This window comes from Carya illinoinensis, chromosome 4, assembly GCF_018687715.1.
Source record: "Carya illinoinensis cultivar Pawnee chromosome 4, C.illinoinensisPawnee_v1, whole genome shotgun sequence".
NCBI classification, from domain to species: Eukaryota; Viridiplantae; Streptophyta; class Magnoliopsida; order Fagales; family Juglandaceae; genus Carya; species Carya illinoinensis.
The window spans coordinates 6,080,228-6,224,406 of NC_056755.1; the positions used below are offsets into that span (position 1 = coordinate 6,080,228).

At 36.9% G+C, this 144,179-nt stretch overlaps 10 protein-coding genes and 1 non-coding gene across 16 annotated transcripts in view; 6 read left to right on the forward strand and 5 right to left on the reverse strand.

The window, feature by feature from the left end:
• LOC122308042 (peptidyl-prolyl cis-trans isomerase FKBP53-like) overlaps positions 1–2,874 on the forward strand; it is a 6,082-nt gene extending 3,208 nt beyond the window's left edge. Inside the window, exons 5-11 of the mRNA XM_043121202.1 lie at positions 1–60; positions 414–605; positions 1,138–1,396; positions 1,952–2,039; positions 2,120–2,161; positions 2,262–2,310; positions 2,548–2,874. The exon at positions 1–60 is cut by the window's left edge and continues 292 nt beyond it. Of these exons, the coding sequence (XP_042977136.1) occupies positions 1–60; positions 414–605; positions 1,138–1,396; positions 1,952–2,039; positions 2,120–2,161; positions 2,262–2,310; positions 2,548–2,626 (769 nt within the window). The 3' untranslated portion in view covers positions 2,627–2,874. The remainder of the gene's footprint in view (positions 61–413; positions 606–1,137; positions 1,397–1,951; positions 2,040–2,119; positions 2,162–2,261; positions 2,311–2,547) is intronic.
• A 1,092-nt stretch (positions 2,875–3,966) lies between these two features.
• Positions 3,967–8,827, reverse strand: LOC122307441 (enolase). 2 transcript variants are annotated; one of them, XM_043120336.1, is made up of 18 exons: positions 8,663–8,745; positions 8,452–8,515; positions 7,794–7,858; positions 7,590–7,638; positions 7,433–7,480; positions 7,240–7,326; positions 7,066–7,146; positions 6,873–6,974; positions 6,706–6,786; positions 6,541–6,615; positions 6,160–6,222; positions 5,954–6,034; positions 5,580–5,774; positions 5,446–5,496; positions 5,110–5,198; positions 4,935–4,986; positions 4,536–4,592; positions 3,967–4,300 (listed from the first exon to the last, which is right to left on the reverse strand). In XM_043120336.1, exons 3-18 carry the CDS (start codon positions 7,829–7,831, stop codon positions 4,220–4,222), a joined length of 1,230 nt encoding a protein of 409 aa, XP_042976270.1. In that variant the 5' UTR covers positions 7,832–7,858; positions 8,452–8,515; positions 8,663–8,745; the 3' UTR covers positions 3,967–4,219. The 2 variants fall into 2 exon arrangements, with proteins under 2 accessions (XP_042976270.1, XP_042976269.1); XM_043120335.1 differs by lacking the exon at positions 7,590–7,638 and having other exon boundaries at positions 8,663–8,827.
• Positions 8,828–13,829: 5,002 nt separating this feature from the next.
• On the forward strand, positions 13,830–16,112 carry LOC122308310 (proteoglycan 4). The gene has a single exon (XM_043121559.1). It carries the CDS (start codon positions 14,079–14,081, stop codon positions 15,897–15,899), a length of 1,821 nt encoding a protein of 606 aa, XP_042977493.1. The 5' UTR covers positions 13,830–14,078; the 3' UTR covers positions 15,900–16,112.
• Positions 16,113–23,786: 7,674 nt separating this feature from the next.
• Positions 23,787–26,064, forward strand: LOC122306187 (protein FAR1-RELATED SEQUENCE 5-like). The gene is made up of 4 exons (XM_043118625.1): positions 23,787–23,846; positions 24,160–24,267; positions 24,393–24,483; positions 25,169–26,064. The coding sequence occupies exons 1-4, from the start codon at positions 23,787–23,789 to the stop codon at positions 26,062–26,064; spliced, it is 1,155 nt and encodes a 384-aa protein (XP_042974559.1).
• A 57-nt stretch (positions 26,065–26,121) lies between these two features.
• Positions 26,122–37,827, forward strand: LOC122306188 (protein FAR1-RELATED SEQUENCE 6-like). Its single transcript, XM_043118626.1, has 7 exons — positions 26,122–27,228; positions 27,373–27,472; positions 27,621–27,716; positions 28,332–28,399; positions 30,923–30,979; positions 37,175–37,335; positions 37,692–37,827. The coding sequence occupies exons 1-7, from the start codon at positions 26,122–26,124 to the stop codon at positions 37,825–37,827; spliced, it is 1,725 nt and encodes a 574-aa protein (XP_042974560.1).
• A 5,231-nt stretch (positions 37,828–43,058) lies between these two features.
• On the forward strand, positions 43,059–58,874 carry LOC122307176 (tubulin-folding cofactor E). 3 transcript variants are annotated; one of them, XM_043119867.1, is made up of 15 exons: positions 43,059–43,418; positions 45,160–45,330; positions 46,380–46,426; positions 46,693–46,839; positions 46,912–46,986; positions 53,064–53,183; positions 53,281–53,413; positions 53,538–53,599; positions 56,456–56,563; positions 56,653–56,687; positions 57,090–57,155; positions 57,800–57,891; positions 57,978–58,054; positions 58,138–58,215; positions 58,450–58,874. In XM_043119867.1, exons 1-15 carry the CDS (start codon positions 43,109–43,111, stop codon positions 58,546–58,548), a joined length of 1,620 nt encoding a protein of 539 aa, XP_042975801.1. In that variant the 5' UTR covers positions 43,059–43,108; the 3' UTR covers positions 58,549–58,874. The 3 variants fall into 3 exon arrangements, with proteins under 3 accessions (XP_042975801.1, XP_042975802.1, XP_042975800.1); XM_043119866.1 differs by having other exon boundaries at positions 43,060–43,418; positions 53,064–53,173; positions 53,271–53,413; XM_043119868.1 differs by lacking the exon at positions 46,912–46,986 and having other exon boundaries at positions 53,064–53,173; positions 53,271–53,413.
• LOC122308642 lies at positions 55,318–55,430 on the forward strand. The gene has a single exon (XR_006242161.1). It is a non-coding gene; the product is annotated as a small nucleolar RNA R64/Z200 family (small nucleolar RNA).
• A 1,387-nt stretch (positions 58,875–60,261) lies between the features above and the next one.
• On the reverse strand, positions 60,262–62,282 carry LOC122307177 (protein PSK SIMULATOR 1-like). Its single transcript, XM_043119869.1, has one exon. The coding sequence runs from the start codon at positions 61,867–61,869 to the stop codon at positions 60,466–60,468; it is 1,404 nt and encodes a 467-aa protein (XP_042975803.1). The 5' UTR covers positions 61,870–62,282; the 3' UTR covers positions 60,262–60,465.
• Positions 62,283–66,941: 4,659 nt separating this feature from the next.
• On the reverse strand, positions 66,942–105,080 carry LOC122307008 (cleavage and polyadenylation specificity factor subunit 1). 3 transcript variants are annotated; one of them, XM_043119607.1, is made up of 26 exons: positions 104,487–105,080; positions 103,903–104,049; positions 102,949–103,102; positions 94,886–95,021; positions 92,265–92,410; positions 91,984–92,079; positions 91,658–91,710; positions 85,725–85,856; positions 85,161–85,212; positions 84,908–85,027; positions 84,407–84,541; positions 83,179–83,307; positions 82,779–82,856; positions 81,943–82,065; positions 80,484–80,578; positions 73,506–73,696; positions 72,082–72,866; positions 71,143–71,223; positions 70,962–71,027; positions 70,787–70,864; positions 69,612–69,842; positions 69,299–69,430; positions 68,902–69,078; positions 68,229–68,414; positions 67,755–68,140; positions 66,942–67,446 (listed from the first exon to the last, which is right to left on the reverse strand). In XM_043119607.1, exons 1-26 carry the CDS (start codon positions 104,807–104,809, stop codon positions 67,332–67,334), a joined length of 4,347 nt encoding a protein of 1,448 aa, XP_042975541.1. In that variant the 5' UTR covers positions 104,810–105,080; the 3' UTR covers positions 66,942–67,331. The 3 variants fall into 3 exon arrangements, with proteins under 3 accessions (XP_042975541.1, XP_042975543.1, XP_042975542.1); XM_043119609.1 differs by lacking the exons at positions 103,903–104,049; positions 104,487–105,080 and adding exons at positions 93,637–93,710; positions 95,553–95,607 and having other exon boundaries at positions 102,949–103,054; XM_043119608.1 differs by lacking the exons at positions 103,903–104,049; positions 104,487–105,080 and adding an exon at positions 95,553–95,607 and having other exon boundaries at positions 102,949–103,054.
• Positions 105,081–112,959: 7,879 nt separating this feature from the next.
• Positions 112,960–117,124, reverse strand: LOC122307009 (ATP-dependent Clp protease ATP-binding subunit CLPT1, chloroplastic). The gene is made up of 6 exons (XM_043119610.1): positions 116,769–117,124; positions 116,620–116,655; positions 116,431–116,540; positions 115,695–115,874; positions 113,325–113,452; positions 112,960–113,251 (listed from the first exon to the last, which is right to left on the reverse strand). Exons 1-6 carry the CDS (start codon positions 117,023–117,025, stop codon positions 113,219–113,221), a joined length of 744 nt encoding a protein of 247 aa, XP_042975544.1. The 5' UTR covers positions 117,026–117,124; the 3' UTR covers positions 112,960–113,218.
• An 8,468-nt stretch (positions 117,125–125,592) lies between these two features.
• On the reverse strand, positions 125,593–126,159 carry LOC122306189. The gene is made up of 2 exons (XM_043118628.1): positions 125,855–126,159; positions 125,593–125,647 (listed from the first exon to the last, which is right to left on the reverse strand). The coding sequence occupies exons 1-2, from the start codon at positions 126,157–126,159 to the stop codon at positions 125,593–125,595; spliced, it is 360 nt and encodes a 119-aa protein (XP_042974562.1).
• Between the last annotated feature and the right edge of the window lie 18,020 nt (positions 126,160–144,179).

Below are 144,179 nucleotides of genomic sequence, written 5' to 3' on the forward strand. Positions count from 1 at the left end.
TCATGCTGCTGGCTTAAAAAGAAAGGTTGAAAGCGATGACCAAGATGATCATACAGAAAGGTGATGGATCCATCCATTTTCTATTATCATTGATACTTGCTAACAATTTATCTTGTATGTGTGTGTGTATGTCTATTTTGTATTTCAGTTGGGACTTCTGCTAGTTTTTCAAACCTGATAATTATAAAAAAAAATAATAATAATTTCCAGCCTTGATGGGTATTGATCCTTAATTACGTTGTTCACAGTAAAGTAGCTTTAAAAACTGTCTCTCTTTAATATGGGTTAGGTATTTTTACCTATATATATATATAAACTGTTTCTCTTTTGCTAAATGTCCTGTGAGCTAGGAAGCTTATGAAATAGTTTATTGGTGCATCCATTTGCTAAGCCATTCCTGAAATTAATGTTAGGCAAAAGAGGAAAAACAAGAAGAAGGGGAAAGAACAGGCTAAAGAGGGAAAGGCTCTGTTATCTGGTAAGGAAACTGAGATGAATATTCCTACTGAGGATGAAAAGCGGCCGGAGGAGTTGAAGAGGAGCCCCAACCTGAACCAAGTTTCTCCCGTTGGGAATGACCATGATCAGAAGCTGTCAAATGAGAAGTGAGGAGATTTTTCATTGTTTAGACTAGTAAAGTTCATGCAGTTCAATATTGTTTAGCATGAGTGTATCTATGCTCTGTTTTTTGTTTTTTCTTGAGTTGGAAAGCTCAGTCCCTCAACCCCCCATTATGTATGGAATTTCACTGAATTTCTGCACTTGTCACTTTTTTCGTACATCAACCTAGTTCTACAAAACAGGACCTCAGTACTACTACTATATTGGGTTGGCTATATGAATCCATTTCCTACCACATCTGATTCCTTTTTATAATGATATATTATGAATAGGAAATATTTTAACTCATGAGATATTGTATGCTGCATGGCCCACTGATGAAGCCTTTTCACCTAGGAAGTCCAATTTAATTATATATATCCCTACCTCTACTAGATCAATTAAAATATTGTGAACAACACCCACATTCGTAATGGCTTTACTTTTAATTTGTAATTAGTTACTCACTCTCCCTCTGTCCACTATGCCATTATCAACATGTTATGTATTTTGATGTTTTGCTGTCTACATGCACAGGGGCCCTGATCTTGATGTGGACCTTGTTCCTGGAAAAAGTTCAGCAGAGAAGAAAAAGAAGAAAAAGAAGAAGAAAACTCAGGAGAGTGAAGTTAAAACTAATGTGCATCAAACCATTTCAGCAGTGGGAAATCAGGAGTTAGATGAAAAGCAAGGCAAAGACAAGTCATCTCAAGTGAGAACATTTCCAAATGGGTTGGTTATCGAGGAGCTAGCAATGGGCAAACCAGATGGCAAAAGAGCTTCCCCTGGAAAACAGGTTGCTCTTTGTTTATCAACTTTTTAAATGGTCAAATGACCCATTTAAGCCTTGGACATTAGCTTTTCACATGCAAGAGAAATGATATTGTAAAAAAAGGTGCTCTGTGTTGCCTTCTTTTCATACTTTTGGATCTTTAAACGTAAGATTCTTAGATGGAGTTACATTGCTCTCTAGGCCTATAGCTTGATGGGGCTTGGGGTCTTCTATTGTTTGGGCCCAATCAGTAACATATGATTCTATAAACACCAATAAATTACATGGTGTAGTCTGGCCTGTTGCATTTTGGTGTCTTTCCGGCTGCTGTTTCATTCAATGTATCATGACTGTGTCTCTGAAATTTGTCCATGTCAAGATTTATGACAGCATCAAGTGAATATTTAAGATTTTATGCAATTCCTGGATAAAAGTGTTGCCTAAAGCATAACAATCAGATATTTATAGTAAGCCCCTTTGAGTCATATAGAAAAACCTAGATTTATTTGCTTACTTTCGTTGATGTCAAATGAATTATTATTTTCATTCGAGTAACAGGATGCTATGATTTGTTTTCAGGTCAGTGTCCATTATATTGGCAAGCTAAAAAATAATGGAAAAATTTTTGATTCGAATGTGGGAAGGGCACCATTTAAGTTCCGCCTAGGTAATGCATTACTTTATATCACAAATGACAGGTACCCAATTTGTTATCTGTGTTAAAATTATCTTCTCTTGGTCTTGCAGGTATAGGACAAGTTATAAAGGGGTGGGATGTTGGGGTTAATGGTAATTTTCTGAAGACTTAAGACTTGATTCTGCTAATCTGTACATTTGGTATCCTTTGCCAAGCTGTTGTTACATATTCTTGTGTATACTGAATCCTCAGGCATGCGTATTGGGGACAAAAGAAGACTCACAATTCCGCCATCCATGGGGTATGCAATCGTAGTTCTATCTTTTGCTTTCCATTTTAACATCCTATTTTCTTGTTGAGTTTGAGCACTGTAGCATCTATAGCTTTTTTTTTTGGCATTCTCTCACTCATTGATGGTATGGTAAGTATTAGTTCACGCCCCTTTGCCTTCTTGTTTTGTGTCCGATAATGGTTTTCCCTCTACAAAGCTTTGGGCGGCCAAATCAAGAAATATTGATACTCAAATCTTCTTGTGCAGCTATGGATCTGAACGGGCTGGGAAGATCCCCCCAAATTCATGGCTCGTGTTTGATGTAGAGTTGGTCGATGTTCGTTGATCACAGCGCTTTCATGTTTTTCCTTAGTTTTTGGAGGTTTTCACTTGCTGCAAAAAGATGTGAAGAAGTGTTTCATAGTAAATGATTGGGTCTTTGAGAAAAAAGGAAAAACTTTGTCCAGGATTGTAAATTTTGGATCCATCGGCTCTCAAATGGGGGAACTGTTTGAGAAAAAATTTTGTGAAATTTCAAGTGTTTTGAAGAATTTAGTTACTTATAGTGAGTTATGAAGGTTAATATTTCCTAAATACAATGTGCTAGGATTTGGCCATTTATAACTCGAGGCTGGAGAAAAATAGTTTCTGGTATGCACTAGCATGCAAGGTTGGGCATTGTTGTCGACATATGGGGTGTGGAATTGAACTTTGGGATACATGAAATTAAATCGGAAGCAAGAACTTTGAAGTAATGTTTTAATAAATTGCTGTAACAAGCTGAGAGCCTTGAACCCTTGTTACAAGTTCCCAGCGGAGGGAATGTGTACTGGATGAGATATTGAGGCTAGCTTTTAGGCCCCATTTGCTTTGGAAAACATATATCTTATCATTATAATTTTTTTAAATTTTCATATAAAATATAATAAATAATTTAACTTTTTCAAATTTTAATCTAATTTTTACAAATTCTAAAATAATAATAATATTATAAAATAATATTTTAATAATATTTTATTTTATTTTATTTTTCATCTAAAATCATTTCATATCTAAATCTGAACAATTGTATAGTAGCAAAGATGGAATAGAAGGCATTGGAATATGCAGTGCAGAGGCTGTACTGTTGAATTAATGCATCCTGTTGTGACTTTAGTCCGACGAATTAGCTCGTTGACATTGTAAAAACAGCCACTATTGAAAGTAAGAACATAATTCATATTCTTTATCCACATCTCTAGATGCTAAAGTTAGTCCTGATGCTCAATTACCAGAGACATGTTTCCATTGTTTTGCTGTTACTTTCTGTGGCGTGCTCCATCACGTTGAATCCAAGTCATACCATAATGGCATTCATTGGAAAAACGAAATCAGAATTTTTGTTGGGGGGTTAGGGCGCTTGAAATACATGTTTTCTTGCTATGAGAATTTGAGCCGACCATGCAGGCCTATACACGGGTGTCGACTATCCGATGATAATGCAAGAAGCCAATCAAGTTTGTTGGATGTTGCAGTCTTCCAAGTGCCCAGTTTTATGCAAGCCTACTTCAATTACTTAGGCCATAGTTTTTACTTCTGGCTGAATTTTTTATTTTTATTTTTATTTTTATTTTTTTAATAAAAACAAACAAAACTATTTCAGGTAGGGAAGAAATACGGGGAAAGAACGCTACAATGCTACAATCATGAAGCAGCACAACCGCACACTTATAATTAAAAGAGGTTTGGCAAACAAAATACATTCAAAATTACCACGCCCTCAGACATTCATAATCCGCGGCAAGAAGTTCACTTATTATAAATTCTCAATTCACCATACTGTCATATTCCTATGCGTACCGATGCTCGAGTGACCACAAAACTGCAAAACCACACATATCATAAAGCCGAAGCTCTTAAAAGGTTATTGAGAAATTGCCGAATGACATCGATAACAACTTCAGTATGGTTTCACGGGTGCTCTGAACTTTGATCCAGCATAGATAGCTGCAGATCCAAGCTCTTCCTCTATCCTTAGAAGCTGCACATCGGAGAACAATCGTTAACTTTAGTCCTTAATATCAGCAATGTGTTTTTCTGTCCATATGTTCACATGAGAGACTGCAAAATGGCTAAAAAACAATGATTTGGAACTACCGAGCCTCATCATACTGTTAGAGAATAAGGTATCCAAAGTTACCTTTAAGCTATAATGATGACCAGGCAGATAGTTGAGAGAGAGAGAAGGGCAAGCAGATCCCAAAATAGAAGTTTACCTGGTTGTATTTAGCAAGGCGCTCTGATCTGCAAGGAGCCCCAGTCTTGATCTGGCCCTGTTTAGCAACAAGAGATACGAGGAAAAATCATATCAGCTTTAAGCAATAGCATACACAAAGTTGTTGGACCACATAGAATGTAATAATAAAACCTAGACAATAAGCACCTGATATCGTAACCATAATTCACAATAATTTTCTTTTAATACAAGTAACCATTATTCACAAGTTAAATGGTGTTCTTTACAAAATGGAATCTTTTGTCGCAAACAAAACCTAAATAACAAATTCTCCAACCGCAGGGAACAACGCTTGCAAAGATAAAACAAGAAAAAACAAACCACCTTGACCCAAAGAAATTTAGAATTCCCAAAAGAAAAGTGGTAGGATAACACTTACCGTTGCCAACCCAACTGAAAGGTCCGCAATGAAGGTATCCTCAGTTTCACCACTATATTAGACAAAGATAACCCAATCAGAAACACCACAGTACAAGTAAATTTTAGTCACAACCCAAGTTACAAACATCTTATGGGAGAGTGGGAGTCAGGAACATAATGAGCATGCTGTGTACCTTCGGTGACTTGCCATGACACCCCATCCAGCATGTTTAGACATTTTCACAGCTTCAATACTCTCAGTTACCGAACCAATTTGATTCACCTGACCAATCATTAACATGGGGTTGAGAATCTTCCTACTTTCAGGCACATGATCACCCACTTAATTTTTATATGGTTGCAGATGTAAGTCAGTGGTAGTGAACCAATGGCTATCAACAAATTATCAGAAATTTTATGTGCATGCAATCCATGGCAGTAGTAAACAAACAGGGACCAAACAGTTATCGTATAAGATTTACAAAGCAATCCTTAGATGCCCCTTTAATGAGAAAGACAATGAATATTACCTTCAACAAAAGGGCATTGCAGGCTTTCTCCTGAATTGCTTTTGCAACACGCTGAAGCAACAATAATTAACAAAGTCAGGTCAAAAGACGGCCTTTCTTCCAAATTTGAATTGACATAACTTTACTTATTATACCTTAGGGTTTGTGACAAGAAGATCATCACCGACAATCTGCACTTGCTCGCCAATTTCACTGGTAAGCTTTGCATAGTGCTCCCAGTCATCCTGATCAAATGGGTCCTCAATGGACACAATTGGATAATCAGCCACAAATGACTTGTAAACATTCTTCAAGCTGTCCCCTGATATTTTTTGTGATCCATCATTGCTCTACAGCAGACAGATTCAACTGTTCAGCTAACTTAGTTGATAACAAACTCATGAATTGATATGCTTCCAACCAAACTTCTTTTCATCACACATATAAAACAGATATATAAATCATTCAAAATGATGTGAATCCGAGGGGAAAAAAAAAAGATGTAACATTATGTAAATAAAGTAATTACCTCTTCCTTGAAATTCAAATCATAGGTCTTATCCTTGTTATCATAGAATTCAGATGCAGCAACATCCATACCAATCACAACCTGTTAGGAAAAAAGAGAAAAAAAAATAGCCAGCAAATTGTTAAAAGTAGTATTGCTACAAGAGGAGGTGAAGAAGTAAGAGAGCTAAGTTTGATTAAAAAAATGAAAAAGATCCAAGAACCGACCTTTCCAGTATATCCAGCTTTAGCAATAGCAGTCTTTAGCAGTTCAAGACCCTCTTTGTTTTCCTGCAAAACCAAACATCCTGACATTATTTTTATCCACATAACATTTGCTTTCTAACATCTTCTATAAATCAGATAAAGCAACATTGTCATTAGATGTGATACCAGAAACTTAAAAATAAAAATTATTACAAATAAATTTAAAAATGAGTTATGCTACATGTCAATCTTCCGACTTGTTAATTTGGTTTTCAAAGAAGGCATAAGGTTAAAAAGAAAACAGGAGCAATTTTATGTTAAAAAGAATAAGTTCAGTTAGTTGACTTCTTGCTTTTCTATAACATTTCCTGATAGGCGAAAAGCATACTCAGACCAACCAACCTGAATGTTGGGAGCAAAACCACCTTCATCTCCAACGTTGGTGGCATCTTGCCCATACTTCTTTTTAATTACGGCCTAGACAAGCAAAAAAGTAGAAATAAGATAAGCCTTATAATCAATGCCAATTTGTTATTAAAGACATGAAACCAAAAAGAGAACAGACACCTTCAGATTATGATACACCTCTACACCCATTTTCATGGCTTCCTTGAAAGAAGATGCCCCAACAGGGAGAATCATAAATTCCTACACAATAAAATATAAACAGTATAAACTTCAAATAACAAATTTCATTAACCATTGATTATATAAATGCCCCATCATCAAATTACCTGCATTGCCAGTTTATTGCCTGCATGGGAACCTCCATTAATAACATTGAAAGCAGGTACGGGCAGCACTAAGGTCTTGTTACCGGCAAGATTGGCAATGTGCTGCAAGGTTAAAACACAACAACAATGAACCACTAGGCATGCAGCTAAAATTAGCAGGAATCATAATGTCAATCTTAAAATACAAATATACCTGGTAAAGGGGAATCTTCTTCACCAAAGCACCAGCTTTACAAACAGCAAGGGAAACTGCCAAAATAGCATTTGCTCCAAGCTATAAAACCAAGAGAGAAAAAACATAAATTAACATGAGCTTCACGAGCGTCAACAGCATTTGGGGACAACCACTGAATAAAGCTCAAAATACCTTTTGCTTGCACCAACCCCATTCGTTAACAGTTCCATCAAGCTGTTGTACCATAAAGTTGTCGATTTTAGCCTGCTCTGTTGGGTCCTGCATTAAACCAAAATACCGGGTGTAGGGGCATCAATAACCATTCACTTTTCTGGGCTCGAAAGACATAATAGTAATATCTCACAAAACATAATAACCATCATACCTTCCCTATCAAAGCAGGTCCAATGATTTTATTCACATTCTCCACAGCCTAACCATCAAGAAATCAAATCATCAATATTAGTTTCACTCCAAAATAAAGGGAAAAGAAAGCAATAAAGACGCTTGATGAGACCAAACAACTACAAAGACACTCCCACCATGCACAGCATCCAATTGGAAAACACACAATCGCCACGATTATAGGTTCTGCCATTAAAATCAAAGCAATAGAACGCTTACGGCACTGGCTTTGAAAGATAAGATTGCGGCAATGATGATTCATCACACAACAATAAATAGAATTGCAGTTAATATGAAAGAGTTTAAAATGAATTCAGAGAACATAAAAAGTAATCGAATACCTTGAGGACACCTTTACCAAGGTAGTCTGATCCCCCATCCCTCAACTCCAGGGCTTCGTAGACACCTTTTGACAATAAATCAAGTCATGTATGGGTGTAAGCACTGGTTTTTTAGCATACCAACCAAGACAGACAATAAGCACAAGCACAACAGTACATGCATACGAATACACATAAATATGTGCAGAACAGTAAGATCGGCAAGAAAAAAAAAACTAAATTAACATCCGCAAAACCAGTCAAATACAAACAGTAAGACGAAAGTCCAATAACCCAAAAACAAGAAACGAAATACTCGAAATGAATTTAAAATTGAAAAATCTTAAACACTCACCCCTCACAAGGCAGGCATGGCGAAAAATAATAAAAATAAACCTAAATATATGTGCATGACTGAAAGATCCACAAGAAAAAAAAAAGGTAAAAAAATAATGAAAGAGGGAACGCTACTAAATACATAAGCATACTTACACAGCAGATATACATATAGACACGAAAATATTCCGTATATAGAGACATACATATTGCATCCATCCAACCATCCGCCCAAACAAATTAAAAAAAATGAAATGTGACAAACGACATGCACGATAAATGAGAAATAACTAAAAGTAAGAAAAATAAAACAAGAAAGTGGAATAGAAGAATAAACGTTCACCTGTAGAAGCACCACTTGGCACAGCAGCTCTAACCAGGCTATCATCAGAAAGAATAATATCAGCCTGAAATTCAGACGAAAGCATTAAAAACACTCATCGTACATTTCCGTTCTTCTCCTCGCATTTTCTCAGCAAACAAACAAAGCAGTAAACATCATGATATAGTTATGATAGAAAAAAAGAGATCAGACGGATTAAAGAAAAACTCACTTCAACGGTTGGATTTCCACGGCTGTCGAAGATCTGACGGGCTTTAACAAGCTTGATCGTAGCCATGTTTCCGATTCGCAAGGGGTTTCTCTTAACACAAAACTCTTGTTTCAGTTGGTTCTGGGACTTAAAGCCTCAGGGTCTTACGTGTATAATAGTCGTAGCGGTAGAGCCCCTGGTTTTGCAACCACGGATTTATATTTTCCACCGTTGATCGGGGAAAAGTAACGTAATATGTGGGCGGCTGCGATTGCTTGTTTTTTCTTTCCTTGGGCGTCACGAGAGAGGCTGAAGTGAAATTTGAGTGGAGCCAACAGGCGAAAAGGAATAATCTCAGAATATGCGGTAAAATTATATTGGAAAAATATTGCAATCATTAATACGTTTATTAATTTAATATAATTGATTAAAAATTTAATTTTATTAAAAATAATATTAATTTTAATTTTAAATATAAAAAATTATTATTAATACATAAATTAATATACGATTTTATTTATATACAGTAAAACTCAATTATATTTGAGGTGCAAAGTCTTCCAAGCTCACAGATGATTTGAATATAGAGCATCCTTTTTAGTCAGAGGCTCAGAACCAGCGGACCGGCAGTACGGCTGTACCGTCGGTGCCGACTTTTGAAACGAGCAAACCGCATGGGGGCAAATACGGTAATCAATGTAATTGGATAAGGCCAGACTCGACAAATCAGATTAGATAGGATATTTTTTTAAAAATTAAATAAAATATTATTATAATATAATTTTTTAACGTTAATATTATTTTAAATTTTGAAAAAATTAAATTTTTTATTATATTTTAGGTGAAAATTTATAAAATTTATAATACTAAAATGAGATGTTTTAGATAAATAAATGAGGTCTTATAGATGGAATGAAATGATTTTAGATGAAAAATAAAAGTTAAATAAAATATTATTAAATATTATTTTTTAATATTATTATTATTATATAATTTAAAAAATTAAATTATTTATTATATTTTATGTAAAAATTTTTAAAAAATTATTATAATAAAATAAAATGAATTAAGATTAAATAAGATGTTTTTCAAACCCGAAGGAGTCTAAAATTTTTTTATAATGCTTTAAAATTACTTTTGTTATAATTCAGAGAGAGTTGGATTAACAGATAAGAGGATATTAATGTTGTCTTTTGTAATTGAGTAGCTTTATATTATTTTATTATTATTTATAAATAATTTATTATGATTTATAAATAGTTTATTATTATTTATTATTTTTTTACTTCTATATACTATTTTTTGAACTTTTATGAATTTATTTTAATAGACACTGATTTTATTATTATCTCTGAAATTTCCTGCTCTTTACAATCTCAACCTTCTCCACTTGCAATTTCGATCATTGCATTCCACAAAATTACTATTAAACAGGTTCTTACCTTAGAACAGTGGAGAAAAAGTCCGTACTTGACGAGAAGATTTTCTCTCTACTCAATTATTTTATTATTATTTATAAATAATTTATTATGATTTATAAATAGTTTATTATTATTTATTATTTTTTTACTTCTATATACTAATTTTTATTATTATTTACATATCATCATTATAAAATTTATAAAATTACGTGATTTTATATAATAATATATTATATCTATTAAAAAATTTATATTAATTTATGAGTGTACTATTCCGACTGCAATATCAATGTATATTCCGATTTCCGTGGTGGACAAAACCTCTATCTTATTTTGAGTATCTTGATTGTCGGTTCACTGCAGTGCTCTTGGAACAACTTGTTTATCCTTTGTACAAAAACCAGACGAGAGATTTCCTCATTCTTTTGGTTTCTTGCAAAACGGCAGGAATCAAAAGTCGGTAGCGAAGAGCTGAAACTTGAAAGTGATTGCATAAAACTAGTATGATTGATTGGCGCCTGATCCATATGATTCTCATAGAGTGGCATCACTAGAGTTTCTTCTTAATTCCAAATTGCAGAGAGGACAAAGCAAATATGCTACTTCTCTCAAAAACGCATGCCATGACTTATCGCATGCATCAACATAAGACTCGAAATCTTTGTATGTATGTATTAACGTGATGCCACCAAAATTTGAGACGCTTTTGTTCTTTCAAGTTCTATAGTAAGAAAGTTTTGATACCTGGGCTTAATGGAGTTGGATTGTTGACTGCATTTTCCTGCCTCGTTTGCCCAAATTGCCTGACCTGGTGAATAGCTTTTAAAGCAGCGAACTTCTAGCCAATCTTTCGATCGAACATAATATCTTCTTCTTTTTATAAAATTCAAATTTCTTTTTGTCTTCTTCTTCTTCTTCATAGAAAAATCATAAACTATGGGTTTGGTTTGGTTGGTGATGTTAATCTGATGACATATAGGTTAGTGAGTGACAAGAAAAGTCACTGAAATATTATCCACACAAATCACAAGGAGTTGAGTAAGAAGCTTCCCAACTACACCAATACGTCAATGATTAAATGAACAATGAAGTATATAATATTTCATATTTTATTATCTTTCGAGGAAAAAAAAGCATCTTCTGCAACTTTTTCATCCATGAAAGGCTATATATAGGCTTAACATATTCCCAGTTGTCTCATGTAGTGGTCGTCTCTCTCATTCCCTTCCAACCTTTTGGCTGGCTCTTTTTTTTTTTTCCCTCTCCTGTCAATCTTTGCAGCCATGTTTGATTCCATTTTAGGGTTTATAACTCAAGCTGTTTCCAGCTCTGTCTTCATCTTCTGTTTCTGCAATTTGATCATTGTCATTATCCTTGTGGGCTCCAAATCCAGCTTCAACTTGTACGATCAAGGAGGTGAAATCCCTCCCTCGGTACTGATCATCGACGCAACCACAAATCATAAACATGGAACAAACAGTGAGCAGGTCTTCAATGACAGCAAATTGTCAAGAAATATCGATGAAGATTCATGTTCCCATGAAGCATCTGTTGCAGACGGGGAGGAAAACTACAGAAGTAACAAGAAGGAGGATGATAATGATAAAGGTGAAGATGAGCTGAGGAAACAAGTAGAAGAATTTATAGACAAGATTAACAAAGGATGGAAAGCAGAGTTGGGTTCATCACGCTTAGTCTAGTGTGGCCTGGTCCTTCAATGTGAATTTGTATCAAATCTTTTGGATAAAAATGCATGAAACTCCTTTTTTTTTTTCAAAAAATCTGTACCTCTGATGAGACTGTTTTAGGAAGTTTTAGCTGTACTATTATTAGAAGCAACGATCTTAGGATTGGTGGTGCAGTGTAGAGCATGAGAATTTCATTTTTTTTTTCCCTGTCTGATCAACTTTGCTTCCTTCTCTGTTTCAGCATGAAACTTCGTTATTTCGAATGATTCAAAGCAAGCACAACAAATGATTAACCTTAGTGCTGCTAACATTTTTCTGAACAGCGTTTGATTCTCCCTCACATGGAAGAGGGTATAAAGCCAAGCTAAAGGGTACAACTTGAATTTTAGGCAGAAGCACAAGAGATGCTCCTTATCATCTTACCCACTATTTTTTTTTTTAAGAAATAAATTATTAAGCGTTTGTGTGTGGACATGTTTTTTTATTAATATCAGGTGTCTGGATCAATGTCCGATTAATCTAGGGATGTATCAAGAATCTTTTGTAAATGTATCTCTTTAGAGAAAAATCTCCGAATGCTCCTAATGTGTGGAGATGTAGACAAGATATTTTTTTTTCCATTCTCTCTTTCATATACGTGTTTATTTTTATCATTTATTCATCATGGCTAGTACATGGCTAGGATGTTGACCTCTGAACAGAACGATGGCGACTGATACAAAAAATATGGGGCTTGAGACCAACATTTTCTTAAATAATGACCGAGCATTAGACGATCAACCAATTACTTACATTGTCGACAGCTACTTCTCAAATTAATAAATGCCACCTTCAACAGAGCACTTTGGGCTTACCCCGACAGAGTCACAGTCATAGGGGCGGCGGCTAACATTTTCTTCAAATAATTGTAATAATTGTGGAACTTGAAATAGCATTTATCAAGAGTTGTTTAAATATGGGTTCGACAATTTTTTTTAATTTAATAATTATATAAATATTTTTTATAATATTTTAATAATTTTTATTGTTTTAAATTTTTATGGTGATTAAAAAATACATGAAAAAAAGAAAAAAAAAATACACATATCTGGACACTTTCTCGACATACTTCTTCAGTTGAGAAATATTTCTAAAATTTGGTTCCAATTAAAATGAGATTTTTATAAGAACCCTGCTACTTGTGACACCTCATAAGCAGGATAACACAATGTCACAATCACATTCCAAATTTGGGATTTGATGCTATTAGTAGGAGAAATAATTTCAACAGTCCTCGAGTATGTAATTTCTGTTATTTTTTTAAAATTAAATAAATTTAAAATTCATATAAAAAAACTCACTTTTTAATAATATGTTCTAATTTTTTTTAAGCGGAATCATAGGACTCGTAAATTAAATTATCTCATTTCATATCATATAATTATTATAATTTTTTTAAATTTTTACAAAACATAATAAATAGTTCTAATTTTTTAAATTAAAAAAAATTATATTAAAAAATTATATTTTAATAATATTTTATTCAAATAATAAAGATAACTACAACTACAGGTCCATCAAAGATAAGCAATCACCAAGATGAGAATAATATCATCTGACCGAAGAGGTTAAGCACTCGGGTTGGTCCGCTGTTTGTATATACCTCGGCTGTGCACGTGGTCCATGACTCACGATGGTAGGTCGCATGTCGCCTGAGGCGACGGATGGTCGAAGTCTTCGACTCGAAGATGACTCTTTGAAGGCAATTACATACTTTCACATGCATTTTCAGAGATTTAGCGTAACAAAAGAAAGGCAAAAAGATTCTTGCTTTCGACATAGTTCACTTGTATCTGTTAGCAGCCTTTTAACGTCGTCCTCTTGGTCTGGGAAAGAAAAATATAGACATAAAACTATTTTACAGGCCACAACCAAGATGATCATGATATCCAGTAAAAAATGTTAATTTTTTTTTTTTAAAGTTTCAATTTTACATAATTTTGTTCAAAGACGTTGAAAAAGTAATAGTTGTCTTGTTACTAGAAAAAAAGAGGCCCTCAAAACTGGAGAAAAGAGATTGAAATTCAAGGCAATTGAGATGAGATGCTTAGACCTACCAGAGAAGGAAAATATGTCTAAAAAGAATCCCATTTATCTTTGTCCCCTACCAAGGCAAAGAAGCAAGAGCAAAGTGCGTGTTTCAAGACACAAAACAATGGAAAGGCCCCAAAAGTTTTCTGAAGTATCAAATCCATACCTATATATACCATCATCATTGAATGGGAAGCATTAGCTTCGTAAATAAAACACCCTCTTATTTGTTTTAAAGAACGTTTTCCTTGATCATCTATGGCAGAACAAAGGCAAACATTCCGATTTCGGCTCCCTTGGCAGTCAGCACCAGTTGCGACTCCACCTCCACGTCCTTCAAGCGAATCACAGCCCCCTCGTCCTAAAATTGAAACCCAAACGCCTGCTCAATCCAGCACTGCCTCCATTCAGAGGCCACCATTCAGGCCTGCAGGGATTGCCTCGTCAGTACTGCCCCCTACAACTTCCCAAGCACGGGTAGCACAACCTCAAACTCGGCCACCACCATCGCCAACAGTTGCTTCGAAGCCTCCATCAGCACCTCAAACTCGGGCTGAAGCTCCATCACCTTCACGGGCAGCGCCTCAAACCGGAGCTTCAGGCTCTGTGCCCTCATCACCATCTCGCACATCTCAGGCCCAACCAGCACCAGGGACAACCTCTCCGCCTATATCTCGTTTATCCTCTCCATCTGCTGACCGACGGACATCACAACCCTCTTCTCCATCTCGCCCAACCGCTCAGGTGCAACCAACCAGGACAACGAAATTACAACCACTACAAGAAAGCTCTCAGCCTTCGGCCGCGGCCACTCAGCCCCCATCATCTCTCTCTGAGAAAGAACCAAAGCCAGTGGTGTCTCGTTTATCCTCTCCACCTGCTGACCGAAGGACATCACAGCCCTCTTCTCCATCTCGCCCAGCAGCCCAGGTGCAAACAGATGTAACAACGAAATTAAAACCTACAATTCAAGAAAGCTCTCAGCCTTTGGCTGTTGGCACTCAGCCCCCATCGTTTCTCTCTGAGAAAGAACCAAAGTCAGTGGTGTCTCTGCCACCATCACAACAACCTCAACTCAAGGCAGAAGTGCCATCACAAACTTCTCCAACTCAAAGGTTAGATTCTAATGCCATTGGTGGCGATGCTAAGCCAAAGTTAGAGGAAAGGGAAGTAGGGAAGGAAGTAGTGCGAGAAATAATTGAAGAAAAAACAAATGGATCAAGTTATGAAGACCGAACAAAGAAGACAATCGGTGCTGCGTTTCAAGAAAAACAGAAGCCAAAGTGGGAGAAGGAAGAATCTTTTGACAGAAAGGAGGCATTTGGCGCCCCCAGTTCTATTCCAAAACAGATCAACATTGCAAGTTCAAGACATCCGAAGGAAAGGAGATCATCAAGCACATTAACTACACAAAAACCGAGTGTTATCTCCAACGGAGAACAACTTCCCCTGCACGAAGAGGTAAGGAAAGATATCTCTACATTCGTTCAAAAGCTTACCACTAGCCAATCCGATTATAAAAAGCCAATTAGTGTCATAACCCTATCTGGTGAAAATAGAGGAGCATCAATGCAGCTGGGCTTAGAGTCGACCAAAACAGATGAATTTGTTCCCATTCACCGGGGTTACAAGCTCAACCCAGATGAGAGCACTGAAGCTACCACTGATGGAGAAGGGAGCTCCACGGATAAAAGGTCCAGAGATCCAACCCCCAAAGAAAATCCCCCATCAAGGGCATATGTTAATAGCAATATACAGAGTGTCAATAACTCCATTTTGTTCGACACTTCGGTCACCGAAAACAATCCTGGCGTCCGGTTGGTTGTATCAAATTATAAACAAGAAGAACCAATGAAAGCGAATGGTAAACTGGAGCCGCTTGAAACACACAAGGCTGAGTTTAACGTCACTCCGGCGGAGAAGCGTACGTATCAACCAACAGTAAGAAGACGGTGCCTCAGAGGCCTTTTCTTGGAATCAAGTGACTCGGATCCAGATAATCCTGAAAAGCCTCGACGTCATGGTTGCCGGTTTAGCTGTGGGGAGAAGGACAAAGAGAGAGAGATCGGGGTACTCTGAGCAGGTGCATTACAGTTCCTAGTATCTGCTGAATTACCGTCAGAAGAATACATTTCGTGTTTGTTTAGAATAATAATGTTTGTCACACATTGATAATAAGGATGTTAATAACATTCACCAAGTCATGCTATGCTTTCTGTGTCATGTTGTTATTCTCTAAAGCTACCTCATATTTTATATATTCCAACTCCATGTTCATTGGGTTTAAGGTAATTGTTTATATCATGTACAATTAATACAATTGTTAATTGGGTTTAATTAAATGAGATGCATTAATGTAGAGTAAAAATTTGAAAATGGGATGTTTTTTTGCTCAACCATTCTTATAATTACCCATTCAGGGTATTAGAGCTCATCCTCTTCCTGTATTACTTCTACTATCACCATCAATGTCGTTTTGGAGGACTTTCAGGAAGAGTCCTCGGTGGGAAAAGGGTCATAAAGACCCTCATTGCTCCGAAGAATTGGAAGAAATTGGGATATTTATAACAAGGTAGTTGGTGTCATCCAATTTAAAATAAATAAATTGGGCATCACAGGGAACAGTAAAATCTGCACTTTGAGAGCTCATCCAATTTAATGAGCTTTTAGATTTCGACACCACAATCTCACCTCTCACTTGGGCTTTGCTTTACATTCGTGAATCTCTGGATGATTATCTTCGTAGACAAAGCAGAGACGTAATTAGAAAATCTAGTTTGGATGGCTGAGGTTTTACAGAACTTAACAATAAATAAAGAAAAAACCCAAAAAAGAAAGAAAGAAAGAATAATAACTTTTCTTCTAAATAAGTTAATTTCTTGCCCCTTAATTAAGAAAAGTATTAACTTTTTCCATGACAGCTTGTTTTTTATAACCAGTATATTATTTTTAGAAATCTTTTAGTCAAAAAGAGATATCGTAAAAATAAATTTATAAAATTATATAATCTGATATTATATGTTAGATTATAATTTTTTTTATTGTAAAATAGATCTAATATATTCTATGAAATCATGTCAATTTGTGAATTTATTTATCTGAAATCTTTTTGTGACTATATATAGCACTCCTCTTTTGTTTTTGTTGGCAATTCTTAATGCATGTTTAGGATTGCAGCGATAAATATAACTTATAAGTTTAGGACTTATAACTTATGGTTGAAATAATAAGTTCTACAAATAAAAAAATATTTACTGTTTGGTAACCATATGTTTAAAGTACTTTCAAACGAGTTATATTTGTTTGGAAACAAATTAAAAAAAGTGTTTTATGAAGTAGAAGTGACAATCATTTGATTTTTTAAAGATTATGATTAGGGCTGCAACCCGAGCAACCTGCTCTGTTGGTCAGTGACGAAGCCAGAAATTTATTCTAGGGGGCCAAACAAAATTAAGAATTTACTCTAGCCAGGAATTTACCTTGATTTTTTGAATCAAGGGTCTCATCATGACCTCTAAAGGCACATCCTTGAAATGCAAGCTATCAAACAACATCAATAGATGTCTTTACTTGGAGTTGATTATTGAGAATTTATTCAAAGCTTTATGCATTCATTACTTTATCAATATGCTATGATTTTTTAATAAATCCTCAAAAGATTTCACAGTATTATTATGACAAGAATAAGAATTCTCACCAATATGATTAAAAAAGGCACAATGTTTTCTATCATTAATTTTCTTCCAATTTCTAAATCTCATGACAATAAATACATCACATCCAGAATGTTGAGATGCTTTCATTGTAAAAATAGAACAGGGTAAACAATATGCATCATCCTTTGATGGAGAATACTCTAACCAAGATCCAAATTGTACGAACCATAAAACTTGAAAGCGACGAGAATGCTTTTTAGAACCATAAAATTGCTATTTTAAGAGACGTATTTGATATGGACCTATTTTTAAATAAGCTCTTCTTATTTCATCACACTGATTAACTGGATAATCCTATATAGGAGGACGTAATCCGGGATCTCGTTGTAGAGAAGATATACCAATCTCTTTAGAATTAAGTGTTGATGATATAAAATAAATTCCCTCAAATGCCAAAATTGGAGAGTTAAGATTAGGATTTTCCTTATGTTCATTCTTGGAATTTTATAAGAATTTTCTAGAATATCAACTTCTTTTATTTTAAAGAATAAGTCAATAGTTTTTAATTTAGACATTATTGATGAACCTAAATTTAAAATCAAATTGAAACATATAAAATAAAGTTAGAAACTGAACGAGAGATTTTATAGATATTTTAATAATAAGGTCTCAAATTTAAGTCAAACAATTTAAAATTGAAAATCAAACAATTTAATAACACACATAATGCTATAAAAAAATAACTTAAATCAATACATACAACTATACACAATTATATAATATATATATATATATATATATATATATATAATATGATTAATACTAATATAAAATTTTTATAAAGAAAAAAGACATACTCGAATATAAAAAAATAAGTAAAATGTAAGGAAATGCTGTTCTTGAAGCCGTGATATGAGAATTGGCAGGGGCTATCAAATTAGTATGTTAATCTACTAAAAACAAAATGTTAGTTTATTATATATAAAAAAAAAAAAAACTATTAATCTACTAAATAAATTAAAAATAATAATAATGAATTCAATTCTAGAAACTTCAAAAACTGGGTATACTAAATATAAATCTCATTAGTCAACTTCGTATACTAAAAGTCTAAGTAGAAAAAACATTAAAAGCATTAATCTATTAACCAAATAAATAAAATAATGTTGTGAGTGAGGGCCTGAGGCCTAAATAAGTAACTAGTGCTGCGTGCGAGCCCGTTTCTCATCTCTGGAAGTTTCAAAAATCAAAAGGGCCGAGCCTTTTGAGATTTGAGTCTTTTGACTTTGATACAACTAAACAAGAATGTGAGAGAGATGCGATAATACGATGAGGCAAGAATTGATAAGATATCTGGTCCTCTAAAGATCAAGAAACTAGAAATGGGTCCATCAAGGGTCGCGCCTCATAATTGAGCAGGTAAAGTTTCTACTTCTTTTCTTTATTTTGATGTTAGAAAATAGAGAAAATAAAATGTGAAAAACAAAATGTGAAAGACGAGATGTGAAATATAGTGTTGTATCATGTGCGAAAGAAATGTCAGTCTATAAATAACAGTTTGGCAGATTGTTGTAAGCCATAACTTGGAGATTGAAATGTTTTATAAAATGGAAAGAGATTATAAATAATACCGTTTATAGTTAGATTTTTTTAAATTTGATTTATAATAAATATATGTATTTTATTTGTTATGAGATGTATTTTATTTATTTCATTTTTATATCAGATTAAATTTTATGAAGGGGCTAAAATAAGTTCTAGAGGCGTCAATATATGACAAATTAATATTATTTTATTAAATAAAAAAATTAACATACATATATATATTTTTTTCAAATTTCTTGATTGATCAATTCAATCTTCTTGATTGTCTACCATCATCGCTCCTCTTGTGGGAATTGTGGCTGGCTCGCAATAAAGCCATATTTGAATACTCCGACACCTCAGTCCTTACTATTATTGTCAATATTAAGAAGTAGTTTTGTAAGCTTAATCCTCTTCTAAAACCTAAAATTCTCACTCGTAAGTATAATATTGAGGTTCTCAACATTTCATATAGGAAAAATCTATTTGTCATCCTCACACTTCACACACCACATTTATTTTAATTTTTTTTTCATTTTTTCTATAATAAATATGTAGTGTGTGGATGATAAATAAAATAATTTAATTAGTTTAATAAGAATAAAAAATAAAAAAAATAAAAATAAAAATATTTTAATATATAAAATATGTGATGTAGGATGATATGTAGTATTTCTCTTTCATACATCCTTCGGTTAACTGTTCGTACCAAAAGACCTATTTTAGTAAAAAAGATTCCACTTCCTTTAGATACTCTCAAGCCGAATATTGACAATGATTCAAAACGTAACATTGAGAATGTTGATTGTGGTGGTATTTTACGGTCCCATAATTGCTCTATCATTGTAGGCTTTTTTTTTTTTTTGGCACCAACATTTTTGATGAATTGTCAACTAACAATTGGTTTAACTTTATGCTATGAACTAAGTGTTTTTTACCTGATTGTTAAACTCGATTCTCTTATTTTTGTTAATTGGCTTGATAAAGACTCTTTCCCCCTTGAAATTACACTGATATATGGGACGATATTGTATATTTCAAGAACCTTTTCTCTTTTAGTAATAATCATTTATACAAAGAAGGTAATGTTCTTGCAGAAAGCCTAGCCAATTATGGTGTAATGGTAAGTTTTTCTTCTCTTCTTCAACTCCCTCAATATATGATTGCTCTGTTTTTTCTAGATCATGTAGATCTTCCGTCTATTTGGCACTAATTTTCTAGAATAGTACTTAATTTTGTTCTATTTTTCCTTTATATTTCTCATCCCTTTAAAAAACTTGGTTTTGGGATTTTTTTTTTCTTTGTAAATCCCAAGTTTTCTCATTTTTGTAAAAGATATTCCCCTTAAGTTTTTTTTTTTTTTTTTGGTTTCATTTCATTTAGACTAGAATGGTTAAAATTTTTCGTGCTGGAACAATAACTAGAATGAATACGTGGGATGTTTCGTTTCGGCTAGAATTCTATCCATTTTGACTGGATTCCAATATTATGGCCGGAATGGATGTTTTAGCATTGTTTTTAATTTCATACCGTACCGGCCGGTATGACTGGTATATGCCGTACCGGCCATTGGTCTAGTATAGAAATTATACATGTTTCATACCGGTCTAAATACCGGCTGGAATGGATGTTTTAGCATTGTTTTTAATTTCGTACCGTACCGGCCGGTACGACTGGTATATTCCGTACTGGCCATTGGTCTAGTATAGAAATTATACATGTTTCATACCGGTCTAAATACCGGCCGATATTTTGGCTTGTACCAGCCTATGTACCGGCCAGTATTTTGGTCCTCATTTTTTTTTTTCATTTCTTCAAAATACAAACTCATTTTTTGACTCTAAATTTAGACCAGACTATTTATAATTTATATATATATGTATTTATGTATAATTTATTCATATATAGATTATTATTTTAGAATATAATTAATATATATTTATATATATAATTTATTCATATATCAACTATTCCGAAACGGTATTGATATCAAAATATTTCGTTCCAGTACCTTGACCAATACGACATCCGGTACAGTATTCAAAATATTGTGTTTTAGTCCAAAATAAGCATTAAGAAACATTACAAACAAGATGTGGTATGAAATCCAATTTTACACCCTCCAATAAGGGTGGTTACGTTAGGTTTCTATAGTAATTATAGTAGAACTGATCTTAAGTAATTGGACGCATTTGTTCTCCCCCCTTCTCTCTCTCTCTCTCTCTCTCTCTCTCTCTCTCTCTCTCTCTCTCTCTCTCTCTCTCTCTCTCTCTCTCGCTCCTAAACAATTGAAACTGCTCTGTTTCTGCCGAAGCTAGAAGCTACTTTGTTTCTCCCCCATAATCTCCGGAAAGACCCTTACAACCAAGAGAGCTTTTTAAGTATTTGTTTCTTTTTCCTCTATGCTTTGTGTTGATGGAGCTAAGGGCATTTTAGTAGTTTTCTTTTAGGAAAAAATAGAGTTTTTTCTTTCACCTTTAAAGCTTCAAGTTTGGGTTTGAGATTGTCACCGGTAGCAACTAATGGCTGTTTTTGGGTAATATTTACTCTAATAATCACATAGAGTTCTTCTATACAAGGACCTACTGTTCACGCAACCTCCCCACTCCGCCTACGTGGCAAATTAATTAATTTTTTTTTAGGGAAAATGCGGGCGTTTTGGTCAGATTTTAGATTTCAATTCCATACCCCCCGCCGCGTTCTTCATTTGTGCTGCATTCTCCCGCGTCCTCCCCCTTCCCCCCCCCGGTCGTTTTCCGTGAAGTCGAACGTTGGCCGGCGCTGGGCGGCGCTAGCCGCACAGTAGGTGAAAAACACTCCGGAAAGGGGGTTGTTGCAACACTGTGGCACTGTGTGGGTCCATCATTTCGGCACGGTGTTGGGTCGGTCGACTGGGTTTGAGTTATTGCAGAACCTCGGTCGCGGTGGGCAAGGTGTTCCACGTCTGTCGCCGGAAGTCGAGCGGCACAAACAGAACCGAGCGGAACTGTTCTGAGAGAAGGGAATCGGGTCCACTATCAACGTCGACAGCAATCCGTGGTGGTAATCACCAAGCTCCGGCTGGTATATTTCCGTAAGTCCCTCCTCGACTGTAAGTCCCTCTTCAAGCGTCGATTAATTCAATATATGTATGAAAAATTTTTCCTTTTCTTGAAGCTTTTGTTATTACGTTTAGTATTAAAGGAGAATTTTTTATTTGTTGGATGTAAATATTTGGGTCTGTCGAAGAGGTTGATGTTCTGGTGTTAAAGTGATGAATTCGAATTTTTTTGATCTGTTGCTTATAATTGTGTTAGGGTTTGCTGCATGTTTATAGGGTTTTGATTCCCTTGCTGTTTGAAGGTGCATGGCATTTACGGCATGATGTTTTGGTTAACAATCTGGGGCATTTCGAAATATTTCCTTCTATAAATGTGTAGAATAGAATTAGACATGGACTTTAAGTCCGATTCTGGAGGCTCAGTTGAAGCTTAATGGTTTAGAAATTGTAGGTGATGTATGTACCTAGCTGTATGCCAAAGTAGGTGTTGTTTAGTTTAACTTATAGTTTGTGATTTTATTTGGCACCTGAGAGGTGAAAGTCAGTATGGATCATTTGGGTTTTTATGAAATGAATTTGATTGTGATAATCATGATGCTGCTTTTGTGTTTGTTGATGCATGAGATTGGAATGGAGGGAATAACAAATTGTCAATTGAATGGAGGACCCACCTGATTAACATGATTTTCCTTTCTTCTTGTTGAAATTTTGTTATTCATAATCACAAGGAGGCAATGACTGACTTTGTTTACCTCTTTTGAGAGGGAAATCAAAAACCCATGACCCCATCTATCTTTAAATTATCCCCAACTCATTTACAGCCTCTTCTTCTTCTTCTTCTTCTTTTTCTTCTTTTGTGTGTGTGCACTGTGCAACAAAAATATTTAAGGAAAAAACTATAAATAATACATAGTGGGCCTCCCATGAATTTGACTAATTTGGTGTGACATGGCACATAGAATCTGTTTTAGCAGGCAAAAATCCTGCCTTGGATATCCGTTAGCTTGCTTATCGCATTTACAAGTGACCTTTTTACTCTTAAATGGGACTACTTGTAATGAGGTTTTTGGGCAGTTTTTGACAAGCTCTTGAACATCTAATTAGGGGTGTTTATTTTCTGTACTTGGAGTATGCCTAATTAGGTTATGAGGATTGATTATGAGGGTTAGATAGCGTTTTTCCTGGTTATTTTTAATTTTTCTGACATTATAGTTTGAATGCATGTTGCAGTTGCCTGATTAGAGGAATGTGGTGGTTGAGGGATTTCTTATGTTGATGCATTATTCTTGTTCCCAATACTTAGTCCAACAATCGTGATGGGCAAAGAGGAAGATGGAAGGCCACCCAGGCCATCTACGTCGACTTCTACCACCCATGTAGGATACACACAGGTTATTTGATTCTATTATGTTGTCAAAAACTTTCCTGTTACATTTACTTAATCCATTAAATGTGCTTTTTTTGTATGTTATAGGGATATTATGGTACTGTAAATCCATATAATCCGCCATATATGATGCCTTCAAATACATTTCCAATTCAATATCCATATGCTTGGGGTAGCCAGGTAAAGTTATTTTACCTTTTCCTATATATATATATTAATTTTATTGCGTGGGTTTGAGTTATTATAACCCAGTGGGTTGGTAACTGTAGTATGTCGCAGTGCCACCCTTTGGACCAAACATGGCATCCTCAATGGTGAGTAATCCAAAGGAGTTGGGTCGAGATGAAGATACAAACCAGGTAGGAGGCTTCATTTGGATCTTGCAACCATTTTATAAAAAAATTTTGGGGTTAGTGCGTGCGTGGGTTTGGGTTCTTATAACATAGTCAGAGTTCGTGCAGTATGTGCCAATGCGACTCTTTGGACCAATGATGTCATCTCCTCCGTCGAGTAATCCGGAGGAGTTCGGCCGAGGTGAACATACCACGCAGGTAGTTCACCTCAATCTCATCTTTAATATTTTTTTGAATTTAATTAATGATGTTTTTATTTTTAATTTATGGTTTGGGAGCGGGTTTGGAGCATTTCTAACAGTGGGGTGGGTAACTGCAGTATGTGGCAATGCCACCCCCCTTTGCAATGCCACCATTTGTCCCTTCGTTGCCATCTCCTCCGGCGAGTAATCTGGAAGAGTTCAGCCGAGGTGAACACACCACGCAGGTAGTGAACCAACCAATCTTATCTTTAAGATCTTTTTGAATTTAATTAAATATGTTTTTATTTTTAATTTATGGTTTGGGAGCGGGTTTGGAGCATTTCTAACACAGTGGGTTGGGTAACTGCAGTATGTGGCAATGCCACCCCCCTTCGCAATGCCACCATTTGTCCCTTCGTTACCATCCCCTCTGTCGAGTAATCCAGAGGAGTTCAGCCGAGGTGAACCCCAAACCACGCAGGTAGTTCACCTCAATCTGACCTTTAATATTTTTTATTATTTAATTAATTATCTTCTTTATTTATTTTTTGTGCGTGCGTGTGTTTGATATATTAACACTGTGGGTGGGTAACTGCAGTATATTGCAATGCCACCCCCCTTCGCAAAACCAACCTTTGCACCTCCATGTCCATCCCCTCCGTTGAGTATTCCTGAGGAGTTGAGACGAGCTGAAGATTCGACGCAGGTGGCTGACTTCATTATTTTGCTGTAACTTTATATTTCCCATGAAGGATATTTTCCGTTAGACTAGTGCGTGCATGGGTTTCAGTTATTCTAACACAGTGCAACTTTGTGGGTAACTGCAGTATTCCTCATTGCCACCCTTTGGACCAACCATGCCATCCCCTACGTCGAGTAATCCTAATGAGTCGAGATGAGTTGAAAATACAACTCAGGTAGTTTACTTCAATCTATTTCCCTTGTTTTTTCTTCTACCTCCGTATTTTCCTTACTGATTAACACAGTAAGGAAAATACAGCATTCAACAATGCCACCATGCGGACCAAGTACCCCCTACCTACATTGCGCAACTGAAATAAATGTTGGAGGTACACGTTTATTCATACGAGTTAAGATCCCATGCCATATTGTGGAAACCTAATATTAGTAACCATTTATTTTCAGAAACTGAACCGGACATAAATATATCGCCAGATGCGGAGGGGATAAATGATCTATCAGATGATGATGAGAAAGTTGACCCTCCAATAGCTGGTATGAAATTTCCATCTGATAATGAGGTTTTGCTGTATTACAAACGATATGCCAAACAAGAGGGTTTTGGTGTTATTATCAAACGGACAAAGAGAGATCTAGATGGGAATGCCAAATATGTGACGATTGGCTGTGCACGTGGGGGAAGATATTATCCTAGCTATAGTAATTTAGCTAAGCCCCGAGGAACGACAAAAACCGATTGTAAGGCAAAAGTAAATGCTTGGGTTGTGAATGGTGAATGGGTGTTGACCAGTGTTGAGCTGCTTCACAACCATAGTACTGTTAGCCCAAAGAAATCTAGATTCTTTAGATCTCATAGAGTTTTAGATGAATACAGTCAGAGGATGCTTGACTTGAATGACAGAGCGGGTATTCGGATGAATAAAAATTTCCAAGCACTTGTGACTGAAGCTGGGGGGTTTGAGAATTTGGAGTTCCAAGAGAAAGATTGCAGGAATTATATCGACAAAGCCAGATATTTAAGAATGGGTAAAGGGGGTGGTGAAGCACTGAATGACTACTTTACGAGAATGAGGAAAATGAATGATGGGTTTGTGTCCGTCATGGATGTGGATGATGAGTTTAGAGTCAGGAATGTGTTTTGGGCTGACGCACGAAATCAGGCAGCATATGAGGTTTTTGGAGATGTTATCACTTTTGATACTACGTACCTAACAAATAGGTACGGAATGCCGTTTGCTCCCTTCGTTGGTGTCAACCATCATGGACAGTCCATACTCCTGGGGGCAGGGTTGATTTTAAGCGAGGATACAAGTACGTTTGTTTGGTTGTTTGAAGCATGATTAGAATGCATGAATAGACGGGCACCCCAAGCTATCATAACAGACCAAGACCGTGCAATGAAGAATGCCATTGACATTGTATTCCCGCAAACAAGGCATAGATACTGTCTCTGGCATATAATGCAGAAATTGCCAGAGAAATTGGGATCCCACGGTGATTACGACGCAGGGTTGAAGGCCAGCATTCAGAATGCAGTCTATGACACACAGACTTGTGATGAATTTGAGGAGAAGTGGCAGCAGCTAATTCATAAGTATGGCCTAATGGGAAATGCATGGTTGGAGGGGTTGTACACAGAGAGGTCTTTTTGGGTACCTGTTTATTTGAAAGGTGTATTTTGGGCAGGTATGAGCACTACCCAGCGGTCTGAGAGCATGAACGCCTTCTTCGACGGATATGTCCATTCCGGTATGACGTTGAAAGAATTTGTCAATCAATATGACAATACTTTGAGGAAGAAGGTGGAGACGGAGACGGTAGCTAATTTCCAGTCGTGTAACCAAACGATCCCATGTGTTTCGCCATTCAAAGTTGAGAGACAGTTTCAATCATTGTGTACAAATGCTAAATTTAAAGAGGTTCAATCCGAGGTTTGGGGGATGCTTTTATGTAACCCTTCGCTTGTCAGCACACAAGGCAGCATTTCCACTTTCGATGTGCTCGAAGAGATTTCCACCCCCGATGGACAAACCAAAATTGTGAAATACAACGTTTACTTGAATGAAGAGGAATTCGAAGTTAAATGCACTTGTGGCCTGTTTGAAATGAGGGGGATTATCTGTAGGCATGCATTTAAAGTCTGTCAACTGAAGTACATTCATCACGTGCCAGATAAATATGTCTTAGATCGATGGAGGAAAGACATAAAGAGATCTTATAGGCTGGTTAAGAGTAGCTATGATGATTGTCGGGGCAATACGGATTCACGGCGGCATGACGTTGTTGTTAAACGATGTCTAAGATTTGTGAGACGTGTACCATGGAATGATGAGCATGTTAGTTCTTTCTTTCAGCTGTTGGAAGAGTTTGAGCAGAAGGTCGTAGGATTACAGGCTGAGTCAGGATCAACGAGGTTGAAATCGAATGTCGATGCCGATAGAGGTAAGAAAATATTAAGTCCACATGTTGTTCGTGGGAAGGGGAGACCACCAACTCGAAGAAAGGTCCCAATGGTCGAGAAGGCTGGGAGGAAGTGAAAGAAGAAACAGGTACTTTTGCATAAATATCTCTCATTTTTATGTGTAGGAATTTCTATTCGTACACAGCTGATTTCTTCCTAATGGGTAATTTTCTATTTTCCATTTTAGACTTATAGGAGAATATTTGTGGAGGAAGAGCAAATTGGCCATCATAAGCCAGCAAAAGAAGTTGGAGGTGGTATTGACGAGGTTGTGCTCCCAACCCAGTGTAGTAATCTAACACAAGTAACACCTCCAGCCACTGAGTAGGTTTGAGCATAGGTATTATGTATATACTTAGGGTCTATATTTCCCATACTCAATGCAAGAGCAATCAATATATTATACTAATTTTAATCATTGTGCTATCTCTTTAGGCTACGCCAATCTTGCCCCATGGACTTTAGCATATACACTAACAGAATTTTGGTTACTAGTTTCACAAATGTTTGCAGTATCTATGGTTGCTACTTGTAGGTAAGTTTTCTCCAATTTTGCAACCGGGAGAAAGTAACCAGAAGTTGGAGAGTGCATGTTTTTTTCCCCCATATGCTCCATTACTACTCCATTACATCCAGTTCCATTCAGTATGCTTTATTGTCAACGAATGCATTTATTGTGCAAGAATGCATTTGCTGGGTGGGTAAGGAAATTAGAAGAGGAAGTTGCTAATTTATCCTTTTTCTATGCATATATATAATCCAATTTCCTCTGGCACATCCAGGAACTCCTTTGGTGTTGGGTACATGATTTTCCAGCCTTTAACAGTTTTATGGTTGTGCACATGCAGTGTTGTATTTTGGGGGAGAGATGAGCATCATCATCTTAGTCTTCTACCTTTGCATTGAATTGTGGGGAGTGTAGCGAATATTATCTGAAGCTCCGACCATTATGACGTGAAACATAACATACCAATGACACTATATGTTATATTTATCGGGGAAAACACAAGCTTGCGTTGGGATCCACCGTGCTTTGAATATTTCTGCATGTTACATTTTTTATATTGCTACATAGTGTTCTGTTATTGTGACTTGTTGTAATTCTTCTTTGCATGCTAATTTGGTAATGTTGGTTTATTATTGCAGTTTTTGGAAATGGGTGGCTTTTTGATCCGGATCAACTGTCATCAATTTGTACAGGTCTGGAAATAGAGGTATTTTTACACATGGTATCCGTCAGCTTGGTATGGTTGGAGGGATTTTGTATAGTGACCTTTGTAAATGCATCCTGTGACTATATTGTACAGTAGGTATTGAAAAAGTTGCGCCAATACCTCGAGTAAATGGATATGTATAGGGAGTGGAGAATAGATATTGTAACTACACTTGTATATGAAGTGGATATTAACTTTATGGAATTTATATAATGATAGGGAATGCTAACTTATATTGTGCATGTATCCACGATCAACTTAGATGGATAGGTGCATATCGTGGTGCATCAGGTATTGAAAAACCATGTGTAACGTTGAACTGGTTTTGTTATTTTTATTTGATGAAGAATGTTGCTAGCGATTGGTGGTGATATTTCTGGAATTTATGTTGAGCATGTTAATGTAACTGGTCGTGTACTCACAAATTTCAAGAGGTTCTCTTCCATGTTGTTGGATATAATGAGGTTCTGCAGGAAGATGGAAATGCTTGTGTACATATGTTAAGAAGGGATATTGTGCTGCAATGTTGTTGCGTATAGGAAGCTTGCAAGGTTTCCATCGTTGGTTAGTTGGGTGGAGTGGAGGGGACATGATGTATTGATTTTTTTACAAGAGGCTCTGTTATTGTAACTGCTCTTATACTTTGTATGGAGGTTATTAGAAGTTCCACTAATAATAAAGTTGAGTTACTTTATCATCGTTGTTAGCAAATGATGAAGAGCTTTCATATATGTACGGGTATTGTAACTACTTCGACACTTTGTGGCAATAAAGAAGTTTTGTATGATGATTGGTTTGTATATACAGGTACTATGTAGCTAATTTTTATGTTCACGTTGAAAGAAGAGGTATTGCCATGTTGGTTATTCAGTATGTTTTGTCCTTTTATAGTGAACATAAATATTTTCCATTCAAGGGGAAGTGAGATTAAGATTTAGGTACTTTTGTAGTTAATATTTGGCAAACCAGAATTTTTTTTTTATTTTTTATTTTATTTTGATATTGCTGGATCCTGATATTTGCAATTTTTGGCTGGGATGTTGCTTTCCTTTTGGTGTTTGAGGTTGGTTTCGTTACGACGCAGGGTTTGAGGAATTCACGCTGCAACATTCCAATATCCATTGGCTATTTTTTGTTTGCTTAGGTAAATTAAAGTCTTGTACATCTCCAGTTGAGAATACAAGTTTTTGATTTGAAGTTGTCTAATTCAATGCTGTATTTGGTTATATGGAACGTGTAAGACGGAATGGGTGGGGTTTCCGGAAGAGTTGTGCTAAAAATACATTTCCCATACCTAAAAATTAAAATATCCGTCCACTACAATCTGTATCAAAGCCAAAATTTACCCCAAAAATCCATACAAACCGGATCTGTTGGGCTTGAACATTAACACAGTATGTCCATTTTACAGACAATGCACTGGCAATGTTTCAGAATTTCTACTTGGCAATATGTGTTTCCAACGTTGTCAATGCATACAACATTCATACACAAAAATCTTACCAAAGCCTAAAAATTATCCCTAGCTCCAAAACAGCATTTACAGGCTAGAAAAATATGAGAATTCAATCCCAATAACCAACTACGTTTACTAATTTAGATCGAATAGGATACACATTCAGAACCAACCAAAAAATCTAACAAGAGATACAATCCAACACATACACAACAAAATACGCCCAATCCTATTCAATGCCATCCTTCTTCCGAGTTCGTCTTCTTGATTCTTCAGCATAGTCTCCCTCTCTATTAGTTTGTCATTTTCTTGTTGGGCTTCATATTCACGCAACAAAACAGCATCCTCCCTCAGATGAAGTTCATTCTCTCTTGTCTTGTTGGCAGTCTCACGTAGTACTGATTGCAGTATATCTTCCTAAACGAAGAATTGACATCTTGTTTGTCCCTGTGTACAATTAAAGAAATCCAATATCCAAATTACTATAACTTATTGTACATGCAATAAAAATATGATTGGAAAAGTTGGAGAGTAATTACCGTTTGGAAATTTGGACAAGCATAGAATTTCCTATTCGGGTTTTTGTGGGTGCGGGAGATCTTTAATGGCGCTTTCAAACCACACCAACAACTTGGCGAGTCAAGTTCAAGATCATTCAGTACACACGATGATGATTGACTTGATGCCATAGTTGATCTAGATGATGATTGACAAATACCAAAACTATCAATGCAGTTGTAGCTGCATGCGTAAAATGCTAACAACAAAACGCAGGTAAAATTCAATCATCATGCAGTTAATAGTATACAATGGGTAGCGAAGTGAGTAAATCTTACCGATTTCACTGCAGGATCTCGTTGCTGTCCTTAAACTTTTGCATCATAGCGGGTATAAATTCAGTTGTCTAGCAATTGTCTCTATCTAACTCTCCATTTTCCAGACTATGTTTGGGTTGGAGATGTTCAGTGAAAGTTTATAAATTTATAGAGCAAATTAGGGTATATAAGCAGGTTTTTTTTGTTTTTATTATTGGTTGTTTTTTTGTTTTGTTTTTATAATTGTGGAAGGTGAGGGACAATAGAGAACAGTGGGTTGGAGATGCTCACAGAGTTGTGACATGGAAGGTAGGTTTTCCTATAGCTTTGATTCACCGACCTCAATCGGACTGTAAAAGGGAGCCCATGAGTCCAAGGCCATATTCGGATGTTTGAGTCTATACTCTAGTTAAAACTTACCTTTGAGGAAGAGTGAGTCTCCTCGGTTGTGTGAGGCCAAGGGTCAGGTTTGTAGAGTGTTCCAATTGAAGCCGTGAGCAAATATGAGTGAAGTGTGAAGATCACTTCTAGTTCATATTGGCAGGATGTGCCAATTCCAAATTAATTGGCAAAGGCAGTTGCTAGAGCCATACGGATATTAGTTGGAAATGAATTAACTACCGGTTTGGGTCAAAGTACAAAGTTAAAATTGGGATCTAGTAGGTGACTTTAGAGCTTAGCGTTGCTACTATGTGCCAATCAGTAACTTCAAATAGTGGTTTCTCCAGCTAATATTGGTTTTATAATTTATAACTGTTCTGAGGCTCAGTAGCTATAAATATAGAATTTGTAATTTATCTCTTTCCTACCTCACTTAAGTTATGTACCCTGTTTTTTGGTATTGATTTAAATGATAGTATTATTTAAGAGGTAATTTTATTTAAGATAGTATGAAAGCAGAGGTAATTTTATTTAAGATCATAGTATTAAAGCAGAGGTTGATTTTATTTAATCAACCATTTCATGTCTTAAGTCCACTAGTTTTGAGCATGGACTAACAAAACTACTACGTTCAAATGCAAGCATTGATGAATATTCTTCCACTATCCAACAAACGTAATTATGATGTGTGAAGAGCATTTATTTGGTTTTCACTTAGGAGGATGAATATTAAATCAGAACTAAACTCTTACAGAATACAACATTGTGCCTTCCATGTTTGTTGGACAGTGGAAGAAGAATCCTTAGGCTTTAATTCAGACCAAGGATACACATTCTTTGGTTGGAGGATTTTCAATATAGCAATGACAAAATCAGATCTACAGAGAAATTGTTAAGGCTCCAGCGAAATGGTTAACAAACAAGAGAATGAGTAATATAAAATTATTACTCTGTTTTTCTGCAGTGTCTATTTGTCCCCCTATTTTTTTTAAAAAGACAATAATTTTTATTCTACTTTTATTAATAAGTTGTAATATATTATTCAACCATATTTTGTATAAGATATACCTATATACAAATCGAGTGTGCATGAGCTAAGAGTGACAGCATAACAAAATGTGAGATACCTGCTACGGTTTTTGTCGAGTAAATACTCATCCATGATGATTCAAGCGATTTAATTTAATACCAGTTACTAATGGTCAACATGAGAAAGCTTTTATAAAGAACCTTAAGAGTCTGCAAGCTTTGGATGCATGCTGGAAAACAAAACAGTATGTGCATATAAAAAATTTAATCAAGCTACCTTAAGCCTAAAAAGCCATAAACATTCAGGGTAGCATGGCCCTCGAGATGCGAAAATCATTAAACCATAACTGCGATAACAGTGGCATAACTCTAGGCCTGTATGACTACTTCAGCCATGGCTAATCTCAGGTGCAATCCATCAACAAACCAGAAATTGATAAACAAATATATTAATTATAAACAACACAAACATTAAAATGCAGTTGTAGCACATAAGAAATGGGTCCTGATATACTTCAAATGCCAAGTTCCCACTATTATTGCATGCTCGAATACCTTCACTCTTTGCTTGGATGCTCGAAGACCCAAAATTTTAACAACCACTTGTTATGTGGATAATGGCAACCCAATGGAACAAAAACAAACCAAAAAATTAATACTTAGACATTCAGCATACCCACCATTGCCACCATTCGACATTCAAAGTATAATTTATTGTGCGTACTAATAAAAGTTTCAGTAAAAACCACGACGCTTTAATCCATTAACACATGATGTATACAATGATACCATCACCCATCAACCTTTAAAGGACAGAGAATTCAATCCCTCCCATAGACAAAAAAGTAGACATAACATAATTTATAGAGGTAAGATTAAACCCATGTCCATATGATATTACTTCTGACAAGCACATGCAGGAGAACAAACTTCATATCAGCACCCAATTGCAAGACCAAAGCACAGAATATCACTAAGGCAGAAACTTTTTATCTATATTAGGTATCAACCTCATTATTTGGGTAAACCAAAAGCTACTTTTAATGTAATAACTGACATATCACCAACATATATATCAAGGTAGTAAAATACTATACAATAATAATGAATACTCTATCTATGCTAGCTAAAAGCTAAAAAAACTTTTTTTACTCACACTGGTTCAGCCACCTTCATTTAACATTTCGGATAAGCTTACATCCCCTGTACTAAGGGGATAGATCTACAGCTTAAACTACTACAAGATATGAACCTGACCTCCATAAACCAAGCTGTGATTGATAAGCAACTAACATCTTCATACCAAACACTGAATTCCAAACACTGAATTTCCAAACCACTTTCAACAACAATTTTAACTTATCATATATTGTACAAAAACAAGAACCCAAATAAATATCAGAACACTTTCTAAACAATAAGGTGCATAAACGACCCAATAATTTTAATTTCTAAATACAAAAGAAAGATTAAAACTATTCAGGTTAGACTTCAAAAAAACTTACCTTCCAGGATGAATCTTGCAGCGGCTTGGGTCTGAAGGATAGACCGGCTGAGAGTGAGAGAAGGGGTGAGAGTGAGAAGAAATGCATTCACGCCAAGATACACAGATTGTATAAAAAAAAAAAACCTACCTTTGATTCGAAGATTCGGTCTAGCGTCTCGGTTAGCCTTCAAGTCACCAAGTTCGAAGGTAAGAACAGATTCGAGACTAAAGGGGCAATTATCTAGGGTTCGGGACTGAAGGCGCTCATTTCTCGAGACTCAAGGGGACTGTTGGCGTCGGGGTGAGAAAGAATGGGGGCGACGGGACCGTAGGGGCTGATCTCTATGGGTTCGGGACTGAATGGGGTTGTTGGCGTCGGGGTGAGAAATAATATATGTAGGGAATGAAGGGGGTGATTTCTAGGGTTCAGGACTGAAGGGGATTGGGGTTGTTGGCCTCGGGGTGACAAAGCATGCTGCGTCTGGGTCTTTCCCTTGCTCGCCTGACTCCATAACCGTAGTTGAAGTAATGGGTATGGGGGGAGAATGAAGGCACAACCTCGGGAGGCCTCGCTCCGTCTTCGTTGTTTCAGGGAAAGCTGAGAGGTCTGAAGAGGGAAACTGAAAGCGGGAGAAACTGAGCTAGGGATTTCAATTTTACATTTCATTTCTAAACCGTGACGTGTGAATCGAACCAGCTGGCCACGTCAGGAGTGTGGTGTGTGGAAAAGGAAACCGGATGATGGATAGACTTTTCGAATCACATATATGCTCTCAATTGTAAATCTTTGATATTTTCTATGCATCATTTCCTTTGTAAATTCATTGTCTAACTTCTAAAACTAAAATTTTTTTGTTCTTATTAGACACTACAAATCAACATTATTATTATTATTATTATTATTTTTTTGCGCCGAGGACTATCTGAAACGAGGGAGTTATGCTGAGAAATAGATCCAAAGCAATGACCAGCAAGCAAAATTTAATGGGTGATCACAACTCTCAACCATGTCTCACTGGAAAATGCCCTAGAGCCGTAGCATTTTTCTTTGGTTGTCCAAGATTTAGAGCTTTCAAAGCAAAGGGCCTTTCCAATACTCCATCGCAACGGGTTTGAGGAGAGAAGAGGGGGCTTGAAGAGAAAGAGAGACGGATTGAGCGACTGAGCGGAGAGAAAATGATGAGAGATCATTCAATTATCTAAGATCAATTATGTTGTAATTATATTATTAAGTGTCCATCCCTTATTGGAGGGTATAAAAAAGGGTTAGTCATCATATCCTGTTTTAAGATTTTCTCCATTTTCAAATAGTTTTTTCATCCTCTTTTCCCCTTCCTTGCATAATTTTTAAATAGAAAATCTATTTACCGGTCTTAATTTTTTGCACACCTAAGACACATATGTAACTAGGGATGAGTTCGGTTCAGTTTGAAGAGGTTTTGTGGACTGGATCGGACCTATTCGGTCCAGAATTTTCTCACTCTGGACCGAACCGAACTCCCTCAGGACTTGTCCGGTCCGGTCCTATTCGGTCCAGTCGGTCCACGATTGACTTTTATTTATTTATTATTATCCAATGACATTTTGTTTAATACTTATGTAATTATATTGTGATATATTTAATATATATACATATAGTATACTATTATATATATATTAGTAATACACTAATACTATTAGTCTATTAGTAATAATACTATAACTAATAACTATATGTAATAATAACTATACTATAACTAATAACTATATGTAATAATAGTAATAGTGATAACTATATATGTAACTATATGTAATACTAATAACTAATACTATTAGTTTATTAGTACTAATAACTATACTAGTACTAATACTATAACTAATAACTATATGTAATGATAGTAATACTATATGTAATACTATATTAAATAATAGTAATACTCTTATTACTAATACTCTATGTAGTTATAGTGATTTAATACTAACATATTACATATTAAGCTAACTATACTAATACTATTATAAATTTACAAATATATGATATATTATAATTTATACTATAACTTTTATAATATGTTAATACATTAATATATATACTAGTACTATATATATTTTTTTGATCGGTTATACTAGTACTATATATTATAATTAATAGTTATACATTAAATAATATAGTAATACATTGATACTAAATATATATAGTTATAGACTTATAATGATTTAGTTATTATGAATTTATGATTAGTATAACTATATAACTGTATTAGTAATTCAATTTGGCTATATTATATTAGTAATATTAGTTATGTTGAATCAGTTAGTTAATATAACTATATTCTACATTATTAGTATTAAGATAAATATTAGTATTAGTTATAACTATATAGCCTATATTAGAATTGAGAGTCTTAGACTATATAATAGACTAATAATATTAGTACAATTATATAAGTATATTGTATAGATATATATTAGTTTTAATTATAGTGATTAGTATAACTATATAATAGTAGACTATTAGTATAACTATATATTAGTATTAGTTATATTGTTATGGTGATTTAGTATATTATAATTTATATATTATATTTATACTATAACTCTTATAATATATTAATATATACTAGTACTATATATTATAGTTATATATTAAATAATATAATAATACATTCATACTAAATATATATAGTTATATTTCTAGTGATTTAGTTATTAACTTATTATGATTGGTATAACTATATAAATTATAATAGTATTAGACCATTAATATAGTTATATATTAGTAATATTAGTTATGGTAAATTAGTGCTTTAGTATAATTATATAAGTATTAACTATAATTACTTATATATATTAATTAAATATAAGTATAGTGATAATTAAATTATATTAATTAAAGTGATAAATATACTATATAGCTATACATAGTATTAATTATAGTTATTAGTATAACTATAGCCTATATTAGACTATTAATATTTTTTTTATACCATATATAATTATATAATTAATTATATACAACTATTATATAAATAATATATATAAATATATTTTTTTTTAATTTCTATTCGATTCGGTCCGAGGTGAAAAACCTCCAGACCGGAACCGGACCGAACACTTTCGGTCCCTTAAAAATTGGACCGGACCGGACCGGTCCCAATTCGGTCCGGTCCAAACAGGACCAGTCCGATTGGTTTATCCGATCCAGACCGTCCGATTCTCAGCCCTATATATAATGCACCAATATGTAATAAAGAGAAATAATATTGACAGTCGTAGTTGTGCAAGCGCCGCACAGTCGTTTTAAAAAAATGAATTAATATGAGATCTATATGAAAAAAAATTAATTTTTTTAATCATAAACCTTATTTTTTTTTTAAAAATAATCATGCCATGACGTTTGTACATTCTACGACTATATTACTAATATCATAAAAATGATCCCTAAAACCTCAAAGGCTCAAAGTTGACAAACACATAACACTGATGGGACCCACCATATCCAACCTTGCTGGAAACGCTGAGAAAGGCATGTGATCCAACAGAGTCCCTGCTGACCACCATAAAGAGCTCCCATATTAATTTCTGTGATCTGCCTTCTCATGTTTACATCTTTCTTGTCCACGATCCAGACCATAGGTGCTATCACCCAAATATCGAACAACTTGACGTCGCTACAGTGCTCCACGCTAAGCGGCCAAGATCCACTCTGTCAGCAGCAGCTGGTGTTGCTCCGTCGCAGGTCGACGCCGGACGTCCACCTCCACATTGCACGGCCTGCCCCACAATGCAGGTATATCTTTTTTTTTTTCACAAGAAAATCAATTTCCGAACAGATCTAAAATGCAGATGAAAAATGGAACTAATGGAAGCTTTATAGCTTTTGCAAATCCTAAAGTTGATACTTCTTTTATTTTTATTTCTTCTGTTCTTTAATTTGTTTTGTCTACTTATTTTTTCAAATTAAAGTTTCACCAAATATATTTCAATTTTCATCTTTCCCGTTTCGTTGAAAAAGTAGAATTCATTACTCCATGGCTGTATTTGAAATGAAGGGTACCTAAAAGGTGAAAGGCGTGGTCCAATCCTCTCATGGGCAGTTATATATGGACTCATGGCTGAATTCTCACTTCATGGCTATATTTGCAGTGGTGCGCTTTCTTCACAGTGCATGCATTTTGGTGAGTTTTCAATATGGGATGAGTTCGTAGCAGAAGAATACCATTCTTGTAGTTGTGGGAAATTGAATGGGAGGAGGGAAAGTGGAAATAGTCTGAGCATTTAGACCCACCCTTTCTGGTTCTTTAGCTGCGCAGGTTATAATCTCTCCATGTCTTCCTCATGTCGTCCATTCTTGCTGGGGAAGAGAATGTCTGGAGGATGCTACTGTGAAAAAATTGGGAGAAATGATTCATAAGGCCATGTTAAAAGTTCAAACCATGAGCTTGAGCATTGTTTCAGATTTGAGTGTTTTTTATTTTTATTTTTTTTATGAATATGTTGGATGCCAGTGTTATTGATATTGATAGTCTTGTTTTCTCAAAATATATGGGTGTGAATCTTTCAAAATAATGATTATTTCAAGACTATATATCGTAACGTGCTAGAATCAAAAAAATAAGAATTAGTTTAATAAGAATAAAATAAAATAAAAATTAAAAAAATTATATCTTTTAAAAATATATAAATATGAAATGGAATGATGAGCATCCGCTTTCGGCACCGTAAGGTTAGTTTTAAAATTCGTTTAGAAATTGTAGTGACAACTGAGGTAGCCGTGAAAAAACTTGAACTTCGGATTTGGTAGATTATAATTTACGTCGATACGCGCATGTTCTACAAATACGACTTTACTGAAACTAGGCATCCTAATTAGGGGTGCTACTTGCACCATACGGTGCGGGGTAGCCCCCCCCCGCGGCACATGGGGCGGATGGGGAAAATCCCCCCGTCCCCCGCCTCAGGTGTGCGGGGGCAGGGTACCCCGTCCCGCATGACGGGGTACGGGGTGGGGGGCCAGTTCGTCCGGCCCCCCGCACCCCCCTTTTGGGCCTTGGGCCCAGAAGCAATTTCTGGGCCATTTTGGGTCCAGAAATCAGCAATGGGCCATTTTGGGCCCATAAATCTCAGCAATGGGCCAAAATGGCCCACAAGTTAAAAATGCCTTGTAGGCCATTTTCATTTTTCAGCCCATAAAATTATAAGTAAAAAAGAAAAAAAAAATTTCCGAAGTTTAAAAGAAAAAAAAAAGTGTTATGTCTAAGAGTTTAATACGTAATAAACTAATAATAATAACTAAGCTATTACAAAATTGAAAGGCTAAACAATTACAAAATTACAAACATCAAAGTGTCCAAAGGACATTGTATCAACATTACAAATTATTGAATACAAAATTTTTACAAATCATTAAAAATTGATCATTCTAAAGAGGCTTGTCAGCTGTAGCTTGTCTTTGAGTCAAGGGGTGTGACAGTTGGGGCGGCCCGGGCTTGAGCACATTTTTATGTTGCAGAGGTGCTAGACGTCTCATGTGTTACTACAAAAATTAATATTAAAATTAATAACGATGAAATGGAAATGAATATAAAAAAATTAAAATAATAAAATAAAAAATAATTACCAGGTGGTCCAAATCCAGACTGATCACCACCCTCATCGGTCTCCTTAAAATCTAAAATATCCGGAACATGAATATCCTTTCCTATCGTCCAACTCTGTGTGCATATCAATGCCTCTACAGTTGTAGGAGACAATGAACTACGGAAAGGATCCAATATACGACCTCCGGTACTAAAGGCTGACTCTGAGGCAACGGTGCTACTAGGGATGGCCAAAATACAGCGGGCAATCTCAGAAATGATGGGATATTTCTTTGAGGCATTCTTCCACCATCCTAATATATCGAAATGATCATCATCATCTTGGACCATATCCGCTGACAAATAGTTGTCTAACTCAGAAACGACCTCCGTAGATTGATGGACTAGTGTGGGATTCTGTGCGAGGGTCTTAGTCCACGGCATTCTGCGCTTCTTTGTAGGAGGCCCGGTCACGATGTTTGTAGAAGAAGTTGGGGTCGGTGTATGTGTCTTCGATGTAGTACCACCCTTAATTGCCATAAACTCGTCATACAATTTTTTCAGGGTATCTCGGGCCAATTCACCAATAATGTCAGTCCATACCTGATCGTGAACAAGTCTCAACCCATATAACAAGCCTGAAACTTTCAGACAGGGATCAAGAATAACAGCCATATATAAGAAAATATTCATTCTAGTCAAATCTCCCCAATACTTGTCATATTTTAGCATCATGGAACTTGCCATCCCCCTCATCCTTTCATTGGAACCCCTACGCATATCTTCTAATTCTTCTTTTACCCTACATATTTGTTGACAAAACCCATGGGATGTAGGGTACAAAGAACCAGATATATTCAATGTGACATCATAAAATAATCCAAGAAAATCAACGAAAGTAGAAACTACCACCCAATCATCATCATTAGGCTTTCGTGATCCCCCATGCTCATCAAAGTATTTGACATATTGGATGTCTTCATCACCCAATAATTGAAAGGCTGCCTTATATTCCTGGGCCGCCTCCAACATCAAGAAGGTTGAGTTCCATCTGGTAGGAACATCAGTACAAAGACCCTTCTTCGATGTTATGCCCGCAGCCTTTGCAGCAACTTTGAATTTCTCCAATCTAGAAGGAGAAGACCTCACCCATTTCACAGCCATTCTAACTCGTGCAACCGAGTCATCAACATCTTTCAACCCCTCAATCACAATTAAATTCAAAATATGTGCAGCACATCTAACATGCAAGTATTCACCACCCAAGAATGTCTTATTTGCATCTTTAAGATAATTCTTTAGATATCCCAATGCGACATCATTAGACGACGCATTATCAACTGACACAGACAAAACCTTTTCCAACCCCCACTCCTTTATTGCGGCCTCCAATGCCTTCCCAATCGTCTCACCCTTATGATCAGTTATTTGACAAAATTTAATAATCTTTTTGTGCAGAACCCAATCAGCATCAACAAAATGCACAGTCAACGACATGTAATTCATATTTTGGATAGAAGTCCAAGTATCGGTAGTGAGGCAAACTACCAAACCCGCGAGTTGGCCCCTCAAAACACCTTTATTACGAAGGTACATCTTCTTAATATCCTTTGCCACGGTGTGACGAGAAGGAAGTACAAATCTGGGTTCTAACTCTTGGACAAATTCTTGGAACCCTTTACCCTCCACAAACTGAAAAAGCAGCTCGTCCATGATAATCATACGAGCTAACTTCCTTCTACACTCATTGGGGTTATACTTCGTATACCCCTTCAATGTTGGCCCCCCAGCCCCACTACTCCCATAAGCCATTTTAAAATCTAGTCTAGATTGGCCATTCTCTACTAAGGATTTTAAAATTGGACTCTTCTTGCATTGTTCCTCTAGATGGACCTTCAGCTGGGATGTACCATGTTTCCTATAGTGACATCCATACATTTTCCCACAGTGATTACATTTAGTTTGTGGGTTGTTGGGGTCCCCACCCTCTAGTTTGGTAAAGTGTTGCCAAACTATAGATACAGGTTTCTTGCCCTGTGTGGGCTTCGGAGCAGGGCAATGTGTACTCGTTATAGGGGTAGGAGTAGGGTTAGTTTCTGGGGTAGGGGTGTTGGCTGGGGAAGGCGAGTTATCACTGAAATCCGAAGACATTCCTGATTTTCCAACCAAAAAAAAAAAATTCAAAGTGCAATCCAACACAATCAGCAAAAACTACATACATAACTATTATTGATGTATTAAGTACTTTTTATATATAATGATGATAATATGAATGGCTACACTATAATAAGTTTTTACACCTCATATAAGCAATTCCAAATAATTTGATTAGGAAGAGTCGAAGAGAGATGCTTCATATTTTTAATAGACATTATTTTAATAGGCCACTTTAATAGGCATTATTTTAATAGGCCACTTTAATAGACATTTTTTAATAGGCATTATATTCTTCTCTCTTTTCTCTTTTTGATTTTATATAATTTTCAAATTGATTTTTTTTGAATTTTAATTATCTAATAGTTATAATTATTTAAAACTTTTAAATAAAACAAAAAGTGCTTGATAATATGCTTCATAGTTTTGTTCTCTCATTTTTACTTTTCATATATTTAATTTTATAAAATTCATTTCTTAATAGTTACTGACATTAATATTAGTATATTGGTATATTTTTTAATTTTTTAAAATCTTGAAAGATGTTTAAAAAATATGAAAAATAAAAAAGATCAAAAAGTGCAAATTTGCCAAAAACTTAATTTCATACTTTCAAGAGCAAAAACCCTAGCCAAGAAAAGAAAGATGCCAAAAACCCTAATAAATCATACCGTGCGTCCATGATGATTACTATCTCAAACAAGTTTCACAACTCCATAAATTTATATATATGTATATAAATAATTTATATATGTATATAAATATATATATGTATATGATTAACAAATATATATATATTAGTATAAATAATTAGGGTTTCGGATTGGGGATTGGAACCCCAATCCGAAACCCTAAATTGATTTAGGGGTTGAAACCCCTAAATCAAAATTAGGGTTTCGGATTGGAACCCCAATCCGAAACCCTAACCCCTAAATTGATTTAGGGGTTTCAATCATGAAACCCCTAAATCAATTTAGGGGTCCGAATCACAATGAAATTTACAAAAAAAAAAAAAAAACAATCCATTGAATCCAAACAATCACACAATCCGAAGAATCCACAGCACACAATCCAAACAATCCCATCCTCCATCTCCGATTCAACCCCATCCTACCTCCAATCTCCGATCAAAACTAAAAAAAAAATAAAAAATAATAACCAAACGGAGAAAATCAAAAGGGGAGGAGAAATGTTACCGTGTGGCGTGCGTCCGGCCTCGTGCGTCGTGCGAGAGAGAGGGATGATGGAATACGTGCGGCGGCCGGACTGGTTGCCGGTGGGAGGAGGGAACACCGAAGGGATTAGGCGAAGGGGGTGAAGGGACTCGGGAGGGGAGGGGAGGGGAATCAGGAGATCGGGGGGGGGTTGGGTTATGGGTTAGGGTATTTGTTAAAACGGCGCCGTTTTGTCCACCACAAAATGACGCCGTTTCTCTTATATATCCGGTTATAAACTTATATATATATATATATATATATATATAATATAATATATTATATTATATATTTATATTATATATATATAGGTGCGGGGCGGGGGAAAAATGGATCGGGGGGGTCCGTTTCTGTCCTCCGCCTCCGTTGGGGGTTGGGATACGGGCCGGGGGCCCCCGCCCCGGCCCTAATGGTGCGGGGCGCCCCGCCCCGCCCCGCCCTATGCGGGGGCGGGGCAAACGGGGCGGAGCAGCGGGTTCCGGGGCCCCGCTGCCCACCCCTAATCCTAATACGTTGAATGTCGCCTTAACAACCTCAATGGACACCGCCGCAATTCCCTTTTAAGAAGTTTAAACTTTAAACAGCTTTTGTAGAATCGGGGAAGTAGGAAGAGAAGATGCAGGAGTCCATCGAGTCGAACCCCGAGTTTCGAGTGGGCCAGCGCGTCCATGCAGCCGGCGATCCCCGCAGAATTGGGGCGGTGAAGTACGTGGGGCCAATCCATGGCTACTCAGGCACGTGGGTAGGAGTGGACTGGGACGATGGGGACGCCAAGCACGACGGGTCCATCAACGGGGTCCGATACTTCCGTGCCAGGTCCGACCGGTCAGGATCTTTCGTACGGGCCCATAATCTGAGCGCAGGCATTTCGCTGCTGCAAGCTCTCGAGCTCAGATACCGAGGCGAGTCTACCAAAGAAGAGGAAGGTATTAATGCCTTTAATAAACTATAATTCTCTCAGTTTTTGTTTGGTTGTTGAAAGAATATTGGACAAGATAGGAAATGAGCGAAAGAAAATTGATTTCGTTTTGGTTTCTGATGCGAGTTATATTTTGTACAGTGTATGGAATCAACTGTTGGTAGAGTTTTTAGATTCCACAGCATTGCGTGTTCCATGTTTTCCCTGCAAAAAAGGATGAAGCTTTGATTTCAAATCAAAATTAGAACTTTACCTCTTACTTCGTTTATTTTCCACTAGACACTAATGAAATGATAGCTTTCACTTTTCGAAGCTTCGTCCTAAAATATGTCATCCCCAGTCACACTAGCTAATGGCATATTTTAAGTAAATTTTAATTGAAGTGATTGATCTATAAAACCACTTAAATGTGCTACATCAGTCAGTATGGCTAAGGATGATAAAATCAAAGAGTAGCAATGCTCTAGGAAAATATCGAGTTACTTCTTCTCTCTTCCATTTCTTTTTCCATTTTAATTTATTAACCAAACTATGGAAGATGGAAAACTTAAAATTGTTTTCTTTCCTTTCGTTGATAGTAAACCAAACATAATTAGATTTTTTTTTTTTTTTAATACGGAAAGGATAGTGAGTTTCATGTTTCCCTTAATCAGCAATTTCCCTTTTTCTAATACTGTTGTTAGTATGCGATTGTCAATATAGTAGGGTTTTGTTGCTCAAACTTCATTTTTTATAGTTATGTTTAGTTTGGATGGTGAGATGAGATGAGATGGTTTAGATGAAAGTTGAAAGTTAAATAAAATATTGTTAGAATATTATTTTTTAATATTATTATTGTTTTGAGATTTGAAAAAGTTGAATTGTTTATTATATTTTGTGTGGAAATCTGGAAAAGTTGTAATGATGAGATAAAACCGTTATTGTATCCAAACTAAAGGATTTTAGCAATATCAAATACATGTTAATTCATACAATTCTAGATTGTAAGTACAGTTTACTGCATAAATGGTTTTACTTGGTGGAGTTATTGAAATATAGGAAGGACCTCTTTTTCTATGTCTGGATATTTGAAGTATTTTTAATTGAATTTTTTTCACCTCTCAGATTTATGGGTCTAAGCCCGATATTTATTTATTTATTATTATTATTTTTTTTCCTGTCATGTGATGTCTAGAAAATGTATCTAAAGTGAAGCTTTTGGGAGAAAATGTGAAGGCAAAATTTTCCAATTTCTAGTTACACACAAGTACACAAGTAACAAATTGAAAACTGCCTATCAAACATATAAAAAAGCTGGAGAATATGAAGATCAATTTAAAGCACTACTCACTGCGATCGAGGTGAGTCATGTGCTTGAAACCAAATCACATTTTAAGAAAATTAGGGAGTTAAAGCGTCTTTCATGGGCAATCAACTATGATGCTAAGGGAGGTAGCTCAAGTCGAGGGAAGACTAAAGGGAGGGCATTGTGAAGATGTTCCTGCCGTGGGATTTTTGGGTAGAGGATTAGTTTTACGGGAAACAGGGGGTTGGAGTTGGGGAGGTGTGTTACAGTCCAATTCGGGCTTGGTGTATTTTGGATAGTTTTCACGGGCTCTTTGGGTCATTAGGGACTCTCTGGTATGAGCTAGGTGTTTTCTTGTATACATTCAGTGTACTTGGTTACTCTTATTGATATATATATATATATATTTACTTATAAAAAAAAAAGGCTGGGAGTTTATTGGGTTTTGATTGTGTTGTTGCAGATGAAATGTATGTTCTATCAGCTAGCAACAAGCGCGTATCGGTTCAACTTCTTGGTAAAGATAAAATTCAACATAAGCTAAGTCAATTTGAGGAGTTAACCAGTGCCTCAGTATCTTATATGGGTGTTAGTACTCCTGGAGTTCCATGTCATATCGGTACCATTGTGCCAAGTAAGTTGGTTTTGTATTACTTCCCTTGAAAATATGTTTTCTCGATATTCTGATCTCTTCCAGAATTTTGTAGTTTGAAATATTTTCAATCAATTAGTAAGTTCTGGACAGAATTTCACCATTGATGGAGGCATTATGGATTCATATTTCATTCTTTACCTTTATGCAATTCTCTGTAAATATGGGGAACTTATATAGCTGTTAAGAGTCCGCTTTACCAAAAATGAGAGTGAATCAAAATGCAATGAATTTGTAGTGGGAAGTTGCTCAACTCAATTCATCTAAGCCTTGTTCCCAGCTAATTGTGGTCAGAAGTTAGGAAGTTTATGTTAACTCAAGTTGGCCATCTATTTTAGCATTTGTAAAAGAATGATAGATGTACATAAGTAAGCAAGTCTTTTAACCCCAAGGGGTTGGCCCATGTGGTGAACGCCTTAGTCTTGGGGGATCACTCCCTCAAGGTCCAAGGCTCATTACCTCATGGGTGCAAATAATCCTTTGGAGCCACACCTCCTGGTGAAAAGCCATCGATTTAACTAGTTTCGTTTAGGAAAATTTCCGAGGGTGCGATGCACAGAACCGGGGTTTACTCTGTAGGGGTGGGTCTGAAGGGCCTTGCCTTGGAGAGGTTCCTCAACATTCAAAAAAAAAAAAAAAAAAAAAAAAAAAAAAAAAAGCAAGTCTTTTGGAACTTCGAAGAGATAAGCTTCACAAAAACAGTAACCGTTGTTTTTGGAGGTTGTCCATTAGGTGCCTCATGTTCGGTATTGAAGCCCCCTTTGTCCTTGTTATACAAACGAAATGCTTCCTGTTTTCTGTGGGTCCACCTGCACAGGAATGGTCATGTGGTTGTCAGTAAAATCTCTGTTAAGCATAGCTAGATAACTTCTCTCATGCCTTTTGCAGTTCTTTCTTAATCCTCTTCTTCTAATGCCCCATAAAATCAATCCCTTTGCCTAGCCTTGGGCCTTTGTGTTTGTGTTGCTACATAATTTAGAAATGCTTTTAGTTTCTGTTACGTTATTTTATTTATAGCACTTTTATTGCAGAGCTAAAGGATCTTGACTTGACTGGAAATTTGCTTTCAGAATGGAAGGTACATTTTTCAAAAACACTTAACAATTGCTCCTTTTGGGCCTAGCTAAGGCTGACTTTGAGTACAGTAGAGCTTTCTAGTTTAAAATATTGTCACTGCACATTGCAGCTTGTCACCAAGTAGGTGCTACTTGAATTAGGTTTTGGATCTCGTGGGTTCTTATATTTCTTTCAATATAGTTCATTGTTTTAGGCTTCTTTATTTGTTAGTAAGTAATTATTGCTGAGTAACTATCCTCTCTTGTCCTGATTGATCTCTTCCTGCAGGATGTTGGCACCATCTGTGGGCAGTTACCAGCTCTTGCAGCCCTCAATATATCTAACAATTTGATGTTACTAGAGATTTGTGGCCTACCACAGCTGAAAGCCATCCACATTTTAGTTATGAACAATACTGGCATAAATTGGTCACAGGTTCCCACCTTTTCCCTTTCCTTTTTGCTCTTTTCTTCCTTGTGTTATATATTGTCTTATTCACTGTGGCAGATTGAAATACTTAAAGATTCACTCCCCTCTATCGAAGAGCTACATCTGATGGGGAATAATATAAGCACAATCCAGGTGCATTATTTTCCCTTCTTTGGTGCTTGCTGAATATGGTATAATTCTAGTCTGTCAAAATGGCTTGAATACCTCATTGTGAGGATTTCTTCTCATTATAAAGGCACCAAAGTGCAATATACACGGCTAGAATTAAGCCTAGATTACAGTAAATGAAATCTGTCTATGTATGGAAACTAGCCTTCTGTACAGATTCTACGTAAATAAATATATACAAGTGTCTAAATCTAAATAAGGGAATATAGAGCATATCACGCTAACATCCCCCCTCAAATTGATGCTGGGCGGTCAAGAAGCATCAATTTGCTGACAAGAAACTGATGACGCTGTCGTGTCATAGCCTTTGTAAACACATCGGCGATCTGGAGATTAGTAGAAACATGAGGAAGTGTAATTATACGAGAGTCCAAGATTTCCCGAATGAAATGACAATCCACCTCAATATGTTTGGTACGTTCATGAAACACAGGATTGGCAGCAATCTGAATGGCACTGGTATTGTCAGCATGGAGAGGGGTAGGAGAGGACTGAACACAACCAATTTCAGCAAGAAGACCCCGAAGCCAGAGAATCTCAGAACAAGCAGCAGACATTGCACGGTATTCAGACTCGGTAGAAGATTTGGAGACACGATCCTGTTTCTTACTCTTCCAAGAGAGTAAGGAGTCACCAAGAAACATGCACCAACCTGTAACAGATCGGCGCGTATCAGGACAACCTGCCCAATCAGCATCACTGTAAGCCACAAGACGAAGAGGAGTGCCAGTAGGAAAGAACAGGCCACGACTAGGGGAACCTCGAAGATATCGAATAATACGACGAACAGCAGCCAAGTGGAGATGGCGTGGAGCCTGCATGAACTGACTCACTTGCTGAACAGCAAAGGAAATATCAGGGCGAGTAATAGTCAAATAATTCAGACTCCCCACTAACTGTCGATATAGGGTGGGGTCAGAGAGTAGATCACCCTCTTCCCGACGATACTTCGTGTTTACTTCCAGAGGAGTATCCACAGAAGAAGTATCCTGAAGACCAGCCAAAGTAATCAGATCTTGAGTGTATTTATGCTGATTCAAAAAAATGCCAGAAGGATCAGTATGGACTTCCAATCCCAAGAAGTAAGTAAGAGGACCAAGATCCTTCATATGAAAGGATGCTTGGAGATGATGCTGCAATCGGGTGATCAGAGCAGAGTCTGTCCCAGTAATAACAATATCATCAACATAAACCAGAAGAAGAACAATGCCAAGAGATGTCTTGCAGAAAAATAAAGAAGAATCATAGGCACTCTGCTTAAAAGAAAACTGAAGCAAAGTGGAGCGAAATTTGTCAAACCACGCTCGGGGAGCCTGCTTCAGCCCATACAATGATCTTTTCAATTTACAGACATCCGAGGAGGAAGAGGAGGACAAACCAGCAGGAAGGGTCATGTAGATGTCTTCTTTGAGATCACCGTGAAGAAAAGCATTTTTGACATCCATCTGATGAAGAGGCCAGCCTTGAGAGGCAGCAACCGAGAGAATGGTCCGAACTGTAGTCATCTTAGCAACCGGAGCAAAAGTCTCCTCATAGTCCACCCCATATTCTTGCCGATTACCAAGTGCAACCAACCGGGCCTTATACCGATCCAGAGTCCCATCAGAACGCAGCTTGATGGAATAAACCCATTTACAACCAATGGCTTTCACCTGAGCAGGACAAGGAACAACATCCCATGTATGATTAGCCTGAAGAGCCTGGAGTTCCTCAGCCATCGCCGTCCGCCAACAATCATGTTTCGCTGCCTCAGAGTAACCTGACGGGATGGGAATGGAGGACAAGGTAGCATGAAGAGAGTTATGAGAGAAACCATACCGGTCGGGTGGGCGAGATACTCTGGTCGAACGGCGAGGAACTATGGTAGGAGGCAGATCACCCGTAGAGGATGCATGCTGAACAGGCTCAGATGGCGGACCAGGCTTAGGAAGGGGCAAAGGAGGACGTCGTCTTTCATATACAAGTCCAGATTTGAAACGATCAGGAACAGAAACCGGATCATCAAAATTAGGCAAAGCATGTATCTCAGGTAAAGACTCAACAGAAGAAGGAAAGAAGGACTGATTCTCAAAGAACACAACATGACGAGAAATACGAAATCTGTTAGAGCATGAATCAAAGCAAACATAGCCTTTGTGAGAAGCACTATAACCCATAAAAGCGCATCGAACAGATTGAGCAGATAACTTATGTCGTTCATGAGAAGGCAAATGAACAAAGCAGACACAACCAAAAGTATGCATATCAAGATAGGTAGGATGTCGATGATACAAACGAAAATAGGGACTTTCAAAATTCAAAACACTGGATGGTAATCTATTAATTAAATAAACTGCCGTAGATAAGGCTTCGACCCAGAATTGAGGGGGAACAGAGGATTGAAGTAGTAACGTACGAACGACATCCAACAAATGTCTATTTTTCCGTTCAGCAACACCATTTTGTTGAGGTGTATACGGACAAGAACGTTGAGAAACAATGCCTTTTTGATTAAGAAAATCATGAAACTCACGAGACATGTACTCACCACCCGAATCAGACCGCAAAATTTTAATGCCAGAAGAAAACTGAGTTTCAACATAAGCAGTAAATTGTTGAAAGACAGAGAAGACCTCAGATTTTGAGCGAAGAAAATAAATCCAAGTATACTTTGTATAATCATCAATGAACGTAACAAAGTATTTATAATTTGCATGAGAGATAACGGGAGAAATGCCCCACACATCACTATGAATCAAATCAAAACAACGTTCAGCAGGAGTACTATGAGAAGGAAAAGCAAGAGACTTACTTTTGCCTAATTTACAAGTGGAACAATCAAAAGAGAGAGAAGAAAATTGATCTTTATTGCCCAACAAACCAGAGTTTATGATATGAGATAAAATAACGGAATTAGGATGACCTAACCGTTTGTGCCATACTTCACACTTATTGTTCACAGTGTTACAAGCAAATGAAAGGACATCAGGAATGGAAAAATGTAAAGGAAATAAACGTCCAACTTTAGGCCCCCTCGCGAGTATCTTGCCCGACACCTGATCCTGCACAAGACAACCATCACGAGAAAAACGAACATCACAGTTGTTATCAACTAGTTGACCCACTGAAATAAGACTAGTAGAAAGCTGAGGAGATACAAAAACATCTCGAACAGTGGAATCCATATCCCCAATAGCATGAATAGGTAACTGACTACCGTTAGCAATCTGAATGTGTGTCGATCCAGTATAAGGCCGAATATTGCTAAGTGTATCAGAAGAACTAGTCATGTGATTAGATGCACCCGAATCAACAAGCCATGAGGAAGAAAGGGAACCGTTACCTTGCAGCCCTAAGGCTGAAAAAGCTGAAAGAATCATTTGCTGAACTTTCTCAGTGGTAAGAGTAGATGAGTCATTAATAGGAGTAGAAGAAGCGGAACCCATCGTAGCCTGATAAGCATGAGCCTGGCGATTTTGGGGACGTGTAGGACAATCTTTGATAATATGTCCAGGCTTCTTACAGTAGTTGCAAGATTTTCGTGCACAATTATTAGCAATATGTCCGTATTCTTTGCAACTGAAACATTGAACAGTCCGCATGTCTCGTCCCTTGCCTTTTCCGTGAGCAGCATAAGCAACAGCAGTGGGTATCATTGTGTCGTGCTGATAAGTAGCCTGGGTGGCAAGGCGCTGCTCCTCACGAAGTAATTCCCCAAAACAAATATCCAAAGACGGCACAGGAGCACGATTCATCAAATTAGAGCGAGTGACCTCAAATTCAGGACGTAACTTCATTAAAAATTGATCGCGCTTGCTTTGCTCATGAATTTCCTGCATAACAGAGAGAGACTCTTCTGGTACCGTGGCATAAATTATGTCAGTAAATTCTCCCCAAAGATTATTAAATCCAGAAAAATAATCCTGAATGGAGAGATTGCCCTGAGTGTAACTGGCAATTTCATACTCTAACTGAGACCGTCGAGCCGTATGGTCCTGATTATACACCTTTTTCAAATATTCCCACATAGATTTAGCAGTTTTATAAGGCCTCAAATTGAGAACAATGAGAGGATCAACCGATGCTAAAATCCATGTCATCACCCTAGCATCTTTGATCTACCACTGAGCTAATTTAGGAAGCTCAGTAGGAGCCGGATTACTCCCATCAATATGATCCCATAACTCCTTTCCCATAACAAATAAACGGAATTGAAATTCCCATGCAGAATAATTTTTACCCGTGAATTTTACGGTAAAAGACTCGGAAGACATGAGGCCCGTAAAAATAAGCAACACCGAATTAAAAAAATAATACCTGACAAACCAAAAACTGCCGACAATCCAAAGGGAATAAAGAGGCTGCCGAAAGCTGCTGCCGAGACCAAAAAAAATTACAGTGCTGCTGCCGATACCCAACCCACGAAGCCGAAATGGAAAGAGGCGGCAGAAAATCACAAACCAGAGTCACGCAAACGCAAACCAGAGTCACGCAAACACAAACCAGAAAAACACAAGCCGAAATAGAAGTCTGGAACGAGAGTCACGCAAAAGAGTGCTGAAAGCCACGAAGCCGAAATGGAAAACCCGTAACCCACAACCAGACTGCACCGAAAATCACACAGAGAGGACCGAAACACCAGAACACACGAAACCCACAGCCAAAAAACCACCCAGAGAGGACCGAAAGACAGCACAGATGCTGCCGAGAACACCAAAAACAATTGCCCGAAGGAAAAAAAAATGTAAGACTAGTAACCTGCTCTTGCTACCATGTCAAAATGGCTTGAATACCTCATTGTGAGGATTTCTTCTCATTATAAAGGCACCAAAGTGCAATATACACGGCTAGAATTAAGCCTAGATTACAGTAAATGAAATCTGTCTATGTATGGAAACTAGCCTTCTGTACAGATTCTACGTAAATAAATATATACAAGTGTCTAAATCTAAATAAGGGAATATAGAGCATATCACGCTAACATAGTCTTCAACGGGATCATTTTTTCATATTAGGAATACCATAAATTCTATGTACTTGTCATTATTATTATTTTTGATAAGTTACTTGTCATTATCTTTGAGAAATGTTTTTGATGTCGGTTATGGATTATATGTTTCCCTTTTTGACAAATAAAGTCTTGTTAGAAAGGGATATATAAAATGACATGTACATTATAAATGACATGTACATTATATGACTTACAGTCTGAGGAATAAAAAAGAAACATAAAGGATGATTAAATGATAGCTACATGTATGCTCTGTGAAATCTGAACCAGGGACACCTTCAAATTTGTTTACATTTTACAAACAAGCAACCCAGAAAATTTTTCCCCACTGAATAAAAAGGGAGCTAGTTTGTGATGCATGGAAAGTCTACTGCACCACATATCAACCCATTCGTTTTTTATTGCTTCTGTGGTCATTTAGAGCATACAAGTGGTTCTATAAAAGGTCAAACATTGTATCTTAGTGTTAATTATCTCTCTCTGATAACAGCAAGAAAAGGGGAGAAGGTGATTGCAAATAATGGCATGAAGTTCATTATGATTGGCACTTTTTGAATTGTATCCTGAAATTGCAGAAGCAACTCTCATATGTTGAGCAATTGTATATCCTATAGTTCCTGAAGATACTATACCGGATTTCTTCAACCTTTTTGTATCTTTTCAGAGAACAAAATAAGTTTTAAATTGTTTGATTAAGAACTAGTTTTTAGATGGAGGTAAATGACTCTGTGTGTGCGTGTAAGTAATATTTTTATAAGTATAAATGACTTGGAAACAGAATTATAAAAGTTCTGACTCAAGCTTGCTCTCGTGTCAGAGTTCAATTGCTCTATCAAGCTGTCAAAGCTAGCTTTAAAATCATAATTTCCTAAAAATCCTACTTCTCAATAAGCTAACCGTTACAGTCTGTATTGGGTTCATGCCTACAAGAGCTATTTTTTTTTTTTCCTTTCAATTTCTAGGTGCCATATTTAATTTTTCTATGAATTCCTGAAAAACTTACCAATATTTGACACCACAGTCCTGTTTTTACCTCCATCCTGCTTTGCAGCCTTCATCTTCGTTTGTAGTTCGGGGATTTGATTCTCTGCGGCTTCTGAATTTGGAAGATAATTGTATTGCTGAATGGGATGAAATCTTAAAGCTTTCTTGGCTAAGAAGGTTGAGCGAAGTTTGTATTCTTCTATCAGAGCTATTTACCATCTAAATCTTTGTTGATTTACCAAATCTTCTTGAGAATTTTTACAATGTGCTTCAGCTTGGAGCAGCTGCATTTGAACAAGAACAATTTGAACCGTATATACTATCTTGATAATGATAGAATGGATGAACTTCTCGGTGGTAATGAATCACAGAAAGAAAGTTATACGCCATTCGAAAATTTGCGTTCGCTTCTTCTCGGTAATATAATTTTTTTAATTAGCTTCTGGGTCATATATGCATCTCATATCAACCTTGTGTTTACTTTACTTCTACTGTCTTATAAGTGTTTCTGGTTTGTTGGCATACTCATTGCGTGCTTCAGGAGGTAACAATATTATGGATCTGGCCTCTGTTGACTCATTAAATGCATTCCCTAAGTTGGTGGTAAGATTTTATTATGTGCATCAATGGTTATACAATCGTACATGTTTTCTTTGGGTAAATCAATTAGATAGATCTCTTTCTATGGTGATTATGTTACCATGTTTAATTAACTCATAGAAATATAAGGTGTGGGAAACCGTGCCGTATTCAAAGCTGGCTGAACTAGTTTTATGTCTGATGGACTCTTTTCCAGTTTTTTTCTCTTCTTTTCTATAAAACTGCTACTTGTGAAGAACAAGAAGTGTTCATATCATTCAACATTCATCCTATGTAGTTTTGCTGACTTAAATATTCAAATCTGCTGATTCTCCTGCTATCTATAGATAAGGTTGTCACCAAAACGATCTTAAGTTTAGCTAAATTTTTATCTCGATAATTTTTTTTTAATAGGTAATAATCAAGATTTTTTTTATAAGTAAACAATTTTATTGAATAATGATAGGTATAGCCCAAGTACACAAGAAAATATTCAAAGGTCACACCATCCATGTTTAAGCAATAGGGACAAGAAAGTCATGAAAGTCGAGGCCATTAAAGTCTACAGCTATGGCCCATGTACATAGAGTTCTAGTAAACAAAACTCTTAATTCCATAACACTCTAGCAGTCTCATAGTGCAGTAATAAACGATCTACAGTCTCATCGGCTTTCTTACACATGCAGCACCAATCCACTATAATCACCCTACGTTTCCTCAAGTTATATGTTGTGATACCCCCATATGATAAGGATAAGAATAGGTGGTGTATGAGATCTCACATTACTTGGGAAGGAGAAGTTCTTACTCCTTATAATGTTTCAATGGGGTTCCAATTCTATCATTGACTAGTCTTTTTGGAGTATAGGCCATGTGGTTTGGACCTTTCATTGGAGTTTTACAAATGGTATCAGAGCCTATCATAACCAGAAATATAGGACTTAAGTCGTGTCACATACAACAGACAGGTCCGACGAGGACGCCCAGATCTTAAAGTGGGTAGATTATGATACCTCATATGATAAAAATAAGAGTAGGTGGTGTATGAGATCTCACATTACCTGGGAAGGAGAAGTTCTTACTCCTTATAATATTCTAATGGGGTTCCAATTGTATCATCAACAAGTTCTTTCGGAGTATAGACCATGTGGTTTGGGCCTTTCATTGAGGCGTTACGTCTGTTGTCAGGATCTTACCCAGGGAAGTTGTCCACATGAAAAATGCCGCTTTAAGAGGTGCCTTATGTCCCCAAATCCTTTTCCATGGAAACTAATTATTCGGTGAGTGTGTGAGAGACTTATAGAAAGAACGAACTGAGAATTGACCTTTATCTGTAGGTATCCACCACAACACATCAGCTCACTGGTTGCTCTGTTTTATGGAATACAATAGGTGAAAAAATCCTCAAAATTGCCCACTTTCCAATCTTGGGATGCCATACTGAAATTGATGTTCCATTGGACTTGCTCCCCCAATATCACTATGAGATTAGCCACTGAAGCTTCTTTTTCACATGCCACCCGAAATATAGAAGGGAATATTTCCTTTAGAGCACTATTTCCACACCATATGTCACTCTAGAATTTAATCCTAGTACCCTCACTCAAAATGAAACTTGTATGTTACACCAACACCCCCCCGCCCCCCCTCTCCCATATTTGCACTCAATCACCGACTTCACTCAATCACTGACTTCCATAGTGCTTTTGGTTCCATGTTATATCTCCACAACCATTTTCTAAGTAGTGCCCGATTAAAAAATTATCATGTTTCTTCACATGTCAGACTTAAGAGATTTTTCCTCTTTCATAAGGGGAAAGATCTATGAGATTATATTCATGTTTCTGAGCATAATATGTTAGATGATTTTTACTTATAAAGAAAAAAAAAAAAAAAAATTCTCATGTTTCTAATATCCAACTCACCAAAGGAGATTGGGGAGCGTACCTTATCCCAACTAGTTTGGTTCCTCAACTCCTTTCAACTCATCTCATCTAATCATTATAACTTTTTCACATTCCAACACAAAATATAATAAACAATTCAACATTTTCAAATCTCAAAATAATAATAATATTAAAAAATAATATTCTAACAATATTTTATTCAACTTTCAACTTTCATCTTAACTCAACTCAACTCAATATCCAAACACAGCCTAACTAGATGGAATTTGAATTCATCTCCCTCGCCACTGCACAAGAATTCATGCTGAAGTTTTTCAATCCGGGACGCCACACTTGCAAGAATAGGGAATAGACACGAAGTAAGTAGGTAAATTAGACCGCATACTCTTAATTATGGTAATCCTGCCATCCTTCGACAGGTACAGTCAAATTACACAGGATGTATACATGAGAATTTATCTCGAAAAATATGATCAACACTTTGATCTCATTTTGGAGCATGGTTTAGAAATGCTTCCTATTTCCACCTCTATTTCTTTAAATAGTTATATTTCTGGCTCTGGGACTTGAACGTGACAGAATGCTCTCATTTTTCTTAGTGTTTGGATATGTATATATTTAGCTTGTCATTCAGCTTTATTATTAATACCAATTTTTAGTTTTCTGTTTCTAACAGAACACGGGATATGCTTAGTCAATATACTTAGCATCAGGATATGAAATAAATGCTGGACATATTTAATCTATCGTTGACAACTCAAATTTGGTATCTAGCTAATACAGATGACCAAATTATTTTCTAATACTAAATTATGATGTCGATTATAATGAATGCCAAGTAAGTTATAGCATTACTGATTTACTTCAAAGTCTTATATGGTCCCCCCCTTCCTGTTGTGCTTGAGCAAAATCCTTTCTGATCACAACTTTTGTTCTGATTTTTCTTTTTTTTCTTTTTTTCCCCTGTTGTAAGGATATCAGGCTTTCTGGAAATCCAGTGGCTGATCCTGGACAAGGTGGTATTCCGAGATTTGTCTTGATTGCACGTTTATCCAAAGTTGAAATACTAAATGGAAGTGAGGTAAAACTGTGGAAATGTATGCCTCTATTTGTTTTCTTACAAGGTTTAATTAAATGCAATGCACGCTTGTCTGATTAATTACCTTTCAGGTAAGACCCCGAGATAGGAAGGATTCTGAGATTAGGTTAGTTTTTCTTGATCAGTCATTTCAACTTATTTTTCCACTTTAAACACATGCATTAACATTCTCAGTTGTTATAACCTTTGCATTCTTGCCTATTTATAACATGTTGTCCCTCTGTTATGTGTTTTAGTTTGTTATTTTCTGAACATTGATTGCTTTTGATTTTATATATAATTACTTCTCCTTGTAAAATTAGGGTGGTATGCTGTATACACCCTGCATACTTGATCTAATTGGTTATTTATTATGGTGGTATTATGCGCTAGTTGTGTTTAATAAAGGTACATTTGCGTTGATGGTTCCCAAATTTTGGTATATCCATGGTGTCAATGGTTTTGTTAGCTATATTGTAGATTATCTATTCATATAGTAGACAAATTTGACTCTTGATCTCTCTTGCAGGTATATTCGATTAGTTATGTCAAAGCTGCATGAAAATCCTGAAGAAATCAAACAGCTGCATCCCAGGTAAATTTTCTCCAGCGAAGTGTTTGGAGTGAGCTAAGATCACTCTGTTTTATAAGAGTTTCATGCTGGAATAATGTTAGTTCACTGCTTAAATATGTAGTTGAAGTCAGATTTTCACACTGTTTTCTTTTATTCAACTTGTCTGAAATTTTAACACATAGTGCTGTCAATCACCCACCACCTTTAAAACAGAATGAATGGATTAGTTAACTTAGATGGTTTAGAAGTCCAGGCTCAGTTGTCACACCTTATTTGAAGTAGGGTTCTTTTTCATTTCGCCTAGAGAAAAAACAATAAATCGGTGAGCTTTTGCTCTTTTCCTAAAGATTAAGTAATCCTCCTCTTCTATTAGAAACCGTGTTTTTTCTATCAAAATCTGGCAGACTTTAGTATTCAGTAATCTGCAAACCTATGGGTCAATTTAATAGAAGTGACCTAGTGCGTGGCGATGGCATTAGCCTGCTTTCTGGCTGGTGATAGCTGCCATGGGTGGATTTGATAAGTGAGCACTTATCTGAAGTAAAATCCAGGGAAGTGTGACTATGTGGGCTATCACATCCTGATATGATTTCACTTGTCAGAATTTGATTTCTGTTTTGATGTTGGAAAATTTCATTGGTGGACTCATGGGCCTAAACTTACAGGTATGCAGAGCTTAAAATTTCTCATGGAATTGAGGATGAAAGGCCATCAGTTGGAGCTGCAGGTCCACAGAAAATGGCATCTGGACTCTTGTGTATAGATCTGGATCTCACTTTCTGATATCATATTCTCTTTTACACTTGTGGGATCTTTTATCAATTACTATACACATTTGTGCAGCTATCACTTTGAAATGTGTGGGAGCATCTATTGGCGAGAAGCCTCCACTGACAAAGAAACTGCCAGCAACCACCACGGTTATTTTCCTAACCTTGTTTTAGATTTGTTTCTGGTTGGATGAATTTTAAGATTTAACATTTAAAATCTTCCTTTATTTCAGGTTGGTAAGCTAAAGATTCTTTGTGAAAGCTTTTTCAAGCTGAAGTCTGTCAAGCCTAAATTGTTCCTCCAAGAAGAGGTTTGTTTTCTCCTTCACTTAGTTGTGAATATTATTGATTATAAGAAAACATAACTTGGCAGTTATTGAGACTGTGAGCAGTTTAGATTTTGATTCTTGATTCTTAATAATCAATCTCATATGTTTGAAAGATGGCAGTTGGGGAATGTCCATATATGCCCAGGTTGCTGCCTCTGGTTTTTAAAAAATCAGGCACTTAACTGTCTAATAAGTTATTAGTCGCTTAACTTTCAGGGTTCTCCATTACCAATATTGCTCCAGGATGAAATGGCATCTTTGATGGACCTAGGAATTGGGAATGAGTCCATCATTCTCTTAAATGAAGAGAGTTGACAGAATTAAATCCTAAAGTTGGAGCATGATCTCAAGATTAACATGACTGCACAAATAATGAACTTTTTTGGATTTTCTCCAATGTCTGCATGTGCTGCACTGTGATTGACATTTATTTTTCCTTTTCCTCAAGCTTACCTGCTTAAGAATTTGACCACCATTATAGGTGTTTGATGCAGCACGTGTATTTAACCATTCAGAAAATGGATTTTGGTGTCTACATAAGTCGGTATTATGGTGTTCTGTTGTGTCCATGAAATTGTGAGTACTTCCAAAGAAAGTTATAAAAATCAATGAAATTGTAAGAGCTGTGCTTTCCCCCGGCAGTTGACAGTGATCATAGAAAGTGACTGCGTTCAGAATCGTGTATTGATATAGGGACCATTATTACCAGTCTTAAGCCTTATGCATTGCATGTTAAGCTTGGTTTTGGAAATTCACATAACCCATGGCCGGCTTACTTCAGATAAAATGCCCTCCTTGTCCACCATAGTAATCATAACCACCGCGATGTGGGGATGTACCCCTCATGCCAGGAGGCCTTTGCTTCCAATCAGTCACATAGCCACCTCGTGGAGCCATTTGTTGAGGATAATTCCCATATGCTGTAGCTGGGTAAGTGAATTATGAGGTGGATATGATATCCACGATGCTGATAGTCATATGCTAAAGGGCAAGTACCCCGCTGAGTCGGACCACCAGCAATCCACGGAGTCAATAAGCCTGGCTGGTTAAAACCACCAGAGAAAGATGAAGATTTCACCGGCTATTATTCCCAAACAATTGCGTATAGAAGCAGATCCATTCACAATTAAATTAAAAGCATTAATAATGTAGAGAGGAACATAAGTTGCTACCGGAGCTTGGTAAACTCGTATCCAGTTCAAATCATTTGAGAGGCAACTGGCATCATTTTGTTGCCAAAAGCGAAGAGAGAGGCGGTACTTGTATTGACTGAAATTCCAGTTACTACAGCAAGTTCATCAAAGCATGTAGAAGAATAAAGAGCATAGCAACGACGATGATATGCTACAAATCATGAAAGAACACATTACATTGTACACCTTCCAGGGGTTTTACGTGCCCTGTGATGCTTTCAATTGATGCAAATGAAAGACTGGCTCATATTGTTAAGTACTTCAAGTTGTTCTTGTACAAAAACTGAAAAAAAGGTATCATTTTGAAATGATTCCGTGGAACACACCCAGGTAGGGCCCTTTGGAACCACGTCAGGGGAGTTAACCATGTATCAAGTGATTCGGAAAAACTGCTAGTCATTCAAATAATGTAAAATGATGGAAATAATACAGAATAATTATTAATTAGTCATTCAAATGATAAGCATGAAAGAAAAGGCATTTGCATTAGAGGCATCTTTTGATTTCAATTATATCAATACACATCTTTTAGACAGCTTCATAATGACTGAATAACAATCATATGTCACATACAAATGCTACATATATGCTTCAACATTAATGCATAAGATCAACTTATAATAACATTGAAGGTACATAGCATTTCTTGGCTTTGACTTCGGGTTGCTATTTTGAATTATAGCAGTCTTAAGTTTAATGACTAAAATAGATAAACCATATTTGTTTTCTTTTCCATTTTCCTTTGTTTTCTCATAAACCAAAAGGATTGTTATGAAGGTAAAGATGACTGAAGAGTAAAAACTCACATTCCTCGGCCGGCTAGAGCTTCTTCTGATGTTGAAAGCCCTTGCGTTGTTTAGATTACTCAAAATCATATATATGGTTTATTATCTTATACAGATCATGGTAAGAAGTAAAACAGACCCTCAAAGATCAAACTGAAACTCAGCTTAAAACTATAATGATCAATCATGCATGATGATCTTCGATTAGATGCCCCAGAGAAAAAAAGAAAGAAAAAAGTTGCAAAACCATCCCCTTAGCTGGAAATCTTAACATTCAAAATCCCATTGAGGTTGGTACTGCATTGAAACAAGGCCTTGGCAGTCATTTCCCTCTCGAACCTCCAAATGTAATTTAATCCCACTAACAGCTCAGAAATTGCAGCCTCGGTCTTCTCCTTGTTGGCGAAATATAGCGTCTGCAGAAGCAGCACATTCGTTCTGGGCACCAAATTTTGCTGCTCAAAGCTCCTTTCGCTTTGCCATTTTATCATATTATATGCTAATGGTGACAACCACCCCAAAATCCTTCCCAAAGCCTCTCTCCACTCCCCAGCAAGCACCGGATCACTGGCTGGAAACCCTGCGGACCCCTTCAACCTGGCCCTCAGCAACGATCTTATACTACTTGGTAGCATCGCATAAAGATCATCCCTCGCATCCACGCCGACCAATTGTGGCGACTTGATCATCTTCTCCATCACTATGATCAAATTCGCATAGTGCAGTGCTAATGCTGCAGCGCCTAGAGTAGTTTCTGGGGGTTTTAGGAGCTTAGAATTGGACTCGAAAAACCCATCAGCCAAGTCTTTCTTTTCCTCAAGTCTCGAGCTTTTCATGGATTGCCCTGACACGAAGAGACAAGAACTGGGAATGTGATCCGGGTGTACAGCGGCCGACGCTGAGAGGCTGCGAGTCAGAGACTGTGGACATGATCCTCCTATGCCAAAAACAAGTTTAATCCTTGCCAGGATCGTGAAAGTAGACCGTGCGAGCATGGAAGCAACGGCATCAAAGCTACGATTCCAGATTGATCTTTCTTTAAGATACTTAACTTCTTGTCTTTGCCAGAAAATCTTTTGCTGATGCTCGGAAATCGATGATTCATTTTCCTTGCACTTCAACGATTTACTTAGCCCACTTTCCATGACAGAAAGCTCTTCCATTTCTCGATATAGTGTGCACGTGACGGTGACGTATCTGTCCATCTTCTTGATTCTAGCTTCCATTTCTTTCAAGCTCAGAACCCAACCATGGGGGTCGCGACCCGAGTTGGCGAACTCATCGAACAAGCGCTCAAAGCACCAGACACTCGGGTCCTGGCATTTTGTGCATATTCTGGATACTGACTTCGCGACAAGTCTTAGATTCTCGGCCAACTCCGCGCACGCGAGGCCGAGGAGGAAAGCCTCGTCGTCACAGACAATCTTGTAGACTCCTTCGAGTTCAGAGACAGTCTCGTTGCGGAGGCGGACTATGTTCTTTTCTGAGAGGGATTGCCATAGGTGGAGTAGCTTGGACATGAGGCCGGCGATCTCGAAGGCTATCACGCCGACGTTGGACTTCTTTATCCGTTTTGGGTTCGGGGCGGCGGGTCGCACCACGTCAAAACTATGAGATATCGCCGTCTTTACCTTAACAAGCCAAGTTTCAAAAGCCATGATTATATAGTATAAGTTATATATAGCGAATATGAAGTGAAAAAAAGGAGAACAATCAAACTTAATTAGCAAAGAAGAATAAGAAGAAGAAAAAGTGGAAGCTGGCCGTGTGGTTTTCTTTTGGCTTCGTAAGGAAGTAGAGATCAGATAATTCAAGAGTGAGATCTAGTTGCAGAGCCAAGGATAAAAGAGGAGGTCGAAGATGAAGGTGTTAGGCTCGTGGCCAGGATGCTTTGAGAGCATTAATACGCATAATCTAAAGACTCTAAACTAATAATAATAGAAGCATCACAGAGAGAGAGAGAGAGAGAGAGAGAGAGAGAGAGAGAGAGAGGGCTGAGCAAGAAGTGCCACACCCACATGTATTGATGATCAGAGAGAGTGAAGAGGTTGTGATTGATATATTTAATGTGGAACTTTTGTGATTGGGGCTTCAAACGCTCAAGAAAAGAGTAGAAGTAGAACCTTCAAATTAGCTGATCTATCTACGTCATGCTTTTCGGTAAATTACAATAATTTACTGTTTTTTCTTCTTATTTTCTAGCAACAAATTACCATCGCAGTTGGTAGGAGAAATCTTTTCTGGGGTGTTTGGATGCGCAGAAAAACACTTTTTCTTAGATGCTGTTTTTGTCTAAATGAAGGCGGGCCACATCATGCCCAAAAAAAGGAGGTCCACATCATCATTGGCATTTTCCCTTTTGATCTCTAAAGGATTGATTTTCTCTCGGAATTTTGTTTCTTTTGTTTGTATTAGTAATTGGCATAAGAATTCTTTACTCAAAGTACTGAATGAAGAAGCTTTCGATGCAGAAAAAAAGAGTTAGAAACTAATATTGATTTCATAAAACTTCATTTGAGAGATTAGCAGTACTATATTTCTTAGAATTTAGGTCTGTCTTCACTCTTCATTGGTATAAAGGCCCTTGTTCAACGATCCATTGTCTTGATCCCTCTTGTACGTGTCTGCGATCCTCCGACTCTCTAGTGGTGAATTTATAAATTGTTCAAGCACGTGAAAATTCTCTCTCCCATGGCATCCTTATTGTAGAAATTGTAATTATTGCCCTTCATTTGTGCAATTTATACAGACTTGAATCTTTGCCCTCTAGAAGCTACAAAAATCTACTCAGGGCCTGTTTTTCTGAGAATAATCTACTTTAATTCTAATCTCGAGCTAATTTAAGGTCCTGCAAATCCGAAATTGGAAATTAGGCAGATAGCAATTTGCTTGAAGTTGAGCAAAGGTAGCTCAGGGCCGGTTGACTTAGAAGCTGAGACAAGATGTGGAGGAGATTTTGCAAGACATATAACATGGGGGTAGCATGCCATACAGGAGAAGGACGATGCATTATTTTTGGGTGGTGCATGGCCTGGAATATAGAGAAAATCCCACTAGCTAGCTTGCTCATTCATACCACATGGTTAGTGGATTTTCGGGTCATGATCAATTGGTCAAGGGGATGGGGGAAGAGAAAGATTAAGAGAATGAAGATTAGTGATATCATGTTAGAGAGAGAGAGAGAGAGAGAGAGAGAGAGAGAGAGAGAGAGAGAGAGAGAGAGAGAAGGTGAGGGTTCACACTTTCACTTGATGATCTCCAAAGGTACTACTTCTCTTTTTACTTTTGGCTTAGCTTTTGCCTACCAATGGAAGGGCAGCGGCCGATTAACTTGCTTACTTGTCGGAAAATGAATAGGCAGCCATGATCATCCCATCCTACATTCCCACATCTTGATAAGAGTGCCTAAAAAACAATTGATTTATAATTGGTATCATCTTAATTATATATGAAAGAAAATTACACTCAAGTACTTGTATAAACTCGAGGGCTGAAGTAAAAGAGAGATGACCGATTCTTAAGTATTTATTGTGGTTCCTATGGATTATTCTAACAATGTTAATAAATATTTAGGACTCATTTTATATGCTTAACTCTTTCTTTCCCTCAAATTTTTTGATACGGTAGTGAAGGTTTGAACCCAGATTTTCCATTTAGAAAACCGTGCTATATGCTATCATGCTCTTGGAATAAAGAAATAGAGAAAACCTTAATATATTTCTAGAAAACCGGCCATGATAGTCATTAATTCTATTAAATGGAATTATATATATGCATCATTAGGTTCTCTTGTACTTGGCTAAATCTCAATAATCAAAACATAATTGAACTTAATTATATATAAAGTAGCATCATATATATCACTCTTGATCGATTTTGTAATTGCCGCCGGAGGGGCTGGCATATTCAGTGATTCTACAAGGAGTTCGACAGCAATATTGCTTTATCCGATGGAGATCGAGCTAGCTTTTCGAGAATCTTTGGGAAGGGAAACCTCCGGCCTGCACTTGATGCTAAGTTGCTTATAACTGTGTTGACAGGCTCTCAAATGTGAACATTTGTCTTACAGTAAATGGCTAGATATCAAAATGAAGATCCTGCATGCATGCATGCGACCTATACTTTTTTTTTTTTAATCAACCAGTTATTAATTTGGGTTAAAAGTAAACACTGGAGTGGTGGAAAAAAGGACTTATTATAGTGCCTGCAAATTTGGAGATAGACCCTCAGACCCTCCCCCTTTTCCTCCTGTACTTAGCATGCATGCTTATTCATGCAAATAGAGTTTCAGTTTGCTAACTAAAGTATGTGTATATGTATGTAAGTGTTGAAAAAGCTGCTGATCAGACCAAAAAGACAAATGATTAAAGATACATAATATTGAATCGAGCTGCCTAACTACTGTGGTACTGTTGATTCACATACATAGTTAGGTCCCATGCCACTTTGAATACAAGGTCTAGGGGCTAAGGTCAGCGATCGAGAAAGCTCAGTCAGGGGTTCCAAATTTCATGAAGCTCGGAAGCAAACAATGGGAAAAACAGCTTATATGTATATATATATATATATATATATATATATATATGTGGACCAAAATTATAATCAATTGATTCCATGATTTCCATGCATGGGTGGCTAGCTCCCATGCATGCTGCCATGCTTCTTAAATATCATCACTCGAGAAGGAAGAAATCATGAACAATATTAGGGCTTTAAATCTTTGATATATGGTCAGAAACGTGTCAGAGTACTGACCTGATTACAATATTTATATCCAAAGTCTCCATAAAATGGGGCTGCTTGCATCATCCTTGTAAGTGGGTGATGATGCCACTACTTTTCTAACACAGTCTTTCACACTTACCTCCACAGTAAATGCCACCCTCGTAGTGATGCAGCAGTCACCCTTGAGAAAGTGGTCTATACATAGTTAGAGAATAAGGGGAAGCAATTTAATTTTTTAGTTAATATTTCTATTTCATAATTTTTCTAGTTAGTTATTTACGTGTCACTGCTAATTCGTTCTTAGATTTCAGAATCTGAAATTCTGAACAGAGATCTTCAAGTTTGTAATTTGGAAAAGGAGTCACTCCTCTGAGGTAATGAATAGCTAGGATTCGAAACCTTCACCAATATATTGCATGGAACAGACAGAAAATGAGGCATGGAGTTGTTTGTGGAACCACCAAAAAACTAAAATCAAGACCCTGATCTCATGCATATTATCTCTGGAATGACAAACGGAATAGTGCATTATGATCGACAATATCACCCTTTTCTTCAACCTCACTTATTGTTACTGTGCTCTAGGTCTCTTTAGAAAAGTTTTACAAGAAAAGACATCCATCCACCTGCATGTGGGCTGCATTCGCAAGCGACATCGACCAAACTCCCTCTTCCTCTTTCAAAAGACATGAAATCGACAAGACAAAAGATGACGAAAAAAAACACTAATGGAAATGGAATAATCTGGCCGATCCAAGTCAGTCGAACATGGGCAAGTACGCCTAGCCGATAGAGTTGTTGACTCGGACCTCCATGGCGCAGCTTCAATTGGGTACCCATATACATGCAAGAGAATCAGAGATGCAATGCATTTGGAGAAAGGACCAAAGGCTGTTTTCATGTCAAATTTGCAGTCACTAGTTTACATGATCTCTGTTCTTGATGCTGACCTGAGTGCGTTGAGAGTCCCCCGGTTTTGTAGGATTGTATATATAAAGCAGGTTTTTGTAACAGAAAATATAATTACAAGTTTTAATAAAGAGTATCAAACAGTGAATAGATAAAAAATAAATAAATGAATAGGTTATGCATTTGCGCGCATGGGGGTCATTTTGAAGAAATGTGGAGAGTTGTGTTCCACTTTTGTTAAACATTCCCTAAAGAAAAATGGACCCAAAACGGATCACTTTAGAAACATTCCCCTAATGAAGATCATTGTCCTCTATCAGCTTTGCCCTATTGATAAACTGTGCGCACGTGTGTCATCATCATCATTGTATGTACGTGGTAGACCGAATTATTCTATCTCATGCACGTGCATGAGGCCCCCGGGACACTCGCAATGTTGGCCTTCAGGGAGGACATACCATTTTATTCTTCATACAAAAAGCCCTTGATCCCTCCAAAACAACACAAAATAAAATAAACATAATATGTGATAGAAAGCCCATGTAAAAGATTGGACGAAGTTGGTTTGTCCGAGGATTTGGAATTTACGGTTGTGATCATGACAAAGATTAGAGGAATTTGGAATTTTTTTGCAAAGGAGGTGCGAAGGGTCAGATTTTAGATTTTCTGGTGAGGAGTTTCGAGAGTGACATTTTTTGTGACCTCGTTTGAATTGATAAATGAGATCTTTTCTATATTAGGCACTAGTTTTTGTATTTGTCACTTTCCTCTGCTGAGTGATACTTTCAGTAAAAAATGGAGCTTTTGCCTCTCTCACAAACACAACCCCCCCCCCCAACCCAAAAAAAAAAAAAAAAACCCTCAAACTTAGCTCTTTAAATTGCAAAGTTGAATTATGCGACTTTTGACTTTGCATTGGATTCATGCAGTACTTGGGGACATGGAATAATTCATCCCTACCAAAAAAATAAAGACAGAAAAAGGCAAAAGTAATAATTATGGGCTTTCTTTTTGTTTTTTAATAGAAACATATATTAGATATATTTAAAAAAAAAAAATCTTTTTTTTTATAGTAAATTAGAAAAGAGACCAAAAGTAAAAATAGAAAATAAAAACTGGCTACCATATCCATCAACTGGGAGCAACGATCGTGAAATGAAGTTTCAGACTGATGTACAAGTACAACAATGAAGCAACAACTATTTTTTGCTTCTTTCACGCTTCTCTCTCTCTAAAATGGTACATAACATTTATTTAATGTACATAATGTTTAATTTGATGATTCTCATTACATAAAACAAATGCCTATTCATTGATTGGAGCACCTCTTCAATAGTGTATCACATTTGACCTGCAACAAAGTAACAGCCTTTTCGGCTTCCTTCTGCCCACCTTTTTCTGTTAGCTCATACAGATAATGGCTAATTCAACTGAGTCTTTAAAACGCAACATCTTCAAGCTGTTACCTGCTATAGATTGGCTGAAATCACAAGAAGCTCGTTCCTAAAGAGAGGTCAGTCAAATTTGAGAGAATTTGTGAACGAGTTGTTCCAATCTGATTGGCGATTTCAAGCTGTTCCTCCAATGGAAGCATCTCATAACTGGCAAAAATGAAAATATCACAAAGTTGCTAGGGCTTTCAATACAGTATATGGATAACATAACAGTATACATTTATTTACACTTGACAAAAGGGAAAAGAGGATCTACAGAGAAAGCATGTGGGAGATTTGCAGAAATACGGTCACGAATATATATTGCCATTTCACAAGATTTCTGACGTATTCTGAAGTTGAGAAGACTCGGATTTTCAGCACCACTCAATGGAAGATCAGAGCGTGATACTCATAACCGACATCAGATGATCCCAATCAAGACATCAAAACATTTAGTGGAAGATAAAACTTACTTGCATAGCAGCTCACAGTCAACTATGCTGTCAGGGCCAGGTCGATGAGCCTTTCCATTTGTGTGGAACTGGCGGAAAGATCTTGGATTTAGGCCAGCAACATGGGGAACAGCATCAACAAGCTTTCTTTGTAATGACTGCAGTCTCCGAAATGTGAGTTCATCAAGAGGTGCAATGCAACCAATGCTGCCGTCCAAGGTACCAAACAACAAAGCAAATCGATTGGTTTTATCAGAGCCTTGAGCTGCACCACTCCGGTCCGATGAAGTGGAAAGCATCTGCAACCGCAAGAACTTAGTCACATGAGCACCAACATGAAACTCGGCCCTCGAGAGAAGCTTCTGTCCCTTCCAACTCTCTGACATCTTTGGTGCATAATAAAATATCTGTTTTGGCACAAAATATTCAAACTGAGTCAATACTTTCAAACTAGCCGAGTATAAGCGAAAATGCAGACATCATGAAGGCTCTAACCTGAATGTTCTTTTGATCATCTGAAACTATGAGGCTGAGGGTACTTCCATCAATTAAAAACTCTGTTGCAAAACAATCAAGGGAGCCAAAATCCTTTGCTAATAAGCTAAGTTGAGATCCCTGCTCCTTCCAGCTAAGAAAGTAAATGCTTTTGTGAATGTCACCAAGGAGGATAAAATTCTTGACCTGCAACAAGATTATAGCCCCAAGAGAAAGAAAATAACATATTAACGAGAACTTCTATTGCTTGGGAAGAGAGCTGCAATAACCTAAGTTAAGATTCAGGGGGTGGGGGGCTTGTGTTCCCTTAACCGTAGATCTAATACACTTCATTCTCTTTTATTCTGATATATCTAGGTGGCTCTCTTTTGTACTTCCTATCTATGGTGATGATGCCTCTTTTTTGGGATCTTCATCTCAACGAATGTTTTAGTTTAAGAATATGTATACGTATTTATTTGGTTCTTTTTTTCCTTGGGCACCTTCAGATTTCTTTTTCTTTTCTTTTTTTTTCTCACCAGAAAATAATTCTCAAACATATGGGGAACATCTAAATAATACCAGTCTCGTACCATATCACCAACTCAAGCCATTAAAAATACTAAAATCAAGGATTGATATCCATGTACGGTATGGATGTTGAGAAAAAAAAAAAGAGAGAGAGAACACGTACGATATTTAAGCTCACGACGTATAATGGAGGAGCATCGAAAAATGCAATGCCATTCAACTCAGTACCAGTCCAATTATGTAAAATTATTTTAGGACCAGAAGCTATCAACAAATGGCCTTGAAGAGAGGCTAAAGCAGATATAGCACCCTTCAATTCCTTTGAGTAAACCTCTGAAACCTGAAAAGAAATGATGAAATTAACAAATAAGATATTTTTTGGAAGGTAATATTAAAACCATACAATAGCAGGACTACAATAAGGGCCAAATGAAATGAAAGCTTTAAAACAGGCTAGATAATCTGGGGTAAAAATTCTAACATCACATAGAATTGAACTCAACCAAATTCCAAAGAATATAGTCAACCAATCAAAGGTCTATAGCATCCAAACAAAATACCAAATTTTGGGGATTATCGGTGTTTTTTCCAACAGAAAATAAGAGCACACGTCCTCTTGCAGCGACATCTTCCCCTTGCACATAAGCAGTCCCAATAGCCAACAGTGTTTCATTCTCTTTGGTAATGGTATTCTGCAATGAGGAGCTGAAAAAGTAAAAATCATACTCTAGGCCAAAAGAAAAGAAAAAAAATTAAGGAGACACCAGTTAGTTTTTTCTAAATTCATATAATATCCTATCCACATCCCCCCCCCCCCCCCCCCCAAAGTAAAAAAAAGGCAAAAAAAATCAGATGAAAAAGCAACAAACTAACCAACAATGTAACCACTCGCACAGTTAGAGCATTTTCAGAACTCTGCATTGGAATTGTAGCCTTAGTTTGCCAAGGGCCACCAGACTTTTCTGGTTCCAAAATGCGGACCTCGTATTCATCTACTGTGTAAGTCCGATGCTGCTCATCAGAACCCAAATTATGATTTTCAACCTGATGGCCAACTTCTTGATCAACCAGAGATGAAAGAACTTGATTCAATGGCTTAGAAACCTGATCAAATTAAATAGAAATTGCATAGATGCTTCAAATAAGCTCCAGAAAAACAAACTCTTACAATTATATTAAGCAAAATATGCACTGGAAAGCATAAATCAACGCAATTGAATAAAGCTTCATAACAATGAACACAAGACTAGTTAGCCATCAGTTTAAGAGGAAGACAGATCTAGCACACTAATGTCCAGATGTCTCAAATAAACCAACTTCTCTATCTTCTTTTTTGTTAAGTAAAAGTAAAATTTTATTGATATAAAAGGCATCGCCTAAGTATGTACACGGGTACAAACTTCTCTATCTTTCCAGTATGCATTATTAAAAAATTAAAAATTAAAAATAAAAAATAAAAATAAAAAAACAGAAGACAAATTCAGTCTTGATGGAACCTAAGAAACCCAAAAGACGTCAGATTTGACAGATGAGTACAATTACTCGGTAAATAAAATTTAAATAAAATGAAAGAACAAGAAAGTAAAGGAAATGCTACTCTGTGGATCTCTAGATGCAATATATTCGGCATGCCCGACATGATGCTTCTCTTCTCCCTTTTTCTTTCCAGTAAGTAATAGAATACATTTTTGTTTACTGATCATAAAAGTAAGTAATATAATGATGCATTACCATTGGCAAACCAACAGAAGAAATCAAGAACAACACCTATCAATTTGTTAATCAAGCCATGAGCTGTGAGGGCAAAATAACTTTTCAGCAACTCATGGTATGAATAGGCAACAAAACAATTTATGGTGACAGCCAGATGCAAGCTGATGGATCCAGGAGGCAAAAGGACATGATAATTGATAATGGAATACCAGAATCTCAAGCATACTGATCTAAATATTTACTCAAAAGAATTTTTATGATAAGTATCACAGAAAGAAATATAAACGATAACCATGCACGCACAGACACATGCGAAAGATGTAAAATATACTCACAGGAACTGAAACTATAAGGGGGTATAAATTCTTCTCAGCAAAGTAGGTGACTTGATGTGGGGTGCCTTTCAGTGGAATCTAACCAAAAGATGAAAATTATCAATTGCAAAATTGTTGATGTTAATAAATGCGGCTTTGTATATGACAAATAAAATGAAAGAAAATATAAGCACACTTTTTGCACTGGCCAATAGTTGTCATAGCTTGATACAGATGGCAGTTGACAAATTTTCAAAATACCCTATAAAGATGAAACACAAACATAAAACATAAGAATGTGTTGAGTTGATTTTCAAAGAAGAAAGAAAAGGAAATAGAAAAATAATCTACAGCAGGGACCCATATTGTTCCCAAACCTGTGATGTAACATATATGAGCCCATGATTGCAATTAACATTGTGGAGAACAGTGAAGGCAACAATACATCCATCGCACAGCTGCCAAAGAAAAAGTGGAGCTTAATAAATGTAGCACAATAAACAACATACAAAATTTGCGAAACCAAAATGAGAGATCCATTTTCTTTTTGGTCTGAAATCTAGGCAATGATCAAGGATACAAATATACAAGCAACTTTTTTCGCTGTGTATAATCTTGTAACAAAAATTAGACAAAATAGAGTCAGAAAACATCAACTGCTAACAACTTTCTTTTTATATGTAATAAATGCTGACAATTCTTAAATGCATTCTGTAATAAGGAGAGAGTACCATGTCATACTGCTTTCTACTTCTGAAATTCAGGTTTCATATTTGAAGTGATCAAAGTTTGGGTCAAAGGCGAATAAGAAACTTAAATTGATGATTTCTATTGATATCAAACAAGTCTATAGACTTGCCCTAATCCTGATCTTGAAGTACCAAAGAATTTCCAAAGGAGAACTTTTCTGATGGACCACATTGTGGACCATCTGAAAACTTCTGGATGCTTCTAAATTAACAAGTCCAAACACTGAGTAGATAAAAACAAAAAAACAGAAGAGAAAACAGCTCTTGAATTCCCCCAAAGCATATCCATCCTCTTGTCATTGAATAAACCCAATATTAAAATTCCAAAGATAGAATGGCAGAATTACATATGGAAGAAGAAAATATCGTGAGACCAAGCATAAGTTTCTTGAAACATATAATGTAAGTGAAACTGGAGCTCAACAAATCTCTCTCTCTCTCTCTTTCTCCCCAAAATTCACCAAATATCCAATCCGAGTCAAATACCGAGCAACTATGATGAGTGTAATACTTTAAGCTGGCCTCAACTATTCCCTCTCTAAGAATAAATAGATCCAGATATCTGACCTGTGGATGAACTCGAAGCCGCTCCCTGAATACCATAAACCATGCTGGTCTTGATCCAGAGAGGAACAAGCCTTGGTGGCCACCAATATTCTTGAAAATGGTAATTCTTTGGCATGGCGATCCACTTGGTGTCTCCTCCCTTGCATACGTGTCCAAGGGGACACGGACAAATCTCAAATTTCTAAGTCTAGAAGCACTGATGCTACTTAAACCACCAGAATTCTGTACAGAAGCTGAATCTTCAACTCTAGAGTTACTCTCAGCACCTTCATATAAATATGCGTGGTAGCAAAGAATTGTTCCATCACTCAATATTCCAAAAAGGAAAGGACGGCTATGCTGTCCTGCCCATCTCTGCATGGCCAACTCAACAACCTTCATGTTCTGTGTACTTTCTTTCCTGCCTTGGCCAGTAACTTCTTCGGAACTTCTGTTTGTCACTTCAATATCTTTGGCCGGTTCTCGCATAAATGCATCAACTAGGAGGGGATTCCCAGACATGAACTTTTCCCCAGAAAACACACAATTGAAGTTAGGCACATCTAATATTTCGAGTGCACCACTTTCATAACAAACAACACAATATATATCACCCTGATCATGTGGTGCACCATCAGCACCATCAATTGCCTCACTTATTCCTGTAGAAAGCCATGCATCAGTACTTGTCTTCCGGAGCCATGGCTCAGGTCCTTTATCATGATACAGCGTACAGGCAGATACAAATTTCTTTGAGGTCTCAAAAGAAGGTGGAGTGTACACAGAAACAGTGCAAGTTAAAGGATCTGCACATAAAGAAAAAAAAATAGGTTAGCAGCAAAAGGAATGGGAAAAATATTGCACATATATATCATCATGAGTCAAGTAGCACCTCCTTGAAGACCATAGCATGCTTTAGCACATTATATTTCATAGACTGATTCCCACAGACACAAACATCAAACTCTGCTATAGTATACATCATGTCACGGTTAACATAATCATAATTATAAAATTTAGCTCATTGAGATGTTCAAGTTTCCTACAGATATGTCAGATACAGACATCTGATGATATAGATAATTCTCTATATACCAATATAGTCCCCCTAGCCAAGCCAGAACAAAAAGAAAAGGGCATGTTAAACAAAAGCTAGACCCATATCCTAAATTAATCAGGAATTTCAACTGAGTTAGCTAGACCCAAAACATTCAGTTATTACTTTGATCTACATGAACCCATCATGAATAAAACCATATCAATAAGCAAATAAAATAATATAAGAGTTTGAGAAAAACATTGTCAAACATAGTGCAAATGCCACAAAAAATGCTTTTAATAAATGACTTAATATGTTTTGCTACAAAGATTGAGCTAAACAAAGAACCATTAACATTTAGAAGTATTCACAACTACTGTTACTGAAGAAACATGACAAAGCATACCTCCAACAAGAAGCCGAATGCTTCCATCAGTCATTCTCAGTAACACATATGGATCAGCAATAGAGACAGACAACACAGTGGAACTCTCAGAACCAGATTCAGAGTTTGGTACTCCAACAGTTAGATCTTGAGTCATAAAAGAACCATCTAAAATTCGAGCACCACGTTCAAAGACCTGGACAACTCGACGCCTGAAAGAGGAAAGTACTAGATAATTCATATTTCTCTCTATATCAATCTTCACGTAAGATAATTTCCCTTACTGAAACAGGAAAACAATGCACAATATAATTACTACAGCAGAATACTGATGGAGCCGATAACAATGCATTAATTTGATGTCAGTAAATTAAGAAAAAAAGTCAAGCCCCTTGGCACTGGAGATTGATAGAGCAAAGGCTGGCTTGGCATGCCAAGCTTTCATTAACAATAACATCTCAGATGCAAAGGCTTGACTGTATTCCATGAATAATATGTAAAGCTGATGGCCTTTTAGCACTACAATCTACAATGGTCAGGTGAATGGTTCCCACTTCTTGCCAATCTTTTTTTTTTTTTTTTGATAAGTAAAAAGAGATATATTAGAACAAGGAAAGGGCAAGGCCCGAGTACACAGGGGGTATACAAAGAGCCTTGCTACAGGCTAAGAGCTGCGAAGGGCAGCGTAAAGTTCAATAAAAGAAGTGCCATTCATTACAATAGAGGATGCCCATAGAACTAAAGTGTGATAAAAAAAATCCCTAAAGCCTTCCGGAGATTGCTCCTTGTCCTCAAAGCAGCGACTGTTCCTTTCGTTCCATGTGCACCACATTAGGCAAAGTGGCACCATTTTCCAAATATCTGCAATCTGGCCCTTACCCCGGATTCCTCTCCAACAAGCCAAAAGATCAATCATCTTTCTAGGCATTACCCACGCCAAGCCTAGTCTTGTGAAGATGTCATCCCATAAAGCCGTGACAGCTTCACAATGGAGGAGAAGGTGGTCTGCTGTCTCACCATTGTGTTTGCACATAAAACACCAATCCGTTAAGTAGAGGCCACGTCTTCTCAATTTATCAATAGTCAGAATACTCTCATGAGATGCTAGCCATACGAAGAAAGCCACTTTTAAGGGAGCCTTAGTCCTCTAAATGCACTTCCAAGGGAATACAAAGGAGGGATGTGCCGAGAGTACCTTGTTAAAAGAATGTACTGAGAAATGCTTATTTCCTGTGGGCGACCAAATGAGATGATCTTCTCTATCGGCATGTAAAGTTGATGCTTGTAACGCGCTGTAAAAATCAGCAATGACTCCCAGTTCCCAGTCTTGTGCCGCTCGAGAGAATCTTACTGACCAGTGGGTGGAGGTAGAAGAACTGTCGAAATTATCAGCAACTGTGGCCTCCTTATCAGATGCAATCCTGTACAAGGAGGGAAAAGTGGTCTTCAAAGCAGACTCGCCACACCAAGAGTCATGCCAGAAGCTAACTTGATTGCCACTTCCCACCGCAAGTCTGCAATTAGCAAAAAAAAGCTTCCCAACCGTTGCGTATGAATTTCCACAAACCTACACCATGAGCCCCTCTCACTAGGTTGGAACACCAACCACCTCGCATGCTTCCATATTTACTGTCGATAACTTCTCTCCAAAAGGCGTCTCGTTCCCTGTGGTATCTCCATAGCCATTTGCCAAGTAATGCTCTGTTGTGAGTTCTCAAGTTGCGGAGCCCCAATCCGCCATTGGTTAAGGGTGTGCATACTTTTTCCCATTTGATCAAATGGAACTTTTTCACGTCCTCCAGGCTACCCCATAGGAAATCACGGAAGGTTTTTTCCAGTCTATGCGCCACACCTACAGGCAAGGGGAAAAGGGAGAGAAAATATGTGGGAAGGTTGGATAGAGTGCTCTTAATAAGAGTGGCTCTACCACCTTTGGATAGGTAAAGTCGTTTCCAACCTGCAAGTTTACATTCAATTTTCTCGACCACCCCATCCCACATTGTTTTGGATTTATGAGGGGCCCCTAAAGGGAGACCTAAATATTTCATAGGTAAGGATGATATCTTGCAGCCCAGCAAACCAGCCAATTCACTTAGATTACCGACCTCTCCGACTTGAACCACTTTAGATTTTGCAAGATTGACCTTGAGACCGGAGACAGCTTCGAAACATAGCAATAGAGCCCTTAGGGAGCGGATCTGATCAGGATCTGGCTCGCAAAAGACCAAAGTATCATCAGCAAAGAGAAGGTGAGAGATTGAGAAATTACCGTGGGTGGAGCCTCCCACTGAGAAACCCGAGATGTGACCACCCTCCACCATTCTATGCAACATTCTGCTTAAAACATCCATCACTAAAATGAAAAGGAGAGGTGATAGGGGATCTCCTTGTCGCAAGCCCCGGGAACTATTAAAGAAGCCTTCGGGAGTGCCATTCACCAAAACGGAAAAACGGACGGTTGTAATACAATGTTTTATCTATTGGCACCACCTTTCTCCAAAACCGTACCTGCCAATTATGTGTATCAAGAAGTCCCAGTTAACATGATCAAAAGCTTTCTCCATGTCTAACTTGCACAAGATACCGGGAATGCCGGTTTTGACCCGACTTTCCAGACATTCATTAGCAATAAAGACGGAGTCAAGAATTTGCCTCCCTTTCACGAAGGCATTTTGGGACTTCGATATGATCTTCCCCATAACTGTGCTCATCCGCTGGGCTAGCACCTTGGAAATAATTTTGTAAACCCCACTCACCAAGCTAATGGGGCGAAAGTCCTGCACCTCTACCGAGCCTGCCCTTTTCGGAATAAGGGCGATAAAGGAGGCATTGAGACTTTTCTCAAATTTCAAGGAAGTGTGAAATTCGAGGAATACCTTCATAATGTCCTCCTTGACGATGTCCCAACTAGCTTGAAAGAAAGCCATAGTGAAACCGTCGGGGCCTGGAGCCTTGTCTTTTACCATCCCTTTTAAAACTTTGAGAACTTCCTCCTCTTCAAACCGCCTTTCTAACCACGCTGCACTTGATGCATCAATAGAGTCAAATGTCAAACCATCTACCTTAGGTCGCCAGGAATGTTGCTCTTTAAGCAGATGATCGTAAAAGTGAACAATGTGTTCCTTGATGGCTGCCCTGTTGGAGATAATCCGCCCATCGGAATGTAGAACCTCAATGGCGTTGCTTCGTCTATAGGAGTTGGTGACACGATGGAAGAATTTAGTGCACTTGTCCCCTTCTTTCAACCAAAGGGCTCGTGATTTTTGTCTCCAGGATATCTATAGGAGTTGGTGACACGATGGAAGAATTTAGTGCACTTGTCCCCTTCTTTCAACCAAAGGGCTCGTGATTTTTGTCTCCAGGATATCTCCTCCATAAGCGTGATTTTTTCCAGCTCAGCTATCACCCTCATTTTCCTTTCCTTCTCCTCGGCCGTGAGGGCCTAAGTCGCTTCCTTATCCTCGAAAAGCTGCAATTCCTGAAAAAAAGTATATCTTTGGTCATTTAGTTTTCCAAAGGTTTCCAAATTCCATGTTCTCAGATCATTTTTCAAGGCTTTAAGTTTTCCGGCTAAAACAAAACTAGGGGTGCCCGAGATCTGATAGAAGGACCACCAAGCTCTAATTTTGTCCATAAAACCCTCCACCTTCAGCCACATATTCTCGAATTTGAAATATCTCCGTCCCTCTTGAATACCTCCACAATCCAACAAAAGTGGAAAATGATCTGAGCAAAGCCTGGGGAGGCGCTTCTGACAAAGAGTGGGGAAATGTGTCTCCCAGGAAGGAGAGACAATAAATCTATCCAAACGAGACCATGCCCTCCCATTTGACCAAGTATAGTTGCCCCCCCCCTAGGGGAAGATCAATCAAGTCTAGCTCGAAGATTAGGGCTGAAAAATCAGCCATGGCTGATCCCGTGTTGGAGTCCCCCGACCTTTCACTCGAGAAACGAGTGATGTTGAAATCGCCTCCAATACACCAAGGACCCTCCCTCCAGCTACACAAACCCGCAATCTCGTCCCAAAGGAGCCTCCTGTTATTATCATTATTCGGACCATAAACACCTGCAAAACCCCACCCGAATCCGTCTTCCAAAGGAGCCTCCTGTTATTATCTTGCCAATCTTTTTTTCTTTCCAAATTTCAGATTTTAGACCATTGTACTACCCGAATTTCATTTTTTAATGGTTTCTATTCCTCAAAATAACTTGTCTTAAATTCCATATTTGACAGATGGCCAATACTAAATTAAGTCCCACACTTTAATAATCACAAAAGAGGTAATAAGTTTTATTGTATTCTGCATTATGTTGGCTAACTTAGCCAAGCCAATGCCTAATTTTTTTCCTCCTTTTAGATAGATCCCATCAAATATCACACGAACAAATTCCTCATACAAAGGACTATGGATACTGCACAGTATGTTGCTAGCTTAATCATAAAACAGAAAAATAATTCTAAGGCCAATAGACAACAATGTGGCATATTGTAGGAAATCTATATATCTTAAGACCATTTTTAAGCCATGACATGATAAGAGGGGCAATTTTAAAAAAATAAATTAAAAATCATAATGGGAGAATAGATTGAAATTTGAAATACAGTATAAAGTGGAGATAACCGAACAATCATAAAAATAGAAGGAACTCATAGTGCAGCAATTTAGCAATTACAAAAACTAACAGCAACAGAATTACTAATTTAATAATTAGCAACAGAATTACTAATTTAATAAAGATCAATAGAGCTGTGGCGAAAAAAGAAAAAATTGTCTGAATTGCATGTACAAGAACAATCCACAAATTAAGGCCCTGTTTGTTGCAAAGTAAAATATTTTAGGGATGGATGGAAAAGATTAATCAACATAACCTACTTTCAGGTAGGGGTGCTACCCACACCCCCTGAACAGGGTGCCCCTGTCCCCCCCCCCCCCCCCCCCACTCATGAAAAAAAACAACTGAAAAACACCAAAAAAATCCAAAACAACCGAAAAAGAACAACAAATCACAAATCCACAAAAAATCAGAAAACAACAAAAACAAATCCCAAACACAACAAACCCAAGGCCATTTGTGCTTCAAGGAGGAGAAGAAAAAGTGGAGGAGCTGAGGAAGGAGGAGGAGAGACTGAAAGAGCCAGAGAGAAAAGAAAAAGAGAGGGGAAAGAAAGAGACTATGGCACTTTGGGGGGGGGGGGGGGGGGGGGGGGGGGGTTAGGTTTAAGTTCAACCCCTGAAATGACATTGTTTACATAATTTTATTTTAAAAAATAAAACCTTAGATAAAATGACGTCGTTTTATTAAAGAAAATTGCTTTTTTAATATATATGTATATAATATATATGGGTTGGGCCATGGCGGACGAGGTAAAACCCGGGCAGGCTTGGGCCTAGCCCAGCCCAGCCCAGGCCCCGCCCCGCACCCGGCTCCCAATTGCGTGCAGGCATCTGCCTGCAAGCCTCCTTTGTTTGCGGAGGGGGTGGGGTAGGGTGGTGGGGCCCAGCCCTACTTTTGGGTCAATTCAAATTCAATTCTCTGCAGCCACCCACCACCCTTTGCCAATGAAATCCCCATCCCACAAAGCCTATCAAAGCATGAAACGTCTCCCCCATCTTGGGCACTGAGAAGCTCCCCCTGCAGCATGAATTGCCCTTTCTCTTTGCAACCTTCCACTGCCCTCAAGTGTGACTCCAGCCCCACCATTGCAACCCCTTCCCGACTCTGCCCCCCATGGCATCATTACATGCCATCCAAAACACCCCTCCAACACCACAAAACTTCACTATACCCTTTGTAACCTTCGCTTCGCCATGATTTTCTTTTTCTTCTTCCTTGAGAAGTCGGGTGATTCACTATACCCTTGGATGAATGTGTGGTGATGTATGCAATTAATTTTCATGCCAACCCAACACCCAAAAAGGTTTTCAACATCATTTTTCAAGTCTCCAACAAACAATAGGAAACGTGCGGTTCTCCACAATAATATTTTTAACTAAAATGTGAGACTACTAACAAATCAAAAGAAGGTACAATCTGAAATTCACTTCTTGCACCTACTTGCAAATTATTAACCAAGTGACTAAAGCAATTAATAAGCGCAAAAATTTAATAAAATTGACTAACTTATCAAATATAATTACTACGCCCAAACAACACAACAATTACAAGAAACACACTGATGAAATGCATGATACTTTTGTGCATTTTATAATATGTAGATGTATGCAAGTGCACGAGCACACAAATACACAAACAGACTTGAACCTCAAACCAAAAAGATATGAACTATGGGTGAAAACCGACCATATCGGCATGGTTTTTTGACAAAAACCACCGCTGACCGATGGAGGTAATTTTCATGTAAGAACCGACCGGATTAACCGATGGGGAGGAGAAATACTGGCAGTACTGATTCTGGCGGTTCTCGGTGGCTGATCTGTTCGTTTGTGAGAGAGAGAGAGAGAGAGAGAGAGAAGAAGAAGAAGATAGGTGGAAGGAGACGAGGTAAAATCAAACAACGCCATACCAAATGGCATTTGACTTATATATTTTTTTAATACGTTATGTGTAAAACGACGCTGTTTCACTTAAACTTGAGTGAAATGGCAACATTTTACCTAAGATAAATATAAAAATATATATCCGGTCGGCCGGTTCGGCGGTTTAAAATAGGTTCAAACCGGAACCAAACTGGCCGACATCGGTTTTGGGATATTTCTGCCGCTGGCCAACTGGTTCCCTGCCGGTTTCGGCTGATTCCCTACTCCGGCAGCTGGTTTGACTCGGTTACAGCTGGTTTGGCCCATTTCTATACACCCCTAACATGAACGGGCTAGGCAAACAGATCAAATTCCAAGGGAAAGAACAACCTAAAATAATTTTTGGTGGCTCAAGTAATGATCTTACTTGAAAAGATACGACTAAAACTATTTTTTTAAGATGACTCAGGGAACGAACTTAGTTGAACAGAACCACCAAAAACAAATTACAAACACTTACCTTCCAAATAAATTCCCTGCAGCAAGTGTTCTCCCTTGCACAAAGTAGTCAACACTTTCAGTAACTTCAGTCAGAAGGTCAGCCGTTTCAAGTACCTAATCATCAAATATTGCAGCATCATCAAAGCGAAACAAATTGTGACTTGGACAAACTTAACACAGTGATTAACACAAAATCACCACTCATCCCCCCAATAAAAAAGCTTATACACATTGCAAGGGAAAAGTGGTAAAACTGAGTAAACACAACACAAGTGGGTCCAAGGAAGACTTCCACCTCCCTCTCCCGCAGGAAAAAAAAAAAAAAATGAACAACACTTTAGAGGGTTTTCCCGTCATCTTGCTACCAAAATTTGAGAAAATAAAATAAAAATTCAAAAAATTGTATATATTTCATTCATAACTGCCCCCCTAGACTTTTTTTACAAGTAAAAATTTTACTCATAGAAGTAGGCAAAACACCCCACCCCGAGTGCGCCTTTAATGCAATGACCTTGTGGATGTGTGCATATGCTTGTGTTGCAATCTATAGCTTATTTGCCATAACAGTTAGGCTTGTAAGAATGATTGTTCGATATGGTATCTAACCTTAGGGTCTCTAGTTAACTCTTTGTAACATCCATTATGGTAGATTCTTCTGTCCTATATCCTATACACAGTTCAATATTGTATGTGTATAGACAAACATATGTAAATGCGTGTAGGCATATTTACTGTATGTTTACAAGTAATTCAAATTTTATTATAAGCACAGCGGGACGTAACCCAAGTACATGGGAAGTATACAAAAGGATACACCCAACTAACGAAGAGAAGAAGTAAGCATATTTACTATATCAATTTATTGATGGTTCCCAAAGTGATGAGACAGAAAATCAGTCATTCATATGATTAAATGCTTTTGCATGCATTAAAGATATAAATAAAGCATACCCATGAGAGTTCTTTTTTTTTTCTTTGATAGGCAATCAAGAAGTTTTATTCATAAAAGTGGGCAAAGCCCAAGTACACAGGGAGTATACATGAGAAGCACTTAATTAGAGTTTACAATCGAAAGGAGAAAGTCATGGACATTTAGCCATTACACATGAGACTTTGGCTAGGTTTTTGTGAAAAAGAAGCCCTCAAAGGACCCACTTCACAACCACAATACAAAACACATCTCAACAAATTTTTATACAAACAACTTCTCACTTTTCCTATGCACTTTCACAAAATCCAATTCAAAATACATCTCAATTTGTTTTTTTATGAATTCTAAAAAAATCTCAAAATTTTCACAAAACCAAACATGCCCTGGAACTCTTTTATTCTCAAATACCAAGTATTTATGCCTTTGAAAGAGGGCATTTATTTGGAAATAACGAAAAAATAAAGTAAGACTTGTAGTTGGGACACGACAAATATATTTTGCAAAAAAGTTCAATTTCTGTTTAGGATGAAAAGGTAACTGGGTTTACCATTGTACGAGCCTCAAGACTTATTATCAGATATGCATGATACTCATTATCGTCAGTGGCCAGTTGACCACGAGCGTTCTTGTGGTAGACAGTCCAAATTCCTGTGCAACCAGGTAGTTCAACCTGCATACAGGTATTGGGCATGTATCACTAGGTATGGACGTAAAAATGACTACCACAGCTTTTAAGCACATTAAAAATGGACATTTAATATAAGAAAATCTATAGGTGTCTTATGCTTATAAAAGTTTACATTTTTAAGTAAATAAAGGAATTGTACCAAATTAGGATAGGATCAACTTGTTAACCACAAAAGTAAATTGAGTACTTGTAAAACAAAGTTAAAATATCTGATTAAAGAGAGTGCAGCATGATTAAAGATAGCTTTAAGTAAGTTTTGTTTGATTTACTGATGACAGACAACTATTGAAATCAAAATATGAGGTAACTCATATGGGATCAATGACAATGTGACATCCTCGAAAAGGTGCTTAATGCACCAAAATCCTGGAAAAGGACACAGCTATATATAATAATCAAGGGATCCTTTTTGAAAATGGGCCTACATCAGTAATTTACTAAGTCTACGCTGAGTATTATACATTTACAAGGTCTACTATATTAATAGCTGAGAGAGCTCATAATATATCAAATAATGTACACTTCATATTATCACATTGCAAAATAAGAATATTACTCAAATCACTTTATTCTATCGATTTAGCTGGATTATGTTTTAAGGTACATTGATTCAAAGTCGTCTCAAAGGGCTCCATAGGAATCATCAATAACAGAGGCAGTAACACAACCTATGGAAACTCAGAGAAAAGACAAACCTCAGTAATCATTTCTGGGCGAATTGACTGCCGAAGAACACATAGTGCACCATTCTTTCCATGACCAGAACAACATACCTGAGAAACACTCAAGCAATAAGATAGGATGGTATATCTTTTATCCTTTTCCTCTTATTGTTTTCTCATTAAGAATTGTACACAGACCTAACCTAATGCCACACCACCCATTACCACTTGAGCCAAAGCCTAACTGGATAAGGCGTTTAGCAAAACATGACAAAGTTGAAGCTTGAAGGCATGGTTCTGCTTTTGATTTATATTTTTTAGGTAAAATAAAATTTTATTGACTAGTACTGATTTATATTTTAATGAGCTTAAGTCTTTCTTTAAGGAAGTGTAACACTTAATCATGCAGTGTACAGCAAGTTACTAAACTGACCAGTTCATAGTTACTTTGTTTGGAAACTCCAGTTGCATTTGCATCTGCATTTATCCTTAAACCATAAGAGAAGTCCTTCAAAGGACCAACATTAATCAATGAATCCCTCACAGCAAATGAGAAGGTTTTCTGCACAAAAAGACGACAATATTTTATATGTGTATATATATATAAATTCTATTATAGATAAAACATTGTAAGCATTAGAAACAATACCGTATATATGAATCACAAGTATGGCAGCCTTGTTAACAATGTAAAACAAAGACTCCAAGAGATAACTGTAATTCAATTATCAAAAGAAGACAGTTGCAAACAATGACTAGCAATTTGTCTAGCCAACAAGACAAACAAACTAGAATGCATCAAAGCTTATTCACCAAATTTCTAAAATTACTTTAAAGTAGCTTAGACCATGCTTGTTTAAAAAATAAATCATTACACTTTTTTTTTATTAAGTAAAATAATTACATTTTCAATCCAAACATCTTTTAAACACCTAAATGTTTTTTCCTCTAAAAAACCTATCGAATCATTTGCCTTGGTTTCCATGACAAAAAAAAACACAAAATCCAACATGACTTTCATAAAAACCCAAAAAATTCTTATTGGTGGATCCCACTACTTTTACAAATCCCAATAAATTTTTTTGATCGGTAAACTACAAATCCCAATAAATATCTCAAAAACTTCTAAAGATATTTTCTTGAGGCCCAACCACTTCTACAAATGTCAAAACAAAATACTCAAAAAATCCCTCAAAGATGTTAAAAAGTTTAAAAATAAAAATTCAATCCAAACAAGGCCATGTCTATAACATAAACAGAGAACGGTAAATAGAAGTTTCACAACATTCTGACGATAGCACAGAGATAGGTATACAAGGAAGTCAAAAGCACACATACATTACTTTATGGATCTGAATGATTGGGAAAAGCAGCACATTTTTCAAAAGTTCTAATTTGAAAGGGTAGGCAAATTATTTAGGAGGTTCCCATGTAGAGATGAGTGCAATATTTAGCCACCAGTTTTTAGATCCCAGCATTTGATCTTATAGATGCTTAAATAATCATGGAAGTGGGTCTTAAACTTGATGTTTTAAATAACCTTTCCAAACAACAAAGGGATTTGGCTCCATGTTTGTGTTTTCATAAAAATTCTTCAAATGTAAACTATTAAGCAGAAAATAACTATAAAAAAGGTGCGTGTTGATGTAATGATAGACAACCTGTGTTGAATCTGCATTATTTGGAGCAGAGCCATACAAGGAAATCTCGTCACCGCTAACCATATCTTGCAAAGCATCAGAAGATGATCTTCGCAATCGCTTTACTGGAGGGGCATCACCTTCGATATCTCCAACCTGTAAAGATAATGTTATCTGAAAAGTGTCTCCTCAACTTGAGAAATAATAAAAAATACAAAATAAAAAAGACAAAAACAAATCTTAATAAAAAACCAAAATAACAGAGAACTTATTTGAAATTTTCAACGAACCATGAGATTTTTTTTTTATAAGTTCAATGAACCATGAGATTTGAAGTTAAAAAGAAAAATATAATGAAAGATATTGTACATCAGCACCCAAAGTATCAGCGTTCACTGATGATAGGTTAAGACACAAAATTTAGCTAGCACAATCAGATTATCGTGCTCAAAAAATAAAACATCGTTAGGTTGAACCTTCTTGCAACAAGGTAGAAAAGGGAAGTTGACTTCCAATACAAACCTCTTCCTTTTGTCCAGATGAAAGTATCGCAGAACCCAATCCACAAGTAAATTGCACAAGCAAACTATCTCCCAACCGACTGCCCAGAAAAAATAACGAGTTCCCAATTGTTGTAATCCCCTGTAAAAAAAATTAGTAGATATCCCCAAAAATAATTAAACAGTGAAATTTAGAAAAACAAAGATACGAAATGCTAGATAGTTTAATGCTACTAAGCAGTTAGCCTGAAAAGGTCTTAAAATATGTAACCAACCGATGTAAGCACTGAAGCTTTAGACTTTGAAAGATCAATTCTGTACACAACCCTGTGATTCAAAACAACACTTCAGAATTATAGGCATAACACCATGTAATCCAATAAGAAATTATAATTGGGCAGTCCATATAGTTCACATGGGGAGGAAACTCCGGTTTTATACACATTATTACAGAGCTGCAATTGCACTTATAACAGCATTAGTCATTTTATTTTTTATAATAAACAACCCAACCAAACAAGAGTGTTAAACACAAATATTATGGGCTGCAGACTAGATCGCATCAAGGAATTTGAGGTTCTTTCACTTCAAGGGAAATCAATGCTTCACGTTTCAAGCAGCATATATGAAAATGATACAGATGACTGAAAACAAATTGCAATGATGATAATACGCTCCCTTGATGCAAACTGCAAAAGCTCTCAAAGAAATCAGGTGCCGTACCATTTATCAAGACAGAATCTTACACGAGAAACAATGTGCTACCACTTGCATCAGGCCAATTGCAAAAGGCCAAAAAAAAGAAAAATGAGAGGAAGATAAAGAACGTGATGACCTACCGGCCATCATAAACCAGGGTCAGTAAGAGCAGTTCCCCAGTTTTTGTTGACACCAAGGCCACATCAGTCAATAACCAAGTTGCATTGGCAACATCAAGCTCTACACTAAAACTTGATCTCGGCATCTCCTGACTGAAATAAAATACAAAGAACTTCAAACATGAGAAAAATTCTTGCATCCAACTCAACTAAGGGAGATTAAAATCAACACCTTTTTTACAAGTAATTGCATGCATTTAAATAGTCGCCACACAAAGGAAAATACATTTTGCACCCCAAAACTACCATCAGAAAAGCCCATTCGCCTAGGTTAGTTAGAATCTATCCTAGTGTGCTCTAAACCTACAGTCAACTAGCTACTTGCCTCAGTTGTCTCCTGAGAGAAGCATGTTTTTGGAAATTTACACGCTCAGGATCTAACCATTAAGATCAATAAAAAAAAAATAGTACATGTGGTATAATCTTGACATTCAACTAGCGGTTGATGATGCAAATTTCCAAAATGTGATAGTTTGGGGTGCAAATTGATGGTTTTTGTAGGTTTGAGCAGAAGATGAAAAGGTGGTGAAAGTCTGGGGATGCAAATTGTAGTTTCCTCCAGATATTCTAAGTCTAGGACAAAGAAGAGAGAAGATTCAAAGACAAAAAGGAAAAAAATAATTTATTTCAAAAGGAGAAAATAAATAGAGGATAGATAAAATTTGCTACCAAACATAGAGTAGCAACCAGCTAACCTCCTTTTTATTAGAGTTAATCTTCCCCCCTTAGACAAGTAGATCATTTTCCAACCAGCTAACTTCCTTTCAATTTTCCAACGACATACTGAATTTTTATGAGCAGCTGTTTTCAGAAGATTTTACTTGAAGACCAAAACTGGACAGACTTGGTTTCGACTCTATAGATCAGGTCGAAGCTGATTGGCTGGAGAGAGAGTTTAAAGAATAAGTACTTAATGTGGTTAAAGGTATGGATAGGGACAAGGCTCCAGGTCAGGATAGGTTCTCTTTGGTGTTTTTTCAAGTATGCTGGGACATCGTTAGAGAAGATATTCTGAAGGTGTTTGCTGAGTTTCATGCATACATAAGTTTGAGAAGAGTTTAATGTGACTTTCATTGCACTTCTTCTGAAAAAGGTAGGGGCTGTGCAGATGAGAGATTTTCGGCCTATTAGTTTGGTGAATGGAATGTATAAAATCATTTCTAAGGTGATGGCCAACCATTTGAGTAGGGTGTTGGAGAGGATAATTTTTTTTTTTTAAATAAATAAACAAATTATATTGATCAATGGCAAAGCCAGTATTACAATTCTAATGCCCTAACTAGGTAGGCACATTAGAGGCAAGAAAATCATGAAGGGCCATGCCATTAAAATCCACAGCAATAGCCCAGTTACAAAGAGTTCTAAAAAATAAAAGTTTAAGCTCCTCCAAGGATCTTTCCTGGTCTTCGAAAGTCCACTCGTTTCACTCCTGCCACACGCACCACATAATGCATATGGAGATCATCTTCCAGATAGTTTTAATTGGTTGTCTACCTCTTATGTTTGACCAGCTAGCCAAAGCCGCCTCCACATTTTTTGGCATCACCCAAGCCATATCCAGTCATGTGAATATCTCATTCCAGAGAGCCCTTGCTGTATCACAATGCAAAAGGAGATGATCTACCGACTCTCCCCCTCTTCTACACATGCAACACCAGTCTGCAATAATGATCCTCCTTTTCCTCAAATTGTCTGTGGTAAGTATCTTTCCCAGGGGTGCAGTCCATACAAAGAAAGAAACTTTGGGGATGCAAATCTTTCTCCAAAGACGCAGAGAATTGGGCTCTTGGGTGAGGGCCTTATAGAAAGAACGAACGGAAAAATTACCTTTGCTTGCTAGAGTCCACCACAGAACACCCTCTTGCTGCATGTTTGGTCCTATGGAATATATGAGGCTGTAGAAGTCTGTGAAGTTACTTAATTCCCAATCTTGTGCCACCCTACTAAAATTAATATTCCAAAGAATTTGTCCCCCCGATAACTCCATAACTTGTACCACTGAGACATCCTTGGCACTCGCCATCTAGAAAAGAAGAGGATACAAGTCTTTCAAAGACCTGCTACCACACCAAACATCTCTCTAGAATTTGATCCTGGATCCCATACCCAAACAAAGCTTGACATGACGATTAAAAACCCCCCAACCTCTTCTTATATGTTTCCATAAGCTCCCCTTACTTCTCTAGTACACCAATCCCCCCATAAACCACTATATTTTTTCTCAATCACCAATTTCCATAGAGAGCCTTGTTCCCTAGAAAATCTCCACAGCCATTTGCCTAATGGTGCACGATTGAAAACCCTTAGATTTCTAACCTCCAACCCTCCCCCAGAAATAGGACGACAAACATGCTCCCACTTAACCAAGTGAAACTTGAACTCCTCCCCCAAACCCCCCCCCCCCCCAACACAAGAAATCATGCTAGAGCTTCTCAATATGGGCCGCCACACTTGCTAGTATTGGAAAGAGAGATAAAAAATAAGTAGGTAGGTTAGAGAGTGTACTCTTTGTCAATGTAATCCTTCCACCTTTCGACAAGTACATTCTCTTCCACCCCGCCAATCTCTGCTCTATTTTTTCGATCATTGAATCTCAGACCAAGGGCACCCTCAAGGCACTCCCTAAAGGAAGTGCCAAGTCATAGGAAATGAGGTTATCTTGCACACCATCGTTCTCGCTAACTGGCGGATGTTAGAAACTTTCCCGATTGGCACCAACTCTGATTTCTCCAATTCACCTTCAAACCAAAAACTGCCTCGAAGCAAAAGATTAGGGCCTTCAACACTTGCATCTGATTTTGCTCTGCTTCACACATAATAAGTGTCATCTACAAATAGTAATGAGAAATATTAATAATACCCCTATCTGGGGTTCCGATCGAAAACCCTTTTAGGAATCCATTTTCAACCATAGCCGAGAGCATCCTACTTAAGGCCTCCATAACTATAACGAACAATAAAGGTGACAACCGGTCCCCTTGTCGCAATCCACGGGAACTCTAAAAAAACCCACTGAAACTCCATTTATCAACACATAGTACTTTGCTGTAGATATACATCAGAGTATCCACACCCTCCATCACTCCCCAAATCCACATCTCTTGAGCAAGTGCAGAAGGAAATCCCAATTAACATGGTCATAAGCCTTTTCCATGTTTAGTTTACACATGATCCCTGAGTTCCCGGCTTTCAGTATACTATCGAGGCATTCATTGGCAATTAACACCGCATCCAGTATCTGTCTACCTTTTACAAAGGCATTTTGGGGTTTCATAACAAGCTTCCCCATCACCTCGCTCAATCTATTCGCAAGTACTTTCGAGATTATCTTATACACCCCATTCACTAGACTAATAGGCCGAAACTCCTTTAATTCCATAGCCCTCACCTTCTTGGGTATCAAAGCAAGGAATGTAGTATTTAGACTTTTCTCAAATTTTCCAGCAAAGAAAAACTCCTGAAAAACCTTCTTAAGGTCCTCCTGTAGCACTTCCCAACAATTTTGAAAAAAACCCATAGAGAATCCATCTAGCCCTAAAGCCTTATCCCTAGCCATTTTCCTCACTACTTCGTAAACCTCTAGCTCCTCAAAATCCCTTTCCAAACGAGACATCGCTTGACCCAATGGTATCAAATTCCATCCCATTCAGTGGGGGCCACCAACCCACCTGCTTTGGAGATGATAATTTTAAAATCACAAAACACCTTTGTGAGGGGAAGACATATTTTAGACTCTGTTTTAATCGCAAATGAATGCTTGGAGAGTAGAATTAAAATGGAGAAAGCTGGTATTTCAATCTAATTGGACATAGAAAAGGCTTATGACCATGTGTGCTGGGATTTTCTTGATTATTTGCTTAGGAGATATGGTTTTGGTGATAAACAGTGTTCGTGGATGAGGCATTGTGTGTCCACTTTGAAATTTTCTATTTTGGTGAATGGAGAAGCAGTAGGTTTCTTTAGTGGCTCACATGGTTTGAGTCAAGGTGATCCCATCTCCCCCTTTCTTTTTGTTATGATTATGGATGCCTTCATTGCCTTCAGTAGAATGATTGAGAAGGCCGTGGAGGGTAATTTTCTGTCCAGCTTAGTGGTGGGTAATGAGGTTCGGAGTAGTTTAAAGGTCTCGCACTTATTGTTTGCTGATGATACTTTGATTTTTAGTCAGCCCGATTCTGACAATCTACATACTTTAAGAGCACTTTTGCTGTGTTTTGAAGCGGTTTCAGCGTTAAGAGTCAATTTATCGAAATCTGAAGTCGTTCCTGTGGGTTATGTTCAGAAGATTTCAGACTCGGCAAATATTCTGGGGTGCAGAATTTCTTAACTCACTATGAGGTACCTTGGGCTTCCTTTGGGGGCATCTTATAAATCTGTTAATATTTGGGATGGGGTGATTGAGAAAATTGAAAAGAGGTTAGCTGGTTGGAAAATGATCTACTTGTCTAAGGGGCGAAGATTAACTCTAATAAAAAGTACTTTGTCTAACCTTCCCACTTATTTCTTATCTCTTTTTCCGTTGCGGCAAGGGTTGAAAGAAGAATTGAGAGTTTATTTCAGAATCTTTTAAGAGGTGGTAAAGGAGTTGAAAAAAGTTTCATTTGGTTAGTTGTAAGAAGGTTTGTCAACCGATTGATTGTGGTGGGTTGGGGATAAAATAATTTGAGATTGTTTAATAGAGCATTACTTGGGAAATGGATTTAGAGATACCATTTGGAAAGTAAAGCCTTTTGGAAAAATGTTATTGATGTAAAGTATGGTAGTTTGTGCGGAGGTTGGTGTTCTAAAGATACTAGAGGTACGTATGGGGTGAGTTTGTGGAAGTTCATTAGAAAAGGATGGGTTTTTTTTTTTTTTCAAATCGTATTAGATTGAAGGTGGGAGATGGGAAAAGGATACTTTTCTAGCATGACTTGTGGTGTGGGGATTCTTCACTTAAGCAAGACTGTCCCTTTCTTTTCAGAATTGCAAGGGAGAAAAATGCAGCTGTAGGAAATTCCTTCTGTTGCATTGACAATAATATTCAGTGGATGTTGTTAAGGCTTTTCTGGAAAGACTTTACAGTTCAAAGTTGATGCTAGGTAGGGAGGACAGCATGCTGTGGATTCCTGCAGGAAATTCTAAGTTCTCAGTCTCCTCTTTTTACAGAATATTAACCAGTCACAGGAGTTGTGAATCTCCCTGGAAAAACATATGGAGAGTGAAAGTTCCATTCCAAGGTTGTTTTTTTCTGTTGGGTGGTATCCTTGGGCAAAGTGTTGACAACTGAAAATCTTAGAATGAGAGGTATGTACATTGCTGATTGGTGTGTCATGTGCAAGAAGGATGGGGAATTTGTTAATCACCTCTTTCTTCATTGTGAAGTGGCCAGGTTCTTGTGAAATGAGGTCTTGAATCGGACTGGTTTACTTTGGGTAATGCCCGAGGAAGTGGTGGATTTATTGGTAGGGTGGAAGGGATTGAAGGGTTAGCAAGAATGTTGTTCATGTTTGGAAGATGATTCCTTCTTGTCTCATGTGGTGCCTATGGCTTGAAAGGAATGGGAGATGCTTCGAAGACAAAGAACGTTTGTTGGGAGAACTTAGGGATTTTTTCTTTAGTTCTTTGAGTTTGTGGACTAAAACTTTTGTAATGGTAGATAATTTCCAGAATCTGTTATAGTTTTCCTTTCGTTTTTGGAAAGTTGTAGGTATTTCCTTTGTATACATCCTGTGTACTTGGGTTTATGCCTATTTCTTGGGAATAAAATCTTTTATTACTTATCAAAAAAAAAAAAAATCAATTTATACAGGAAACTTAGACATACAAATATTAATGAAACAACAAAAAGACGGTTTCATTTTTAAGGAAGTGGGTGGAATTGGGAGAGAGAAAAGAGAAAAGCATATTGTCACCTGTTATCAACAGGAACCGCATAATTGTTCAAAGCCAATGCACATGAGGCTGACTGCACAAAAAGAAGACTGATAAATTATTTTACTATTATATGAACTTTTTTATAAGTGAAATATGGATTCTTTTAAGTAATTGATAAGTAATATATGAACTTACAGATATCAAAGAACTCATAAAACTCTATTAAAACCTTTTCTATCAATACACTATTAAAACCTACAAAAGGAATGAGTAGCAGTAACAGTGATAATTTCAATGGCGATAGCAAAGGTGATGATGGTGATCTCAACACAGCTGGAAATTAGTTACTTCAGTGAAACAATACCTGACTATGATAGTGAATAGAATTTGCACCAATCACAAGAACACCACCAATAGGAGATGGGACTGCAAGTAGCTTGTATGCATCATGAGGGAGATTCTAAAAGAAGAGAAAAGGTAAAAAATAAAAATAAACATAAGATTAGCTTCCAAATGCTTAAAAACGCAGTAATCAGGGTATATATATTTTTATTCAATTTTTCAGCCTTGTCTGAGTGCTACAAATTCATGTCATACACCATTATATTTGGACCAAAGACCATTGACTATCAAGCAAAAACTTACAACGGCTGACCATATAAGGGGATGCTGCTTCATGGATGTGCTGATACTGAGTGCAGAAATCATGCAAGTATGGTGCTTCCAAGACACACGCCCAGCCCAAGTCGGCTCCCGCTCATGAAGTATGACCATCACAGGCTCAATATAACCTATAAAGTATGTCATACCAAGTTTAGAAATGCATAAAGCTCATTTGAAGTCATTTAAAGGCAGCCAAAATCACCATTACATATCTAATATGACCACAGCTTTTCATATAAAAATGTAAACTGCACGAGTCAAGAAAATTATCCAGCAAACTGATGAAATCAAGAATAAAAGAAATTAAATGTATAGAAAATATTTTTTTTTTATTGGCACCGATGTTCGGGAACGACGTCCCAACTAATCTCGGAAGTCCATAGGCCCTCTACAAGGACTTTCCCGCAAGTGCACCTTAGGCAATTTAAGGGGAAAATCCCCTAGTCCGATGGCCCGAGAGATTGTTTGCACCCAAGGAGATTTAAATCTTAGACCTGGGGGAGCATACCTCAAGACCAAGGCCTTTACCACTTGAGCGAACCCATAGGGGATAAATGTATAGAAAATATTGCAGGCAATCAATTAATCTAACTGAGATTGATTTCTTTTTTATAAGTTAATCCTTTTTTTTCTTTGGAGAAGTGATAAGTAAGTTAAATCTTTACTTATGATCAAAGGGAATGTTGTCTAAGTAAATAGGGCGTATACATAAGATCACCTGACCTAACAAATAATAAAGAGCAAAACTCCTCGAGACTAGAAACAGAAAAAACCAAAATGAACCAACATCCAATGTAAAGGGTATAAAAAAATAAAGCTCCAAGTTCCTCCACCATCGTTTTAATTATTAAAAAGAAAAAAGAAAAAAACTTACAAACAAACAAGAAACTCACACTTTTGCCACTTGATGCAATTTATAAAGCCGTAGATTCCAGACTATAATTGGATTGGTAAATTCCAAACAAACAAGCAGTAAAGAACTTGCTCAGAGATAAAGTACTGCTACATTGTTTTTTTTATTGGCAAACAAAATTTTCTTGAACATAAAATAGACAAAGGCCCAAGTATACGGCACCTATGCATGCTAAATTGTGACATATGTTGGTATGCAGGACCCACATTTTAGGATTATATTTCATGTCAAGAAAAAATGCAACATGTACAACCAATTCCACATACACCATAAAGCGTGTCTGGCTATAATACAAGATATTTTTCTCCTTCAGATTATAGGTACAAGAGTTCAAAAGTCCCAAGACACTTAAACACTCCATCATCCTCTGCTATGTGCAATGTTCTCTTCAGAATCAAACCTCTATATAAACGTGCAGTCAAATCAAACAAAATCAATCACCTTTTGTATAACCAGGCCATTAGCTCTCATTTTCCCCTCAATTTTACTCCAAGTGGCACAAGAAAATGTCATTCCTGTTTACCATCACAGATGATTCAGTACAATGTATTTCAGTTATTATTCTCCTAGTCTGGTTTCCTCAACCTAAACTTTTACTGATAGGTAAGATAAATTATATAAAAACAAATGAAATAGGTGTTGCCCAAGTACACCGGGCATAACAAAATAAGACACAACCTAAGCCTACATTAATTTAATGTGTTTCAGGTTCCTAGAATGTATTTAGGTGTTTTCTTTTGTATACTTCCTGTGTACATGGGCATCACCTATTTCATTTGTATTGATAAAGTTTCTTTTGCTCATCAGAAAAAAAAAATATATATATATATATATATACATATATATAGCATTTTGACCCCCATAGGTACCAACACAGCCAATGGCAACTTTTGTAAATTCCAAGATGTCTCATTAAAGTCACCTAATGATTAGACAACCTGCAACAATTACGGATTGGCATACAGACTCACCAAAAAAATGGGGGATTCTTCCTGTGTACATGGACTCCGCCTAGTTTTCATTTGTTTTAATAAAGTTTATTACTTATAAAAAAAAAATGGGGGATTGGCATGCACCCATCCGCATTTTTCTAGGAGAACCATATGCAGCATCAGATGTTATTGAATAACACCAATTTGCATAAGATCAATTGTATCAAAACATTTTATTGAAGGTTTTTTTTTTTTTTTCATCCCATTATATTGTTAATTCAATCTTATACCCCTGTCATGATAATCGATCAAGTTAAATTTCCCAGATGTAACCTATAAGATTGTCCCATAGCAGCTAGAGGGAGGCATTTTTTGTAGATTTACAAGGAACAGATTTTTTTTTTTTTTTTTGATAAATGATTTACAAGGAATAGATGATAAACAACATAATAATAACGATCATAATAATAGTCAGGATTATTAATGTGCATGACAATATACTAAAAACATTGAATTGAATGATCAATTTAGCTAAACTAACCAATTAAAAAACAAGAACATTTTTTGATAAGAAAGTAAGTTGGCCATTGAAATTTCTACCAAGCAAATCTAAAACATACTAATAACATGGAATTGAATAACCAATTAGCTAAATTAACCAATTAAAAAAAAAAGAAAATATTTTGATAAGTAAGGTGGCCATTGAAATTTCTACCAGGAAAATCTAAAACAAAAGATGGTTGCTCAGTAACACTTACCATGTACAAATATGAAGTCCTTAACATGCTTCATGTCTAAATCTCGTAAATTAATTAGGTAGGATGACTCAATTCGAGCAGAAACAGCAACCCCAGAACCAAAAGCGTCATCATCCCCAACCAAACCAGACCCATCCTGAGAATTTAAACATATCCAAAATTTAGAGAATTTAAAGCTAGGATAAAATTCGAAAGTGCTTTCCAGAAAAACAATTTTCTTATTTGGCAATGTCCATTTTAGATAATCCATCAAAAGGTCAAATGCTATATGTCATTATAGAGGATGTTAGGTTTTTGAATATTTATTGCCCGGCTTAACATTTACATTTTCAAGTAAGAAATCCATTAAAAGGCACCATAGGAGAACAGCCCTTGTCATCCTTACCTTAATTTCACCCAAATTGTCAATATCAATACAGGGTACTAACATAAATCAGATTCTATTAGAAGTTACAACACAATCAACAAAGCTGATGACTTATGTTATATCTCAATTCCCTATATCTTGCAAGAATCCAAGATTACCTTGCAGTCTTCATAGAAATGTGATATATATACATACATATGAAAACAGAAGTTTACTCTGTTTCTCTAATCTAATGCATTTAAAATGCTCAAAAAAAAATCACCTTTACTAAGTCGGAACAGTAAGGTACAATCCACTAACCAGAATAGAAGATACCTCAGCCTACTTGGGTGAAACCTCTCAAACATTACTGGACCTACAGTCTCAATCGTACAACCAGAGTATGTGTCATTCTCATGGCTAAGTAATCAGCAGAAAAGGTGATGCACTGCACAGCTACCAATATATCTGGATATTGACAAACCACCATTGCAAATATGCAGACCACAATAATATGCAAAAAACAAAATGATATTCTGGACTACAAGTCTCAAGGATCCAATATACCTAAACTTCAGTAGTTATGCCAAGTACCCATAGGATTTTGAAATCCAACCCCCTTACCCAACAAATATATAGATTATTATTTTTTTGATAAATAAGAAATTCTATTGGTCAAATGAAACTAGGTGAAGCCGAAGCCCATGTACACAGGAAGTATACAAAAGAGACACATAATTACATTCTAGAAAGCTGAAAAGAAAACAAAAACTCATGAACATTCCCTCCCTTTAGTACAATAGCAGAAAACCACTGAACCAAAGAAGACACAAAAAAATTCCAGATTTCCTCTACAGCTCACTTCTTGTTGTTGAAGCACCTCTCATTCCTTTCCATCCATAAACACCACGTTAAGCACAAAGGAATCATCCTCCACACCGCTGCCAGTTGAGAACTATTATGATGCCTATTCCAACATGCTAGAAGCTCCACCACACTCTTTGGATTAAACCCAACTCAACTCCACCACCACACAAAAAAACTGTAAACAATTTTTCAATCCGATTTGCCACAACCACTGGTAATGGAAATAAAGAAAAAAAATATGTAGGGAGATTCGAAAGGGTACTTCTAATAAGGGTTAATCCCCCCCCCCCCCCTTTTGATAGATATAGCCGCTTCCAACCCGACAATCTTTTCTCAACTTTCTCTACAACACCATCCCAAATATTATGGGAATCCATAGAACTGAAAATGTAACTAATCATTATGGATCTCTCATATACCAAGTATCACACAAATTGTTCAAACTAAAGTCTGGCTGTTCCTTGGGCCTAATGTGAGGACAGAAAACACACAAATAATACGGCATAAGACACAGAAGATCACATCACATTGACAATCCAAATAATCTTTTCATCTATAAACCTAGTAATATTTGTTGGTTTTATTACATTGTTTGAGTCTGTACGCATGGCTCATCCTCCAGACCAGTACTAGAGGGTCCCATGATACCATGACCAAGTCCAGCACTTGGAACTATGACACTTAAGATCACAAGCTGATGTCCTGTGTACTTGGGCTATGCCTAGTTCTCATTAATAAAATTCTTATATCCTGATCCAAAAAAAAAATCACAAGCTAATGGTCATAGCATTTGCTAACTAGCTAATGGTCACAGCAGAAAGAACTATAAGAACTTTTTTCTCTCCGTACTGCATGCATGCACACACCCTTCTCTCCGGCGCCCCTCGCCGGAGTTGATCTTCCTCTTTTCCTCTAACTCCCTTTTCCTCCTTCCTCAATATTCTTTCTCTTCTTCTTTTACTTCTTTTACTTCTTTCCTGTTTATGATGGATGGGACTAGGCGTTTTCCGATTGAATCAAAAACTTTCTTCTTCGCAAAGGTGGGTGCCAACCTCTTTCGCATTACCGAAAGAAACAGACGTATGGCCTTATTTTTACTCATTAACAGGACGTCAGCTGCATGGGTGGTCAGAATGGTAATGGAGGCCACTGTTTCTCGTCGGCGAGAAGGTTTCTTCAGAAAGTTAAGGTTAGGCAGCAGGGTTCTCATTCTGCAACTCCTCAAAAACTCAAGGGGATGCTATCTCTTGTTGGAGGAATTTAACAATGATAGAAGAAAGGGCTCACTAATCATACCCGAGGGAGATAAGGGCTGTGGATGGGAGGGTTTTGCTTATCACCTTGAGAAGGTGGCAGAGTCTACGGTGGCCGAGTCCTCAAAACACCAGAAGGTGGTGGGGCACCTGGAGGGTGGGTCGCGTAAGGGAAGGACCGCTGGTCCAAACCTGGAACCAAGCACTTCAGCAACCTATGCATCGGTCTTGGCTGGCTCCTCGCCAAAACGTGGACATTCCCCTTATCCAGCGATTGCTGGGGGGTCTTCTGATGAGTGCACGAACCTGGGGGATGTAGAAGGAATTTTATGGGCTGTCAGAGCTCAACTTTCAGGGGTCTTAGAAGAGGTTTCCTTCTTGGTGAAAAAGGTGGACCTGGGTTTGAGCATGGTGATGGGACACGGTAGGGTGGTTGAGCTGGGCAGAAAGCATGGTGCTGAAAGGGACTTGCAGGAAATATCAGGAAGATCAGAGTATGCAGGGGAGGCCGTAGGACAGAGGGCACCTGTCTGCCCTCTATATCGGGCCTCAAGGCCCCGTTTGCAGGCTACAAGCCCACGGGCCACAAGCCCTGGCTACGGGTCGCAAGGCCTAGCTCACGGAGCCTTACACGTGGGCGGGCTAATTCCAACTGAGGCAGGCCTTGCCTGTCCTCAGCCTCGGGCCGAAAGGCCTCTTGCACAGGCCGCAAGCCCAAAAGGCTCGGCAAGGCCCTCCTTCGAAGCCCAGCTCGTGGGCGGGTCAGCTGCTACTAAGGCAGGCCCTGCCTGCCCTCAGCCTCGGGCCTTTGGACCCCTTCCACAGGCCGCAAGCCCAAAGGGCCCAGATAGGCGGGTCAGCCCCTCTCAGGCACCCGAAACAGCTGTTCACCCGGTTCTCTCAAACGGGTCGGCTGCTTTTCACTCAATCAACGCTCCCCCACCGGCGACTTCTCAGGCCGACCACCCACCATCGCAGAACGCCTCGCCAGCCACCGGCGAACCTTCCGACGTGGGTACGGAGCTTCATTCTCCACTGTTTCCGCCGGAAAACACGCACGGGTTGACCATGGATAACGCCTTTCAGGCTACCACCACCTCGCGGCCGCCACAGAACAGGCCGACAGCCTCAGACGAAGCCATACACGGCACTCCGGAGCAATTTCAGATCGTGGCAAGCGGATCCAGAGGGGCGGGGCCTTCGTCCATGCCTGGCCTTGACACGGGAGCAGTTCCCGAAACCAACTTCCCCTCTTTAGGTCTCTCTGAGACCTTGTCCAGGGTGTTGTGCACAGTGGAAGGTGAGGTGGACGCCTCTTCTCTGGAAGGGGGGTCTTCAGACATAGGATCCGAGGAACTACAGCTGGTGTGCAAGGAGTTAGGGGCTGGCTTATTGTCCACTGTACCGGACGAATCCGAGGAACTGCCTAGCCCACTATGCTCTTTGCCACCAGAAGATTCATCATCCGATTTACAATCGGATTGGGTCATCAAGAAGGTGAACGACATGCGGCTTTGCTTGGGTATTTCCTGCGAAGGCTTTGACGATCAGTTGCAAGCCTTACTCATCGCCATAAGCGCGGGTCAGCCTGCTTTGGCTAAATCTGTTGTTAAGAAAGACAGAGAACTTAAAAGATTGGCCTGCTCCATAAACTATGATGCAAGGGAGAGCAGCGCGTGTAGGGGAAGACTTAAAGATAGGGTGAATCTTGGTGATCCATGAAGCCAAAGATTCTAGCCTGGAATGTTCGGGGCTTAAATGACCCGAAAAAACGTCTCACAATCAAGAACCTTTTACGGGAATGGAAGGCGGATGTTATTTGTTTTCAGGAAATGAAACTAAAACATATTGATAGAAGCATCATTAGAAGCTTGTGGCATTGTTCGTATGCGGGATGGACCACTCTCGCCTCTAAGGGTGCTTTCGGGGGAATTCTGGTGTTGTGGGACAAAAGAGCACTTAATCTCGTAGATGAATATATTGGGGAATTCTCAATAGCTTGCTCTTTCTCTAATGTGGATGATGGATTTTGTTGGGGTTTTGCAGGTGTTTACGGGCCTAACTTTGATAGTAGCAGAAAATTTCTTTGGGACGAGATAGCTGGCCTTTGCAGTTGGTGGGATATACCGTAGTGTATAGGGGGTGATTTCAACATCACTCAGTTCCCGAGTGAGCGATCAGGGGTTCCTAGCTCGGATACAGCCATGGCGGACTTCTCCACGCTCTTGTTTGATCTAGACTTGGTGGATCTTCCCTTGGCAGGTGGAGATTTTACCTAGTCAAATGGAAGGGCATGGTCGCGTTTAGACAAATTCGTCGTTTCTTCCTCTTGGGAAGCCCACTTTCCCACTCTTTGTCAAAAGCGGCTCCCCCGCCTTTGCTCAGATCATTTTCCCATTCTCCTAGACTGTGGGGGTATTCAAGAAGGACGCCGCTATTTTAAGTTCGAGAACATGTGGTTGAAGGCGGATGGGTTCGTTGAGAAAGTTAGCGCGTGGTGGGCATCTTACCAGTTCACAGGCACTCCTAGCTTTATACTCGCTGGGAAACTAAAAGCTTTGAAAAATGACCTAAGAAAATGGAATCTAGAAGTCTTCGAGAACATCAATGACCAGCGGAACAATCTCTTCATGGAACTACAACTTTTTGATGAAAAAGAAGTAGAAAGGAGTTTATCAGATGATGATAGGGCAAGAAAATTGACTGTTGTTGCTGAACTGGAAAAAGTTACTGCTATGGAGGAGATTATGTGGAGACAAAAATCACGGGCCCTTTGGTTGAGGGAAGGGGATAGGAACACAAAGTTTTTTCATAGAGTTGCAAATTCCCATCGAAGAAATAATGCTATAGAGGTCCTCCATGCGGATGGCGGAGTCTTACTAGGTAGAGACGTCATCAAGGAGCATATTGTCCAGTACTATAAGAAGTTGTTGACAGAGCAATACACTTGGAGGCCCAAGGTTGATGGACTAGCATTCGATACCATTGACCGCTCAAGTGCAGTTTGGTTGGAGAGGCCTTTTGATGAAAGCGAGGTTCTTGGAGTGCTAAAAGGTATGAATAAAGATAAAGCTCCAGGACCTGATGGTTTTTCTATGGCTTTCTTTTATGCTTGTTGGGACGTTATTAAAGAGGATCTTATGAAGGTCTTTATTGAATTTCATTCTCTCACGAAATTCGAGAAAAGCCTCAATGCCTCTTTCATCGCCCTCATTCCCAAGAGGGTAAGGTCGGTGGAAGTGAATGATTTCCGTCCCATAAGTTTGATAAGTGGGGTCTACAAAATACTTTCCAAAGTTCTAGCGAAGCAGCTGAGTGAAGTTTTGGGAAAGATCGTCTTGAAGTCCCAAAACGCCTTTGTGAAGGGAAGGCAAATTATTGATTCAGCCCTTATCGCCAATGAGTGCCTAGAGAGTAGAATCTGATCCGGCATTCCAGGTATCTTATGTAAACTAGACATGGAAAAGGCTTTTGATCATGTGCATTGGGATTTTTTGTTGTATATCCTTGGTAGGCACGGCTTTGGGGCACGTTGGTGTCAGTGGATAAAGCACTGTATCACAACAGCCAGATTCTCTGTTTTGGTCAATGGCACACCTGAAGGCTTCTTCAACAGTTCTCGGGGTTTGAGACAAGGGGATCCACTCTCCCCGCTTTTATTTATTCTGGTCATGGATGTGCTAAGTAGAATGCTGGGACGGGCGGTGGAAAGGGGTTTTCACTCTGGCTTCACGGTGGGTGGTTCCACACATGGCAGCTTGACAGTTTCCCACCTCCTCTTCGCTGACGACACTTTGATTTTCTGTGACCCAGATCAGGAACAGTTCCGCTCTTTACGTGCACTTCTCTGTTTTGAAGCTATATCAGGCCTTAAGGTGAATTTATCCAAGTCGGAAGTAGTCCCCGTGGGCTCGGTCAACAACCTAAGTACGGTGGCAACCATCCTGGGCTGCAAGGTTTCATCCTTGCCTATGAAGTATCTTGGACTCCCTTTGGGGGCCCCTCATAAATCTAAGTCAGTATGGGAAGGGATTATTGAGAAGATTGAACGAAAATTGGCAGGGTGGAAGAGAATCTACTTGTCAAAGGGGGGGACAATCACACTTATAAAAAGTACATTATCTAACCTTCCAACGTACTTTCTCTCTTTATTCCCTGTGCCAGCAGGAGTGGCGAATAGACTGGAGAAGATTTTTCGGGACTTCTTATGGGGAGGTTTAGAGGACACAAAGAAATTCCATTTGATCAAATGGAATAAAGTATGCACTCCTCTGTCTTGCGATGGCTTGGGCATAAGGAATTTGAGAACCTTCAATAAGGCTCTCCTGGGTAAGTGATTATGGCGGTATCATCTTGAGGGAGACGCTCTATGGAAGAATATCTTAGAATGCAAATATGAAAGTGTGTGGGGGGGCTGGTGCACAAAGGAAGTAAGAGGAGCTTACGGTGTGGGAGTATGGAAACTTATTCGGAATGGATGGGACGACTTTCGTGGTCATTGCAGCTTCGTGGTGGGAAGGGGCACACAAATTAGATTTTGGCATGATATTTGATGCGGTGATGCCGCTCTAAAAAACGCTTTCCCTTCCATCTATAGGATAGCGTTTGATCAGAATTCCTCAGTGGCTGACAATATGTGCCCTACTGCTGATTCTATACTTTGGTTTGTGAGATTCTCTAGAGCAGCACAGGATTGGGAGTTAGGTGCCATCACTGACTTCTACAGCGCACTACATGACTTGAAGATTAGGGCTGGAGGGGAAGACAGACTATTATGGATGTGCACAGGGAATAAGAAATTTTCAATCCGTTCGTACTATAAGGCCTTGTTAAATCACCCACCAAATGTCTTCCCCTGGAAGAACATTTGGAGAAGCAAGGTTCCCCTCAAGGTTGCTTTCTTTGGGTGGGTGGCGTCCCATGGTAAAATACTAACGGTGGACAAGCTAAGGAAACGTGGATTGTTCATAATGGATTGGTGTTTCATGTGCAAACACAATGGTGAATCTGTGGATCACCTCCTCCTTCATTGCGACGCGGTTAAAGTTTTGTGGGATGAGATCCTCTCGAGGCTGGGCATTGCTTGGGTCATGCCACAAAGGGTGATCGATTTACTGTCTTGCTAGCAAAGGCTAAGAGGGAATCGACAGATTGCAGCTGTATGGAAGATGGTACATTTATGCTTAATGTGGTGCACGTGGACCAAAAGAAATGGCCGCTGTTTTGAGAATAAGGAACGCTCTCCGGATGCTTTTCGAGCTTTTTTCTTTCACACTTTACTCCTTTGGGCCTCTACTATTGTTTTGACTGGAACGAGTCTACATGACTTTTATGCTACTATCCGTAGCACTTAGATTGTAACTAGGCTCTTTCTTGTATACTCCCTGTGTACTCGGGCTTGGCCTATTTACGTGGATCAATAAAATTTTATTTACTTATCAAAAAAAAAGCATTTGCTAACTAGCTTCTCTTCACAAATTTCTAAAACAAAATATGCATAAATCAAAATTAATCTATAAATGTAATAAACCAACAAAAAACGATACAAGGATATGACTAAGATTTTTAAGTTACACAGTATAGGAGAAAATAGAGACCTGAGCAGCCTTAAGTATTATCATTTGCAAATCATAAACAAGAACTCCGCCACACCTCCCCTGAGGATCAACCTTTACCAACGGGCCTCTAGCAAATGATTCTCTACCTCTTTTCAAATGAAGCCACTCTGGACCCTCAAAGCAGTGCATAGAGCTGTAAGCAGGATCAACATACATTACTTGTTATTTAGTTATTTAAAAAACACAGAGAGAGAGCAAGAGAAAGTTCGTATGTGTCCAGCAAAGTAAAACTGACTTTAACTATACATATTAGCATTCCAAACTGCGCCCACATGCACACACATGATTTATTTAAACAATGAATCACTAATGTGCAGAAAAACCTTTGTTCTTTGACTACAAAAGCATGATGTTCAATTGGGGGTAAGATAATGGACAGTAACTGTTGAGTGTCCAAACAAATTCTGGAGAGAATTTTATTTGAGTACGTGTAAACAAAACTAATGACAGAAAATTAAGAAGATCAACATATGCTAGAAACTTTAAAAAGTTTTGGGTGGATAAATTAGTTCTAAAAAAATCCAATAGGTCACATCCAACAAAAAAATTGAGGCATCTATCAACAGATTTGCTACATCATCTTGTGCCCTTGTTCAATGGTAGAACTTGCTCCATATAAAAACAACATTTTAGTTATATATCCCAAAAAAAATGCAAATAACTGAATCAAAGCATAGCCCAAAAGGAACAAAATAAGGAACAGAGATTTTTTCCTTTTTCTTTTTGATAGGTGAGCGCACATGAGATATTATATAAAAAAAGGCAACATTCAGATGCTCTCACTACAATGCATGTTTGCCTCATACGTCACAAATATTACTCAATGACAATAGAAATGCTATTTTGTACATAAATTTTATAATCTAACATAATCCTTTAAAAAAAATAATTAACTAACAGCACTTTGCTTATTTTCGTCAACATCCTTCCCACCTTGTACGAAGTCCATGGATTGAATCATCAAACTCCAGAACAGAAATTTTTGCATCTTGAAAGGTTAAAATAATAGAATCTCTCATCCTAGAACCATCACCAACTCCAAGGGGCAATACTGCCATTGATTCCACATTACCATGCAACCTGTAACAAAGCCCAAACCGAGATACAAAAATATTTAGATTGCAAGTAGGTATCGTACTTATAAAGAAGAGAAGAGAAAGAACAATTAAAATGTACAAGTAACGATATTCATTTACTTGATGAAGCCTACTAAAAATGGATGCTGAATGAGGGTGCATGTTACAGTGCAATGTAGTCATATTGGATTATCGATTATTCATCCCATACCGTTCACTTGAGATACCGTGTAAACCTTTTTTAAAACTAAATGCAAGCTAAATGGCTACATGTAATAATGCAAGCTTTTAGTGTTTTCAACCAACACATATCAAAATAAAACAAAATTGGTCCATCTCTCGGAGTAAGTCTTATCACCCGAACGAAGTAAAAAATAAATAAAACAGAGCTACATTGCACTCTACATAAAAAATTGCTTGGAGTTTAGATATAAAGCAAACCTATAATGGGAAACCAACTCAAGCGAGGAGCCGGAGATTCCATCCATGACGCCACCACGCTTGGTTTCCGAGGAAGACCTAGACTCTCTGCTGCCCTCCTCTTGCACTCTAACGACGTACAGCTCGAGGATATTAGCGGCAGTGACGACGAGGTTGGGGACAGGACCGATGCCGCGGCGGTGCGTCCAGTCGGACTCAAGATCATCGTTCTGGATAGTAGGGATTCGGGGGACGAAATCGGCGCGGGAGTGGGTGATGAACCCCGACGCGCAGTTATCGATCCCGGTCGGCCACTGCATCATCTTGTATGCCGCGAAGCTCATCTTCGTCTACACTAGAGGGAGGGAAACGACGACGTAGAAGAAGGAGGAGGAGAATGGGGTATTAGGGTTTGTTTTTTTTTTTTAAACGAGTGAACGCTTGAGAGCTCTAACGCCTTAAACCCTTGTATAGTGTCAGAGTGTGATTAGCGGGAGGATAGATTCTTTCTTTTTTTTCCCCCTGAAGGGTGAGGGCCGCGGGGATGGACCGGTGTTTAATGATTACAATACTTTTTGGATTCAAAGTCAAGAATTCATGTCTTCCTCTGTTTGAAAGGTCGATATCCTCTGTTAAGTACCACCAGACCATTGGCCGAATTGTTTCTTTACAAAGTGCTAGAAAACGACTGGAATGTAAATTGAAGAATTCATCGCGATGCGTGTCGCCGGTTAAAGAAAGAAAAATGATATACACACAACATATTTGAAAACAATTTACACAATACATGTTATAAAATAAGGATATTTTTATAAAATGATGTTAATTTTATAAGATAGTTTATAAAAATACCCCTTCTTTTAAACATTGTCGTGTAAAATGTTATAAAATGTGATGTATGTTTATCATTTTTCTTAGAGAAAGTCTTAGAGTCGGCGGGTGTCTTACAAATATTTTGTTATGTGTAGATCTGGGTTGAAGGAATGAGTTTAGCATGTAATAGTTTTAACAAACAGATATGTAATACGGTGCATTTTGGATAGAGTAAAACGGTGTGCAGCTGGGGATGGAAGTTAATAAAATGGTATGCAGCGGAAGGGAGTCTTGTCGTGCGAGTTGTTGGTTGCGTTTAATTAAACAATTCGTTTTGTGGTGTTGTGTTAAATAAGCCATTACGACATCATTTTCTGTCTTACGATTTAGGGAAACTTTTTACAAATGTTATAGTCTGTTAGTTAGTTCTGTTATCTTTTTCTATAAATAGAGTTAGTCATGTATGCAAAGGGATCATTGATCATTTTAGTTGAAAATTGATTTGTAAGGAGCTTGGAGATTGCTTGGAAATCTCTTTTGAAAAGTATAGAAGCTCGTGATTCAACTCTGAGTTCTTTCCTTCTGTGATTTAGTTTGTTCATAATTTTGAGTGACTGTGTTCTAAACATTTGTTCTAGCATAAATTAGGATCTTGTTTGTAACAGCAGTGGAGCATTAAGAAGGTACGTGACATATTTATACCGGCTAATAAAATCTTAACAAATATAAAATTTATTTGTCTTACAATGAGTCTTTATAACAAGTTATGAATTTCATTTTGCCTTTGTTCACTCTCTCGCCCACGTCCCTCCCAATTCTCTTTTCTCTTCTCCCTCTCTTCTTCCATTTTCCCTTTCTCTCAGCATGTTTGCACTGTTGGTTATTATATCAATCTGTTTATAGTTAGATTTTTGTCGTATTTTCTTAGTTTTACTTTATGCTTTTATCTTTTATCTATAACAGTGGCAGTGAGATCCACTATTCATCATTCACACACTGAATATCCATTTTTGTAGACTGGATTATCATTCACACCCTGAATACCATAGGGGTGGAGAAGATTTGAGGAAAACTTTAGTCGGTTGGGCTGCTTCTATCAATTATGGAAAGGGAGAAGGAAAAATGGTTGTAGAATATGAAGTCGTGCCCAATGATGGAAAGGGAGAAGGAGAAATTGTTGCAGAAGACCAATGATAGAAAGTTTACTGAAATCATCAACTTCAAAGGTATCTTCTTTAATGCCTCTTGCATCCAAATCCACCTCTATTGTGAAACCCAAAGAACTTTGGTAGCCCTAATAGATAGGAATTACAACAATAAAAAAGTTAAGCTAACGGGAAATGCAATCGGCTAATCAATTGAAGAAAAAAAAAAGGAGCAGAAAAATAGTGACCGAAATATAAAAAATCAGATTTTTGTTATAAATCAACTTGTATTGTATGACCACATTTAGCCTGCGTAATTAACCAAGTCGTAGTCGTCAATTAAGACTTTTGTACCCCTATATATATGGGTGTTTCTAAGTTCAGATTATAGTTCAATATGAATAACAATAACTTCTCTCTCGTTCTCTCTCTTTATCTTTAAGATTTTCTATCTTTTCATTAGATTTACAACACGTTATCAGCACGAAATGAAAAAAATCTTCCTTGGTTCTCGATTTTCTCTTTCATCTATCTCTTTCTCCCTCAGAATCCTCCGATATCCGTCCCACAGCTGGTCCAATAGACCCATGGAGTCAAACATGGCAAATGAAACATATTCAGTCCACTCCAGTGTCTTCGAAAATCAATCCGATCTATATCTCCGATGGCCTCCAAATCCCTCACTTTTCTATCAGTCCACTTCTTTCTACTTACCATCTCAATTTCGTCATCCTCAGCTTTACATGCCTCGTCGAAGTCGTAATCTAGCTTTGGATAGGATTACACGCACATTTATCATATCAGCCTTCGAGCTCCATGGGATTCCCAGCTGGACTTCCTTGAAACCGACGAAATTTTGCCGCTAGTTTCGGCACTGGGTGGTGGAACACGATTTGGTCGGAAAGCTTGCCGACCAAGATTCAAGATCGAGTCCAAGCTTTCCTCCATCTGTGATGGCATCCTCACCCAATCCTTGGCTGGCTCCTTCCCTCTCTCTCTATCTTCTTTCTCTGCAACTTTTCACCTGTATAAAGAGATTTGACAACGACAGAAAGCTTTCTCATGGATATGTATATGTAGAGAGAGAAACAGAGATCGAGATGGCAAAAAACAAAGCATATAGAGGCCATATCTTAGTGGTGGAGATCCACTGGGTTCCGATAAAGGAGCGCAACAGAGGCGTCCAATTTCGGTGATAGGGGTTGCGCGACCATGAGTTGTGGTGATGTGGAGGTTACGTCGTTTGCAGGAGTTACTGCGAAGGAGATGATGTCGTGTGAGGAGTTCTCTTCAACGTGTTTGCTGGCCTGCTGGGCTTATACCATCCATATGCTGGAACTAGACAATTGGACGAAGCTTCCAGAATGAACAGGAGCCCATCCGAGTGGGCCTACCAGCGTTTCCTCCAGGCTGAGAGCTTCTCTTTCAACTCTCTCGGCTTACCGCCCAACCTCAACTAGTAAGGGAGGGGTGAAAAGAGAGAGAGGGGCTGTGAGGTGGTGTTGGCTTGAGGAAGAAAAAGTCTCCTTCCTCTGTATTTTGTGAATTCCAAGCATCATACTCCAAAAGCAAGCCTGTCGCAACTTTACCACTGTACACCGACTCACTTGGCCATTTTTTTTGGCCACCAACCACACTCTTCAAGGCAGCCACGTTGATTAAGATGAGCTACATAGTCCGGATAACCATTTAAAATATTTTCGTGAGCTGCTCCTTGACCATTTGACATGTTTACTTGTTGGATTATACTTGTTAGGGCGGCTAGCTAAATAGTTGGACTTTTCTTAATTCTCCTTGATCATTTGACATGTTTACTTGTTGGATTATGCTTGTTAGGGCGGCTAGCTAGATAGTTGGACTTTTCTTGACAGTTTTTGAGCATTAAGTAGAGTTGGTAACACACGCAAAAGGCCCTCACATGATAAGGTCCTCATGGAGAGCTGCACGAGGCTCTGATGATCTTGAAGTTAGTGATCTTTTACTTTAAATAAGTTTTTCAATATATTATTTACAATCCCTAAGGTGAGTATTAATGATTATATTCATTATTATTACTTGATAAATTATATGTTTATTCACATAGTTTACATCTCAAGTTATATTTATGGTGAATTAAAATTAGTATAATTTACATTTCAATTATATTTGTGATTAATTTTTATTCACATAATTTATATACAAGTTTTATTTATTTTGTATACTTGTTATGAATTATTAATGATATGATTCATCTTGGAATAAAAATGGAACAAAAGCTCATTATGATTAATACACCTGAAGTTGCATAATTGAAATTGCGTAGAGAAAAGCTACTAAAAAATATATGTTTAAAATGAATGCCTCGAATGTACTCCTGAAGTAGCAATATCGAGTGTAAAAGTTTACAATATATTCTAAATTTACATCTGGTCTTCTAGTGGCTGAGCAAAATAATGAATATTTTGTTAACTACCAGCTTTCTCTTTGAGATGATATTATACAATTATTGAATCAAATATTATGATGCATAAAAAGTGATATGATTTAAAATATTTGTATCTTTTCATGATTATCTTGATCATCCAAAATCAATTACGATAAGTTGAATAAATTTTCATATGAACGTACATAAAAAAACCAGAAGATTCTTTTACTATAAAGTCTTACTACCAGGAATGGAAAGAAAAATTTATTAAAAGCAAAAAAAATGAAATAATTCGACGTTATCTTGATTATCATAGGTGAACTAGAAGTTTAGATGATAATTAAATTATGGATGCAATAAGATAACAATGTATCATATTCTATTTGCTAAAATCTCAGCGAGGATTGAAGTCCCTATAGGACAATTAAGAAATTTAGCAGTCTAATGAACATAAGATATGTCTAAAAACATGTGAGACATATTAATACAAAATATAAAGCATTTCGAAAGAGAAAAGCACAAATAATTTGGTGCTCCTGAAGAGGTCGTACCCACAAAATAAGTAATAAAGTCCATCCAAATTTTATGTATAAAATTCTCTCATATAAACTCTTGAAGAGTATAAATCTCCTCAAGAGTATCTCCTGAAGAGGTTTTTCAGAAAATGTCTTCCCTTGAAGAGAGACAGGTACCTGAAAATAATGAGATCTCGATACATTTCATGAATATTAGAGAAATTCTGTATAGAAATAAAACCGTTGTCGACAACGTATTTCCATATAAGATGACAATTGACATTATCAGAAATAATGATAAAAGTGAATCAAGAACTGTCAAAAAATATCGACGTAAAAATATTGGTCAAATTTGAAAGAAACAATTCCTGTATAATTGATATCACTAGTAAAATATGATGCATATGGACTCATAGTCCAAACACCTAAAGAGGTGATGCTTGTTGAATATCAGTGGGTATTTATATAAAGGAAATGAAAATGTGATATATAAATCATAGGTCAGTTTCTCACAGACAATTACTGCAGAATTAATATCACTAATAAAATGTGATATATATGGACTCGAAGTCCAAACACCTAAAGAGGTGATATTTGTTAAATATCAATGGATATTTATATAAATGATATAAAATGTCTGAAACTTTTAATTTGAAAATGCGATATAGAAATCACAAGTCGGTTTCTCGCAAAAACAATATTGATATGTTTTTAAAGTGGTTGAAATTATATTGAGGTTTTTATTAGCTTGAAAGTTACCGAGAGTTTGGATATGCATAATTAACTGGATATTTATATGAATCATTGGATCATGACATATATATGAAAATCCTTGAAGCATATAAAATGCCTGAAACTTCTGATCTGAATATATCCAGAAATATGTATTATATCAAGTTTCAAAAATTCTTATATGATCTAAATGAGTTATTGTCAATATATTTTCAGTATCTATATTAATTTCCATTGCAGTTTATATAAATGATTTAAATGTCATTGAGACTCCAGAAGAACTTATGAAAACTGCACATATTTTAAATATAAATTTGAAACCCTTGCGGTTTCAAGTGGGAGATGAATGATATTATTAATTCTGAAATATCATCTCTTAAAAGTAATTAATATTTCATATTCATATTACGATTTTGTAAGAAGTGTGCATTATTAAAAGGAGAAACAAATAGAGCACACAGAATATCTATTAGAAGATAGAAACACAAATATTAATATTTGTGAAATATTATTTTATTATATCGAAGAAAAATTACAGAAATTTGAGGCACTTCGCCTCATTCTTTAAACGCTCTTATTTTTCAAGAATCTGCATGACATCCTTATCTAAATGAGTAGGTAATCGAAAAAAAGATTTAAGCAAAAATTTTAAATTTCTATTCTCTTACTTTATTGCTCTTATCTTCATGTTGAACTCCAAAATAAGTCGCTGAAAGATAGAAATATTCTCGTGGAGTTTGTCAACCCCACAAGTTTTGGATTGCAGTCGCTAAGAAAATGCGACAATGGATGATGAGTATCGGGTACCGAAACTCACAAACTCATAGATAACTTCATTATCTGACTTATTAGTCATATCATTATTGTATTGCATTATAGCATCTGTGGTAGAAGCAGAAACAGCTGATGAACGAGGTGCATAATACCTTATATATTGGCTATGAGAAGATTGCTGAGCCATTGCAGAGTAAGAATGCAGAAATAGATTACAGAGTAAGAATGCAGTATAATTACAGAAAAGTGAAGAAGATAAGATGCAAATGAAGATGAGCTGAATATCTCTTTTATAGAGAAAATTATGACAAAGCATCTTTATTGCTTCACAGCATTTCTCGTGAAACATCTCTCTACAAGAGACAAGAGATGTAGCATCATAAATCTGCAGTGCCTGACAGCTACAGAAGAGATGAAAAATCATGTGGTGCTTAACTGGTCTAAAAAGCTGGCCACCGTTTCTGTTGAAAAAGAGGTTAGTAGTTTAATTTTAATGACTTCTCCACTAACTATGTTATTTACAAGAACTCCAGAAGAGCACAACTCCAGAAGAGTAGTGAATTTAATAATCTTGAGTCAATATGGTGAATTTGTTTACCAAAATATTATCAACTATATCATTTAAAGAGTTGGTACACAATATTAAGATGTATTAACGCAAAGACCTTTCACTATAAAGTATTGAAACACTTTTATATGGACAAAACTCATCCCCTGAGTACTTCAATGGTTGCTCGATCATTTGATGAGCAGAAAGATCAATTTGTGATTATTTTTGGATCAAGTCCACAATTAGTTAGATATACAGATGCAGATTATCTTTCAGATCCACACAAGAAGATCATTGTAATTCAAAAATAGAAATGTGAAATTGATGTAAACAAGATACGGTCAAGTAATAATCTGGCACATTTATTCACTAAAACATTACCAACTGCAACATTTAAGAAGATTGTGCAGAACATTGGAATGCAGATACTTGAAGACCTATTATCATGCACTTTTTAAGGAAAGTAATGTCTTGAAGACTTGTGTTGATTGTACTCTTTTTTCTTCACTAAAATTTTATCCCACTGGATTTTCCTTTGCAAGATTTTAATGAGGCAATCTTAAAGCACTTGGCAGTACACATGAATATCGTATTATTTTTCTTTCGCTATTAGTTTTTTCCCACATGATTTTTCATTGACAAGGTTTTAACGAGGCATATTCTTTAAATATGGTCATCCAAAGAGGAATTGTTATAAACCAACTTGTATTGTATGACTACATTTAGCCGTCGTAATTGACCAAATCGTAATCGTCAATTAAAACTTTTGTACCCCTATATATATGGGTGTTTTTAAGTTCAAATTACGGATCAATATGAATAACAAGAACTTCTCTCTCGTTCTCTCTCTTTATCTTTTAAGATTTTCTCTCTTTTCATTAGATTTACATCAATTTTTTTATTTTTTATTTTCTTTTCTACAAGTCGAAGGTCAAGCAGCTGGTTATTAAGAGGAAGAATCTCTTGGGTTAAAGGGGTCAACGGAGAAATATTGGGAGTTTACATGTAACTGGGAGAAAGCACCGTTAATGTGTGTTTCTTTTGAGAGGGTTTTGCGACAATGAAGTAGACGAACCAGTTCTATACGTGAAAAGAAATAATAGAAAAGTGGATTGGGGGAGAGAGAGAGAGAGACGGGTTTTCCTTATTTTATAGAGCGAGAGAGAGGAAGCGTTTGGTAGAAGGATAAAATAGAATAGAAAACAAGTGATCAGGTACATGCAGGTCTATGAATCATTTTGCTAAAACCCATACGTGGTAGTATCTCATTTGCTGGTGTAGAAACGGGTGTCACACCCGACTGACCCCTAGCGTCACCCGGCCGGTTATACTAGTCTTCTTATGCAACTCTGGTTCTGCGCAAACTGAGTGTGCTTTCAGCGAACACAACAAAGAGTGAAAAAAAAAATCTATACAGAAGAATGTAAGGCCATTTCAAAGGTTCTACTAATGTTTTACCATCCAAAAGAGAAATTTCGTTACAACAGATATTAGAACATCGGTGAAGACTATGCTATTGAGACACAGATAGGGAGAAAAATTAAACGTCAAGGAGAACATCTATCAATAAAAAGTTAACCAGCCTAAGATTCTGGATTCTGCAAAATTCTCCAAAATTCCTTGTTTCAAAATTTGCAAATGTTAAGTTTTAACCACCTTCGGGTAAGTTCAGAAATACATTGGGTATAAATAAGAAATCCATCACTGGAACAACTTCTTTCTCAATAAGAAACTCCGCCTGGAAGCAATGCCCTCAGGAGATGTATGAAAGGTCCAAGCAACAAGCAAGTAGAACTCGGAAAGAAAACCTTGAAACATCCCTACTTATGGGTCAAAACAAAATCCTCATTGATCTGCATGAACAAAAATTCCATTAATTGCGTACGAAGAAGGCTAGCAGCTCACCACCAAAGTTTTACTACTTACAGATTTGGCAAGCTCTTTGGCTTTCTCATCATCAAAACCAAGAGAGGCCATGATCTTGTGTCCTGCTGAATCTTTTTCGGACCAAATTCCAAGGAGCAGATATGAAGTTGTTATCTCGCCATCTTCTCCTGCATTCACCGTTAAAGAATGAAACACAATTGTCACAGGCAGCAAGATACAGATCTCCAGGTGTGCTCCATAGTACAGACGTTTGGTGTTTGATATAGTATGTGTGCATTACAACTATACTTATCAAAAAAAAAAAAAAGTGTGCATTACAACTATAAGTTCTATGCCACGCAGGATAGATTAAACAGGCCATTTATATGCCTCACAATGTGAACATATAAAGAGCTGTTATTTAAAAAATCTCAACATATGTGACTGAGTATATGGCCCCAGATGGAGTGGGTTGGCCAAAAGAATTCTTGCAATCAAGCACTTTCGAAGAAAATTAAAGCGTGCCAAAAAACTGCAGTGTTAACGTGTCTTTAACAAGGTTTAAAGGGCCACTGCAATTAGGAAAGGTGTAGTGGCTATTGTGACGGTATATGGCCCTAAATGATTCTTGCAACAAACCCTGTGAACAAGTATGCTTTTTTTCTTGGTCCTTTTTATAGGTAACTTTGTTGTTGTTGGAATGGATAGCTTGGATATTTGAACAATAAACTCTTAGGTTTTATAATCCCTCAACCTTACCAATGGCCCTTGGGCCAAATGGTATCACCCCTAGTCCTTAGTGACCATGAGGTCCATGGTTGGGGGTTCAAACCTGGAGTGGGATTTGTGCCTGAACCGACCATTTTAAAGGCGACAAAACGGCCCGACCCAACCCGAATAAAATAAGACCAGGTCGAACCCGTATATCTGACCTTTTGTTAGAAGCCCTAGATGGAAGAGACGTAAAGGAGACAACAATTCCTTGCCCTAATTGTATGAGTCTATCATTACATCACTCTGTTCTTGCATTAATCTAGCCTATCGTTCTGGTGAGTGCGTGAGTATTTTCTAGGTAGGAGCCTAACATCTTGACCAACCAAAAAAAACCTACCCTTTCTGCTTTTGCACATCGATGAAGTCGACGAGGCATAATCACTTTCTTCATTCTTTCTTGTGGCGGCTGTGCCAAACGACCCTATGCCACTCGACGAAGGCAAAAAACAAAGAGATCGAATACAACAGTTTTTCAGGCGTCTTTAATCTCTCTCTCTCTCTCTCTCTCCCTTACTGATTGATCTCGGATTAAAATCACATGGAAGGGGCTTCCAAAGATGAACCAATTCTCCACTTCTCCTAGCATCTGCAGATCTGTCTTCTTTATGAACTCGATGCAGTCGGCAACGACGTTACCTCTGATCCTAGTGATGCAAAGGCTGCTCTTTGATTTTTTGGGCCTTGCAGACGAGGTGGAACCAGATCTGCTTGGCACAACACAAATACCCATTTGCACAACACGCCAATGGGTTGCAAATATGAGAGATGTTGCTTATGACGCTGAGGAGAAGGAATGCTTGGAGCGGTAGTCAATGATGGGAAGAGAGAGAGAGAGGGGGGGGGGGGGGCTAGGGTTTTGCTGGAGAAAGTGAGAAAGTGGAAGCCAGTGGCCTAGTGGGTTTATCGGGTTTCGTCTGATAGCCAGTGGGTTGAACCTGTATCTAATTTCAACCCGAAATGTATCGGGCGGGTTGGGAGGGTTTCGCCGATGGGTAGGGCCCAACACTTTTTTTGCACAGGCCTACTACTAAGGCAGTAGTCCCTCAAAGAATTCCTTAACCTTACCTGGTCACGACTTAGTCGATATAGAAAATTGATGATTCCAACAAAATTAGATGGCACACAATAGTCTCAGTAAAACACAAATTAAGTCCATGATGTACACCTTGACTCTCAACTGTGATCAGAGCAAGCTTGCTTAAAGAACACCAAAAAATGAATGATAATTTGGACAATTTCTGAAATATTTAAACTATACTCAAAATAAACAAAAAATTTACACAACCTCCTACTATTCACACAACCTCCACACACCACACTTTTTTTAATTTTTATTATTTTTTTCTTTTATCAAATATTTAATATATGAATAATGAATAGAAAAATTGAATTAATTTAAAAAGAATAAACTCAAAAAAAATTTTAAAAAATATTAAAAATTTGAAAAAAAAGTGGTCTGTGGAGGTTGGGAGGTTGTGTAGCATTGCTCTAAATCTTGCAATAAGCAAGCCATCATAGTATATTATCTATTCTAAAAGAACAAAAGATCGTAAAAAATTGTAAGATATGTTCAAACTCATATTATCAGAAAAATTCAATACTATATAATCATGACAACCAGTCTAACCCAGCAATAAAAGAGAAACAAAGGACTACCTGACTTCAATTTCTCATCAACAGCCCAATCAAGGGCTCTCTGAGCCTGTTCGGTCAGTGGAGGATGCTCAGGGCTGAAATAGTACATATCAGATTTTCCTAGAAACTTTACTGTTTCTTCTCGCACCTTAAAAAGTGTAATTCCATTAGCCCTCAAGAACTTTGCAGCTATACTTGTTCCTGTGAGAAGATTATAAAAAAAATAAAAAAAATAAAAAAAATAAAAAATTAGAGAACAAGAGCCAGTAAACGATCATCAAAGAACATTTCTAGTACAGCAAAGCATACGGTAGCCAATGATAGAGGCACCAGGAAAGTTTATAAATGAAAGTAATCCCTGGCTTTTAATTCAAGTTTAACCTCTAGCTTCAGCTCCTTTGACTATGTAGTTAGTACAGAGCTAATATCAGAACTCACCACAGCCACTAGCCAAACTCGGTCAACCTTTTCAATGCTAAACTCAGACCGAGCTCAGTGTTCTTCGAGTTAAACAAACCAAACTTGAGTATGGCATTCCTGAAACTACTCATTTATCGTTCATGAATGCAGATTATAAAACTTAGCTTTTTTTTATAAGTGCAGATTATAAAACTTAGTTTCCCTCAACTATGGCTACAATTCGACATTTAGCGAAGAAACTCATCCTCTGACCTCAATCCCGAAGCCAGCTAGTCTCGCAGCTTGAAAGCAAAATAAAAACTGAAAACAACCTTAAGAATAGACCAAAATCACTAACCCTCGACCAAAATCCCCATTAGAAGCGCTTCCGTCCCAGTAGTCGGATACTTGAGCTTTCTTGCCTCCAGTTTCCCCATAGCAAACGACTTTATAGCCCTCGCAGACCATCTAATCATTGGCCGAAGCCCAAACCATTAAACCACAAACTACAGACACGCACGCAAATACAAATTTGAAGCTCACTCACTTTGGGGTTTTATCAGAAGAAGCCCTTTCTGGTTTACTGAAAAAAAAGAGGCAAACAAATCATTTCCACGTATCACTCCCACTAGGTCTATATGCAATACATCCAAACATACATAAATTTATATACATATTCAGGGCATTCGGACATACAGAGTAGGAAGACTAAGGAGCACCGTGGCGAAGGCCGGACGATGCTTAGAAACGAAACGTTGCGAACTCAAGGACCGAATCGAGAGCTTCCTTCCAGTGAAAGGAGTCGTTAAATTATGAGGTTTGGGACGCCGGAGAAGAATGGAAAAAGAAAAAGGAGAAGGAGAAGGAGAATCGGTATCGGTAGCATTTCTGTGGCAGGATTGCGAGTTGCGGTATGAGATTATTGGGAGCCCTGAGAGCGTGTGGGAAGCCATTCTGCTTGCCACCCGATGACAAAACCCTAGCGGATTGAAAGGCCGTTTGTTTCAGAGGAGTTTGGGATTGATCATTCGTTTGGATAATAATATTTGTTTTTTTGGAACATGAGATTAAAATATTGTTATAGTATAATTTATATATTAATATTAATAATATTAAATATTTTATTATATTTTATTTAAAAATTTAAGAAAATCTAATGATTAAATCAGTTGAAATGATTTTTGAAAATAAATAAAATTTTATTGTTTGAGTATTTTAATTTTTTTAATATAATAATTATAGAAATGATTATTAATAAAATTATAGATTTTTTTAATGGTTAATATCATTGTCACTGTCTAAAATCTGTGATATTGCTTCAGCAAATTTTTTCAAATCTTTTTTACTGGTAACTGATGCTAATTGAACCTGAAATCTGCAGACATTTTATATCATGTATATAAATATTTATTGATATTTAATAAAAATCACATTTTTAAATATTTAGACTTCAAGTCCATATTTATCACATTTTACTAGTGATATCAATTCTGCAGGAATTGTTTGTGAGAAACTGACTCGTAATTTATATATCACATTTTTATTTCCTTTCTATAAATACCCACTAACATTCAACAAGTATCACCTCTTTAGGTGTTTGGACTATAATTCCCGATGCATCATATTTTACTAGTGAATCAATTCTGCAGTAATTATTTCTTTTAAATTTGGCCAATATTTTACATCGGTATTCTTCGACGGTTCTTGATTCACTCTTTCCATTACTTCTGGTAATGTCAATTGCCATCTTATATGGAAATACGTTGTCGACAACGATTTTATTTCTATCTATAATTTCTTCAATATTCATGAAATGTATCGAGATCTCGTTATTTTCAGGTACTTGTCCCTCTTTAAGGAAATACATTTTCATGAAAAACCTCTTCAGGAGGTACTCCGTACTCTTCAAGAGGTTTATACTCTTGAAGAGTTTATATGGGATAATTTTATACAAAAAATTTGGATGGACTTTATTACTTGTTTTGTGGGTATGGTTTTTTCAGGAGCACCAAATTATTTGTGCATTTCTCTTTTGAGATATTCTATTTTTTGTATCAATAAGTCTCACATGCCTTTAGACATGTCTTATGTTCATTAGACTGCTGAATTTCTTAATTGTCCTACAAAGACTTCAATCCTCGCTGGGATTTTAGCAGATAGAATATGAGACATTTTTATTTTATTGCATCCATAATTTAATTATTATCTAAACTTCCAGTTCACATATGATAATCAAGATAACGTCAAGTTATTTCATCTTATTTGTTTCTAGCAAATTTTTCTTTCTACTTCGGGTGGTAAGACTTTATAGTAAAAGAATTTTCTATTTCTTTTATAGACGTCCATATGAGAATCATTCGACTTATCGTAATTAATTTTGGATGATCAAGATAACCATGAAAAGATACAAATATTTTGAATCATATCACTTTTGATGCATCATAATATTTGATTTAATAATTGTATAATATCATCTCAAAGAGAAAGCTGATTTTCCAATACAAGCTTCTAGCCTGAAAGCTAGTAGCACTCGATATTGCTATTTCAGGAGCACATTCGAGACATTTATTTTAAATATATCATCAATAATTTATAACAAGTATAAAAAGAATAAATAAAACTTGTATATAAATTATGTGAATAAAAATTAATCACAAATATAATTGAAATGTAAATTTTGAAAATTTTAATTCATCATAAATATAACTTGAGATGTAAACTATGTGAATAAATATAGAATTTATCAAGTAATCATAATGAATATAATCCTTAATATTCACCTTAAGGATTGCAAATAATATATTGAAAAACTTATTTGAAATAGAAGACTACTATCTTCAGTATCATCAGAACTTTCATGCACTTTAAAAATTAGTAAGATTGAAAAAAATCACGGTATATAGCTCCTGTCTGAAAAATTAATAGAAACTATTAGTCAATCATAAAAAAAAAAAATTACCACTGTTTCGCATAAAGAGGGGACCATCCGACTGTTATTGTAATAATAGACGTAAGTAAACAAGTTAAAAATAAAAAAAATTTCGTCTGGGGACATGGATAGAATCACCCCGTAAAGATGTCTCATTTATCCATCAATGGTTAGACTCCTCGTTGTCAAAATTATGGACACGCAAATCAATACACTTCTTTCAAGTAGATGCCATAATTGCTCCTGCATAGGCTACCTACTAACAAGTCATTTTTAGAATAAGTCTAAGAAATTGTATGTTGCTACTTTAATAAAGCTACGACCACCTACTAACAAGTCATTTCTAGAATAAGTCTAAGAAATTGCATGTTGCTACTTTAATAAAGCTACGGCTATGCCCTCCTAGGACTGTTCATACGGGCCAGATTTTATCCAGCCCGGCCCGGAACCCGGATAACCGGGTGTCCGGTTATGGGTTTCGGCCCGGATTTGACCCGGGCCGAAACCCGTATTATTAAAACCGGCTCAATCCGGGCCGGTTATGGGTATTATACCCCGGATACCGGATTTAAACCCCGGTACCCGGTTTATATATATAAAAAAACTTTGTGATTCTCATCTCTCTCTCTCTCTCTCTCTCTCTCTCTCTCTCTCTCTCTCTCTCTCTCTCTCTCTCTCTCTCTCTCTCTCTCTCTCTCTCTCTCTCTCTCTCTCTCTCTCTCTCTCTCTCTCTCTCTCGTCCGAGCGCCGAACGTAACCCTAGCCTTCGCCCTCAAGCTTCGCCGCCGCCGGCGGACTTTAGATAAGTAGTCTCTTCTCTCTCTCTCTCTCTCTCGATCGATCCGACAAAGAATGTACATGTGCTATTTTTTGTTAGATCTGAATGTATATTTTTTTTCAAGTTTTTGAGATCTGCTATTTACGTTAGATCTGAATGTATCTTTTTTTTTAATGGGTTTTTTATGGTCAAGTATGTGCTAGCATCTCTCTTCAAGTTCAGATCTGTTTTTGTTTATCTGTTTGGTTGCTGGGAAAACGAGGGGAAAGAAATACTTTTTTGTTTATCTGTTCAAGTTTAGATCTGTTTTTGTTTATCTGTTCAAGCATTTTTCACATGGGTTTCGTTATTTCATAACATATAGTATCTAGGCTTCTATTAACTTTCGTACCTACGATATACTTGCTTTACCCGCTTGATTGTTGAAGTGAGGCCATGTGATGCTGTTATATGTTTGGTGGTATAAAGTATATGCTGTCATGAGTTTGATAGATCTTAGGAAACATGAAGAAAAATCCAGAGTCCTTGATGTTGATTACAGTGATGAATAATTTAAATCCATTTAAATTTTCTCTATTAGGAGATTAGATCTTTTATACATGTTCATGTGCTTATACCTTAGGATGTAATGAGGAGAATAATAGATATGCTTTGATGTAATCTGCACAAAATTTATATGGCCAAATGAAAAATACAACAGGTGTTTTTATAATGAGAAAATACAATGGGTGAATATTATAAAATAGAAAGCATAATGGATCAATAAACAGCATAAAAAATAGGTTGTTTTTCTTGGCTTGAAAAGTGTGGATATATATTTTTTCGGCTATGACTGGCTTGATAATTCTTCAGCAATTATGAAACTTGATTCAAATGTTAATTGGCTTGTTTCTATGGTGAGAATTACATATCTAATTGGGAGTTAATTGGGAGGGCTAGGGCTTTGGAAGATTTCCCGATCGATCGTATCGGCGGCCTTAAGGATGATATATCGGGATCGTATCGGCGGCCTTAAGGATGATATGGGTGTTTTCATGAGAGGCGTCTAGATCAATTGAAGATAATGGAATCGACACTTTTTGAAGACTTTATAGATCATCAGCTTTTATGTGGGGATATAACATAAAGTAGTAGATATATATAATTACGATATGCTTGCTCTTTCGGTTGAAGGCAGGACATGCCCATCGCCAATCATTATTCCAGTTTAGCTAAGCAATGTTGTTGGTCACGAGTCTCGACTCATCTCCCCCACCCACTGTTATTCTCTCTTTTCCATCCTCCTCCTCCTATATATCCACTTCAGAATTTTGCAGTACTGGCAAATCCAAGAATTTATTTACCTTCAGGCGAATGAAATTCTTGTAACTAAAATAATAATACTAAATACTATAAGTAGGACTCCTACCATTTTATTTTATCGGCATTATTTCGGGTATCTTTAATTCCCTTCCAAAAATTAAAAGTTAGAGGATTAGATGGATTGCAAAAGAAAGAAGCCAACTTTGTTTTATTTCACTCATAAATTATGCTTGTTCAGCCAACCATATCTCTACCCATGGATTTATTCAAGTTTTTGTTTTTTGCAGGATCTCTTTCGGTCCAATCACTTGAAGTTGCTATTTGGTGTGGAAATTAAATAATTGATGGAAATGCATCTGATTTTGTAATTTATATATTGTAATTTATATCTTGTAATTTTATATTTTGTAATGTATATATAGCAAATAATGGAATATGTAGTGGATTGCATTATGATGCATGCATAGATGAATGTTGGATTTTTATTTTTATTTTTTTTTAGATGCATCTAGTATTTTTAGAAAACAAATATTATGCTTTGACTATGTTTTTATGACTATATTTTTTTCTATGTGTATTTGGTCATCTTTGACTATGTTTTGCATCAAACAAATGAAACATGCATAGCTACATGTTTATTTTTTTGTTTTTCAACCTCTAAAGTGCACAATCAAATTTATTTTTTTGATTTTTATAAAAAAATTAGAACTACGTGTGAAAATATTGTATATACATTTAGGCTTTTAATACGGGTATTAAAAAAAAAAAACCGGGTTCAATCCGGAACCCGAAATCCGGGTTTTGAAAAATCCGGATTCATCCGGGTTTCGGCCCATTTATGACTTGGATTAATCCGGTCCGGGCTCCGGCCCAGATTTGAAATCCGGGTTCCGGTTTGGGTCTACCCGGATTTCCAGGTCGGAACCCGGATGAACAGGCCTATGCCCTCCTACCATTTTACATAAATTAATGTGCAAAAGTCATACTTTTTAAAAGCCTCATGAACTTGTTAGAAAGAGATAAAGAAAGCTAAGGTGAATCGGGGAAACCAACGTTAGTGGATCAGGGAAAAATTCTAAGATGTCATGCGGCTTTTTCCAACAACCAATTTTTGACTTTTATCATTATTTGACTTGTCGTCTTCCAGCAATTGATCAACGTAGTCGATTTCTGCCATAGCAGAGGTGTCTCCCACCTACCTTTCTCGTTTTTATGCTACATGTATCTGTGAAGGGAGAAGTCGGTGTGGGGTTCTTCTCGCCGCCTAATCGGAAGGGGAAGGGAATCCAACCTGATTGGGTGAGATAGGGCTGAATGTCCTCAACGAATTGTAATCACTCCATTCAAGAGCCTCGTTCTCACTCTTCTTTACTCTGATTTGATCGTGCTCCTCCTTGAGCTGAGCTAGAGCAAGAGGTGTCTCGGTGAGGAAATTGACGGCAAGAGTCATTATAATAGAGGTTGTTTCATAGCCCTGTAATCTTTGAAGATCTCCTCAACAGTTTGGGTTTCGTTTTCTCAAGTGGGTCGGTATTCCACGAGATCTACAAGGACAATCTTCGAAAGCGAGAGAAGGATTCGGAGAACTAGATCGAGGGAGAACCGAGAGCTCACCACACGCCAAATCGGGACCAGAGATCCCATTCACGAACGGTTCCGATCGTTCTAAGACTCTAGACCGATCTCTGCTTCGGCTTCATTTACTCCGACGCTGTTTAGGGCACCTCCGACGTCGGATGGGTTGAAGAGGTGGTCCTCGTCGCCGATCTGGTTCTTCCTCATCTCGTCCGCACTAGATCGGCGTGCTCCATCACACAATCGGGTTGCCCGATTTCTCTCAATAGCTCAGGTGTTTATCATCATCCGATCTTGGAACTCGAAAATCTGAAGGGGGAGAATTTCAACAGAAAACAACAATGGAGAGGAATCGTGCTGATAACGTGTTATGAATCTTTCAAAAGAGAGAGAAAGAGATAAAGCTCAGAGAGGTTGAGAGAGAACGAGAGAGGTTATGATCTTATTCATTGTAATCTGAACTTAGAAACACCCATATATATATAAGGGTACAAAAGTCTTAATTAACGACTACGACTTGGTCAATTACGACGGCTAAATGTGGTCATACAATACAAGTTGGTTTATAACAAAATTCTTATATTTTTCTAAATAAACTTTAAGATTTGTAAACATAACGTAGCTATAATTTAATTAATTTTTAAAATAAAGAAAAGATCGCGACAAACTCATCCATTTTCCTGAGATGCGAGAAGACATTCAGCTCCTCCAAGAGATGGGCAGCATTCAACAAGGAGGGCGCTTACCTCCATGCTTTTATAAAAAGAGGCCCTCCAATTATGCGCAGTGGGTAAATAAGATTTACACATTTCAATGAGAGGGTGATACATATGTAGCCTAGCATAATTACGATAGGAACAATTACATCAAAATAAATCAAAATCAACTCTCTTTTCCACACTCAAGTCTCTCTCTCTCTCTCTCTCTCTCTCTCTCTCTCTCTCTCTCTCTCTCTCTCTCTCTCTCTCTCTCTCTCTCCTCAAGTTAGAATTGAGATTTCTTAACAATCTACATGATTAGTTTTATCAAGTAACTTTCGCCAATGACTCAACTTATCTTCAAGAATTTATCTGTAAAACATGTTCAATTTGTTGTAATAATGACCTACGAAAAGAGATATAAGTTGCAAAATACCTATACTTCCTCATTAGAAGATCCTCTGATACAAACACAAAGCTCAGCTTGCAAATACCCTACTTGTTGTCTCATTTTTAGTACCTCATTCGACATGAGATCCCTCTTGACCTTTTCAATGATAAAACATAGGAGTTATATACATGGCACATTACTATCGAGAACAATTTTTGTTTGCATTTCTCAAAGATGAAAAGGAACTGGAAAAAAATAAGAAATAAAAAAGAATGAAAGATAGATAGAAAGAAAGAAGAGTCAATCCAAAATACTTATAACAAACTTATTTTAGATGTTGCGGTCTTGATTTTTTTTATGAGAGATGCGATGAAACAAGCTTACAAGAGGCTTTGCGAAGACGAAATAGTTCCGAGCTTGAGAGGAGAGAGAACCCATAAAGATAGAGGAAGCGATTGTGGAAAGGAAGAGAATAGCTGAGGAATGAGAAAGAGAGAGAGACTTTAGGAGGGAAAGAACAAAAAATAGATTATTTCCTCATTCTATTGTAAATAATGGATACCACTTATGTGTCTAATTTTTATCCATTTTGAAATTTTTCTCTTTTATAAAATCTCACCCACCCCACTCCAAACACTCAAAAAGAAAAAAAAATCTTCCCCATTTTCTTTTTATTTAAATTTATTTTAAGATATTATTATTTCATTATTATCAATTTTTAATTCTAAATTATAACTTGACCATTAAATTTTTAAGATATAATTTTTCTTTTAATAATTTGAAAAAAAGAGAGGAAATTTTCATGTCAATGTAAGCTAAAAAGAAGGGGAAAAAAAAAAAAACAAGCTTAAAAAACTCTTAGAATATTCATTTTTGTAAGTAATAATTCATATTTGGCTCTTAAAACATGAATGGAAAGAATCTAGGCTAACTTAAAAGACCGAACGTTCTCCAATTCATTTACGATTTTGCACATAAATTTGACCTTAAAAGTAATAAATGCTGATTTAATTAAATCAATCATATTCTATTATATAACAACGACGAGGATTTTAACAAAACTTAAAAATTTAATAGAAACATATAGTAACTTATAATCTGGAAATGAAAGAAATAAAATTTAATAAATAAACTAGCTGGTGATCCTCCCATATATTACAGGAAATGATTTGTCTACAAGGACTATCACTAGCGAATTAATGTTTTCTTCAGTAACTAGGGTGTCTATCTCCTCCTCAATCTAAATTACGTCAACAGAGCCACTAGATGAGGAGGAGGATGCTGGTGGAGAAAACCAAGATTCTAGAGGAGGATAAGGAAGTGAGTCAAAAAAGGAAAAGAAAACTGAGAAGTTGGGCTCCTAGTCCGATGAGCGCAACTAGAAGATTCGCACTTAGCAGAGGGACTGGTGAAATCCCATATCCCTAGAGTCGACAATAGTGGAAGAAGCTAGAGTGAATGTAGTCAAGGCATCTTCCATCTCTTGGTGAGTGGTCACTAAAGGGATTTTCTCATTTCTGTCTTGGCAAGGTAAGGAGTTTTGGACCATCGTTGTCTTTAACATTCACTATAGGGCTTCTTCCCTTTAAGGTTTAAATAAGGGTCTACTACAACACTTTTTAAAAAAAAAAAAAAAAAATAAGAGTCAATGCCCCATGTCTAAGAGTGACTAATTCTCAATCTTATTAATTACCCTCATTTGTGATGGAGGAAAAATGTGGTACAATCATGGACTCCTGAGGGTTACAAACAATATTCAATAAGACCCAATTGTGTGAACCCGCGGAATTGGTGCCCATCACCCAAACCCCGGAGTCAAAATATTAAAATCGAAACTTGAATACAAACTAGACCCAGAAGCAAACAAACAGAAGTAAAACAGACAAATTTGCAATGAAGTACCTGCAAAATAGAGTTAGTGCACACAAGATAATAAAGCAAATCAAAACGAGCCGAGACATAATAAAAACCGAGGACTGCACTATCGCCAATCACCACTACATTGGACCCTTGCATCGAAGAGTTGGAAGACCCCATTTATCCACTCTAACCAAATCATGCAATGGAGAAGGCATGCCTGTCATGTGAGTCCATTTAGCATCACCTTACCTTGCACCAAATCTGGCTAACCAATCGGCAGCTACGTCACCTTCCCTGAAAATATGAGAGGTTGTGAAGTTCATCTGAAGAAGCAGAGCTTGAAGCTCCTCCCAATAGTCCTCTAAGTACCATATGCCACATCGATAGTGTTGCCACCAAGAAAGGATCACCCTAGAGTCAATTTCAATGTTTACCGAATGAAAATGCATTCGCTTGCAGTGCATGACACCCTCCAACAAGGCCATCAATTCAGCACAGGTACTAGAGCCATAGCCAAGATTAACAGAGAAGGCTAGCAGTAAGGAGCCGTGCATGTCCCCGAATCACACCTTCTACCCCCGAAGATCCTGGGTTTTCGAGACTACTACCATCTGTGTTGAGTTTTACTCAATCCTGAGAAGGCTTTGTCCATGAAATGAATTGAATTTGATGTTGCTGAGGTGGAATTGGAGGAATGCTTAAACTATGTAAAATGTATCTATCAGTTTGAGTAAACTTCTACACTCATGAAATGCCATGGCTAATCACGCCAATCTAGTGTTTGATAGAATGCCACACTTGAACTGAATCTAAAATGCCTTCCATACACGCTGAGCACCTTCGCTCCCATAGTTTCCATGATATAATTGAAGGCAACAAGCCCAGAATAATCCCAGTGTGAGATGAATTGAAAGCATGTCGAAACCAACTAAGAGTAGTTTCATGCCATGTTCTACCAATCGGCAAGCCCAATAAAGAACTACATTTCTTCCATACCTTAGCTGCAATCTCCCCAACAAAGAGGACATGATTCTGATATTCATGCCTACCTTGTTGGCAACAATCACATTTCGAAGTTAGAGGAATCCAAATTCTTCTAATTCTATCGTCCACAGCCAGAGCACCATGTCAGGCCTTCCACATAAGGACCAAAATTTTTTTTGGAAGCAATTTGTACCAAATCCACTTATGCCCCTCCAAAGTAGAACCTTTAACCCGAATACACTCCCAAGTTGATTTAGTGGTAAGCATACCACTCTCAGATTTAGTCCAGATTAACACATATACTCCTTCTTTACATTTAGCAAGCTCATTGAGGACACTATCAGTTGTTTCCATTCCCCCCATCCTATCTAATAAATCCACATTTCATCCATTGTCAAGATAACAATCCTTCACTTGTAAAAGAGGTTGCTCACCCACAGGAAAATTTACAGCAAGAGTCCGCTGATCCAACCACTTATCATACCAAAAGAAAACATGACCATCATTAATCTTCTATTTGGAGTTATTCAAAATGAGGGGAAGGCAATTAGAGATCATATGCCAAAATCTAGTACCCTTTTGAGGGCCTAATAGCAACAAAGGTCTATTCCCAATGTATATGGAGCGGAAAAAATTAGCCCAAAAAGAATCCTCGTGCATCAGTTTCCATGCAAATTTTAAATGGAGAGCTCTATGCATATCATCTAGATTTCTAATTCCCAAACCCCCTTCTACAGTAGGACAACAGATTTGATTTCAAGCAACCCATTTTCGCTTTCCTCTTCCTTTACTCTCTCCCCTCCCCCCCACCCCCCAAAAAAAAGAACTCAACAAATGATTTAAATAATAAATGATTGGCTTTGGGGACTTGCAAAACTGCAAAAGAATACAAAGCCATACTAGCAAGGACATGTCTCAGTTAAATATATCTCCCACCCACAGACAATAATCTCATTTTTCAATTGCTAATTTTCTTACTGACTTTCTTCACAAGTTCCTCCAAATCCACAATTTTAAGCCTCCCTAAAACTATGGGGACTCCTAATTATTTGGAAGGAAAAATACCCTTGGGAAAACCAGTAATTCTCTTTAGATGACGTTTACGAGTGATGGAAATTTTATTGGAAAAAAACATTGCAATTTTTTCTTTTCTATTTGATTGACCAGACCACTCCTTATATGTAGCCAAAATTTGCAAAAGACAACGGCTAGAATTCTAACCAGCATTAGTGAAAATAACCACGTCATCCGCATACATAAGTGAGATATCAAACAAGTGCCTTGAGGTTCAGAAAATTGGCCAGGTCTCTTTTCATCCACATTTTGCTTAATAAGTCTATATAAGACGTAAAAAAAAAAAAAAAAGTCTAGATAAGACTTTAAGGGGACAAAGGGTCCCATTGTCTCAACCAGCGACCACCTTTGAAAAAACCTTTAGTAATGCCATTCATCATGATAGAAAACCAAGGAGTAGAAATACATTCATTGATCAACGAACAGACTTGAGGAGAAAAACAAAAAGAGTGAAGAACCTCCAACAGGAAGGCCCAATTAACATGGTCATATGTCTTCGCCATATCCAATTTAAGCACCACGTTCCCCCCATCAACCTTCTTGTGAATAGAATGAACCATTTCCTGAGTAAGACTGATGTTCTCAAAAATACTTCTACCAAGGATGAATGCGCCTTGTTCCAGAGATATCATTTTAGAGAGAAGATGAGTCAAATGATTCACTATCACCTTCGAGTAGATTTTATAAAACACCATACAAAGGCTTATGGGTCTAAATTTATCAATCTCAAGATTAAAACGACATGAGAAGATGTATAAAATTTGGACAACTTACCTCCTTAGAAAAATTCCGAGATTGCGGCCATAACGTCAGGTTGAATAATATCCCAACATCTCTTAAATAATCCTGATCCAAATCCATACGGGCCCTGTGCACTATTAGAAGGGATAGAAACCAAAGCTTGGTGAACTTCAATAGAAAGAACAACACAAATAGCGTTACTATCGGCCATAGATATTGTTGAACCTAAGGTTTTAAGTTTTGTGTAATTATATATTTACACATGAATTTTGATGATAACAAATGAAATCAAAGAATAAATGAATCTCAAACTCAAATTGTCTATACAATAGAGTCAAGCACATCTAGGAGCCAAACATGAGCAAGAAGGGAATAAATTCACATTAAAGTCATAGAGTAATGTTGTAAATCTCTTAAAAATTTGAAATTAGGATTAAGATTCAAAATTAATATTTTATCATAAAACATTAAAATACATTTTCCACATGTGCATGAATATTTTGAAAATTAAATTTGAAAATTTTGAAAAATGATTGATTGTCATATTTCACATATGCATTACATGATTAAAGGTTTGAATTTTGAAAATATTAAAAATGATTGATTGTCATCTTTCACATGTGCATGTTTTATTTGAATATTTTCAAAAGTGATTGATGCTTTTTTTGACTTATGCAAAATGTAGATGTTTTTGTTTGAAAATTTTAAAAAGTAAAGTGTGCTCCTTTTGTCATATGCAAAAAGTAAAAAGATTAGGTTTGAAATTTTTGAAAAGTAAAGTGTGCTCCTTTTATCATATACAAAAAGTAAAAAGATTAGGTTTGAATTTTTTGAAAAGTGAATAATGTTGTCTTTGACATGTAAATCTTTTTAAATTTGAATATGAAATCTCATATGCTTATAAATAGATAATTTGAGAGTTTCACATTTACAACACCAAGAGTATATAATATTCATTCAAAGTTTTCATTCTCTCTTATCTAAGTATTGAGCCTTAATCCTTATTCATTTTGAGAGAGATATATTTTGCGTTGTATTGTTTTTATTTCACTCATTGATGAGTGTTTTCTGATAACCTACCCACTATCAGCTCTTGTATCAGTAAAAGGGTGTGTATAACCTTTGTGCGTGTAGAAAGTGTTATACACAGAGAATAGTTGAATCACCACGTGTAAGGTGATTGCAAGTGTGAATGGTGTTCTATACGGATCCTTTGTAGCAGTGTTGTTCAAAGGTGTAATAGGTTTCTATCTCTACTTGAAGGAGGTTAAATAGTGAATTTGGGGATCCTCAAGGGGTAGTTTGAGGTGATAACATAGGCAGTGGAGCTGAACCTCCTTAACATATTGAGTTTACTTTTCTCTTACCCTTACTCTTTATATTTATTACTGTTTCGTATTTTGTTTATATTTTATATTGTATATTTGATTTATAATTGTTATTTTTTTAAATACAACTCAATTCACCCCCTCTTGTGTTAGTCATCTGGGCAACAATTGGTATCAGAGCGAAAACTCTATTATAAGATTAACTATCTTTTGAGTTAAGATTTTATGGCTAATATTGCAGTTTCATTTTGTGAAGGTCAATCTAGCAGTTGACCTCCATTTTTTTTGTGGAGACAATTATTCATTCTAGAAAATTAGAATGAGAATATTTATTCAAGCTCAAAGTTGAGAAATCTAGAAATGCATTATAAATGGACCTTATATTCCAACAAAAGTGGTTGATGGAGTAAATGTAAAAAAGAAAGAAGAAATGTTTGATCGTGAAGACGATAGACTTTATACTTTGAATTTAACTGTTTTGAATTTATTATATAATGCTCTCAATGGAAATGAGTTTAATAGAATAATGACTTGCACTACGGCAAATGAAATTTGGAATAACTTGGAAGTTACTTATGAAAGAATTTCTCAAGTCAAGGAATCAAAAATTTATATTCTTACTCATGAATATGAAATGTTTAAGACGAATGATGATGAATCTATTTCTAGTATGCACACTCATTTTACTAACATCATAAACAGCTTGACAACTCTTGGCAAAGTTTATTCCAATGTGGAGATAGTAAGCTCAACTTTCAACCAAAACGTTCGGAATCAAAAGTGACAGTGATTCTTAAAGTTAGAGACTTCAAGAAGTTCGAAGTGAATGAACTCATCGAGTTACTTATTACCCATGAGTACACATTGAAAAGAGGAGAAGAAGAATGAAAGCCAAAGAAGAGTTTGGCACTTAAAGCTATTCCTCATGAAAGTAAAAGTAATGAAGTTGAGAAAAATGACTACAAAGATGAATAAGTTGTGATGATAATAAGAAGAATTCAAAGATTCTTAAAGAAAAATAAAACTCATCCGAGGAAATCTTTCAAAAAGTTTTTCAAGAAAAATTCAGGTAAAAATTACACTTTAATTTGTTATAAATGCAATAAGCCTGGTCATATCAAGTCGAATTGTTCTCTGCTAAAGAAAGATCGAAATAAGGGCAAGAAAGCAATGAAAGGTACATGAGATGATGATTCAAGTAGCTCAGATAGTGAAACAAGCAATGGAGAATTGACAAATTTTTGTCTTATGGCTAAAGATGACATTGAGGTAACAAATCTTGATAATATTAAAAATCTTTCATATGAAGAATTGCAAAATATTTTAGAAGAGGTATATGAGAAACTTGAAAAAATGGGTATCAAGTATACTACTTTGAATAAGAAAAATTCTTTTTTAACAAACGAAATTGATATTTTAAGAAAAGAAAGCATCGTTTTGAAAGATAAAAATCTTGAGTTGAAAAAGAAGAAAACTGATTTAGAAAATATTATTGAAAACTTTACGAATAGAAAAAGAAATTTTGAAAAACTTTTTGGTAGTCAAAAATGTGTTTTTGACAAGGCAGGTTTGAGATATATGCTAAAACAAAAATACAAACCTTGTAAAAATTTCTTTAATAATTATTCCACATTAAAGTCCAGTATTTAAAATTTTTTTTATAAAAATAATTTTGTCAAAAAAAGATACTATCATAATTACTCAAGTTCTTCATATATGCCACATGCTATTTGTAATTTTTGTAATAGAAATGGTCATAATTATCATGTTTGTCCTATTAGAAGAAATTATACAATAACTATTAGGGCTATATGGGTATCTAAAAATCTTGTTTATTCTAATACTAATAAATAAATGACCCAAAGAACTTGGGTACCAAGAAAAATCATTTTCATTATTTTTATAGGTATGTATGAAGTCCTCCATAAACAAAAACAAATAGTTTTTAGATAGTGGATGTTCAAGACACATGACGAGAGACAAGACTAAGTTTTTTGATCTCAGATCTAAAAAAGAAGGACACATGACATTTGGAGACAACTCGAAAGGAAAGATCGTGGGAATAAGTAAAATTAGTAATAAATCTTCTCTCATAATTGAAAATGTTCTACTTGTTGAATGTTCAAAATATAATCTTTTAAATATAAGTCAATTATATGATAAAGGATTTATAGTTACTTTTAAAATGGATAAGTGCATTATTTTGAATGATCATGATTGTAATATTTGTTTTATTACTTTAAGAAACAATAATGTTTATACAATCGATTTTGAAGAAATTACCTCACAATATGCTATTTGTTTTTCAGTTCAAAATGAAACTAGTTGGCTATGACATAGAAGACTAGGTCATGTCAACATGGAACTTATTTCCAAATTTTCAAAAAATTATCTTGTGAGAGGTTTACCAAAAGAAAATATTCTTAAAGATAAAATTTGTGATGCATGCCAATTTGATAAACAAATAAAAACTTTTTTTTTTTAAAACCAAAAACATATTTCCACAACTAGACTACTGCAACTGATACACATAGATCTTTTTGGACCAAATAGAGTTGCAAGTCTAGAAGGAAAATATTATGCATTTGTTATTGTTGATGATTTATCTAGATATACTTGAGTCAACTTTCTTACTTATAAAGATGAGGCACATAATGCATTTACCAAATTTTGCAAGATAATTCAAAATGAAAAGTGCTATACTATTTCAAGTATCCGAAGTGATAGGGGAAATGAGTTTGTTAATAAAAATATTAAAATATTTTGTGATGAATTTGGTTTTGTACATAATTTTTCTACTCCTCGAACTCCTCAACAAAATGGGATAGTAAAGAGGAAAAATAGATCTATTCAAGAGATGAAAAGAATAATGCTCAATGAGAACAACTTGCCTAGTTACTTTTGGGCCGAAGTGTTAAGTACTGCATGTTATGTTATAGAGTTATGTTAAAATCTAAACTAGATAAAAACCCCTATGAGCTTTGGAATAAGAAAAAGTCAAATATTAGTTACTTTCATGTATTTGGATGCAAATATTTTGTTTTGAATGACAGAGATAATTTAGGCAAGTTTGATGTAAAATCTGATGAATGTATCTTTTTCAAGTATTCTACTAATAGTAAAACTTATAAAATATTCAATAAAAAGATTTTGACTGTACAAGAATCTATGCATGTAGTATTTGATGAATTTAATTCTCTACTCTCCAATAAATTCGTTGATGAAGAAATAAGAGGTATAAATAACAAGAAAATTCTCAATCTCAACAAAGAGAACACAATAGAGGAAGTCCAACATGGAAACATCAGGAAAGATCATCAAAATTTAATACAAGATGCAATCAAACAGTGAAAATTTGTGAAAGATTATCCAGTAGAACAAATTTTGAGAGAACCTTCACGAGGTGTAAGCATTTGATCATCTCTTAGAAATCAATCATACTGTTTTTCTATCTCAAATTGAACCAAAAAATATTGATGAAACACTTCTTTTTTGAACCTCCAAGTTTTAAAATTCATATTTTTCTAAATCATGTTTACAAACTCATAAAAGTACTATATGGACTCAAACAAGCTCCTAGAGCTTGGTACGAGAGATTCAGTGGTTTCTTGATTGAAAAGGGTATTTCAAGAGGAAAAATCGACATAACTCTTTTCATTAAACACGAAAATGATGATATTCTTTTAATTTAGATTTATGTTGATGATATAATATTCGGTACTATTAATGAAAATATGTGTCAAGTTTTTGCTAAGACTATGCAGGAAGAATTTGAAATGAGTATGATGAGAGAACTTACATTCTTTCTCGGATTGAAAATTAAGCAAGCAAAAAAAGGGAACATTCATCAATCAATCAAAATATATTAAGGAATTACTGAAGAAATTTGGGATGGAAGGTGCTAAGAAAATTAGAACACCAATGAGCCCATCCACTAAACTTGATAAAGATGAATCTGGTAAGCCAGTTGACTCGAAGGTATATCGATGTATGATTGATAGTTTATTATATTTGACAGCCAGTAGACCGAATATTATGTTTAGTGTGTACTTATGTGCACACTTTCAATCATTTCGAAAATAATCACATTTAATTACAGTTAAGCACATTCTTATCTATCTTAGTGGTACAATTGACCTAAGGTTATGGTACTCTAAGCACACATTTTTCGATCTAATTAGCTATACAGATGCATATTATGTTGGTTGTAAAATTGATCAAAAAAGCACTAGTGGAGCATGTCATTTCTTAGGTCATGCACTAATTTCCTGGTTTAGTAAAAAATAAAATTCTGTTGCACTATCTACTGCTGAGGCAGAATATGTTGCTGTGGGTAGTTGTTGTGCTCAAGTTTTTTACATGAAGCAACAACTTGAAAATTTTAAACTCGTGTATAATCACATTCCAACCAAATGTGATAATACAAATGTTATAAATCTTTCAAAGAACCAAATACAACATTCTAGAGCTAAGCCTATTGAAATAAGATATCATTTTTTTTTTGAAATCATATGCAGAAATACGATATAGTACTAGAATTCACAAACACACATGATCAATTAGCATATATTTTCACAAAACCTTTACTAGAAGATATATTATGTATGATTAGAAGAGAAATATGTATGATGCATGTTATAAATATCTCTTAAAAGATAGACAGAGTCAATAAAAATAGAGAGAGATTTTTTAAATACTTCTACATAAACTTGAGATTCTTAGCCTCATTTTAAGATGCTCATTCTCTTCATACAATATCATGTCATCCCTATCCATGGGAACTGGCAAGTAGAATGAAGAATCCAATAGGGATTTCAACTATTTATTTTTCTGCCGAAAGATTCATTCCCTTGTGTGAGACTCTTAAACAATTTGCTTAAGTACAATAATTTGTTCTTTAAGCTTTTCAATTTCATGCTTTCTGGCTTGTAGCCACTGAAAAAAAGTAACAATAGAGGATGGGTAGCGAGTCCTGAGACTCACCAAGTCGTAGATAGCATCGGAATCTGACTTATTAGTCAAATTATTATTTTTTTGCTGCAACATGGCACCAATGGCAGCTGTAGAAAGGACAGCATGTTGAGGTGCAGAATACCTCATGGATGGATCTAGAGAAATGTTAGAAGAATGAGCCACTGAGAAAAGAATTGAAAGTTTAAAGCGAGAATGTTGAAAGAATGTAGATGAGTTATAGAGATGAGAATAAGATTTAATGCGAATTGAATAAATTTTAAGACTGATTTTATAGGGTATCAGATGAGTGAAAATGATAATTTTTTTATAGAAACTCAGAACCCTTAATCTTATTTGTCAACAACATCATATGATTGTTCAAATCTCCAGCCACACTTGTTGGGTCACGGACGACTCCAATTTTTCAACTATCTATAGTGTCTACTAACACACCATTTTTTTTAATCCATTTACTTGCTGTGCATCATTTTTAATTATGCCAAAAGGAGGAGAAGTTTTATACTAGAACATTAATATTGTTTAAATTGCTAAACTTGTTATATATGGTTGGAATTATATTTATACTTTGAAAAACTAACCCACATTCTCAGGGGGAACTTAAGTATTAATACAGGTTTCAGGTTCTATCAAGTATTTGTCATAATGAAAAAGGAGGAAATTGTTGAATCCAAGATTTCAAGTTTTGTGTAATTATATATTTACATATAGATTTTGATAATAACAAATGAATTCAAAAAATAAAGAATCTCAACCTCAAATTGTTTATACAATGGAGTCAAGCACATCAAGGAACCAAGCATGAGCAAGAAGGGAATAAGTTCACATTAAAGTCATAGAATAATGTTGTAAATATCTTAAAAATTTGAAATTAGGATTAAGACTCAAAATTAATGTTTTATCATAAAGCATTAAAATACATTTTCCACATGTGCATGAATATTTTGAAAATTAAATTTGAAAATTTTGAAAGATGATTGATTGTCATCTTTCACATATGCATTACATGATTAAAGGTTTGAACTTTAACAATATTAAAGATGATTGATTGTCATCTTTCACAAGTGCATGTTTTATTTGAATATTTTCAAAAGTGATTAATGTTTTTTTTTTTACTTATGCAAAAGGTAGATATTTTTGTTTGAAAAATTTGAAAAGTAAAGTATGGTCCTTTTGTCATATGCAAAAAGTAAAAAAATTAGGTTTGAAATTTTTGAAAAGTAAAGTATGCTCCTTTTGTCATATGCAAAAAGTAAAAAGATTATGTTTTAATTTTTTGAAAAGTGAATGATGTTATTTTTGACATATGAATTTTTTTAAATTTGAATATGAAGTCTCATATGCCTATAAATAAATCATTTGAGAGTTTCACATTTACAACACCAAGAGTATACAATATTCATTCAAAACTTTCATTCTCTCTTCTCTAAGCATTGAGCCTTAATCCTTGTTCATTTTGATAGAGATATAGTTTGCGTTGTATTATTCTTATTTTACTCATTGAGGAGTGTTTTCTGATAACTTATCCACTATCAGCTCTTGTATCAGTAAAAATGGTGTGTATAACCTTTGTGCGTGTAGAAAGTGTTCTACACAGGACATAGTTAAATCACCACGTGTAAGGTGATTGCAAGTGTAGAGGGTGTTCTACACAGATCCTTTGTAGCGGTATTGTTCAAATGTGTAATAGATTTCTATCTCCATCTGAATGAGGTTGAATAGTAAATTTGGGAATCCTCAAGGGGTAGCTTGAGGTGAGGACATAGGCAGTGGAGCCGATCCTCGTTAACATACTGAGTTTGCTTCTCTTCCACTCTTACTCTTTGTATTTATTGTTGTTTCATATTTTGTTTATATTTTATATTGTATATTTGATTTATAATTGTTATTTTTTTAAATACAACTCAATTCATCCCCATATTGTGTTAGTCATCTGGGCAACAAATATAATCGACGAAATGAGATTAGTTAAATACGGTAGCCTACCAGAGGACTCTTCTTGCAAAAATCTTGAAAAATAATTAATAGCAACTACATGAATTTCCTCCGGGGAACTAAAATAGGTACCATCTTGAAGTCTCATATTCAAAACTCTTTTCTTCCTTTTATATGATAAATAGGCATGAAAAAATTTGAAATTTGGGTCTCCTTCAAGTCACCACTTAACTTTCAACATTTGAGCCAATCTAATCTCTTCATGATGCCTCCATTTAGCCAACTCTATCTGTTTCTACAACATCTCATGTTCAATCCCAGGGTCCCATTCATTTAGCAAGGCTAACTCCAAAACATCGATTACTCTGCAAGATCCCGAATATGTGAATCAATTCTACCAAAGATGCGCGTATTCCAATCTCGCAGAGCCCCCCCTCAGCTTCTTAAGTTTAAGGGCTAGCTTCAAAAGACCAATACCACCTACATCCTCTTGCAAAAAAGAATGAAAACTTGCATGCTCAGTCCACATTTGCTGGAAACAAAAAGGAGAAGGACCATAAGAGAAAGTATCAAATTGAAACTCCATAAGCATCGAAGAATGATCTAATGTTGATCTTCATAAGTAATTGTTGGTTGCATTTGGCACTTTAGTTAGACAACTAGCATTCAAGAAATATCTATCTAGTTTCGCCCAACTCCTTAATAAACCACTCTGCCCATTACACCAAGAGAACCTCCTTCCCATAGACTTCATTTCAATAAGACCGCACTGGTGAATCCAACAATTAAAATCTTAATTGATGCTCTCGGATAAGGTGATCTCCCACCCCAACGTTCAGAATTCTCCATTATGATAGTAAAATCTCCTGCAATAAGACAAGGCTCATAGCCTAGGACCTGGCTATTTAACTGCTCTCATAAGGCTCTTCTATCAATCATAGTGCATTTGGCGTAAACAAAACAAAAAAGGAAATTATTTAGACCATCGCCAACTCAAGGTAAAATAAATTGCTCACTGCTTAAAACCAATTGAACTGAGATAACATCCTGCCAAAACACCCAAATTTTCTCGGCTACCCCTTCATTAGTAATCAACTAATCCATATGTAAGAGATGCAACAAACCCTGAGCTTTCTCAGACGATGTAAAAGGTTCCATCAAAGCAACAATTTTAGGTTTCATTTTAACAACCAACTTCTTTAATCTCCCTTTCAAGGTACATAGACCTCAGATGTTCCATGATAAAATTGGAGCAATCATAGAGAAAGTTTATTAGGTTTGGCTAACACCCAAGACGATCTCTGAACATTTGCAAACATCTTCAGAGCTCATTTTTGTTTAAATTCCTGGTCTTCATTTTCAGTGGCATAATCTTTATGTTTAGCAAAGATCTCAACGTCAAGTTCTGGATCAGGTTCAGAAACAAAGTCATCCAACGTAAAGGTCGCAGCAACAGGCACATTAGCGTCATCATCACCATTGGTTGCCAGAAGTCACTCTCCTACAACCTCTTGAATATTTCCAACCCTTTTCCATCTGTTGTTCACCCTCTTTAGGCAAATTCTCTTCACCCGGCTTATCATCAACATTGGTTTCCTCTATTGGGATATTACAGGAAACCTGCATTCTACGTGAGACGCATCCTCCTCTTGAATATGGATTGGTTCCACCAAATCCACAATCTGGGGAGGCAAGTTTTTACTAGTGTTGCCAAGATTAGAGTCTGAAATAACCAATGTACCTTTGCCTATTCCAACCTCATCCAGCAGGGGAGCACCTTTAACTTCCTTCACGGTTTCAGTCTCTAATCTCTCATTCCTCCCTCAAACTTTTTCACCATTCTGCAGGTACACACATTGTGCCCTTGAACCTTGCACCGAGAACAGAAAGCCGGTAAGGTCTTATAGATCACTTTCTATTTACGACCACTCCCTGGCAACCTGATCCAAAAATAAGGAATTGGCTCCTTCACTGTGTCCATCTCCAAAAAAAGACGTGCACCATCCGTATGAGTTGCATAAATCGTCGGGTTGTCTCTGTGAATATAACGGCCTATCGGTGCAGTGAAGATTTTTAAAAAGGATTCTTGGTAAAAGTTGGCTAAGAGCCCTGACAACACAATCCAAACAGAGACCAAAGAAGGTTCTTTGTTGAAACTACTGAACCAAAAATTTAGTGCAGTTTTACCTGTAAGTATATAGGTGTTGTAGTACCTAACAGGGTCGAATCCACATGGATTGACTTATGTGATAAAGAAAATAACTCAAACAATGAAAATAAATTACTAAAATGAATGTGCAATCAAATAGAAAAGAAAATTACTGAGATGAAGATTTTTAAAGTATCAAAATAATACTAAAATGATAAAATAAATTGATATGGAGAATGATTAAGGTTTCGAGGATCCGTCTAATAATTTAAAATATTACTTCCGATCGATTTACTTCAATTAAACTAGAATAATGATACCGTTTAATTGAAAGATTTAACATTTAAGGTTAAGAAAAATAGTTACTAATGATTAAGCATGAACGATTGATGATTATAACATTTACAAACTCATTTGAATATCACAAGAATTTTTTAAGCATTCACTGTATTCAGAAATCACAATGAATCAAGATAAATATATAGACAATCAAAATATCCAATAATAAGATCCTTCAACCGATCAATCTCACAAAAGAAATTCTAATGTTGATTCGAAAATAATGTTTAAATTACTTGACTTCACCTCTAACCTTAGTACAAAAATTTAGCTAACCATGTTCATCACAAGAGTTGTAAAAATCACAAAAATATTCTCCATGATATAAATAAAATAAAATACAAGAAAACAGTCACAAGAAAGTAAAAGTGAACAGAAGATGGAGCTTTTCTTTCCGAAAAGTTGAAGTCCACGGAAGAAAAAAAGTAAAAACTTCCACTCCGTTTCGTCCCACGTTCAAAGCTACTCCACCCCCCATTTCTGTCTAGCTATCCCAAAAAAAAAATCTATCCCTCACCAGTTTGTCCAAATGAAAGGCTACTCCCACCGACAGTCAACCCAGCAGTCGTGCCTCTTTGTTCTTCTTTCCCTTTTTTTTTTTTTTTCGTTTTCATTTCCCTTAAAAAAACCAAAGCTTCTCAGCTTCACATCTCCTAGTCATCCAGTCACCACCTGCCTTATCTCCAGAAGCAAGCCTCTTCCCTCAAGTCTCGGCCCCAGACGAAAAAAAGTCTCAAAACCCGTTACCCTTTTTTTCCTCTCAAAACAAAGACCCCATTTTTTTTTTTTGTCCAAGCCTTTTTGTTTCTCCCTCACTTCGTCCAGTTAAGATCCCTCTTCTCAAAAGCCAGAACTGACCAACCACTTTTCTTTTCTCTGGGTCTACGTCTCCCTCCAAATGGAAAACAGAGCCCCTAAGCTAAAAGCTGTCTTTTTTTTTTTCCCGTGAAGCCCAGCCAGTCTTTCCTCCGTTTCTCCATAAAACACTCCAAAAAAAAAAAAATGTTGTCCATGTCTCCATCCCAAAATGAGAAAAATCCAACTCCCCTTTTTAGACCACAGCTCCTGTGCACCTTAAATGCAGTGTCTTCAGCGTGCACCTTCCTACTACCTTTGCAGAACAACTGTTGCATCCCACTTTCCTTATTGCACTGCATGTTAACATAAAAAGGCAAAAAAGTAAATTATCAATCTAATTTAAAAGCAGTAGAATTAAGGAAAAGAAGTAATACACTAGAAATAGAAATCTAAAGATAAATTTAAAGGAAGAATAAAATATAAAAAATGTGTTGTGCATGTGAAGAAATATTATCCAATTAAATCATAGCTATAAAATTAAGCATAAACATGATATTAATCAATTAAAAATCATAACTCGTATTTATGCTTATTAATCATTTTTTCATCTAAAACCAATAATAATGTCATGAGATAATCAAAATGTATTGGTTCTAAATGTATAAAATCTGTAATATTTCAGCTCAATCATTCTTCATCTTTATTGAAATCAAGTTTCTAGTGAAACACACGGTATTGGACCATTCACCTCGCAAACTTCACGCGAAAGAGCTTTCCAAGAATCTGATTCATTTGACATGCAGACAAACACGTTTCTAGGACGCCTCGTCATTGAAACAACTTGAAAGCATGAGAGACCCCAACGATTATGAATGTAAGACCTTATAGCATCTAGAGAAGGCCTGTGTCGTAGGAATTTTAGAACAATGGAGAAACATAAAGGTTTAGCGGATCGAGCAATCTCCTCCTTAGAAAATTGAAAACACAGTTCATCATCTACATACTTAGGCCCATGATTAGATATAGACATCTCCGAAATTGGTTGAGGCACCGTCGATATGAGATCAACTTGCCTCTACGTCGGCCATCATGGAGCCCCCTTAGGATTTTATACCAAAACCCTAGTAGAGCCAAAATATTCAAAAAAACCCTCGGAGTGCATCACTATGAGAATCTAGATTTGCTAACACTAGGCTAAGCTTTAAGTCTTCATGCTGACTGTTTGCTTTTACAAGCCCGCCCCCTTGAGGGAACAAACATGCCCACAAGCAGTAGGTCCTAAAGTGTTGCAATCTGAGGATTGAGAGCGATCTGGAATGACCAAGATGCTAGTCAATATTCTCCCAAGGACTACTTCTGAGTACTGCAAGCTTATTTTCTTCAAGCGAGCGTACACATCCCAAGCAAGATAATTCTTCATAGGTTAGAAGTAAGTCCAAAAAATTTCCATATGGGATATTTTCCTAGGAGGCTTTGATTGGAAATTCACGATGGGAAGTTTAACTAGTTGGAAACTTCCAATCCTTCAATCCACAAAGAACTTTTGGTCCAAGGTTTTCATATGGGAGTATTGAGACTCCAAGAGAACCACTTGATACCCAGTACGAGACCCAAAGTTGCATTGATTCCTACTTTGTTTCTTGATGCCAGGAACATGCAAGAATTCATGTGTGGTTAGATTAGGATTTGTCACATCTTATTTATGTGAGATGTGTCAGGGTAGTAAGGTCTGACTAGTTCAATTAAATGGTCCATTTCCGAGTTGATCCATATAGTCCAATACTCACGATTTGACACGACATGAACATGACCCACATACACGATTTGTCATCCCTATCCCTTAACTATAGGAATTATAAAAGAAAAGAAAACTCCCTCCATTACGTATGTGGCATGAGTTTATGGGATAATTGTTAGGTAAAAGAGTGTGTATTAAGGGTGAAGAAATGCCATGAGGTGACCAAAAAGGAATGTGCAGAAAGCCAAAATATGGGATGGTGAGGAATAGACATAGCTAAGCAAAACACATCTTGTGGCCCATGCCCACAATCGGCCGATAGGAAGTCTACTAGACTTAATAGGAAGTCTACTAGACTTAATACAACAACAAACCTCATCCCTTTTAGAGAGCCACGACGACAACATAGGGACTATTGAGTTACTTGTGCTGGTGGGACATCTCGCCTTCCATGTTATACTCTGACAAGAACAATTCTCCTTGAGGTGTACTTTGATTTCGATAAATACCCAACTAGGTACTTGTCATTGAGAAAAATTTAGCGACTATTCCCAAAAATGTTTTAGTTCAACTTCTGACTTAGGCATTGGAGTTATCTCCCACTGGGATCACCAGAGACCATGTTTTGTTTAATAGGTAATGTTCACTATAGTTTGGGAATGTTTCTGGGGCAACTGGGAATTGTTTCAACAAATGATTACATTTGTGGATTTTTCTTCAAAGCTTTTACTACATGAAGAAATTTTTTTGTTGGCATCAACAAACACATTTTCCTATACACTTCAAGATCTAGAAATAGTCGCTATGGACTAACATATGACCAGAGAAGTGGAGCTGCAGTTCTTAGAGCGGGAGGAGAAGCTACAGAGGATGACCGTGGCTGGAGGCTCTCAATAAGGAAAACGAGTTGAAGTTGGGCCTAGAGAGAAAGGCCACTAGATTGAACGAGAGCGTAGACCATGACCAACACCAAGATGAAGAGTCCCCGAGTGAAGGGGGAATAGACCAGATCGAGAAGGAGGAGAAACACGAGAAGATGGAAAAGCGAGTAGTGACATTGTCAGCCGTGGAAAACCTACTTAACAACACAAATCTACAAGGAAATAGGTTTCCTCTCTCCCAAAAATTTAGAGGTCCTTCAATGAATCTTTACAATGGATCCAAGGACTTGGTGGAGTATTTGGATTCAAGATCCACATGAAATTGCACGCGTGATAGGCTTTCCCTTTACACTTAAGGGGATGACCAGATGATGGTTCAAGAGTTTGCAAACCAGATTGATCAAGAGTTTTGATGAGTTGGGTTGGCAACTCCTCATGCAGTTATTCCCAACAAGCGGAAGAGACAATTGGCCACCTTTCTTCTCACCGTGAAGCAAAGAGAGAGGAAACCTAGAAAGATGACATGGCCCCCGATTGTTCGTGGGTTTGTAGCATGGCTGTGTTTCTTTGAGCTAACCCATGATCATGTTGTGGCTTGTGGCTTGGGGCAAAGAACAACGACTAGTCAATGCTATGGGTCTGAGTAGAGAACCATGAACACGATTGGTTGTGGTTTTATGTAGTGACCCACGACCACATCATGGCTAGTGGCTCGAGGTAAAAAACCACGGCTACTTGGCCCTGGTTCATGGGTATCTCATGGAGAACCACATTCAGGAAGAAAATGTGGGGAGGAGGAGGTGACGAGAGGAGGAGGAAGAAGAAGAAGACGATGAGGATGAGGATGAGGAGGTAAAGACATGCTATGGGGCTAGGGTCAGCATTAAAAGAGGTTATGAAGAAGATGGGGATGGCAAAAGTTAGGCTTTTGTCCTTCTATAATACCCTATGTGGGGGATGGGTAGGGCTACCCACCTACACCCGCACCTGCTTTTAACATTTTAACAAAATCTTGCCAGCTACGGCTTACATTGCGAGATAACTCCCAAGTTCCCTGCCACATTAGGAGCTCTAGGAAAGCACTCACTTCGTGGGGTAACTTACTAGTTTCCTACCCATTACCCTACTCATCGCACTAAGTGCTCAAGTCAATCATTGGCGTTGTGGGGTAACTTACCAGTTTCCTACCAATTACACTAAGCAAATAAAAAATAAAAGGAGTGTATCTGTGAACCTCTTCACAGAATGGGTAACATCTCTTATCTCCCTTGTTGAATAATTTCTTGTGCCTTTGTTTTGTTCCTTTAGTTTGTCTTACATTTGTTGTGAATTTTTGTGTGTTTAGAATGTATGTCTGTTTGGACTAGAAATCAAGCATCACGATTAACTAGGACTGAGTCATTTTCATCCACAGAGTCTGCATCCATATCTTTTGAGTCATCCTCTGAAAATTTAAGTAACAAGGCTGAAAATGAGGATCGGGAAATCTTGAACTAGAATAGGACATTAAGAGAGTACTTACAGCCAGTCAGAACTAGATCCCCTTCCTGCATTATTCAACTTTTAAATGCATACAATTTCAATTTTAAACCTGGGATGATCCCATTGATTCCTCATTTTCATGGAATGGAATCTG

Excerpts from the sequence above, each read along its gene's own strand:
- LOC122307441 (XM_043120335.1), bottom strand. The coding sequence starts at position 8,728 with ATGGCTACGATCAAGCTTGTTAAAGCCCGTCAGATCTTCGACAGCCGT. Across the intron at positions 6,975-7,065 it reads AGAAGATTCCCCTTTACCAG|CACATTGCCAATCTTGCCGG; the intron begins GTATATTTGTAT and ends TTAACCTTGCAG. Across the intron at positions 5,497-5,579 it reads TTCTTGTCACAAACCCTAAG|CGTGTTGCAAAAGCAATTCA; the intron begins GTATAATAAGTA and ends TTGTTGCTTCAG.
- LOC122308310 (XM_043121559.1), top strand. The coding sequence starts at position 14,079 with ATGGCAGAACAAAGGCAAACATTCCGATTTCGGCTCCCTTGGCAGTCA.
- LOC122306187 (XM_043118625.1), top strand. The coding sequence starts at position 23,787 with ATGGCATCCTCAATGGTGAGTAATCCAAAGGAGTTGGGTCGAGATGAA. Across the intron at positions 23,847-24,159 it reads GAGATGAAGATACAAACCAG|TATGTGGCAATGCCACCCCC; the intron begins GTAGGAGGCTTC and ends GGGTAACTGCAG. Across the intron at positions 24,484-25,168 it reads TCCAGAGGAGTTCAGCCGAG|AAACTGAACCGGACATAAAT; the intron begins GTGAACCCCAAA and ends ATTTATTTTCAG.
- LOC122306188 (XM_043118626.1), top strand. The coding sequence starts at position 26,122 with ATGAAGAATGCCATTGACATTGTATTCCCGCAAACAAGGCATAGATAC. Across the intron at positions 27,229-27,372 it reads GACCACCAACTCGAAGAAAG|ACTTATAGGAGAATATTTGT; the intron begins GTCCCAATGGTC and ends TTTCCATTTTAG. Across the intron at positions 37,336-37,691 it reads CGGCCTGCCCCACAATGCAG|TGGTGCGCTTTCTTCACAGT; the intron begins GTATATCTTTTT and ends CTATATTTGCAG.
- LOC122307176 (XM_043119867.1), top strand. The coding sequence starts at position 43,109 with ATGCAGGAGTCCATCGAGTCGAACCCCGAGTTTCGAGTGGGCCAGCGC. Across the intron at positions 46,840-46,911 it reads CTGGCATAAATTGGTCACAG|ATTGAAATACTTAAAGATTC; the intron begins GTTCCCACCTTT and ends TCACTGTGGCAG. Across the intron at positions 56,564-56,652 it reads AAATACTAAATGGAAGTGAG|GTAAGACCCCGAGATAGGAA; the intron begins GTAAAACTGTGG and ends ATTACCTTTCAG.
- LOC122307177 (XM_043119869.1), bottom strand. The coding sequence starts at position 61,869 with ATGGCTTTTGAAACTTGGCTTGTTAAGGTAAAGACGGCGATATCTCAT.
- LOC122307008 (XM_043119607.1), bottom strand. The coding sequence starts at position 104,809 with ATGAGCTTCGCGGCATACAAGATGATGCAGTGGCCGACCGGGATCGAT. Across the intron at positions 92,080-92,264 it reads CCCTTATATGGTCAGCCGTT|AATCTCCCTCATGATGCATA; the intron begins GTAAGTTTTTGC and ends CTCTTCTTTTAG. Across the intron at positions 67,447-67,754 it reads GACTGTGAGCTGCTATGCAA|TTATGAGATGCTTCCATTGG; the intron begins GTAAGTTTTATC and ends CATTTTTGCCAG.
- LOC122307009 (XM_043119610.1), bottom strand. The coding sequence starts at position 117,025 with ATGGCTTCCCACACGCTCTCAGGGCTCCCAATAATCTCATACCGCAAC. Across the intron at positions 115,875-116,430 it reads AATGGGGATTTTGGTCGAGG|GAACAAGTATAGCTGCAAAG; the intron begins GTTAGTGATTTT and ends ATCTTCTCACAG. Across the intron at positions 113,453-115,694 it reads TGATGAGAAATTGAAGTCAG|GAGAAGATGGCGAGATAACA; the intron begins GTAGTCCTTTGT and ends CGGTGAATGCAG.
- LOC122306189 (XM_043118628.1), bottom strand. The coding sequence starts at position 126,159 with ATGCACGGCTCCTTACTGCTAGCCTTCTCTGTTAATCTTGGCTATGGC. Across the intron at positions 125,648-125,854 it reads TTAGCCAGATTTGGTGCAAG|GTACTTCATTGCAAATTTGT; the intron begins GTAAGGTGATGC and ends TCTATTTTGCAG.